The sequence below is a fragment of the Amaranthus tricolor genome, chromosome 6 (assembly GCF_026212465.1).
Source record: "Amaranthus tricolor cultivar Red isolate AtriRed21 chromosome 6, ASM2621246v1, whole genome shotgun sequence".
Classification (NCBI taxonomy): Eukaryota; Viridiplantae; Streptophyta; class Magnoliopsida; order Caryophyllales; family Amaranthaceae; genus Amaranthus; species Amaranthus tricolor.
Genome location: NC_080052.1, coordinates 29,794,578 through 29,926,177, shown reverse-complemented (window position 1 = coordinate 29,926,177; position 131,600 = coordinate 29,794,578). Strand labels below are relative to the sequence as shown.

General features: G+C 32.0%; 8 protein-coding genes across 25 annotated transcripts; 2 read left to right on the top strand and 6 right to left on the bottom strand.

Moving 5' to 3' along the window:
* The first annotated feature begins 26,274 nt into the window (after positions 1 to 26,274).
* LOC130815406 (putative glycine-rich cell wall structural protein 1) lies at positions 26,275 to 27,566 on the top strand. The gene has a single exon (XM_057681869.1). The coding sequence runs from the start codon at positions 26,506 to 26,508 to the stop codon at positions 26,941 to 26,943; it is 438 nt and encodes a 145-aa protein (XP_057537852.1). The 5' UTR covers positions 26,275 to 26,505; the 3' UTR covers positions 26,944 to 27,566.
* A 3,705-nt stretch (positions 27,567 to 31,271) lies between these two features.
* Positions 31,272 to 37,763, bottom strand: LOC130814447 (secretory carrier-associated membrane protein 2-like). Of its 2 annotated transcripts, none has more exons than XM_057680510.1 (13): positions 37,416 to 37,763; positions 35,680 to 35,745; positions 35,114 to 35,227; positions 34,942 to 35,004; positions 34,356 to 34,389; positions 33,528 to 33,650; positions 32,812 to 32,874; positions 32,625 to 32,718; positions 32,491 to 32,536; positions 32,341 to 32,408; positions 32,092 to 32,140; positions 31,834 to 31,899; positions 31,272 to 31,740 (listed from the first exon to the last, which is right to left on the bottom strand). In XM_057680510.1, the coding sequence occupies exons 1-13, from the start codon at positions 37,470 to 37,472 to the stop codon at positions 31,654 to 31,656; spliced, it is 930 nt and encodes a 309-aa protein (XP_057536493.1). In that variant the 5' UTR covers positions 37,473 to 37,763; the 3' UTR covers positions 31,272 to 31,653. The 2 variants fall into 2 exon arrangements, with proteins under 2 accessions (XP_057536493.1, XP_057536494.1); XM_057680511.1 differs by having other exon boundaries at positions 35,680 to 35,739; positions 37,416 to 37,727.
* Positions 37,764 to 46,336: 8,573 nt separating this feature from the next.
* On the bottom strand, positions 46,337 to 56,438 carry LOC130814446 (uncharacterized). Of its 7 annotated transcripts, none has more exons than XM_057680505.1 (16): positions 55,954 to 56,437; positions 53,992 to 54,089; positions 53,791 to 53,907; positions 53,516 to 53,551; positions 53,309 to 53,404; positions 52,693 to 52,776; positions 52,486 to 52,604; positions 51,719 to 51,820; positions 51,215 to 51,331; positions 51,059 to 51,124; positions 50,052 to 50,118; positions 49,802 to 49,855; positions 48,923 to 49,012; positions 48,755 to 48,787; positions 48,637 to 48,669; positions 46,337 to 48,175 (listed from the first exon to the last, which is right to left on the bottom strand). In XM_057680505.1, the coding sequence occupies exons 2-16, from the start codon at positions 54,055 to 54,057 to the stop codon at positions 48,017 to 48,019; spliced, it is 1,239 nt and encodes a 412-aa protein (XP_057536488.1). In that variant the 5' UTR covers positions 54,058 to 54,089; positions 55,954 to 56,437; the 3' UTR covers positions 46,337 to 48,016. The 7 variants fall into 7 exon arrangements, with proteins under 7 accessions (XP_057536488.1, XP_057536486.1, XP_057536487.1 ...); XM_057680503.1 differs by having other exon boundaries at positions 53,309 to 53,407; positions 55,954 to 56,434; XM_057680504.1 differs by having other exon boundaries at positions 48,637 to 48,666; positions 53,309 to 53,407; positions 55,954 to 56,431.
* Positions 56,439 to 61,539: 5,101 nt separating this feature from the next.
* Positions 61,540 to 70,109, bottom strand: LOC130815162 (uncharacterized). Of its 3 annotated transcripts, XM_057681535.1 has the most exons (6): positions 69,525 to 69,593; positions 65,370 to 65,419; positions 64,725 to 64,958; positions 64,536 to 64,613; positions 62,975 to 63,632; positions 61,540 to 62,239 (listed from the first exon to the last, which is right to left on the bottom strand). In XM_057681535.1, exons 3-6 carry the CDS (start codon positions 64,757 to 64,759, stop codon positions 61,673 to 61,675), a joined length of 1,338 nt encoding a protein of 445 aa, XP_057537518.1. In that variant the 5' UTR covers positions 64,760 to 64,958; positions 65,370 to 65,419; positions 69,525 to 69,593; the 3' UTR covers positions 61,540 to 61,672. The 3 variants fall into 3 exon arrangements, with proteins under 3 accessions (XP_057537518.1, XP_057537515.1, XP_057537517.1); XM_057681532.1 differs by lacking the exon at positions 64,725 to 64,958 and having other exon boundaries at positions 69,525 to 70,109; XM_057681534.1 differs by lacking the exon at positions 64,725 to 64,958 and having other exon boundaries at positions 61,540 to 62,236; positions 69,525 to 70,102.
* Positions 70,110 to 71,291: 1,182 nt separating this feature from the next.
* LOC130815177 (katanin p80 WD40 repeat-containing subunit B1 homolog KTN80.2-like) lies at positions 71,292 to 79,777 on the bottom strand. 3 transcript variants are annotated; one of them, XM_057681558.1, is made up of 17 exons: positions 79,472 to 79,755; positions 78,837 to 78,967; positions 77,398 to 77,515; positions 76,618 to 76,844; positions 76,427 to 76,529; positions 76,076 to 76,146; positions 75,600 to 75,674; positions 75,370 to 75,513; positions 75,090 to 75,273; positions 74,347 to 74,973; positions 73,971 to 74,110; positions 73,390 to 73,515; positions 73,169 to 73,243; positions 72,952 to 73,064; positions 72,706 to 72,745; positions 72,466 to 72,534; positions 71,296 to 71,972 (listed from the first exon to the last, which is right to left on the bottom strand). In XM_057681558.1, the coding sequence occupies exons 1-17, from the start codon at positions 79,494 to 79,496 to the stop codon at positions 71,733 to 71,735; spliced, it is 2,508 nt and encodes an 835-aa protein (XP_057537541.1). In that variant the 5' UTR covers positions 79,497 to 79,755; the 3' UTR covers positions 71,296 to 71,732. The 3 variants fall into 3 exon arrangements, with proteins under 3 accessions (XP_057537543.1, XP_057537541.1, XP_057537542.1); XM_057681559.1 differs by having other exon boundaries at positions 71,298 to 71,972; positions 72,706 to 72,822; positions 79,472 to 79,777; XM_057681560.1 differs by lacking the exon at positions 79,472 to 79,755 and having other exon boundaries at positions 71,292 to 71,972; positions 77,398 to 77,562; positions 78,837 to 78,951.
* A 2,020-nt stretch (positions 79,778 to 81,797) lies between these two features.
* On the bottom strand, positions 81,798 to 88,539 carry LOC130815360 (protein STRUBBELIG-RECEPTOR FAMILY 3-like). Of its 2 annotated transcripts, none has more exons than XM_057681805.1 (17): positions 88,447 to 88,539; positions 87,428 to 87,618; positions 86,666 to 86,795; positions 86,481 to 86,552; positions 86,333 to 86,398; positions 86,166 to 86,234; positions 86,002 to 86,073; positions 85,836 to 85,907; positions 85,692 to 85,757; positions 85,552 to 85,617; positions 84,933 to 85,315; positions 84,464 to 84,831; positions 83,724 to 83,995; positions 83,481 to 83,619; positions 83,284 to 83,402; positions 82,776 to 82,932; positions 81,798 to 82,661 (listed from the first exon to the last, which is right to left on the bottom strand). In XM_057681805.1, exons 2-17 carry the CDS (start codon positions 87,537 to 87,539, stop codon positions 82,587 to 82,589), a joined length of 2,238 nt encoding a protein of 745 aa, XP_057537788.1. In that variant the 5' UTR covers positions 87,540 to 87,618; positions 88,447 to 88,539; the 3' UTR covers positions 81,798 to 82,586. The 2 variants fall into 2 exon arrangements, with proteins under 2 accessions (XP_057537788.1, XP_057537789.1); XM_057681806.1 differs by having other exon boundaries at positions 88,296 to 88,533.
* Positions 88,540 to 93,399: 4,860 nt separating this feature from the next.
* LOC130815498 (helicase-like transcription factor CHR28) lies at positions 93,400 to 114,839 on the bottom strand. Of its 2 annotated transcripts, XM_057681987.1 has the most exons (11): positions 114,334 to 114,839; positions 106,014 to 106,104; positions 102,566 to 103,644; positions 101,975 to 102,046; positions 101,484 to 101,561; positions 100,576 to 101,407; positions 99,221 to 99,351; positions 97,948 to 98,169; positions 95,973 to 96,584; positions 95,520 to 95,729; positions 93,400 to 93,858 (listed from the first exon to the last, which is right to left on the bottom strand). In XM_057681987.1, exons 1-11 carry the CDS (start codon positions 114,478 to 114,480, stop codon positions 93,754 to 93,756), a joined length of 3,579 nt encoding a protein of 1,192 aa, XP_057537970.1. In that variant the 5' UTR covers positions 114,481 to 114,839; the 3' UTR covers positions 93,400 to 93,753. The 2 variants fall into 2 exon arrangements, with proteins under 2 accessions (XP_057537970.1, XP_057537971.1); XM_057681988.1 differs by lacking the exon at positions 114,334 to 114,839 and having other exon boundaries at positions 102,566 to 103,658.
* A 6,522-nt stretch (positions 114,840 to 121,361) lies between these two features.
* Positions 121,362 to 129,324, top strand: LOC130815423 (protein GID8 homolog). Of its 5 annotated transcripts, XR_009042598.1 has the most exons (7): positions 121,362 to 122,373; positions 123,719 to 123,876; positions 124,366 to 124,520; positions 124,635 to 124,811; positions 124,900 to 125,034; positions 127,348 to 128,277; positions 128,505 to 129,321. XR_009042598.1 is itself a non-coding variant. In XM_057681890.1 (4 exons), the coding sequence occupies exons 1-4, from the start codon at positions 122,368 to 122,370 to the stop codon at positions 124,754 to 124,756; spliced, it is 441 nt and encodes a 146-aa protein (XP_057537873.1). In that variant the 5' UTR covers positions 121,363 to 122,367; the 3' UTR covers positions 124,757 to 126,976. The 5 variants fall into 5 exon arrangements, 3 of the variants coding, with proteins under 3 accessions (XP_057537873.1, XP_057537870.1, XP_057537871.1); XR_009042597.1 differs by having other exon boundaries at positions 121,363 to 122,373; positions 124,635 to 125,034; positions 128,505 to 129,319; XM_057681890.1 differs by lacking the exons at positions 127,348 to 128,277; positions 128,505 to 129,321 and having other exon boundaries at positions 121,363 to 122,373; positions 124,635 to 126,976.
* Positions 129,325 to 131,600: the final 2,276 nt, after the last annotated feature.

Below are 131,600 nucleotides of genomic sequence, written 5' to 3'. Positions count from 1 at the left end.
AATTATAACAAAAACTAGTAAAATTTCTAGTGAAAACTATGGTGGGGTGATCCAGTGTGACTGCAGTGATTAATAGAAAAGATGGCAATCAAAGAATGAGCAAGTGCTAAAACAATCCCAGCCTTCACTTTTCCTCTCTTGGGAATCAAACGGTCCTGATTACCCTGATGAATACAACCACCGTTGTTCATCATCGTCATCAAATTCGTTGCCTTTTCATCTGATGCTATCAATTCCTGATAACCCATCATAATTCCCTTGCTCCTTACCACACTCGAACACAATATATAGGATAGAGACAGAAAAATCTAAAAGTTTTTTCTAAATTATATTGATATGATTACATTCAATAGTGTAATATGGTTCTTATTTATAGTGTAAATAAAAGTTGACAGGGTATATTTTATTGCAAATTAAATGTTTTGTAATTTAGTAGGTTTGAGTACTGAATCCAGTGAAGCATCTTCTGCGTTGGATTAAAATATTATAACACCACGTACGTATGCCGATTTGGACCAAGTTTTGGTTTGACTTTGACCTTTTTTTGCAAGTAATTCAGTACCTTGTTTTGTACTTTTAGTCTATAACTATACCATCTTCATTACTCTACACGATTTAATGAACTAATACTTAATCTTTTTATTAAATTTGTAACATTAAAATCATTAATGTTAGAGTTTTTTAATATTTATTTAGCAAATTCGATAGAGATAGTTAAATGCTAAATACATTAATTTAAAAAATTTGATCTTGTACTTGTCTGTTAAAAGTCAAAAACCACATAAGATTCTGAATTAGATACTCTTATAGTTATTTCCTTCCCTCGACTTATCTTATAAATCAAAATATCAAAAAAAATATTAAACATGTTGAAAAAAGTGGCGATATAATATACACACTTTCTCCCTTTGTGTTGTTAGATGAGCAAAAATAACCAATCCAATCAAACAAACAATAATAATCCCACAATCAAGCACAATAAAGTAAAAATGCGAAAATAAAGCACACACACGATATTTACGTTGAAAACCCAATGCGGGAAAAAAACCACGGGACCGTAAGTGGTACCACACTCTTCCACTAATCACCAATAAAATTAATAGGTACAACCAAAATCCTCTCTAGACAATACTAGAGGTAATACAAACACCAAACAACCCTAAAACATCACTTAAAAGTGGTAAAATAACAATTAGGGTAAAATTAGGGCAAAATACAAATTACCCACTTACAATGCACAAAACGACAATCCAACCGTTGAATATGTAGGTTGGGTAGACAGAAACACCGTGTCAAAATTTGACGAAAAACGGAGCACGAATGGCCTTCGATCGGATCGTCGAAAAAGTCACGTGTCGCACCTTTTTCTTCTCCTCAGTTTCTGTTTTTTTTTTGTGCGTGAATGTGTTTTTAATTGCAATCACTATGCTGCTGCCTAATCTTGGTTTTTATAGTTTTTCACTCTTTTTTTTTTCTTTTAATTAACAAATAATATTATTATTATTAGTCCATTATTATTAAGCCCATAATTAAAATATTAATTGGGCCTTCCTCCAAGTGGGAGGGAATAACCCAACAAAACACACTTAATCAATCTAATTTTTATAAGTCGGTTATTATTTGTAAAGTGTTCTAACATGCTAGTTTTTGGTTTTTTAGACAAAAATTATAATATTTGTGTAGATACTACAACGATATTTGAAGTCATATCGCTTTTAAAACTTGTTTTTAAATAAAAATTTAATCAATCTAATTTGAACAATACAATTATTTTAAACCTATCTAAATATGCTAGATTAACTTTAAATTGTAACCCTTAATTAATACTCCCATAAAGTCTTCTTGTTGATAAATTTAGAGGCGCCGTAAATGTAGTGGCAATGACTGGCATTATAAAGAAATGAGTTGGCAATAAAATGGATGTGTCGGGGTCTCAGGGAGTATCGGTGCATGTTTAGCATATTCTACCATATAGAATTTTGAAAAATTACAGGTCTAAATATTAAATTAAATTATATATATATTTAGTGTAAAAAATATTATAATTTTTAAAATTACACAAATTCTTTAAAAAAATTTTCAACTTTTACTTCACCCCTACCTCAATTAATACTTCTTAGACATTCAAGTACTCTGCTGTACGGATCTCTACTTTCTTCGCTAATTTGGAATTTGTAAATTTTTTAGTTAAGCGTTATCTATGAAATATTTTCAATTTATATGAAAAAAATATGTTAATGGAGATCTTGATAGTTGCCTCAAGTGTATTTTCAAAAATTAATTTTAAAAATTATAGAATTATAAAATATAATTAAATTATTTAATATATAATTTTCATTGAGATCTGCAATGGAGGAATATTTTCGTTTAGAGTGGCACCACTATTCTACTAAATAAAATTAGATGTTAAAATAGGGACGAACGATGGACATATATCTATAATTATCCCATGTTCATTGAATTAAATCTAGCAATTTAAAAGAAAGTATGGGAGTTTATTATTATTGAAATACTGATAGAAGATTATCTTATCCCTTCACAGCTGCTAATGTTATAATTAGAACAATAATAATTGTGTCATATTGTCTCTGGTACGTGAATTGTACTGATATTTGAACCTACGTACTAAATACAAATCCAGTATTTATTATCAACGCCAGACAAGAATCTTGTTGCCAGCTTCTAAGCTCACATGAGCTCCCCCAATACCTTTTAAATAGACGCTCTATCTTCCATTGAGTTCCCACTGAAAAACATAAATATGTAAAATTTTTTAAATTTTATGGTGCAAATATAAAGAAAAAAAGAAAGAAAATATCTTGATTTACTCCTTTTTCAATAAGATATATATTCTTAATGAATAACATAATTGTGTTTTAATTTGTATAAAAGACTATTTATTTGTTATTTTACCTAAACCCTAAAAATTCAAAAATAGTATCAAACAAAGCTTTTATTTAGAGTTTAACATTCAAAATTTAAGACATCCAAATTCATAATACCTTCGTTTTGAGATCATAACTGATTGTGACATGTTATTGTATGGAAAAAATATCACTATATATAAATTACAAGTATAATGAAACGGAAGAAGGAAGAAGTATTAAGATAAAAGTTTAGAGTTTAGGGGTAAGTATGGCCTGAGCTCCATATTTTTTAAATTGAACTATAAGAATTAAGTTTTGCGAGAAGGTGACCTAATGATTGAGCTTTTTTATTTTTATTTTTGCCACTATTGTTTAATTCTCTAGCCTACCTTCAAATAAATAAACAAGTTTTGCAAACATTTTGTTTATGAAGTACATATTAGGCTAATAATATTATTATGAAGAAGGAAGATGTAATATATATATATATATATAGGGTTAAGTTTCAGTGAAAACCAAGCTTATATGAGAACCGTGAGAACCAAAAAATGTGTTATCTTTTTACAGAAAAGGTGTTACTTTTGCACAAAAAATATGTTACTTTTGTTTTTAAAAAAATCTGGTATTTTTTACCAAAAAAGTGTAACTTTCAGAAAAAAAATATAAACGCAAAGTAACACCTTTTTATGGCCTTTTTATGGTTCTCACAGTTCTCATATAAGGATGGTTTTCACTTGAACTTCTTCCTATATATATACATATATATATATATATATATATATATATATATATATATATATATATATATATATATATATATATATATATATATATATATATATGACCAAATAAGAAAGATTTTAAAATAAGAAGGATTTTTGATTTTATTTGATTTTATTTTGTCACTATATATACAAAAAAGGATATTGTGTTATAAAGTAAGAATATTCTAAAAATTTATGTCATAGTTACTTTTCTGTCTAATATAGTTGCTTTTACAATTATATGTTTTTGGCTCAATTGTGACTATAAATTTTTTACTTTAGTGAAATTAAGAGTGTAGAGTTCTTCTTACTTTTCTCATTTTCAACACCTTTCTTATTAGATCTTTTATATATATATATATATATGAGAGATATTTGCTACTACATCATGATCATAACACATAGCCACAATTCACAAATATCACGTGGTAACCTTATTCTCATGTCTGATATGTGGGATTTAGTCTTACAAAAACATTGAACATTCATATTAATTAGACTCATATAATTAATTAAGTAAAGATTCATAAGCTTAAACAAACATTACAAAACAAATTTATCAGTCCATGACCTGCCAAAGCAACTTTTATAAAGATATGTATGCAAGATTATGTGGGCAACTCCGGATTTTGTTGCCTCAAATTTTCACAATTTTTTAGTGTTAATTAATTATAATGCCTAACATAGTAAGATGAGTATCTTATACAAGGGGCGAATTCAGAATTTAGCTATGCAATTGAAAATTTCCATGACAACAATAATAAGGTGTGGAGTCTATTTTAAATCAGTTTTTCATATATGAGAGCGTTTTATCTTGAGACGAGCATATACAATTAACGTATTTTTCTAATTGATCATGTTAAAACTATAAAAAATTCAGTTTAACATTATAATTATTCGCTTTTAGATTTAAGTGATCTTAAGGTTATAAGTAATCTTTTTAAATTTTTAGACTGAAAGCGTATGTTAAACAATCAAATAAATATGGTTTCATCGTAAGACCATATCCTTTAAGAATTTTATTTTTAACCATTATCATCATCATCATACCTAGTGTATCACACTCATAGAAAAACTATGAACAGAGTTTGTGTAACACCTACGGTTTTGGTTTCGTTAAGGGGTCGGAAATTCAGGGGTGTTACAGTTTGGGGAGGGAAAGACGGCGGCAACTCATACCCATACAGGAGAGCGCGGCCAAAGGAGTCCTCCAACTCGAGAAAAATAAAAAAGACGTAACTACACGGAAAACATATATTAAAGGTCTATAAATAAAAAAGCTTTTGGGCCAAATACTTGATAAATGGTATATTTTCACTAACTTTATATAAGATAGATTGTGAGTAGAGGTGCATATATAGGTGAGGTCGTACTAAAAGGAAATGAATTGTAAAAAGGGTCGTCAATACCATTAATTTTCTGTAAGGGCTGAATTTTAAAAAATCCCCCATAAAAATTAATCATTCCATTAAACACATCTAATTAATTATGAAAAAACATGTTCAAAACTCGACTATATTAAACAAAAAGGTTTTTTTATATTAGTTAATTAATGCCATCATATAAAGCTCTTGGATGGTTGGACTAATTTAAACACTGAACTAAGACTAAGCTTTTAGGTTAAGGGGTCCATTCATACATTTGATGGAATTAAAATCAATGGGAATTAATTATTAATCACTTTAATCATGTCTTTTTTTGTTTATGCTTGTTAAATCCTCCACTTGTTGCTCATTCACATTACACCATTCTAAATTTGGAATCTTCGTTTTGGGATTATATCTTTTTATGTGGTTTTACCTATATTAATTAATTAAGCTTTATAGTTTATATATATATAAGCAATATAATTAGGATTTGCCTTTATTTTACCTCTTCTCAAATTAGGATTGTATTATTGAATATATATGAGAATTAGTAAGAAATATAAATTATGAATAAACCAATACATGAGATCCTAAGTAACACTTCTCATTTCTCATTTGATTGTATTTAATGAAACATGGTCTATATTATTTTAATTGATCATCACCCTTCGGAAAAAGTCTTGTATTTGTTCTATACTATTTTAATATATATTAATTTAGTAATAGCAAATATTTCATGATTGTAGTTGATTGTATATTGATTAAAATAAATAATTACTATTTTTAATTTCTCTTAAGGTTGGTGCATTTTAAAATAATATAGTTCATGCAAAACTTTCTCTAAGAATTGACCTTAAAATCCTTTTTGCCTCTTAGAACAAGTTGAATACTTATACAGTTTTATCTATTATTAGCAAAAAAGTAATAAATTAAAATTTATCAGAACTAAAATTACAAGCCTTGAGAATATAATAGAATTTCAATAACATCCTATGTAGTTTTCACATATTCACCATAAATTCTGAATTGTTGTAAATAAATTGTTAACTTAAATTGAACAAAAATTTAAACAATACAACTTACAACTTAATTGTACTCTATAACTTAAATTTGAACTTTAGCTTGATTCAAAACTTGACTTAATTTAACCTCAAACTCAAAATAGCCTCAATAACCTAAGCTTAAGTAACATAATAATTAGAGTAGTCCCTTTATTTTCATTTTGGTTATTTCCCAATGCCCTTTTATTTATGTCATCAATATGAAACTTCTACCCTTTTGTCCACTATCCCTTACCTAAAGCTTCCTAGACATTTATTTTTGAGCCTCAAGCTTGGTTTCAAACTTTCAATGCATATTAACTCAACAAGTAAAAGAATGTAAATCATAGATTAAATATTTAAAACGCCAAATATTATAAATTGTTAAACTAATTATAAAATAGATATTACAAAAACAAAAAAAACAAATTGGTAAAGTAAAACTTACTTTAAACTAATCAAATGTCCACTTGATCCTACACACTTAGTCATGTAACATTTAATTTTTAATATCTCTAACTTTACTTAGGCTAAATATATATTAAAATTACAATCGATAGTATTAAAGATAGTATTTTAAAAATTAAAAGCAGAACAAAAACAAAAAGTAATTAACAAATAATAAAAAATATATGTGAGATATCTGATCAGAATAAGAGTGAGCATAAAAAAATGATCGATATATATCAGTGATTTCCAAAATTTGCGAGTAAATTAAAGATATGTACAAGCTCAAAACATTTTGAAGCCTAGCTAGATCTCTACACAAACTTAAACAAAGCTAAAGAAAAATCTATATTGAAAAACAGTCATTTGACATCAATCAAGATTAATGATGATTTCCAATCAAACGGTCAGTATTCAACGATGTTGTGAAGGTGCACCGAATGATAATATGGATACCACAGAGTGAGCCAAACCCTTTACAATCAGACCCTTCACTTGACCTCTCTTGGGGATCGGACGGCCAGGAGAAATGCTCCTCTGTGACTCATGACCACTGATTGTCTTGCTCCTGCTTGCTCCGCCTGCCATCTGATTTTCTTGATCAAATTAATTGAACAAATTAAGTTGAGAGTAAAAAAGGAAGGTTTTCTTTGGGGTGTTTTCTCTTAAAAATATTTTTGATGGGTTTGGTTGTGAATTGTTGATGGTTAATAGTGAGCCACTATGGTCTTTTTATAGCTCTTTGTCTTCCCAAACTACCCCTATCTTTTGAATATTTTATGCTTTGTTTAGTCAGAATTTTAAGTCATCCATGCTTCTTGTCATAACACATATTAGTGTATTACTATTGTTTTTTAATATTTTGCATTCGATTTTCATCTTTTTTTTTTTTTTTTACTCTATTTCATAAAAAAAAGATATTTATGATTTTAATTATATCATTTATTTGCATCAACAGAAATATAAATTGATAATATTTTTATAATTTATGTTATTGAAGATTTTTCTTGAGCTGAGGGACTCTTTAACTGAACTCTTCTTTATAGGTATGAGTTATCGTATTTCTTTCCTCCTTAGACTATGATCATAATTTTTCTACAAATAAGATATATTGGTTATGATGATGATATTTATATTTTAAAGTCATTTAAACAAAATATTATTCTTCATTTTTAATTAATAGCTACACTAGTTTTTTTATCTATCAATCTTGTTTTTAAGTTTTTCTGAAATGTGTAAAAAAATATATTCAAATAATATTATATTTAATTCATTTTAATTCATATTTTCATTAAATTAACTTTTTAAATTTAATATTAGAACAAATCATTAAATAGCTTGAAAAGTAAAAATATAACTGTAACCGAAAAATAATATTATACATAGTTGTTGGGGTTAGATATAATAACTCATAACCCACTTTTAATTAATTGATTTACAAGAGCAGCATAATGAAAAAGATTGGTTAATTAGCTTTAAGTAAAGCTGATAAGATCTAATAAAGTTGTTGCCTTTGCCATTGAAAATGAAATGGTTCTTTGTTTTTAAGGGAATCATTTGAGCAAGTGGCATAAAAATCACGTGGTTTTTGTATAATGTTGTCAAAAGAATGACCTACAAATTTATTCATTCATTTTAAATTATCAATTTGTAATTTTTTTATCATGTTTTTTCATTGTGATTTAAAATTAAAATTTTAAAATATACTAATATAAATTATTTTTATGTTTCAGTTTATTTATCACACTTTTAATAAAATGTACAATAACTTTTTAAGCCCAGTGTAACAAACAAATTAAAATCGAAATATTAATAAATAAAAAATCAATAGTCACAAGGCTATCCAACTCTTTATTCTTGGTATAAATGACATGAAGATCACACTTAGCTTGCCACTACACTCAAAGAAGATCAAACTTATTGAACTGAGATGCATGCATCTGAGATAGTAAAACATAAGGAGACAGTTTTTTTGAATTTTAGGTACAACCTTTAATTATCCCTTTTTTTTTCTTTGAAAATGATTTTCACCAAGAATCTAAAGATAAAGTTGTTTAGACGTCATACTATAATTTACACATCATCACCAAATATGTCACTTATAACTTTCTTGACATGAAGCACCTTGAAAGTGACTTAACATGAAGCAAAAACACTTTTCTATTTATTCAAGATGATATGGAAATCGAGTTATCAGGCCGCCATGGATTGGCTTGGAGAGGGCTACGTGTTTGGTAGATCGTACGTACTATGAAGGGTCATTATAGTAACTGGTTATGTCGTGTCATACTGGTTCCCCTCAAACAATGGTCTGTGATATGACACTAGCCTACACGTTTTGTATGATATTCTGGGTCATGTCATGGTCACAAATAATTAAAATGTACTTATTTTCTTTTTTTTTTTAAAATTAGTTATAAAATAGAAGGTTTAGCGAACTATGTTGATGGTTCATAGCTGCGGCTTGCGGATTAAGTGTTATGTCGTATAATTCTCACATAACAGTGATCGTGATATGCTCAAGACTTAAACTAAGTAAGGGTGATAGCATCGGATTTCAAATTTTTTATAATATATTATGACACTATTTAAGCATATAATAATAGTCTTAGTTATGAACTTAACATTTTAAAGGTGACAACCAACAAGCTTATATATAGTTAAATATGTGACACTCCAATTTAAATTTTCAATTAAGTTTCATGATTTATTGTAACTGTTGAAAAGATGCGTAGTGTTTGATTGCGGGTTGTGTTTTGTCTAAGTTGGTCGTGTTTGTGCCGCCCACATTCGTGCTTTGGCCATGTTCATGTCTGCTATAAATATTAATAATAAAAGTACAAGTGTTGGTCCAAATCCAACTCCAATATGAAAACAAAACTTGTGTTCACACATGAGTTGGTGATTCTTAATATATTGCCTTTAATCCTTTAGAAGTGTTTACTAAGTAGCACTACTACGAGAACATTCTACCACTCCTATTAATTAAGAACCAATTCACTATTTGACTGGAATAGTCCTCTTGTGAGACTCATATGCCTAAACTTCATTCACTTCATTGCATATTTTGGATGGACTTTAGTTACGTGTAAAATTCCACTAATTTTGATCTAACATATATATATATATATATATATATATATACATATATATATATATATATATATATATATACATATATATATATATATATATATATATATATATATATATATATATATATATATATATTCTCCCACCATTTTAAAAAAAAGTCTCAAGTATAAATAACAAAAAATGCAAGGAAATGAGTAAAAGTAAAAAAAAAATTAGTAGTATATAGTTTATTGCAGATTGGTGAACAAATTTGATGCTATAATTCAAAGAAAAAAAAATAGCATCCACCAATGATCACCATTTTTTTCGAAAGATTATCAATTAATTAATAAATAATTTGCAAATTAGAAACTTTAAGTTAGAGGCTTTAGCAAATTATTGTGTCAAAAGTATTTTTTTGTGATACACAACCAACAACTTGTGAATTAAGGTCAAATCAACGAATTCTGACAAAATAATATGTTAATGACCATTAACTAAACTTCATAATCTTTGTCTTTGACCATGAATAATCTCAACTTTGAGGGGTATTTTTCTAGAGTAAATTCGGTGATCGGATGACTTACTATAACAAATTTTATTTTTTTAAAAAAAGATAAATTAAAATAAAATGTCGAAAAAAGTATTTAAAAATATTCAAAAAAAATTTATGATTTTTTTATTATTTAGAATTTTTTATGTAAATTTTCAAAATTTTTCTCTAATTTTAAATTATTTTTAGTTTAATTTTTTAGTGAATTATCTATAGTAAGTCATCGGTTATTCAAATTTACCTTAGGCAAATACCCCTTAAAGTTGAAATCATTCCTAGTTAATTAATATGTGAAATTATTCTAAAAAAATCATAAAAAAAATTAAATTATATTAGGTAATTTTTCCTTAAAAAATATCCCTCCCACCGCTCTTTACACCAACACGATCCTCCCCCTCCCCACACCTGCCAGTCTGCCACCTCCATCATCTTTTTAAATTTATTTTTAGTCTTTCAACAACCTTATCCCACTGTATTACCGAACATATACTATTAGATGGTAATAGAAAATTATAAATATTTATTATATTAAATTTTCATTACCAATGATAATAGCATATTATATATCATAAAAATTTATATTACAAATTATTTTTATTATCACCAATTAATATATCATTAATCAAATACACTGTATGGATTTCAATTTGAAATTGAAATAGGGCAAGAAAAGTTCAGTTCACATGAATTTCAATATTCTAATAGTAATTTGCAAAAGAAAAAAATTTTGAGATATGAATCGATAATTTATCGATATATCATTATCAATAAATAACAAATTAACGGGAAATAAAAACCGAAGAAGAGCCCATAGAAAAATCATAAATAGAGATTAAAAAGTGATATCAAATTTAATAAATATAGAGTTGTAACATTCCAAAATTTTTTGCAAGTGGAGATATATACAATAATACAAGCTCCAAACTTTCTACAATCTAAGTCCACAAAATTTACTAAAAAAAAAAAAAAAAAACTCCCTTTAAAAAAAATAAAACGGAGTCATTTGATATCAGGAATCAAAGATTGAATCCAATCAAACGGTCAAGATTTAACGACGATTTGTTGGTGTAGCAAGTGAGAAAATTGCTACAACAGAGCAAGCTAATCCTTTTACAATCCGACCCTTAATTTGACCTCTTTTGGGGATCGGACGGCCAGGGGAAGTACTCCTCTGTGATTCACCTCCACCGTTAATCATGCTTCTTCTTACTCCTCCAGCCATTTGATCTTGTTTTGATCAAATTAATCAACTTTGAACTTGATTTCTGATTAAGGTTGATAGAGTTTTTTTTTTTGGGTTCTTTTTCTATATTGAAATATGAATGTTTTTTTTTTTTTTTTGAAATGTTGTTTGGTGTTTTTAATTTTGAAGTTGAGCAAGTTAAGTGGGTTTTATAGAACCATGGTTTCCGAAAATACCCTAATAAATGAAATTATGTAATAAATGATGTCATGACGGCAAGATTAGAATATTAGTAACTAATAGTGGTGCTTATCTTGTAATAATGGAGATAGTAATGAGAGATTAATAGTTAATTGAGTTTAGTGGCTTAATAATGATGAGATTAGATGTTCTTTACATAAATTAGCTTCCTTTTTATTTTTCAAACCCAATTAGGTTGGGTATGGGTGATTTATGAACCAAGTTTAAATATATTTTAGACTCAAATTGAGATACAATTATGAATTCAAACTCGATTTACAGCTATAATATCCATTATATTCAAAATAAATTATTTGCTTAAATTAGAATTAAGTTTGGATTGTATCTAACTATAAAACGATGATTATCTTAGTATTTGCGATCGGTCTACATGAAAAATGCATGGCTATTAATTAAAACTATTTGTTAGTTTGACCAGCTTGGAGTATTACTTAATTTGTCGTTAGTCCAGCCATTTGTATAAGCCAATTTATATTGTTATGTTTAGTGAAATTAATTCTTAGTTGTTGGTTATTTATTAGAGAAATTTGAATCAAATGCAAGATATTCATAATATTAACATTAAAATTGATTTATTAGCTTAATTACATTTAACAACACTTTTTAATTGTGTGCCCAACTAAAAATTTATAAAAAAATTATTTTGAAACACTACTATATTTAATGAAAGAGATAAATTTATTTCTAAGTGATAATGATGAGCAATGCAACTTGCATAAAAATCACGTGTGACAATAACGTTCACGTACAATATTATATTAATAAATAAATTCATTGAATACTTCAAAAAAGTAGAAGGCAGCTTTAATAATTAGTGTTACACCTAATCCTAATAAAATAACTTTAGTGACATAAAGAATCTAAACTTTATTTATTTTTGTTGTTAGTGTTTCCCACTTTTCTTGCTTGTAATTTGACTAGCAGTCGTCTAAAACGTGAAAAATTGTCATTTTCACATTGGTAAAAGTCATGATTTCAGGTCAAGAATATGCACTTTAATTTATCATCAAATTTAGTTTAGATGCATGAATGGAGGCTAATTAAACATTCTAGTATTATTGGATAGTGGATACTATGTAATTTCTACATGGAACATTCTTAGTATATATACTCCATTTTTATGAATTATAATAATAATATTAAAAATTATCACTTTTATGTAGTTCAGCTCAATTAAATTTATAGTCATAATTTCGCATAAAATCCAGGTTCAAATGGTGAAGAATAGTGGATACACTACACCCATACTTTTTTAAAAAGGACAAAAAGAAATAAGTGATATATTTCAACATGTATAAATCAAAATTATGAAGAATGTTTGTAAATAAAATACTTCATCCGTTTTATTATACTTATTACATTTGACATTTTACTTAATTTAATGTGTTATTGTGATCATTTATATATTGAATTATATGCACATTTAAAAACTATAAAAACTTAATATTATGGAAGTATGCGATTAGACGATTTAAACAAGATTTCACTTGATTATATTTTTTCTAACACATTAGTCGTAATGTATAAAATAAGTTTGAACGATGGATATTGTCAATAACTGTAATATATCAATTATTTCAAAACAGAGAAAATATAACATTATTACTAATTTAATTAAACAATTTAAAATTGAAAAATATACTAAAATCAGTGAAAAGAAAATGAGTCACACTCAGTCAGATGGCGTATCCAACCATGAAGAATAGAAAAAAAGGGAGTTATTAAACTTCGCCATCCTTTTCATTTTATCGTCACCCCCCTCCAAATGAAATTATGAATTTGCCCTTGAATTTAAAAAATTGACAACTTTGCATCCCCTTAAAATTTCTTATTTATAATAATAATAATAATAATAATAATATTTTAAAAAATAAATTAAATATAATAATTTAAACAAAATAAAAATTTAATAATAATAATAATAATCACAATAATAATAATAATGATAATAATAATAATAATAATAATAATAATAATAACAACAATAATAATAATAATAATAATAATAATAATAATAATAATAACAATAATAATATAAATAAAATTAATAATAATAATAAAAAAAAATCCAGTTGCACAAAAAACTGCAAGCCAACCGGGGTTCAGTCGCGGAAAAAGTCGCGGCTGGACCACGGTTCAGTCGCATAATTTCGTGCGACTGAACCGTGGTCCAGTCGCGGTTTTTTCCGCGTTTGAACCGTGGTCCAGTCGCGGTTTTTTCTGGTGTTTTTTTTTTTAAGTTATTATTAATTTTATTTATATTGTTGTTGTTGTTGTTGTTGTTGTTATTATTATTAAATTTTTTGTATTCTTTTTTAAATTTAATGTTTTTAAAATAATAATTGTGTCATTAAGTGCGATTAGCTCGCGGTTTTTCCTGCGACTGTCTTTTTTTTTCTTTTTATTTGAATTTCAAATTATAAAATTTCTTTTGTTTAATTAATTTATTTTTTAAGTTATTGTTATTTAATAAATGTTGTAATAAATTATTTTATATTAATATATTATTATATTATGATAATTTTATTATAATAATTTGTTTTGAATTTAAATAATTTATTTGAATGTTTAATTATTTTTTAATATAATAATAATATATTAATTAAAATTTAGTTGTTAATTAATAATTTAAACAAAATAATAATAATAATAATAACAATCACAATAATAATAATAATAGTAATAATAATAATAATAATAATAATAATAATAACAATAATAATAATAATAATAATAATAATAATAATAATAATAATAACTTTAAACATGAGTATTATTAATAATAATTTGAAATGGTATAAAACTAACAAAAATTATCCATTTAGGTATGCACTAACAAATGCTAGCCCATTCAACCATTTCATAGGTATAATATTTTGAAACAAATAATGTACATGAACAAAATTCCAGAGGCAATAATAACAAAGTACAGTTAAAAATGCAATTTAAATTCAAGATACTCTAAGCTTTCTTAGATGGCAAAACGAGTAATTCATAGATAGCAGCAAAATAGAAGAAATATTGAAAACTATAGAGCAAAAAGAGAAGATTATATTGCGAAATACCTCTTTCGATTCAGTAACATAACAAAACTACAACATTTTGAGTATTAGAAACCAAGAACGATTGAGTCAAATTGTTCATCAGAATTGGAGAAGCAGTAGTTTTGTTCATCAGATTTGGGTTAGGATTTGCGAGAGGGAAGCATATACTTCTGTTCTCTGGGTTAGGGTTAGCGGGAGAGGTGCAGTGATATTGTTTTGTTTTATTTTTTTTCTATTTTTAAATTTAGGTTTAGCCACGCTTATTAATGTAGCTGAAATGATAACATTTTTATATTTTAATTTGAGCTTTAGTCACACTTAAACATGAGACTATTATTTCCTCATTTAATAAGCGTGTCTAAACGTAATAAGTGTATGTATAAACAAAATAGCCGATCACACTTAATTAAGAGTGATTAATTAATTAAGTGTAGGTATATGTTATATTTTTTTTTTTTGTAGTGAATCATAAAATATTAAATTTATTTATAAATTGTTATGAAGATCTCTGCTAACTCGGCAACAGGACAGCTCTACTGCCCAAGTGTGAAACAGACCACGAACAAAAGGGACGTTTTGAACTATTTTTGCCGATGACAACGAACAAAAGAAAATCAACCGTGACTTAGATTGCATTTTCCCATACAGATTACGATATCAGAGGTTTCACATTGCTTTCATAGTTATCAATAATATAATAATCATGTATGGGTAACTACTAACATCTCTTCAAAATTACATGTCTCTTTTGAATTAGCATTAATAGAAAAAGAATTGCTTTTTTATTTACAGTTGTACAGCATAACTTTAATTTCAAGGTTATTAAATGAAGTTTTTATAAGAAATATTGATGAGAATTAAAAAAAATATAATATGTTAGATAGTGGATATATTATTTAATTGAAAAATTAATTTAGTTGAAGAAACTCACTTAAAATAGATTGACTAGAAATATGGTGGATTTCGACTAAAAATAATGACGTGGAACTGAAAATGATACGCGACAGTCGGGTTTGGATTTCAGATTGGTTTAACCAAGGTTTTTCTGATTTTTTGGATCGGATTATTTTTCGAATTTCTTGTAAAATTTTTTGACTTATGAGTTATGACCCATTAATTTTCAGTCGAATCTCAAGTCAATTTCAAATCAGATTAAATTTTAATTGATCCAGTGAGTACTACATAATTTAATGGAGCATAGCATAGGTAAATATGGGGGATCCATTTTCTCGAGGCGAGATCATTTCACATTAACTATAGAGACAAAACTTTAATAGGGCGAGAGGAGGCAATGCCCCATAATTTTTTAGTATATAATACGTATATAATGACACTTTATAAATTTAAATAAAAATAATCAGCTTAAAAGTATATTATTATAATAACAATTATTTTTCTAACCTATTCACCAAGTATATAGGTCACAAAAATTGTTATAACAAATATGTATTCGATGAGATAACAAAACATTCATAGAAAATTAAAAAGCATGCATACATATATTATTTCATTGTTACAAGGAGTATATCAAGGCTTATTTATCATACATTTGCCACTTTTAAAAAGTCGTACCTAATTCTATGCTAGCTTAACAAAATTGACTATGAAAATCATAATACAAAATGGTTTAGTTAAAAAGAGAGATCTTATTATCCAGTGTGGGAAAGCTCACCGAACAAAAGATCTAGTACGTTGTTGTGAAGACGAAACAAAGGAAGCAACAGAGTGAGCTAATCCCTTTACAATTCCAACAGTAACCTGCCCTCTTTTTGGGATCATACGGTCAGGATTTCTTCTATATGATTGATTATGATTCATCATTGGACTTTGTGATCTTCCCTCAGCCATCGATCTTTCTTCCTGTTTGTCCTTCTGGTGGACTTCTTGCACACTTGATTATTATTAATGGAGGTGATGAGTATATTAAAGTATAAGATTTTGGAGTTTAGGATGGTGTTGAGAAATGGAGGAAGAAAAGATGGTATATATAGCAAAGTTATTGAATTATTTATTCTTTTGATAATGCCCCTTCTTTTTAAGGGTATCAATCAATAAAAGTAAATTATATAATAAATAAATCTAGCTAAATCCTTGATGATTTATTTAGGTGGCATTTAAAGAGTGCAAGAATCAAAAGCCTTTAAAACAATTTATGATAAATTTTTTAGTAATAACATTAGTAGAGGTGTTCAAAACAAACCCAACGATTTGATATTTATCGAAACTTGTAATCGAATTCGATTTAACCCGACTTTAAAAAGAATTTAAAATTATATAGAAACTAATGTAGATAAAAAATTCGATTTCAAACCAGCTTGAAGCACTTATATCAATTCATTGACCCGAATGAAAATCTCTAAACACAAGATTACCTAGTGGATAACGTACCCACAACTAATAGATAACAAAAAAAATTAATTTTTGTTTGGATTCCATTTATTGATGTCTATTAGTTAGTTAATAATATATATATATATATATATATATATATATATATATATATATATATATATATATATATATATATATATATATATATATTATATATATATATATATATATATATGTATTATATATATATATATATATATATATATATATATATATATATATATATATATATATATATATATATATATATATATATATGGAGAAGTTCAAGTGGAAACCATCCTTATATGAGAACTGTGAGAACCATAAAAAGGTGTTACTTTTAATATAAAAAGGTGTTACTTTTCCAGAAAAGCGTGTTACTTTGTATTTATATTTTTTTCCTGACAATTACACTTTTTTGGTAAAAAGTACCAGATTTTTTTTAAAACAAAAGTATCACAGTTTTTGTGCAAATGTAGCACCTTTTCTGTAAAAAGGTAACATATTTTTTGGTTCTCACGATTCGCATATACCCGTGGTTTGCACCTGAATGCGACCCTATATATATATATATATAGTTAATGTAATCAATTTATTTTTAGTCATGAAAAAATGAAAAAATTTAAGTCTAAGCCTGTCAACACTATAACTGAATTATTTAATTTAAAATTTATTAATATTAAATTATTTAGTAGCATACTGATAAAACACATAAATGTTAATCAAATTGAATTAGTACTATGCATAAACGAGTGGTTAGTCCACTGATCACCTCATAGTATGTAAGAGGCTATTATAAGCCTTGATTTGTCCTTCTTTTTAGTGCTGATTACTTTTCCATTGTCTTTTTTCAAAAGTTTTAAAAATTGCGAAGGATAAATATATGTTGTAGCAATTTATCCGTTATGTTGGTCAAACCTTTCCAAACCGTAAATAGTTGACATTAATATGATTGATATTGTTTAATTTAATTCAAATTTCTACAAATTTATTTTTCAACTCCTCTCAAAAACAACTAATACTAATTTAAAGTTTATACCTACCAATCATTCAAAGATTCAAACTTTAATTTTCTAATGAGATAAATGATTCAATTTTAGGCAAATATAAGTTAATATGTAACCAATATTTAATTGAGTATAAAATTTTTATTTTTATTATAAATAGATGATTGAAAATTGGGAGAACCACTTATGAATTGAACTTAAGATTTCACCAAGAAAAGTAATACTTATTCTACAATAATGATAAAATTTGGTACAAAATTTAAAATTATTATATTAGAGTCTAGAGATAAGAATATGTAATATTAGTATTGATATTTCTCATAATTATTAATATGTAAAAATATGGTAGGAGTATCTTTTATTATTAGGAGGTAGAATAATATTGATTCCTTTTATTATTCTGATTTTTTAAATTTATTCGTTGTACTATAAAACTTTTCAACTATTCTTCTTTACCGACTCTGTTATAGTGGCATAGATACGAATCCAACAGTTAAGATGAGGGTATGCCAAAATACCATACTATTGTTCTTCAAGTGCCAAATTTTCATAAAAATTAATATTAGGGAATATTCATAAATTAAGGGGTCCGCCCCAATAAATTGGAACGTAAAAAAACAGGCCAAAAGAATGTTATTCTTTTCGCTTATTCTAATTTCTAATAAAATGTGGAGAATAACACGTGGTAAGCTGCACAAATATATATATATATATATATATATATATATATATATATATATATATATATATATATATATATATATATATATATATATATATATATATATATATATATATATATATATATATATATATATATATATATATATATCACAATTGTGTTAATTGCTCCCAACTTTTTTAAAGATACAAATAAGAATAATTTGGTTTAAAGCTTAAAACTGTTATACGTATTAATAATTCGATTCGGTTGGTTTTAAATTAGCATGATACTAACTCGATACTTGTGTAATTAATTATATGAATTTTATTAGAGCACACAATATGATTGTTGTTTTATTTGATTTTTAACTTGATATTTTTATTGTTTTTTATGTGTATGATACATTAAGCACGATGATTATGATGACAATTTGTGTTAAATTTAACAAAACTTCATAAGGTGATCAAAAATGAGTAATCACTTATGATCTTTAAGTGCTTATTTAAAATTTTAAAGTGTTTAATTAGAGAAATAGATTAATTATATGGACTCGTCTTATGATAAGAGATAGTCTCATAAAAACCATACTTTTAATATTTTAGTAATAACATGTTGAGTTAGATGGGTTGGGCATTTGAATTGGGCAAAGTCTGAACGTGTGATCCAACAAAGGTGAGATTGTGATTATGTAATTCTATTTCATATTTGCGCTAAGTAGGCCCGACCCACTACTTATTACTTCAAACATTTTACATTGTTTTTTAAAGTAAAATAAAATGGTTAAATATAAAAAGCGCAAAATCAACAATAAAATATTTTCTGTATTCCTCTCAAAATATAACAACTGCATTTTAGGTAAGATTAATAAAATTAACAACAAAGTAAACTCATTGTTCCCCAAAAAAACCCAAAAAACAAATACGTGTTTTGAACTGTATCAGTGTGCTTGAACAAGCAATATATATGCTCGGACAAGCACTATACTCAGATCATTCTCTGAATATTTCATGGCTAGTTTAAGGCACCTCCCTTCCTTCCTCTTTTCTCGTTCAAGACTTGAACCAAGGCCCTCTTTGTGCACCTTTTTGCCTTTTCAAAGACATTTCATGTCCATTTTCATACTATCTACTATTTTAAAACCTACAGCTTTAATCATTGTAATATCTCTTTTCAGAGTTAGTCTCATCATGTTTTTTATGTGTCTTAAATTTTATTCGCATAATTTAATGGTATTTATTATTTTCTTAATAATTCAGTCATTGATAAATATTGCATTATCTTAAAGACATAAAAAATTCATTATTTAAATTTATTATTAAAAATAACATTTTCTCTTATAATATATAAATTTCAGCAATAGCAAACTTAAAAATAAACATAGAGAATTTTCTATATAAAACATGAACTTACGTATATGCATATGTGGAACATACCCTACAAGTTAGGCATAGTAAATAGTAGGGGATGTAGAGTACCCAATACTTCCTCCCTTGTTGAATTTGTATTATTTTCTATTTTGGTCTGTTTTATTTAATTTGTATTATTTATTTTTGGACAATCACCCATTATTTTTTTTAATTTCATTAATGCATTTCAATTCTCTTTTAATTTCATATACGCAAATTATTTTCTTTTATTATTTATTACGACTTTCTTAAAATTTATCAACTTTCTCTTTAATGCAATTCAAAGAGGATAAGTTGAATATTTGCAGCAATCAATTCATCAAACATGGCTGAGGTGGGTACAGAGCTTAACGCGCATTTCTTGACAAAATAAAAGTATGTTGTATTAAATGCTATGCAACTCAACTTCAAACACTCCCACTCTCCATTGTAAATTTAATAATATCACTCCATGATTTGCTGATCTTGCAAATTAAGGTTTGACTACACTTACCCTCCGTTTGGTTGGTCATACTAAATTATAATAATGAGAATGATTTATAGTGTAAAATTTCATCAAAAATTTCATGTCATTTCCATGGTAATGAAACTTTGATAAAAAAAAATTTGTTTATCAATTTCCATTACCACCTAATACCATATCTCCCAATGGCAATGAATTAGAATGAATTTTATGAAGAAAATGAGATGGTAGGAGTTGGACGAGCATGGTCATTAAGATAGCCAAGATTTTTCAACTAAAAATCACACTAGTTTTTCATTTTCAATACCAATATTTATTACTACCTACCAAACGGACCGTTAAAGTCATAATAAAAATTATTTAATTAAATCGTATAAATATTAAATTGTATAATAATAATATATTATAACATGCAATAATCAAAGCTAATTTGATTTTAAAAGATGAGTTTTGAGCTCACTCTATAATAATATCATGAATTTGCGCTATTTGCAATAGACCTATAATTGTGTCTCCAAGGATTTAGGTTGGGTTGGGTCCAATAAAATATTTGAATACCAGAACCATCCCAAACTCAACCTGGATTCGATTTAAGCTTATCAAATAAGTCTGATGGCGCGTCCTAGCCATAATCATTCCTAACAGAGGATTATCGTTGACTTAATCTGCAATATTTTTAGACGACTAGATACCAAGACTTGGGTGTGCCAACTAGTTTGTAATTTTGTATACCTCTGGCTCTTAGTTGAACTAGCTTAATACCACATGGGATGGGGACCTTGCTATTTAGCTCTTAACCGTATAAATTATTTGTTTGAAGTAGTTTGAGATCTCAATATTGAATAGGATGGATTGTTGCGCATGCATTGCCTATGGGCTATGATAGTTCAATTTAGTTAGCGTGACACTTAGAAGTTATGAGGTCCAAATACATAAATATTTGTCGTTTTTGTATTTATAGGCTTGATCTTTGACAATAAATGAGTATTACTCTATTCTTTAAGGTTCCTATAAATAGTAGTATTTTCTTTTACAATATCTTAATATCAGGAACAATTTTAAAAGGACAAATAAAGTAAATTTTTACACAAATAAAATGATACTAAAGTAGTTTGTATGGAGTATCGTTTTAGAGCACAATATTCTATTCACCTATTGTTTTAAACATCAACTATGACACAATTTGGTTTTATATACTTGTAGATTAAGATCTAGTGGTTAATTTCATTGTAAAAAAAATCTAGTGGTTACATATACAATAAAAAATGGAATGATCTCTTTCTAGAGTTTTACCTAAATTTATGACACCTATAAACAAAATTAGACAAGGGAGAATTTAAAATATTCAGATAGTTGGGTTCAACGGTAATATTGTACATGTGTATATAATCAATTCATATATCATTTTTTTTATAAATCACAATTTAATATTATTAGGTTATTAATTAAATACCCTGTGTCATAGCCTAAGCTAAACTTCAACAAGATTATGTGATTGGGAGGAGGGCCGGTGAGCAAAGGAAAATAAGTAATGTAAAATGTGATATGTTTGGTGTTAGCCAAAACCGTAAGAGTTAAATAGAATATATAACATATTTTTGGTTTCAACCATAAGCTTAAATAATTTGTTGAGTTAATTTCTTGATATGATATCAGAAGTAAATATGACAAGAGGTCACAATGCAAATTCGAAGCACACCCTTTATTTAAAGCAGAATATTCAGTGCCAAGTGTGAGAATGATCTATGCTGCATCCACACTTATAGTCTTTAACATATCACATATTACGGGCTTCAACCATATCAAGAAATTAATTTAAGCAAAAAGTAGTTAAAAATTCGTTGAAACTGCAAGATATATGATATAATCAATCAAAACTTGAGATCGCCAACATGGAACTATGTAAGATCAGAGAGTAGAGATTTGTATATTAGCATAAGTATATATGTGTAATCTTTTAGTTCATCACTGAAAAATGTTTTTTGCTATTCATGGCCGGTAAATTAAATTGTTTACATAAGAAGTGTACAAACATAAGACTGTCTAATTGTCAAAATCATATATCCTAATTTCAACACGCAGTTGAAATTTGGTAGAAATTAAAGCATATCAATTAATTACAAATTATACAAAACTCAAAATTGGACCATTTTACTTAAGAAAACCAATCAACGAAGCTAAGGTTTCTCATCAAACAACATCTCACTACTATCTAACACTGTTTTTGCATTAAATGTCAACATAAATGCAGTGATATCAACATTTCTTTCAATCATCTGCAGCACAAACTGCTTACCATTATTTGTATTTCATCAAATGATTTATTAATTAAAACTATGTATATTGTTTCATCTATATAAAATTACACATGATATTTACTACCCAAGGATACGACATTTTTATTAGTTTCATCATTAACAATAGTAAAAATTGTTTAAGGTTGTATAGGTGGGAGCCACTTAGTAATGTCAGTGTAATGAAATGTTGCATGTTGAGTATGACAAGAATTACTATTGAAATTATGAAAAATTATAAAATTTACATAAAAATACTAGGTTTTAAAAAGAATAAAACAAGATCTTTGTCGAGGAACCAACTCAACCAAAAGCTTAAACTGATGGTAGAGGCCCCTGGATAAGTTATATATTCTAACACACCCCCTTACACGAGAGCCGTTTGGGCTAGATGTGTGGATGCAATACAGAACCTCCTCATACTTGTTGCTAAATATTGCACTTTAAATAAGGGGTGGCTGAAATTTGAACCCGTGACCTCTTGTTAGACTGGTTACTGATTCCATGTCAAGAAACCAACTCAACCAAAAGCTTAAACTGATGGTAGAGGCCCCTGGATATGTTATATACTCTAACAATCTTACATGACTATATTATTCTTGTGCAAGAGTCGTGATTACCAAAACGAGATTAAAAATGAATATTGAATAGTATTACTATTGATATGTAGCAAGTATTATGGAAGTGAGGAAATAACTATTATAAATTTTATGTACAAATTAAATATAATAATGGATGCACAACAAATTTATTGTACACCAATGGTAAAGTCGCTACTCTATTTTGATATTATTATTAGTAATAGTAATTCCATTTATTATTAGGAGTAGTATATACTTGAGCAACCTATTTTCTCATCAAAGTCTACCCATATCATGATCCTTTGAGTATATAATCCGCTCTTATTTTCCTAATTGTAGCTCCTTTTTACTTAAAATGAAATGATAGCTAATAGCTAATTTATCATAGAGAACTTATCTTCAACTTCAACAAATAATTATATTAATGGTATCAAATATTATATTTTTCAGGCGGAATCTCAAATTATTTTTCATTAAATCATCCTCAGTCTACCAAAACAAATGGTTGCACAATTCACATCATAGATCATAGTGCACCTAATAATTAGACTAAATTGGGTGTTCAGTATAGTAGTGGTCACTAAAATTCTAATTTCCATTCTAAATATCACTACAAAACATGATATTAAACCGAATTGGGTGGTGTAAGTTGGTCACTAAAATTTTTTAGTCGAAAAAATGGTCATTAATCACATAATATTAGTCGCTAAATTAATCAATTATTAACAATAATTTTCTCCAACTAACTTTATCTAAAATGGGAAAATAAAGCAACTTTAGCACCAAAGTCAACTAGGGTTTGATTGGATCAAATTATTAGGACTTTATGGATCAAACTGTATGGTCATATGGAGGGAAAATATTCAAGTGATATGATACATATTCACCCATAATTTCAGGAGCTTTCTCTTTTTGACAGATTAATTACTTGTTAGGTACGTAAGGACTATGGTATATGATCGAGTATAAGTACGTATACTCTACTTGAAGTGAACTAAAGTTAAATACAAGTACAACCTGTATCTAAAACCTTATTTTTTCCCACACACGCATACATACATACATACATACATACATACATACATACATACATATATATATATATATATATATATATATGTCTTAGATTAATTTTTTTTATATCAACAAATAACTCAACAGTACAACAAAAAACAATCAATGTTGATCATAGTTGATTGAACAAACTAGCCAAATCAACTAACAACTAAGTGTAAACACTTTGTACTAAGCTAAAATGTGACATAATGAAAATCATAGTATGATTATAGATTTTATTATCACCTTATATTATCATGCAATAAAATCAAAAAAAATATATTGTACTTTCTTTGTCCTTTTGTATTGAAAATACTTTATACGTGAAGAAGATTCCACATTGTTAAAATATTGGAATGTAGATTTGCATATAATGTTTGGAGTAATCCTCCTAATACTATATGATTTTAGGAATGCTCATAAAATGTGTATGCAAATCAACATTTATTACCCTTGAGTTTGTGAGCTCAAGTCCACAGGTGCCACACGAATAGATCTATGAAATATGTTACAATTATCACGGCCTAACACTTTATATTTACTACTGATAATAATATTTTTTATCACAACATATTATTATCAGTAACTAGAAATATAGGAGATCATTAATGTGATAGACATTAATAAAAGATGAGTAAAAGTAAGACGAAAGAGGGTCCAACACGTAGAAAGTGGTGTTAGTATGAGTTCAATTCCACTAACTGAAACTGGAAATCTGGAAATGTGGATCATAATTCATTCATGTCATGTGTCTCAAGTTTCAGTAAGCTTAATCAATTTAGTCACACTATGTGGGCCACCACACACATTTTGCACACTTTTGCACGCCTACGTGCAAATACAAATGCAAGTGTAATCAATGTTAAACGAGTATCCTCCCAAATTGCCACATTTGTAAGTCCTCTTTATTAACCATGATTAAGGTCATCAACCAATTACCTACTCCTTTTTTATTTAATTTTTTTTACACCAATACCTAAGTGCTAACTTGTCCTTGGTGCCCTTTTGTAGTTTACATACATCTACTAGGGCTGTTAAAAATGATCTATCAACTATATCTATTATACTCGTATACTTCTACTTCTATACTATAAATAACAAATTAACAATAATATGTATACTAAGTTACTCTCATCTAGGATAGGATTCTAACGGTAAAATATACATAATTTTATTTTTATTAGTGATAACAAAAAAGTAATTTCAATTAATACTTGATTGCAAACATCATTTGCAACTTCATAAAAATAAAAAGTGTGCATGTTAATGGGTGATTTTATTATAATTCTTTATGATTCAAAAGTATAAATTTTTGACTTCATCAAGATAAGGGAACACATAGGCTAAAAAAATTAGTTGATTATAATATCAAAATAAGGAAAACATTAAAATAGAATTTTTATCGATGAACTACCTAAAAATTTTTAATATAATTTTCTGAAATATACAGTTTAAAAGGCAATGAACGGAGGAAATTAGAGTCACTCTTTGCAAAAATTTTGATTACTTAATTATGAATTTTATAGTAAATTTTCATTTCATTATGTTTGTAGATTAGTATTAGACTTTACAAAACTAAAAATTACTACTAGTATTCTATAAAATGTTTGTTAGCTTCATGCCTTTAAGTAGAGGTGTACATTTGAGTTATCGAGTAAATTTTAGATTAAGTGTTTCTGGTTGAGTCAAAATCGGATGTTGTGTCCATATTGATTTTTACATTATTTTAAATTTATTTTAAAGTCGGATAAAATCGAATTCAATTCTAAAATCGAACCGACATCAAATCTTATTTAAACCCCCTCTACTTAAAAGCATTAGGCAAGTGTAGAATGGATATTTTTCTTTTTTCAAAACACATACTTCCACTCACCCATTTTGTCTCTCCTCCCCTCCCAACCCTTAATTAATGCCCTCTACCCACCTATATATTCACCCCTTTACACCCTTCCCATCTTTCCTATCACACACTTCCAACAACAATCAAACCTAAAACCCAAGAGAAAGATCACACACAAACAACTCCTTAATAAGTAAGAAAACACAAAAAAAAAACTAACATGAACATCAAAGCATCTGTATTTCTCATCCTTCTCATCATATCAACCATCTTCTCCTTAACCCAAGCAACCCGATCCAGCCCTAAGCCCAAAAACACCAAGCCCAAAGGTGATGGTGGTGGGTTTGGAGGAAGTGGGCCAGGTGATGACTTCTTTGGGCCAGGTGGAGGGTATGGGATACCCGGGTTTGATGACCCGGGTATCTTTGGAGGTGGGTATGGGTATGGATATGGATCCCCAAGTGGGGGCCACTCAAAAAGTGGAACCATAAGGCCAAGTATAGTGTGCAAAGAAAAAGGGCCATGCTATAATAAGAAGTTGATATGTCCCGCTAAGTGTTTTTACTCATTTAGTAGGGCTGGTAAAGGATATGGTGGAGGAGGTGGTGGTGGTGGTTGTACTATGGATTGCAAGAAGAAATGTGTTGCTTATTGTTAAAGCTTCATCATGAGATTAATTAAGGAAAGATTAATTTTAAAAAGTGGTTGACTACATATATTTATCTTTGATAATTTGATCAACTACTATTACTAATTATGGTAAGTGGATGTTATTGTTGGAGCGTCTCAATTTTATGTTATATCCTATTGAGAATCGGGTCTTGTCTTAATTGGAGCAAATATCAACTTTTCCAGATTAGATATCAAACTCCATTATCACATATAGTTCTTTCCTTTCATAGCAATCAAAAAAAATTAATACCTATTACTATGGTTTTTCAAGAGTAAATGTGGTAGGTTTTAAAGATTTAATGGATTTTATGTGTTGTATTATTATGTTATTATTATTATCTTTAGTGTTAGTGGTTTAATTGTGAGGGTAGTTTTAATTTTAATTTATTATTATGTTGACTTTAACTTATTTTCTTTTGGTCTATGGTTAATTTTCCTATTTTGGTGGGTTTTTTTTTTGTTGTTTAGATGTTGCTTCTTGTGGTGTGTAGTTTGTACTTTGTAGTGTTATAAAATCTTAATATGGTGAAATAAAAGAGAGGTTTTGTCTTCTTGTTCTTGGTTCTTCTTTGGTGTTATGTGTATATAAGGCATATTGAATGAGATTTTTATTTCTTTTTTTTCGGATTTTTGCTTATGATGCATGTAGAGAATTGGAATGTTCTTACTGGTACAAAATAGAAGTATCCATTTTGATTTTAATAGAAAAATGATGATCAAATTATAATTTGTAAAATGATTTAAACTAACGAAGAATTGAATTTTATTTCAGTTGAGAAGCAAATATTACTTTTTTAGGTAAGATCTCGAGTTTGATGGTCAGCTAACCCTTTCATCCCTTCAACCTACTCTGTAATAAAGAAAAATAGTTAATAGCTTTCATAATATAATAATTTAGATAGTTATTTCTAATTTATCTTTGATATTAGATAATATCTAAAAAAATCAATGATAAAGAAGTGGATATTATTTAATGAATAATTGTAACATATGAATGAAAATGAATTCTTTAGTTGATGTTATTTCTTTGGTTCTTTTGAATTTGATAGAATAAATAACGACTAAAAATAACAAATGATTGGATGAAATGAAATTGGCATAAACTCTAAATAAAGTAAATAAAATTTATACAATATCCAAACAAAATCAAATAAGTAGTCCCTTTTGGAGCCCTAATCGAGTGTTGATCAACTTATATGATCTTTAAATTCATCATTAATCTTCGGAAGAATTTGTAATAATATATTAAAAGTACTATTCTCTCCGTTCTTTTTTATTTGTTCACTTTATCTGTTTTACATATTTCAATGCAAATTTTGAGTCTTAATATCTCATAATACGCATAATAAAAAAATTGTAAAATTTATATATTAAAATTCTTTACATCAAGACAAATCTAACTAAATCTCACATAAATATATTTTGCCTTGAATATATAATTTAAAAATTAAATTTAAATTTATCTTTCATAAAATAGAAAAACTTAAAGTGGACAAACAAAAAGAGACGGAGGGAGTATTTATTTTCATTGTTGTTAATTTGTAAAAATCTAAACATTAATCACATTAGTTTATAAATCAAGCATATTAAGTTGAAAATTTGAAATCAATAAGTGGAAAAATAAAAAAAAATGAACAAAATAATCTAAGTTTCAAAAATATTCCAAAAGTAAGCGTGAAAATCCCAAACCTGTGATTTGGAGCTGTTCACAGTTAGTAACTGTGAACAGAACCAGCTGCACAAAAACACGGATCAATTTTTTTTCCCATTTTTCCCCATTTCTCAAAACTCTATCTTCATACTCGACATTCTCCCTCTAAAACTATTGATTTCAATCCATCAATTCTTGTATTCTTCTTTCAATTTGGCACTTCAAAATTAGTGTGAGATACTCTAGCTTGCTCAAAGATAAACTTGTTTGTGTTTTTTTGGTGTATATGTAGTTTTTTAGGGTTATAATCAAATTTGCTTATTTTTTCAAATGTAGGTTACTAGTTGTTAAATCAAGACTATTCTTAATCATCCATGAGTATTGAAGGTAATTTTTAATTGTTTTTATAGCTTTATGTTGTTTTTTGAAGTAATGTTGTTGAATTAGTTGAATTCAATGTTGAATTAGTCATATTACAGGTAATAAAATTAACATTTAACTCTAATCCGGTGTAGTTGAATTACATACTAATTACATTTCCAATGTTCAGCTGTGGGTGTGGAAGCATATTCTTATCGACCAACCTTACAGAACCGTTGGTCGTGGTGATACTGCTCCTCCACCACAACCCTCACCAGATGTTGCGTACGGTTCAAGGTGGAATTTTGCACGCCGGACGCGCAAGCACTCCGGCACTGGTCTCGGATTCTACCGAGATCAGTTAGACTTGCTACGACACAACCAGGTAAATATTTCAGTACTCATTAACATTAGTACAACTTAATTAACATATCACTTACATTTTCATAACATGTATTTTAGTTTTTGTGGGACCCATACCCTACGGAAGCCTACGCAGCTGTACCCGCACACTCGGGGATTCATTCAGGTGCGTGGAGGGCTTCTGTGCCACTCATATGCTTCAACATTGTCGAAGTACATCTACCAGAGCGCGTACTGCGTCATTATGGATTGGTACAGGGCATTCCACCGCCTTATGACACTGATCCCCAGTTGCATCAGATTTCACGCAAAAATCAGGGTGCGGCAAACTGGATGGACATCAACTGGCGTCACATCGCTCGTTGGGATGGTAGACTGTAGCTACTGGCACAAGGTGCGCCGATTGATGTTCATGGCGCACCTACTACACCAGACTACATGTCGTGGTTCCTCTCCATCATGCGCCGATGGATGACACCACGTGCCATCTTCGCAGCAGCACATTACGCACCTGTTGCGCCTATGATGACCCAATTTGTAATTCTTCATTTGCATTTATATAATTAAGTTGCCGTTGACTATCATTTGGAGGAGATGGACCATTCATACCCTGTTGACGTTGCAGGAACCTCGCAGGCTGGGCCATCACAGCCATCATAGTTCAGTCCCCTCCAATACCAGAGCGACAACCAAACGCCTCTTACTATTATAGGAGGCGTAGAAGACCAACTCAGTTGCATAGGGTAGATAAGAGTCGTGAGCATTAACGTTTAACTTTTCTGTATTTGGATCGACTATGTATATATATATATATATATATATATATATATATATATATATATATATATATATATATATATATATATATATATATATATATATATATTTACATATATATATATATATATATATATACACATATATATATATATATATATATATATATATATATATATATATATATATATATATATATATATATATATATATATATATATATACATATATATATATACATATATATATATATACATATATATATATATACATATATATATATATATATATATATATATATATATATATATATATATTATTGAGTTGTATATTTCAAACATTTCTATATATTTTATTATATATATATATATATATATATATATATATATATATATATATATATATATATATATATGTTTAATTACTTTATCATAGCCTGCAAGCTTTCACTTACGAATGATCGGAATTTTGGCGATGAATCATGCCGCCTGAAACATACATTGACTTGTAATTATTTATTCTAATGTCTCTAATGCAAATACAACAAATAACAATTCAAAAATTAAGGAAAAAATTAAATATTTATTCGCAGTTACTAACTGCGAACAACCAAATAGGATAAAGTAGCTGTTTTCAGTTAGTAACTGCGAACAACTATTTTGTCCTATTTGGCTGGTCGCAGTTAGTAACTGCGAACAGCTCCAAACCTCATGTTTGAAATTTTTACGCTTACTTTTGAAATATTTTTAAAATTTAAATTATTTTGTTCATTTTTTTTCGCTTAATGGTTTCAAATTTTCAATTAAGTCAAGTCAAAAATCATGCCATAGATTTCCTTTTGGCATATAAAGGAAAAAAAAAGGATATAAGAGTGATTTACCTACTTGAAGTAACTTGAGTAGAAAAGTGGATACAAGTAACTTTCAATGGGCTTTCAATTGCCACTTGTATGGTCTTTTTCTTAAGCAACAATGTAGGATTGCCCTAGTAATTTATTATATTCCCTTTTTATAGCAAACATCTTTTATAATAGCTAGGAAGAGCATTACAATCAATACAAGTATACAACATTTCATAACCCCGATGTCATCAAGTAGTTCCCACTAAAAATGGGTCTAACGGGTCAAACGTATGAGACATTACCCTTGTTAAGAGAACAATGCTAGAGATCAACAACTTTGTAGCACATAACATCCTTCAATGCGTTAGAAAGGCGATCATTTATTTACAAACTAATCGTAGTATCCAACAGGCTAAAAGTTGTATTAGAACAAAATTTACAGTGAATCAGAACTACATTTGAGCACCCAAAACAACTTATAAAATTCAACTGTCAAAAGTTCAAATAAAAATAATGTTACCTAAAAGTGTGTATAAAGAAGGAACAGCCCTCTCGGAATTTACCAGCATGATCAATAGGAACAGCAAACAAATAAACGAAGATATATATAACACGTATGAAATGAGCAGCTAAAGGCTGGTTTTCGATCTCCCTACCATACACAAAGGAGTTGCTATTCTGAAATCAGTCTATCGGGATATGTATCAAAATGCAGCTCTCATTGCGCCTCTTGCGGCCTCCTGCCTCATTTGTGCTGCCTTTCCACTGCCACGGAAGTACATGTATACTTGCTGCAAATAGATAAATTTTATTGCGATTGATAAATTAATTGATTTGATTCGAAGAAACTCAGAAAGAGAGGAGAGGGGAATGAAGTGGAAGACCTGAAGAACCCCTACGCTGAGTATCGACTCAAGGCAGAATAGTCCAAATCCAACGAAGTAGAAAATCTGTGAAAACATTTTGGACATAAAGTTAGATCTCATGAAATTCAGAAAGCGAGCAAAAGTGGCACTAACAGGAACATTTCTATAGTAGAAACTTCTATATACAGTTAATTTACGAAAAACCAAAGAGGGAAGCAAATATTCAAAAATTCATATAAGACCGATAAACATATAACAAGGATGTTGTCAACTTACACCAACTAGGGCGTTTTTTCCAATAAGATCAATGGCTGGAAGGATACCCCTGTTGACAAAAATAATACGGATTAGCATGATCTTACACAAACTCCTCTCTCACGCATTGTCAATTTTTTTTCAACACATTATAGCAAAAATGACGGGTTTCCTTCAATGGAAAATGCAGAAAAATACTTTCACTTGGGGATGTATGGCCCATAAAGCACAATATAATGACACTTCATATAGATACAGTGCAGAACTTACGCTAAAGATTTTCCTTTGAAGACGACAGGAGGAGCAACAGCAGCGAAAATACAGAAGCAAACGTGAATCTAGAAAAGAAAAGGGTGGTGAATCTAAAGTGTTTTCATTGGGTTAAACCACCACAATTTACCAAGTGTATAAGAAAATTACCAGATAAAACAGGAAAAACCATCCGAAGTTCAAGGCACTCTCAGTCCTGCCAGAAAGTTCGCACAGATCAGTGGATCAGAATAATATACAAAACCTTCTTGCACCGAGAATATGCATCAAGTAGTATCAAGTACCTGAAAGCTCGGTAAAGTGGACGATACCACAAGACATACGCACAAGGGATACCCGAAATAAAGTAGATAATAGCAAGGAACCATATAGTTGCATCTGCCACGAGTAATGTATCAAATCAATTATTGAGTTCTTATATAATAGCATAGCCAATAAAGCAAGGAGAGGTAACAAAAGGCATATACTCACCACCACCCTTTATCCAAGCAGTAGTAACAGCAACAATATTCCAGGTGAGACATAATGTCAACCCTGCGACATTTAACAGAAGAATGTCAGATTAGGCAAACTAAAGTGATGTCAATCAGAAGGACTGAAGCATTAAAAATGAAAACAATTTGGTATTATGCCAGAAAAAGAGATCTATATAGCAAGTAAGAAAACTCGAAATACAAACATCAGCCTTAATGTGTTAAATGTTACACTCTGTCCATAATGAAATTCACACTTACTTATTTCAGGTCACTATATCGACTTATACAAAATATTTGACAATAATATAAATTTTAAAAACCAAGCGGGATGTTAATTACTAAAAAGTCAAATATAAACAAAAATGGTGGTAAACAAGAGGAAAGTTGAGCATTAGAAAGCTTATGGGGCAAACTGCAAAATATTGCTTTGCATTCAGCATTACTGAACAGTGTAAAGGGGTACCAAAAACTTAATAAAATGAGCAGTAGCATAAGTGTCTAAAAAAGTGCCCGAATACGAAATGAAACAAGCCCAACACTTTTTATGTCTGGCAAAATGATTTTAATAAATAGGGCACCCATGGCCCAAAAAGTTACACTTAAGGGGCAAAAAGGTGCAAAAGCTGCTTTTTTCCGCACAATAGTACTTCTCTATGATACACCTCTCATATTTAAGTCAAATGCAGACATAAAGGAAAATAAGGAACAAACCTAACAGTGTGGCAAAAGCTGTGTACTGCAACTTCTGCAGATGAATTGGTATCTCATTTCCAATATCATGATGGATGATTGGAAAAAACGGAGGCCAGTTCTTCTCCTCAATAACAATTCCAGCTGCAAATGAAACCGGGAATTAGCTCCAAGCAGTTAAGATGGCTATCATGAATGAACATCTTTTAAAAAATATTAAGCTTCCGAAACAGTCAAAAAAACCTCGAAAGTCGAATGGATTCCACAGTATTGAGGTCTAAATATATGTGCCTTTGCCTCAAATTAAATTAGAAACTTGTAGCCTGTATGACGTGAAAACTTTCTTAATGCTCTACCCCCCCCCCCCCCCCCCCCCCCCCTCTTCTTTTTATCTCATAGCACAATAGTAGTACTCACTAAGCAGTATCTAAATCAGGACACTTAAAGTATCAACAAAGCTATGGAAATACTTCTATATAGCTATAACAATCATTATTATATATTCACTACATCTCATTCAGTTTTGTCTACACAAAGTAATCCTATTCAAGTATTTTGGAAAAAACTCAAGGGGACCATTAAAAACCACGGGAAATAAGCTTTAAAAGATGGATTGCATTATCATATACTAGAACAACATAAAGATGGCTTCACAGTTCACATGCATGCTTTATAGGTAGAAATCCTCAACAAGTACTGAAATTCCTGATAGATGAACAGCACAAGAATCTAAAAATGAGATTACAAACTCAAAACTGATTACTATTAGTCCAGCATAGATTCTTTAAAAACCAACAGGTAGAGGAGCACAACAGTAACATATTTATGTGAGCAAACAATCAAGAATACCTCGTTGTGCAGCTTCCTCTTTCCGTTTAAGTACCTACATAGTCAAAAAGGACTATCAAAAAGACAATAGAAAATACAAAACACACCATAAAACATAAATCACAATCTACAAGGTGTGTTTGGATGGAAGAAAATGGAGGGGAAAGGAAAAGGAGGGGTTTGGAGGGATGAGGGATCTTTTGTTTGAATAACAAAATGAAAGGGAAGGGATTTGGAGGGACTGGATAGAGGATTTTTGTTAAGTTACAAAATTTCCAAAGTTGAAAAGATTTAATAGGAAAACTTTATCTCCCTTCCTTTCCCTCCAAAACAAACAAAAGTTAATTTCCTTCCATTTCTCTTCCCTTCCTTTCCCTTTCCCTTTCCCTTTCCCTTTCCCTTCCCCTTCCTTTCCTTTCTCTCTAAAATTTCTATCCAATAAAGATCATAGGCCCAATATGTGTACTTCCATGATTTAAAAAAAAAATAACATGACTAACGACAAAAACTATGGGCAGTCTGAAAGGGAATACCTACAAACAGAAATAGGCGCTTGTTACCAATTCCCTTCAAGTAATCAAGACAAGTAAAATCTATTTTAACTTACCTCTTCTCTCTTCCTCAATTCCGCCTCTTTTGCTTGTAGTTCTTTTTCTTTCTTCTTCAAATCCTAAATAATAAGTCTAAAGTTGTTAATATGCCAAGGGTAGCAAGCACATGTAAATATGAAAGGTGACAAGAAATAAAAGAAAATCCAATGTGCAAATCTTTGCAGCTACCTTTCCTGAATCAAGAGGAATATCCACAGTAGCTGTAGGGTTGTAAAAATCCGCTGGCTCTGGTGGAAGAGGTGAAAGCCTTGAATTTGCAGCTGGAGGAACACTTCCAGGATTCTACAAACCACATGAAAATCAATATTTAAATATTAATCGAGCAAGTCATCATCATCATCGATAGACTGGAAAAAGTGCCAGAGCCATAATAATAATAACACAAAAGAAATGTTCAACTATTCGAGATCACAAAATTCAAATCCTACCACTTGAAAACTACCCAGAAAAAGATCCATTACATCAAAATAAGTGTGGAAACCTAAAACTTGATGTAACCATGCGGTCTTCCTACAGGAAACTATTACACCCAAATTAAATGATTCTTTTTACAAAAAAAAAGAAGGGGGGGGGGGGGGGGGGTGTTAAAATCTAAAAATAAAATCAATCACTCACTCTTCCATATTCTCAAGCGAGTGGAAGACTAAAATTTGAAACTACGAGCTCAGACAGATGATATAAATGTACAAGTCAGATTGAATACACGGGTTATAAAAAAAAGAAACAGTGCTTACCGTCATGTAAAAAGCTCCTCCACCAAAGTTTGACTGGCCAGAAGACTTGGCCTTGCCTCCCTGTTCCTAGAAATATAAAAGACCATTAGCTATTGAGGAACATAATTATGCAGATAACAAACACAAAGAAGATATATAGTTCACAACAAAGATCATTCAATGATGAAGGACTTATTATTGTTATTGCAGTTGTTGGATTACATCACCCAATTCAAAGAAGAAAAAGAAATTATCCGAATTAGAAAGATCTAACCCACATTAATCATTAAAGAGACAGAACCTTCTCATGAGGAGGCTTCTAGCGACTAATGGATCACTTTCCACCAGAACTTAACATAGTTTGAAGAGAGACTATTTTAAGACAAAATATACTACATTCCCATCTACTTTCCTATCTGTCAACCGGTTATATTAGTTGGCTGCAAACATCCAAGCAATCATGCCAGCACTTGACATGCTCATTTTCCTCAAGTTTTCCATCATAAAAATGTAATTACAGAACAAGGCAGCAGGGAAACCACTGTTTACAAATTCAAACCAACACAAATTGGTTTCATAACTAAATAAGTAGGATAGACTTCATATCAAAATGGTTCCCCAAATCACTTCAACAAACAACGAACCAAATATGTGAAAGATGATATTCTAATAATAATCCAAAATATTAGTCGTTCCAAGCTTGTAATATCATTTCACAGTCAAAGATAAGAAAAAAAAACACATCTAAAACGAAGCAATGTTGAATGTAAACACATTTCTACATTCCTTAACATTACTCCAGCACAACTGCATAAAAATATCCACATTTTTACAAAGTAGCTTGATTCTCCAAAGGGTTGCTTTTTCTCATCCTCATTATTTTCTTATAACCCATTCCAAATGCCCAGAGTCATCGAGCACCAAAGATATTCAAACTCAAAGTAGTAGATATCAGATTAACAAGTGGAAGGTGGACAAGGACCCAAACTCCAAAGGCAGGTTGGCTTGCAAGGAATAACAAAACTCATTCATGTTTCAACTTTCAAGTGACCAATGTAATATTGCATAAAACTACTTGATAACCGGACATGATATTTCAACATCAACCACTTAATCGAAAAAAATACCAACAAAAATAACCCCCATCCAAATATAACAGCAATAGTTCATATAATTTCACTAAACAAAGACAGAAAATTCCACAATCTTTGCAAAACATTAAATTTCTTCAAATCACAAAACGATGCTATAAAACCCTCTTCTTCATCCTTCTCTGATAAATCATTCCAAACGTCTAATGAACGGCCAAGAATAACTATTACAATGAATAACATCCATCCATAACACAATTTCGAGTAACTAAGAGTAGCATTCCATTAAGATCAGACATAAAGTTTTCAGATCAAACACCTAAAAAAAATATACCCTAATCCAAAACGTAACAGCCCATGTATATATCTTTCACTAATTGTGCACATAAACTTCATCATTTCCGCAAACCCATAACTCACGGTACTGATTTTGAACATAGTGATAAGAACCAAAAACTACAAAAATCCCAGATCTGAAATCAATCAAGCCCTTAAAATTGAATGTACCCATAATCAAAACAACCTTAAAAATAGAAAATCAAAGAAAACTACCCATTCAAACATGAAGCCGATATATACCCATATTACATACAAAAAGAAAGATACGAACTTTAAAAGGAAAACGGGTTCAAAAAAACAAGAAATTAAGGAGTGAATTCAACATACAGAAAAGGGATTGACTTCTTCTTCATCAAAAGGATTCGGATCGTAACGACCTGCCATTTCTGAGATCTTCACAATAAAACCTAAATCAGTGAATCAAATAACCTAAACAACGATTCTGAAAAGATTGGGAGAAATTAAAGGGGTGAAAGAAAGAATATGGAATAGAGGAAACAGAAAAAATGGGAAGAATGAAGGAGAAGTTGAAGAGAAAGAGGTGGTCTTTGGTATTTGGTCAGCAAAATTGTTCATAAATTGGGTTGGATGACTTTTTCGATATGTAATTGTTAAGTCTTGTGAACACTATATCTTTCTTTTTTGCCGGTGATATAGTGGATTATAAGGAGGTAGTGTTTGGTTTTCATTCAAATTATTTTTTTGTTGCAATTTAAGTAAAATAATATAAAATATTTATTTTTATTATTTTTTTAGGAATTAATACAAGGAGATTTGATTGTTAATAATTTTATTAAAAGAATCTGATTTACAATATAAATCACTTTTTTAAAATTAAATATGAATTTGATTCTTAAAAGTTTATCTTCCCTCATCCTAATTTATAATAAATAAATACTAATTTTTATTGTGAGAATATAAGATTCAAACGAATATATTATCATCACGTCATCATCATCTTACCGAGACAAATATATTATACTTTGGATAATGATTTGCATAATTTGGATATACTCCCTTCGTCCTATTGATTTTGCATTATTTTTAACTTCATTTCTGTCATTTTTATTTTTGGACAATGGCTCACAATTTTCTCGTAATCTCATTTATATATTTTAACTTTCTTTTAATTTCATCCACACAATTTATTCTCTCTCTTCATTTATTACTACTTTATTAAAACTTATTCACTCTCTCCTTAATACAATTCAAAGAACACAAATAAATAATAACTTAAAATCATACATTTTAAAGGAAATAAAATTTATTTGGACTTTTAATTTGCCATATTTAAGAACCTTATTCATTATCCTCAAATTTTTAATTGACATTTCATATCAAAATCATCATATATCAAAATTAACTATGAAGGAATGTTGAATAGTTATTCAAGGGGTAGAAATAGGAATTTTTGAAATTCTTGAGTGGAAAAAAAATTAATTAAATAAACTAACATTTAAACTTTTTCCAAAAGTAAGCGCCCAAACCCCAAAGCTGTGCTTTGGAGCTGTTCGCAGTTACTAATTGCGAACAGCATATAAGACAAACTAGCTGTTCGCAGTTGGTAACTGCGAACAGTTCAAAAAACACAAAATAGTTGTTCGCAGTTAGACTGCGAACAGCAAAAAGACAAAATAGTTGTTCGTAGTTACTAACTGCGAACAGCTCCAAAGCACAGCTTTGGGGTTTGGACGCTTACTTTTGGAAAAAGTTTAAATGTTAGTTTATTGAGTCATTTCCCTAAATAATGTTTAAAAAAAAAAATTTCCCACTTTACCTAATTTGGGAAAAAATTTCCCAGAATACCGTCCACGTGGAAAAGTCTTTTATTTTTTTTTTCAGACCAAACCGCCACTTGAAATGGCGGTTTACATAAAGCACAAAAACGCCACATGAAGTGGCGGTTTGATCCCTGGTAAACCGCCACTTCATGTGGCGGTTTTGCTGGTGGCCTGCAACAATATTTTTTTTTCTTTCATTTCCCCTAAATAGTGAACGTAACCTGCATTAAACTAGTTCAATACCATCTATTCCATATTAATCAATTACGAACCAGCTTGATTTGAAAAAATTAATTATGAAAATAATGCGAAGATATATTACAATCATGAACATACAAAGTTAAAATCATACAAGAATATACAAGAAGTTAAAATAATATAAGAATATACAAAGTTTGTTAAACTACAACCCCCGGCCCCTTTTGTTTTGCGCACCGGTGGATGATGATGGTGTGAACTCGTCAACCTCCGCAATGACATTAAGAGTAGGAGCTCGTCGTTGACTAGCACGCTGATATGTGATAATCCTTCGCGGAGGCGATGGATGTGGCGGAGGAGTGTTGATGGAAGACGGGGGAACGAACGGCGACATAGTAGCGGATGTCGATGGCGATCTGGAAGACCGACCCTGAGTAGATGAACGCTGGCGGCCTCTTGTGGACCGAGAACTGGATCCTCCGGAAGAGCTACCTCGATGGGCTGAACTCCTTGGAGAAGGAGTGTGGAATGTGTCATCTACGTCGCCAATGACGGGTGGAGTCGGTATGAGGTACTCATAACCCGCTTGACTCAATGCATCGGTCAACGACGCATTAATGGAGCCTAAGGTCTGAGAACATAGTCGATAGCCCACGTCAACTGGCGATGTAGCGGCCCCTTGAATCGTGTCATTACATTGTATCAACACCGATCGGATGCGCTCAGCCTGTTTGTTATCATTATATTGTTAAAATAGTTACTTAAAACTATTACTATTTGTTATGAGTGTTGAAAGAAAACGTACCAGTAACGTAGATGTCGGATGGTAATGTGATCCTGGCTGCGCAAATGCGATGTTCGTTAGGCGTAATATGGAGATGCGCCTGTACCAACTCATGTACATAGCAGAGCTATGACCTGTGAAGTTATCTCCTCCAACCAATGTAGATGCTCGGTCGTTCCACGCATCTACATGCGATCTATGTCGTACGAGGTAGTTCTTGTCCCCAGTCCTCCGATCGATCGCATGTAGTTGACGTTGGGTGTCACAGGCTTGCGAAATTACCTGCTCCAAACCGAATTGACGCATGACACGATCCGGGAGATGTAGCTCGACGATGTCAAAGCAAATAAGAGGACAACGCGATCTCCAAATCTCGTGGCCCGATGTACATATGTGCGGTAGAGCTTCCATCTTAGCCGCTATGTAAGGCTGCCATGTCATCTGTAATAGAAATCAATATGCTTAGTAATGTATACAATTTATTCATAACTAATACAAATAATAAATGTTACTAACCTGCTCGTCCCGTTGTCGATCTAGTGCGTCCCTGTAGTAGACGAGAGTATGTGGGGAGTGGGATCTCGAAAGATATACGCGAAGCCAGCTGTAAACAAATAAACATTTTCATCTATCATAAAATAGTGAAATTATGAATTTGAATAGTGAATTGAGTGTTGCTACCTTACTGCCAAAGGATCCATCCCGCGCCGATGCTGTGACCCTAATATCGGTTCAAAATCATCCGCGTCATCTTCCTGATCATGTTGCCCATCCGGTCGAACCGTCCGAATAATGGGCCTCCCTATATGAATGTGCTCCCATGACCATATCTGTAACAACATCAAGCATCCACCCATGTCCTTGGCACCCTTACGAGATGCTCGACATAAGTTACGATACAGATACGCTAGGGTAGCACTTCCCCAACTGTACTCATCTACGCGCTCCAAGTCTCCCAGTAGAGGGAAATAGATCAACTGTACCGAGTCGCCGCTCTTGTCCGGAAACAAGATGCATCCAAACAGGTCATCGCCATAAGTGTTATAAAAATCATAAAAATATCATGACTTCCCTCGCATTATCCAAATTTGCAACCAATTCAACATGTTTTTCAATGGGATAATGATCTTTCATGTGATATCTCCACCAATTTGCTACCAATTTGCAACCAATATCATGACTTCCTCACCCCAATACACTATAACGGGAAGTGTAAACTTGAATACAAGAATTTGTGATACTAAGGTATTAGAACACTTATTATAAGGTTCATTTCAAATATAAAAGCTAAAAATACCATGAATATATACAAAAACCATTAAACTAACCCTACAAAGTAATAAACTTTCATTGAAGCATTTCATCAAACACTTTATATGCATACAAAACAAATCCTAAAATTCAACTACAAATGTGTAAAACGTAAGCTTAAATCATGAAAACAATAGAATGTAACAAACAATTAACGTTTTTATAACTTCAATTCAAACAATAATGAACAAAAAAAACAATTTGCATATTGAACAAAAATTAGGGTTTTATTCATACCTTAAATGAGGATGAAAATGAACTAGTACACAAGGAGAAGATGGGAATGTAGTTGATTAGCTTAGTTGAATGAGAGGAATTGTAAATTTGAAGTAAATGAGAGTGAAGAATTTTTTTTTTTTAGCAAAACCGGCAGCAACTAAGAATGGAGTGGAATGAATGAAAACTCACGACACTGTGGCTGCTTTGTACTGCTACCAAACCGTCACTTCAAGTGGCGGTTTACTTAACATATTTTTTTTTTTTTTTAAAAAAAATTCCACTACAAAACCGCCATCTCAGATGACGGTTTACTCCAGATGCATGAATAAAACCGCTACTTCATGTAGCGGTTATATTTAAAAAAAAAAAAAAATTTCTCAAAGTTATCCTACGTGGACGGTAATGTGGGAATTAGTTTTCCATTTCAAGCAAAATGAGAAATACTTTGTACAATTGCATTATTTAGGGAAATTTCTCTAGTTTATTTAATTAATTTTTTTTTTCACTCAAGAATTTCAAAAATTCTAGAAATAGTGAACACCAGGGCCCAGGGGGTTCCAACTTCACGTATATGGTTGTTGTCTTGTGGGATCAGTCAGGATCGTGTAGGTTCGTAGGCAGGATTGTTGGTAGGAACGGTTAAAACTCCTAATTAAAATTTTTTTTCCTAGTATCTTTGTTCTTTTTTGCTTACTATGGTTTATTATTATATCCTTGTGTGTATTTGCTCTAAAATATATTATGTGTTGTGTATATGTTGTATATATTTTGTCATTTTATTAAGAATAGAGAAAAACGACATTAAAAAAGTAAGATATGTATGTCTATTAAAATTAAAAAAAAATCTTAAGAAAATGTATGGATTTTTAAGAAAATTAAGGCAAAACAATAAGCATAGACATAATATAACTTGTTAATTCTGCAAATTTGTAGGATCGTCCGATCCTAAAATTTTATCTTACGATCCGATTTCACAAGTTGATTTCGATCCTACGTAGAATTCTAATCCTAACAACCTTAACTGTATATATTAGAAAGTAATAGAAAATTATAACATAAATATTTTTTAAAATCAAAACTTGATTACTAAGAAAATAACATATAATACATCTCCGAAAACTTTATATTATAAATTATTTTTATTATAACACTTTAGTACTAACAATAAAACATACCCTTAAATCAAGATATCTTTATATTGGTATAAAGCCACTGATATGAATTAACTAAGTCTTAGGAATAAAGACCATTCCCATTTCCCACTAAGCTACAGCCTACACGCCTTTCCTCGTAAAAATGTGAAGAGTTGTAACTTGTACGAAGTTGTATATGATGGGCTTCTAGAATGCGTAAAGTATGACAATGAATACTTTTCTAAAATGCATTGTCATAATTCGTCACTCTTTTCATTTTATCGTCATCTTTCTCCTAATAAAATTACAAATTTATCCCTAGACTTAAAACAAGTTTAAAAAATGTAAATCGCACTTAATAACACTAATATCACTTTAAAAACATTAAATTTAAAGTTAAAACGTAATCCCGAACATTTTTATCGTGACCCTATATATATTGAATTTTCAAAAGCGTCCTTGTATGATATACGAATTCAAACACGATACTATCTCTCTAAAAACGTTCTTCGATTTTAAACAAGCTGCTAGTTGGAATCGATTAACTATGGCTAACGAAAGCGACTATGAATCGGATCCGGTACGTACTTTAATCGATTTGAATCGGTGTATTTTTTTAAAAAAAAATGAAGTCGCAAAAACTGGGCGAGTGAACCATGGTGAAGTCGCACAAAACGTGCGAGTGGACCACGGTTCAGTCGCACAAAACGTGCGACTGGACCGTGGTCCACTCGCACGTTTTGTGCGACTCCACCGTGGTCTGCTCGCGATTTTTGTGCGACTGGTTTTTTTTTATTTACATTATTATACGTCTTAGTAAATTATTATTATTATTATTATTATTATTATTATTATTATTATTAATATTATTTGTATTATTATTATTATTTTTTATTAGTATTATTATTATTATTTTTATTATTATTATTATTAATGTAAGTAATTTATATTATTAACATTACTATTATTTTTTTATTATTTATTTAAATAATTTATAATTATATGTTATTATTATTATTTTCTTATTATTTAATATTAATTTGTTTTATTATTATTACAATTATTTTATTATATTTTTTGTATTGTTATTATTTTAATATTAATTATTGAAGTAAATTATAACTTTTAATTAATATTAATTTGTATTACTAATATTTTATTATTAATTATTAAAGTAATGTATAATTTTTATTTATTATTGAATATTTTTATTTTTAATGTTTTTTAATGACCTAATGTATGGTTTGTTTCATATTTCAAATTTGCAGAACTTTGAAAACTTAGGAGACAACGTAGATTACTCTGGTAGATTTGTTATGGATAGGGAATTTGATTCCTTAGATGAATTACATAGTTGGGCCGATATGATAGCAATAACAATTGGTTTTCAATTTACACGTGCTTCTAGAGTTTGTTTGTATTTAAGATGTCATCGCTATCGTAATATTAGAGGTGATTTATATAATCTAGATAATGCTGCCCGACCTGGTTCTAAAAGTAGAACTTGTAAGTGTAAATTTTTTATTGTAGCAAGTAGTCGTAAACCAGGAGAAAGACTTTGGACGGTAAGGGTGTGTCTTGGTGAAAAAGGAAGACATAACCACCCGTTCTTAGTGTACAGATATGGTCATGTAAAGGACAAATAGGATTAATGTAGATATTCGGGAGCACATACGACAGCTTAATGCAACCGGCATGCAACCGGCCTTTATCATGACTTCTATTAGAGAAAATTTTCTTGATTTTTTTACTAGTATGAATCAGATTTATAATGTTAGACAATCAATAAGGAGAGAAGAGATGGAGGGTAGGACTCCCCTTCAACACTTTCTTTATATGGCCACAGAACTTAATTACGTGGTCAGGATAGACTTGGATAATAAAGGGGGATTGAGCAGATTATTAGTTGCAAATCTTACCTCTATCCAAATGATACGTACATGGTCGTATGTTGTGTTGATAGATACAACGTACAAAACAAACAAACAAAAGTGGCCACTGTGTGAAGTAATCGGAATGACGCCAACCAATCAAAACTTCTTGGTTGCGTTTTGTTTGATGCGAGATGAGGCGGCTGTGTCATATTCGTGGGTGTTGCAGGGATTGAGAGATATTTTTGGCACAACTCATACTCCTAGCGTCATTGTAACTGATCTAGACGAAGGTTTATCTGCAGCTATTCGTGACGTCTTCCCAGGTAAAAAGGTTTTGTTGATTAATTATTGTCGTTCTATTTATTGAATAGGTCTTAATTACGTTCAATGTTGTGTTTAATGAAGATGTGCGACATTTGTTATGCATTTGGCATACTGCAAGCGACGTTGAGAACATGGTGGACAAGTTGTGTGGCGGGAAAAGAAATCAACAAGGGCAGATATTCAAGAAAAGTAGATGGAACCCCTTGGTTGAAAGTTCTACAATCGACGAATTTGAACAGAGATGGCAATCGATCGTGACTATCTGGTCGATTAGGAACAAAAAGGTCATTGAGTATTTGGCTGGAACATGGATTCCACTTGGAGAGAAATTTGTGCGTGCGTGGACGAATGAATGTTTACACATGGGTAACCAGACTACCAGCAGAGTTGAAAGTCAACACTCGTCTTTCAAGTATTATCTTGGTAGCGGTAATAGCTCATTTGATACCCTGTTTAAAAGGGCACACGCACAGATTACAAACCAGCAAGCCAAGATGCGACAAGTGCTACAGGAATCCATGAATTCTATAGCAAGGTCGTAGCGACGACATTTCTTTAGACCTATATATCGTCATGTATCTATCTATGCCTTGGAGAGCTGCGGCTTGAGCATAACCGTATGTTAGATTTGGGTGATTATGTACTTAACAAAGGCGGTTGTGTACTTTAACGCACCCATGGATTGCCGTGTGCTTGTTATTTATATATGTCCATCGGTTCACAAGGTGCTTTGTACGTGGATTACATTCATCCATTCTGGAGTACTTTGACGTACACAGAAGTAGGAGATGACACCAATGAAGGAGTACGACACGCAAACACCGATGACGAAGAGTACTTTCAATCTTTGGTCGATGAAGTCTTAAAATTTGATCCCGCAGTTGTACGATGCTTGTCTCAGGCACTTGAGTATGAACTACACCCTGATGGAACCGTTATACCTGAGCCTTACGCAAGTCCACCTAGAAAGGGAAGACCAACCACAAGCAAAACCCTTAGAACAAATAAAAGTGCATTTGAATATAGTAGATCATCTTCTCCTGGTCAAGGGTCTAGATCTTCATCCCGCGGGAGATCAAGTGGTAGATCAAGTGTTCGGGAAACACAAGCCTCAGTTGGCATTAATTTTAGCTTCAACTTATCCGGTACACAAACCTCAGATGATCCAGGAGGTTGTGATTTTTCACTGTTTCCATGGCCTAATCACATCCCGCACATTCTTCCTCCTTACTTGTTTGATTGGATTGATGTCTTAGGTGATGGTAACTGTGGACTTAGAGCTATTGCGCCACAGAGTTGGGAGGCGAGGAGGCATGGCCTCTTTTAAGACGTGCTATGTGTATGGAAATGCAAATGAACAGAGACCCAATACCTAAGTTTGTATCTATCGCAGGAGTTGTTAGACAATGCTATATTCAGAATTGGTTCGCACGGCAATGGACCTACTCCTTATATTCACTGGATGGATGCACCAATGGCATTGTACTCTGTAGCAACGTTTCTTAACATTGGCATTGCTTATTATGGTTCTGCCGACGGTAATCCGCTGTATAACTCATTGGTTCTTCCGTTAAGGAAATCATCGGGCGTGCATATTGAAATAAAGTTATACAAATATGTTGGGTGACTAGAAATCATTTTGTTGAACTATTAATAAACGATGATTCATCTCCACTAACACTGTTGCATCTTCAATCACATACACTGTTGCATCTTCAATCACATACTAACAAAACACTAATTCAAGACTGATACACAATTTAACATGAACATGAAATGGATTTCAAAACTGATACACTGATTGCTTGTTGTTTGCTATTTGCTATATACTGATTTCAAGACTGTTATACCCTGATTGCTTGCTTTTTGCTGCTTGCTCCACTAATTTAACATGAACATGAAATGGATTTCAAGACTGATACACAACAATGTGATTTAACACACTGATTGCTTGCTTTTTGCTGCTTGCTGCACTAATCCAGAGCAGTATACTGATTGCTTGCTGCAAAATTTGACACACTGATTGTACTGCTTACTTGCTGCACCAATCAACTGCAGCATACTCAAAACAGCAATGACTCACTGATACAACAGCAATGAACATGTACATACACAGCACTAGCATCACATACACAACACTAATCAACAGTATACTCATTCCCACACTAATAAACAACACTAATCAACAACACTAATCAACACTTTTAGATTTAACACATACACATACACTTAACATTAGGCATAACACTTGAGATCCAATTTTTACGGAGTCTTAAACAAAGTACATTGGTTCTTAAACAATCAATTCACAAAGTGCAAGATAAAAAACATCAAATTAAGAAGAAAAAAAATGTAGCAATCGGACAATCAAATGCTTAAACGAAAAAAATGAAGATTAACCCTAAAATATAAGGATGAACTAGAAAACCATAATTGAGAAGTTATACATACCATTATAGGGGAGGATTTAAATGAGATGCAATTAATGTAGAGAAAGTAAAGAGGAGGATGGGAGAGAAAGTATATATGGAAAAGGAAGGAATAATAAATATATCTATGTAGGTTGTATCTTTCGTCAGAAGCATTGATGGAAGAAGAGTATTTTAATTACTCACGTGATACACGTGATACGCCACGTGTTGGTCAAAGTGTAAAGTTAACGGTCAATATACGACAACCGTTAACTGATAGTCATTTGCAAACTTTTGTGTTACATTAGATAGTTTTTTGCTAGAACATTTAAATAAGGTAGTTTTTTGAAAAAGGACATATTGATTAGGTATTAAAATAATAAATCATCATAATAATACACTATTTGTTGAATTTGAATACAACACAATACTACAACCTTTTAGTATTGATCTTTGGAAGTAAATAAAATATCACTAATTTTTTTGTATGAACATTAAAATTTCCTTTGCAAAAATGATGGTAAATTATAATAGTTTAACATAACGACAAACCAGATCTCTATCCACAAGGACGAAGAAGATGAATCTGATTATATACGACCAACTAATCCTTTCATGCTCCTCACGAAACATCGATTCTCCATCTACTTTCCCAAATTTAAATTGACTAAGATTTGAACGGAATATGAAGGTCTTTACAAAAACGAAACCAAAATAAAAGATTGATTGATTATATCCTGTAAATGCACAGCAACAGAATTACAAAGGTACATGATGTAAGGGGCGACTATGAGCATGTGAATTTCTAAGCTACAAGGCGATATGGGAATGTCTATAACAATTAGCAACCTATGTTGAAGAACTCGTTATTCACAGCCGATATAAACATTATGCTACCAAATTTTTTTCCCTCTTGATTTTTTACTTCTAGAGAAAAGGTTCAACCAGCTACTACTTTCCAGATATGGATCCACCCAAGTAATATCCTCCTCGGCAGCTTTCTCCCACCGCTTTTTGAATATTTTGAGCTCGAGCGTTGATTGCCTGCGAATCTGCCCCATTTCCATTTTATCAAGAGTGAGACATTCTTCCCAAAGTTCTAAATATTTATTTCGCTCCTTTCATATATTATCATCCAAATGTCGTCAAATGACTCCTACATGGGTTTCCACGTATTCGGCTTATAAAGGTGGATGTACACAACTTTACCTTGTACATATAAAGACGTTTTTTCCGATTGTCCCTTGATAGCAAACATAATCAGCAACCCCATATAAATATGAAGTGCAGATGATTAAAATTCGGAATCAACGAACTATAAATCTCTAACTCCATAGAGAATGGACTTCTTTTCGGTCTTTTAATTTAAAGTGCAAAATCTAGACGTGGCCAAAGAGATGCTTCAAATCTATTCTGAATCTACATTCCCCAATCCCCATCATTCCCTTATGTCCCATCTATAAATCTTCGAAACGACAGAAACATAACTTCTGAAAGATGTAATAACAATCACCTGCACACGAGTATCGACGCCTTGACGTTTCTGCTGTCATCACGGAAAAGAAAAAGGTGAATATCTATCGCACGGATATAAATCCATTAACAAGATGGACAACTTGAAAGTAAATTACCTTTGCCTTTGTGGTGTGTTCTGTTTTTGGCACCTGCAAGCAGAATGACTCGTAAATGACAAAATCGGATGGACCATTTATCCAGAAAAAAATAAACAAACACAAATTTAGAGGGTTTTGTATGTTTTGAATCACAGGAAGTACGTTTCGATATCCATTTGAACCAACCTTTTTAGCTGATGAACCGCCAAGAGTTTGTATGCCTTGATGAACAACATATTCACTATCAATGATGCCTACCTTCTTTGTCCTGTCTCCCTGCCAATTGTGAAAAAATATATATATAACATCGGTTGCTTAGAAGATAGAATGTCAAAAGCAAATAAAATGTTATTACCGATGTGCACAAAAGAAAATTGATTTATATTGGACATATCAAGTAGAAAAAAATAGCAGCGCTTACATAGCTAGGGCATAAAGTATCAACAATTACATCACGGCAACCAATTAAAATGGATTCCACAAAAGACGACGGAAAGATATAGATATAGCCTTCCAAAGAAGACCAAGAGAGTGGCTATTAACCGAACACAACACAATAAGATTTTGGAAAAAAGGGACGAAAATATAACGTTACGAGTTGGAGCAGCATGTGTCAGATTACTGATAGTTCCTATCATCTACCAAAAACAGGGAAACACATTTAATTTGGGACATTAAAACACATTTAAGGGTGTTGGGGATAAAGGCGTACTTTATGTGGAGTTGGGACTAGGGAGACATGTGTGGATGGGATGAACAAATAAGTTAAATGTGCAGATGAAAATTAAAGAGTGTGTCATAGTCAAAAATAAAATCATACCAAATTCTAAAGGATGGACTCAAAAGAAAAATGTATCTGAATTCTTTAGGTCAGGGAGTTCTCTATAAATATATAATTCAAATGAGAAACTAGATGGATATATATATATATATATATATATATATATATATATTGTCAAGCTAACGCATTCCAATTATCCATAAGACCATAACAATCCGTATATCAGATACAATAAAATGTCTACCAGCGCACGATAAAGAAACCACGATGATTTAATATCTTACCTGCGCACAATAACCGAGCTTCATATCCAATCCCCAGCCATGAACAAGATCATTCTGAAATTAAGGAAGCAATATGTTAGACTCAGTGAGTACAAAATCCCATGAATTACGAGGTCGCACGAAAAACAATATAATGGACTGTATTAGAGATACATAGGAGCTCTAATTCAACAAATGTAATAATAACACATCAGCAGGCTGTAAAAAGAAGAAAATTCTCGTAACCTTAAACAAAAAAATACTTGCATACCTGCATAAGATGCCAAGTACAACGCCAAGCTGACCTCGAAAACACAGGGGCCATACCTTCAACCCACCTAAAGACAAGATATGCAAAGACAAGATGAGCATCGTCGCAAACAATCAAGAACAATGAACAATAAGTAACCAACAAATTCTTTGCCATCAAGCCTAGCCCTTCATTTGCAATGCTTAGAAATCAAAATTACTGTCAATGCCATTAGTACAACATGTAAATCTTAATTATGACCACCACAACAATTCAAACAATCACTCTTGATTGACCACATATACTCAAGACACCCATTTTAAATTGACCGCATATACTCAAGACACCCATTTTAAAAATCGCTTCTTAAAATGGGTGTAATGGACTATATTAAAATGGCTCATTAAGTCATATGCACTTCTTATTTATGTGAAGTAGCAAATGATGTTTACTACCAGAGTCAATTGAAAACAACCTCTTTGTTAACACCAACAAGGATAAAGTTGCACACATCTGGCCCCCAAACCCCGCCTAGGCAGAAGCCACTTTAATGCCAATGGGTTAATGGAATGGAATGGACTATTATGAATTGTTGACCCATTTCTTATAACAGCTGATATATAATCATTTTTAGTAAGGTAAAGTCCCCTAACACCTCATTTAATACCTTCTTTATTCCATAAAAATCAATACTTTCACTAGAATGTAATCAAATTAAGTGTAATCTAAGCTGCTAGGATAGCAAAAAAATTGGAAATACTTCCTGCGTCGATTCAGAACGTTCATTGAAAAGTCAGACATTTTATGCATTATGACTATGATTCAAGTCAAAATAAATTCACAATGCTTCTTGGCATGCTATCAAACAATTACCATCCAAAAAGGCAAAAGGAAACAAGCACCTCCAACTTCCACAAGGTAGAAACTAACAAGAACAACAGTAGAAAGAATGAAAGCCGAAGTTTACAGCAAGAACCTAAGATCAAGCAAATAAATCGGAAAATTCATAATTGTTTGTGTATATATACCCAGTGCATGGCGGCCCCGTGCTAGAACTTGTACATTTTGTAAAACCCCTGGAATCATAAATTCTCCTGCAGAAAGGTAGAGGAATCAAGCAAATGATTTAATTTAATTCTAAGAGATTACAGATCAGAAACATGAAGGCACAGCAGCTAAGTTACCTGTGGAACATCTTTGTCTTTTTACGAATTGTAATACGATGATGTATTTCAGTTGAGTTGGGGTCCAGAGCAGGCTGAGATATCTCAAATCCCTCGGATTTCACAATTTGCAAGTACCTGTGGTCAAGAAAAGAATCTATAACAAGCATGTACAGGGCAAGCTTCCAAACTCATACAGCAAGTGAGTAAATTGGACATAAGCAAATAACCATTATTCTTTAGTCGTAATTTCCACTGAGAGATTAGAATACTTGTCATTTTATATATTAAAAAAATATATATCAAATATAAATATAAATTCATAGATCGAGACAAGTCTAACAAGGTCCCACGTATATATTTTAACTCACATATATTCCTGAAAAACCATGTTTACATTTCTCTCTTTAATTGGAATGTTCTAAACATAACTAAACTGAAACGGAAGGAGTACCTTCCTAACAAATTCTAGACAAGTAAAGAACTCCCCTATTAAATTGCCAATCAGAAGTGAAACTGTTGTACCTTCTCGGATGAAAGTGTCTCACTCCTAGGTCTTCATCCCATAAAAATATGTAGTCATAAACAAAAACAACATCCGGGTGTAGGAAACGTTTTGCAAACCACCTAAACAGTATCAATAAAAAAGAAACGGTATAAGGGTCAATACTCCAACTTAAACTCTAATTGAACAAGAAGAGTAAGGTTGGCAAAATCGCAAGGCTATTCTATAGAAACAAAGTTTGTAGCTGAAAATTAATATAAGTAACAAACTGGAAGACCCATCAAGTAGTAGCCACCTAATATCTATTGTTATACCAGTAAATGAATAACGTCAATCTTTAGGACACATCAAAATAACATTGCTCTATGCAATCTCACATTTAGGCTCAGTTCTATTCAAATTGAAATACAAAATAAAAATAAGTAAAAATAAATTTCAATCAGCACCATCACCAACAACATTCTATTACCCTAATGCCATTAAGTGACTCCCACCTAGGGTGGGGTTTGGGGCCAGTGTCACATACTTCGTTGATCTTCTCGCGAATCACGAATCGGAAAAAGCGAATTATGGTTGGTTTTGGGCTATTGGGAAAATTTGAGCGAATAACGAATTCAAGAAGCGAATTAGCTAGCGAATTAGCTAGCGAATTATGTTACACTGTTTGGGGGTCATTAGTACACCAAAAAAATACCTAATTTAGGCTATGGCATCTCCAGCAAAATGTAACAGATACAGCGTAAAGATCATCTGATGGGAGGAAATACTGAAGTAATTTGAACCTTACCATTTAGTTTGATTATGTGCAGCTATATGAATGGCCTTATTACTCCAATCTAAATCCCACCAGCTGTTCATATTGGCATCATAATGAAATAGTATAATAGTAAAATTTTCTGCAAGAAACTGGAGAATTGGGGAATGTAAATTGGCCAAGAGAAAAAAATGCAAATATGAAGCGAATCAAAAAATACAACTGTTCAAGATTACATACCTTCTGAACTATAGAATTAACATTATTCTTCTGCTTAATACCAGCAGCAATTGCAAGTAAGTTATGACTACTAGAATCGTCAACCTATGAAAACAACAATTTAATGAGAAAATGTTGAATTACTTCAATACTTCATGTGCACTACATCCCCTTGAATGTTAGACCAAAGTCGAGTAATTTTCTAACTAGTAACTTGGCCTTTGAGGAGAAGGTAAGAAAACAGACAAAAGAAATCTGGGAAGGATACCAACTACTCTTTAATGTAAACTCTCGGCCCGTTTGGTAGGTGGTAAAAAACATTGGTAACAGGAATGAAAACTAGTCTAAATTTGAAAATATGTCTAGCTACCTTGATGGCCATGCTTGTTCAACTTTAATCATCTCATTTTTTCATAAAATTCATTCCAATACAATACCATTGGAAGAGATGGTATTAAATGGTAATGGAAATTTGTAAGTAAAAAACTTTTTTGTGATTAAAGTATCATTCCCACATTCGCATCACCATCATTTAGTACCACTAACTAACGGCGCCGTTAAGTGTTGAAATTCAGTAATCTATACAAAAGTTGAATGTCTACGAAATGTATTAGAGGTGGAAAGAAATCACTCTCACCTTCGGCTTAGAACGAGACCACAAAGGTTTCATTTCCAAATCAGATCTTGCTTGAATTATGCCTCGAGGTAAATTATCCAACTCCAATGTCTTTGTCTTCTGGGTTTAGGAAAACAATAGCATATATAATTAAAATTCATTCAAACCACTCAAAAAATCGAAGTATACTCATATATGTCATGTGATGATGTTAATTTGTCACTATACCTCTATGCTATCAAAGGGGTGTCTTTTAGCATCCATCTGAAAAGACAAAAATAATAAAGCCGACTAAATTTAGCGTCAAATATTGAGAAACAAAGAAGGGTCATAAAACTAATTGGAAAACAAATATCTTTCGAGATAGACACGAGATTTCAACTTTCAACATCGACAACGAATGCAATAGTGAACTTAATTTTTACAAAAACTAGATGGGACTTGGGAGCAGTCAGCAGATAATGACAAGAAAATACGAAAAAAAAAAATCTATATGACCATACCTCCGTTTGTTGATACTGATAGTTTGTTGTTCTGTACACAATAAACATCATCGCTATACATACAAATGCCATGAAAGCTAGTTGGCTCATCCTGCATCCATGTGCTCCATGTGGTCCCTAAAACCAAGATTTGAATTTCAAAGTTCCCTCTTTGCAATCTCTCAAAACTACAACAGGAATCTATGGTGGTGAGAAACTTACCCCATCAGATAGAGCGGTCTTCTTTCTAGGCAACCATCTCCATGATTTTAATGTCTTCATAGACATTCAGCTTCAGCTTACCTTCTTCTCATAACAAACTGCAGCGAAGTATGACGACTTAAGTTATTGTCATTTAAGTAAGCATTCATAGTATACAACTAAATCTACCACGTATCTCATCCCTCCCCGTTCTTTATAAATGGGAGTAAAGAAATGTGATAGCAAAAAACTTGTGACAAAACATCTTTCAACCTAGAAGCTGATAAAAATATTGAAAAATCAGATTCTCCGGAGAATTTTCAACGGTGAAAGTCAATACTTTGTACTTCATCAAGAAAGAGACTTGCAATCGAGCAAAAAATATTTACGGGAATAAAATCCTCCAAACCCTCCATTCCCTTGCTTTCACTACAATCCGCACTCATTTACAACCAAAGAATTTGATACACTATTGCTAGGGTTCTACATGGATAATTTATATACAAGCAAAAGCCATTCCCTTGATCTTAACTTCATTATTTTCCAATCAAAATTGTAGGGTAATTTATAGATTGAAGAACATCAATCAAAATATTTTACCAAAAAACCCCAAAAAAAATGTATTTCTATAATCTCTATTAGTTAAGATGGCATGAATACAGATACAAAGTTGTTATTGACATCTAATTTACAAATATTAAAACTAGTTAAAAAGTCAAATAATTAAAAACCTAGGAGTATAAAATACATCAGAAAAAACTTGGCAAAATGAATCCACAATTTATTTTCTCAGCATCACACAAAAACTGTGACTAACTCCTTTTGCTTAGAATTTAGAATACATCTATTGGTAACAACATTCCATTACCCCAATACCATTAAAGGCTCCAACCAAGACCAGGTTTGGTGTTAGATGTAAGCACCCTTACCCATAACAAGTTTGTTTCCGAATGACTCGAAGTGCACATGATGTAATGAGACATTTCCATATAGTCTATTATAATCCAAAACCAAAGCATAGGCCATTTTAATACATTTCCTTGAGTATTTAGTGAAATAGAAGAGGAAATTCCATGTAGCAACAAAGATATTTTACAAAACTAGCAAAAATCTTAAACCCTCAAGAGATGCCAATCAAAAGCAGCAAATGCCCTCCACACTAATCACTTGGTAAAAAACATGCAACAATTGCACTTTGGTAGTAATACATCAAACATATAAAAAATAAGTAATACTGCAAAAGTTTCTTACTTTTTGAAAGAAAACTTGATACAGCAACAATCCCACAAAAACCCAGAAGGAAAAAATTAAAGCCCACCAAATATAATTTAAGGAAAATTTAATTTTAAAAATCCCACCTTTTGCTCGTTGTCTTTTAAAAATAGCACCTTTCGATTATTTTTTAAAAGTCCGACCTTTATACTGTATTTTCTTCTTTTACAATACAGACCTTATTAAGTTACTAAAAGCACTATAAATTTTCCTTACTTTTACAAGCAAATAGCTTCAATTTTGCACCAAGTTATAACCAAAACATAAATAGAAAAAATCTCACAATTTACATTGCCACCTACTATTCAATCAAAACAATAATTTCCATAATAATTTAACACTAAAATGGAAATGATTAAATTATTATTATAATTAATTGCGCAAATTATGAACATGCTCTTGACCAATCTTGACAAATTTCACCTTATGGTAGGTAAACTAATATTATATCTTTTTCACATTAAAAAAATATTCATCAGCTAAAAATTCTATCATTATGTTATTACTATAAATTTACAACCCAATTGAAAATGAATCTTACAACCAGTATGAAGAACCAAGAAAATGCTAATGCAAAGGTTAAACCCAATAAAATCACATAAAGTTTGGATCTTTGAATATCATGCAACAACAAAAAAGCGATTTGGCAGCAAAAACTCAACGAAGACTGGATTTTTACTCAAATTATAGAAAACCCAATAAGAAAATTACCTGAAAATTGTATGAATTAAACCAAAATTGTTCTTTTTTTGTTTTTTATGAAGTCGGTGACCGAGTGATGGTGTTGGGCGGTGCTGAGTCGACTCAGTCGAGTGTGAACGAGATTTGGCAGTGTTTTAGAGATAAAAAGGAATAGTGGGGGGAAGAAGGTGATGTAATAAAGCTTTTTGGTTATGGAGGAAGAGATAGAGAGAGAGAGAGAGAGTAGGACATAAAGCAAAAGTGTGGGAAGAAGCAAGTTTTAAGGGGCAGGGAAGACGATAAACTAAAAATAAGCTGGGTTATGTTGTGTTGTTTGGAGTACTCCTAACTTATTAAGGGTTGATGCTAATTTTATATCGTACGCTAAGATTGCGAAAAGTGTTTTTATAATTTATTGCAAGTTTTTTACTTTTGTAAGTGTACAAATGGAGTAATGGACATGTCCATGTAGGGTCGATATCTTCTCCTCTAGAGTCTATTAACTATTTGGACCACACGATACGGGAGAATTTAGGCACTAGCTTGGTGTAGATTTTAGTTGTTTCATTGAAAATTTTAGTATCTCATTGTTTGTTAAATAATATTGAATAAATATAACATAGATTATTATTTAGTCTACTTTATACTAATATCTTAGATATGCCCTATAAATATATGCATAAGACTAATGTGAAAAAGGAGTTTTCATACCTCATACTTATTCTAATACGATAATCATAAGTACAATTCATCACATCGGTTATTTTCAACTAAAGTGAAAAAATAATGTATAGACTTGCTGGCCTACATATGTCCATGTTATAAGACTCGTAACAAGGACATGACTTTGACATTATAAGGCACGACAAGTTCATGCATTGTTAGATCTTACTCAGATATGTTTTAGGACGATACGAGTATGACTCTATTCATATTTAACTTAATTTTTTTCTTTTCTTTATTTAACGAATTTGATGTTAAATATTATACATATAATGACACTAAATTTAAAATTTATCAAGTATATTTAAAAATCAGTTTTTTTTTCAATATGGTATTGGTAGCTATTGCTGGGATGGCCGACATAATCTAGTATTATTCCCATTCGATCCTTTAATTTAAGGTATAATTCTAATCCTGCACTATTTTGGTGAACTACTTTCATTAATAAAACTAGCTAACTTTATTTGTAATTTATTCGATTATATTCAAGCCCAAGTCAAATTTAGCTGAATAATAGTACTCCGTTTATTTCATAATATTATTGGCTACATCTAGTATTTTGCATCATAATTAATAAAATTACTTATGAGATATGTTAATTTATATTTTATTATATATCAAAATTAAAAATTAGAGATTGACTTTGATATACAATTTATTAATTTCTGATTTTGTTATTCGTGTAATCATTCATTTTGAAATTTATCACATTCTTGCAGTCCCTACATTAAATTAGCGGGTTATAGAAATTTCTTTTTTATTTTCTCAAATAATTAGATTAACTTTTCATAAAAGGAAAGATTTCAAACATATTTAACAAAAGAAAACACTCAAAAACATGGTACATAACTAACATTGTAAAATTATATACATGTAAATATTGAATTTATATATCCTAATAATATGTCCAGCTTGCTTATTAACTGATCAAAAATTGTTAATCAGTCAATGTGATTTGTAAATCAGTATAAAACGAAAAAATAAACACCAATAAAGTAATTAACCAAAATAAAACAAGATAAATTAAATTCTTAAAGTCTCACCCTATCAAACTCTTTCACATACGAGTGATTTATCAGTATTATAAATCACCATTATTTACTTAGACTATCTCATAACTGATTAACTAAACTTCTTTTATTTATTACTTCTAATAGATAAATGAGTTATGTTTTAAAGTAGTTCACGAGTTATGTTATAATAATAAATGAATTAGCTAAAGTTGAATTTTCTAGACAATGTTATTAGCTTAAATTGTCTAAGCAAGTTTGTAGTCCAAATACACCAATTGTTCTATAATTGTACTATAATTTTGCAAGAAAGAAGCCTAAAGTTGACAAATACAACACCAACCATCAAGTACGTTTTTGGAATTTGGTGGCCTATAACAAATTTTAATATCAAATTTAATAAAAAAAAATATTTAATTATCCGAATTAATGTTTTTAAGTGCAACTTTCACCTATACAAGGTTTTAATAACAAATAAAAATATACTGAACAAGCATTGCATAACCTTTAAGATATTCAAGTTTAACCATGAGGTTATAAATAGATTGAGTTTCATTAACTAGTATAATTTTGTTATATTTTTTAATATTCACACTGACTTATTTTTATTAGTATACATATGTTTACTAAAACTTATTGTTAATAATGATTTAATATAAATTAAAATTAAGTTAAAAAGAATAGACATTATTCTCTCAAGTCTGGAGTTAAAAATGAATTGATATAAATTGAAAATAAACTGAATGAAGTGATATAAATTGAAATAAATTAAAGTTAAAAATAAATTTATATAAATTGAAAATAAGTTTAAACTAAATTGATATTATTAGTTAATAGCCAATTCCCACACCAACCAAAAAAAACTCCCACCTTCATGAATTAAAAAGAGAAAGAATTGAATTCGTAACGTTAAATCACAAGTTAGCTTTGGACCTACTAGACAAAGCAAGCTTGGTTAGTTAGTGATTATAATTAAAACAAGCACGAGTCATTACTAATCCTAATTATCATTATCATTATCATTATCGGCTTGTATAACCTATGCCATAAGGCATAGGTTAAGGGAGTATTAATTATCTTTAACTATCAACTTTATTCAAGGATTTTCTTATTTATTTATTTTTTTACTTACTTTATTAAATGTATATATGAAATTATTATTCCCAAGAGCATATTTAAGAGAATAAAGTAAGCCCATAAAAGAATTTAATGCTCTTAACCTATGCCATTGTGGCATAGGTTAGAAAAACCCTATCATAAAACAATTTAGGAACAACTTTTGATCTTGTACAGCTGTACCTTTACATCTTACCCCAACTGCTTGTCTTATTTATCTTTTTCACATTTACCGAGTCAGCATTTTAACCTTTAATGTCTAATTTTGCATAATTAAAAATTATGAAAAAATACTATTAATAATTTTTACATGGAGACGAATAAAACAAGATCACACTTGACTATACTTTAACTTATAGATTAACAATAAATTATAAATTAAGCATTTTTAGTAAATAATAACAAAAAGTGAATATAAGAAGTAAAAAAAAATGGGATGGAGTAATTATTATGATGCCAAAAAGTTTGAATACACTAATATACTTCATATAGCTAATCAGGATCTAGATTGGTCCGAGTTCAGTCTCGATTTGTCGGCGAAATAGTTTCTTCTGACTTATTTGGTTTAATTCGTAAGTATTTTAGGTTAAATATCAGGCTCTTAGTTGGTTTTTTTTATTTTTTTTTTATGCGGTGATCTTATGAAATTCGGACTTATTATATTGATGGTACCAAACTTGATCCCTTAATCTTGTGGGTGGTTAGTACATGAAGCTTATTTTTATAATCTTCATCATAAACAAATTAATAGGAAACTGACATAGGATCGGAAGTATACCATAAAGTTATTCCAAGGATCTTGGTTTACATTCCCTCAAATCACATAAACTAATTCACTATTACATTTACATTCTTTAATCTAATCTCCACTATATCTTGACCCTTCTTGTGGGTTTGTTAAAAAGTATTTCTTTCCTTTTTAAATGTTCTTTCCATTTACTTTTTTGCACAATTTTCACAATAAATTTTGAACTTTAATATCTCTAAATACGCATTATAAAAAATTTAAAAAAATATATAATAAAAAAGTATACGTTAAGAGGAATCTAACGAAATCTTACATGAATATATTTTATCATCTATATATGTCTTAAAAATCTTAATCAAATTTCTCTCTCCAAAATAGAATATTCTAAAACGGAAAAATTATTAGGAAACGGAGGAGGGGGTAAGATACATGTTAATAATTTAATTAGTCTGATATAATGATTTTCTTAGGAATTACTATCAATTATTTTTTAGTTCTTAATTATAATAAGGTATTTTATTGGGATGTAAAATTGGAGAATCTCCAACGGGCAATGGAAAGAAGGAAAATTAAATCAATTTATAGGTCGTGAAAACTGTCACAAGAATAAAATGGAAAACTTTAAAATTTTATTTAACTATTAAAATCACTCGTAAATCATAATTTGCCGATCAGTGTAATTGAATTTGAAAATTTTCTTACCAACACAATAAATAATACTTCCTTCGTTTTCTAATTTTTTTCCCATTTGAAATATTCCACCTTAAAGAGTGAGAAATTTAATTAACGTATTTAATTACATATTTAGAAGATAAAATATGTCAATATAAGATCTTGTTAGATTCGTCTTAATGTATATTTTATATTATATATTTTTTATAATTTTTTATTATATGTATTTAAAGATATTGAGATTTAATATTTATATTGAAAATTATACAAAAAGTAAATGGGAAGAACAAAAAGAAACGGAGGCAGTAATAATAATAATAATAAAAATAATAGTAATATCTATCTCTAATTACATCAACATGATTAGAGAATGAAAATGTTCCCATTTAAAACATTTCTGTAAATCAATTTTTTCTTGAAGTTCAATGAACACATTTAGTTAAAAGGGAAAGACTTATACTATAAATTAATTAATTTTGCAATTGTAATAATACTACTATAACAATTTGATACTCATACCAACCATTGCACATTTAGGGCTTATTTAATTCACTTGATTTTTAATGAAACTGATTATTACTAATTTTTATTGATTGTAATTATTTTAATTTGATTGAAATTGATTTTTACTGGTCGAAGCTGATTTTTAGTTATAAATTATAACTGAGTTGAATTGATTAAAACTGATTTTTATTGATTGTAACAAATTTTTATTAATTATAACTGATTTTTGCTAATTGTAATTGATTTTTACTAATTTTAATTTTTAACTGAGTTTTACTGATAAAACTTATTTATATTAATTAAAACTGATTAGTTCATTTTCTAAGGTGAACTAGGGAAGATGTTTAGGTCTCGATAAACTTGTAATGACTTAATCGAAACCATGATTTTGCTATTCCTTCTTGGTAGCTGGAAGCTCATTTTCGTTCAAGGCACGCTAATCCGTGTAAAACACATTTCCTTAAACGTAGGAGACTACATTGTTAGAACAAATGTGATATAAAACGCATTTTTCTAGTACAAATTTATTTATCGTCTCTTTTGAATAAAAGTTCACACGATAATTTTAATGATAAACAAAAAAAAAAAAAAACCTATACTTGATTGTTCTACTTCTACATGGTTCACAATCACATATATATAAACTTGCATTTTGCTCTAGATTTTCGAAAGAATTGAAAAAAATAAATAAAATAAATTGAAAAATTTCATGTAATGATCTTAAGTTTTTGTCTTTTCCACGTGGTAGTTAATTTCCCATGGTGACTTTTAACTTTTAAGTTTTCTACTTATTAGGCAAATGCTTAAGATTTCACGTGACCTTATTTAATTTTTTCCCACCCAAAACCGAATTGAAGTAAAAGTATATTACTCATGAGGATATACATCTTGGGATTTTGTTTTCAAATGTTCCAAAGTTTCTCCTTAAAACTTTAAACACAAGAGAGTTGAAGTGAGAATTACATCCCCACAAAGTTTATAGCTCAACTATTTCACTCTTAACTCTCTTCCTCACTTTCATGGGAGTTTCAGCTTGTATACCAGCATTACCCCGTTTAACACGCCCAACTTTCCCGCGTTTCCCTTGACTTTTCTTTGTTAAAGGGGGCGATTCAGCTGCGGACAGTGTACTATTACCTCCTGCAGGATGTATACGTGCTTTCACAGCGACAATGGTAGCATCACCTGGCGCGGAATCTACTAACTTGTTGAATAACTTGCAGTTGAACGGCCGAGCACTTCTTGGTTTTGCAGGCGGTTTTAGCATTGGTGATTTTCGGGTTTCTGATACTGCTGCAATCACAACCTTTTTGTCGCTCGCTTTATGATGTTGATGCACTATCTTAGTAACAAGGTCTCGGAGTATTAACGCGCATTTGTACTCTCTTGTGCTCTTGGAGTAGAAAACGAGTGCGTTGTTGGCTAGCAGAAGCAAGTCTCGCAAGAGTTGCACGGTTGATGTGATGCACTTATTGGCAATTCTTGATTCTATTGTGTCCAAGTCTAGGTGCTGCCTTATTATCCTCTTATATCTGGCTCGCTTCTACCAAAAAGACGATAAATGACATTATTGATGAGTAGAAATCATCGGCCATGACTGACAACCAGAAATAAATAGTAGAGATGGGGTGAAGGGATTGCCATCAAAATGGCTCCCGCGAATGTGTGGAAAAAGGGGTCAAGCCGTGAGTGTATGTAGCCTTACTACGAGGTCATTTTCAATTAACCTTTGATTCCAAATACCATCTTCAACTTCAGGCAAATAATTTACAGTTTACTTGAAAAACAATAAATCCTCGACTTCATCGAAAATCGACGTTAGAGGTTAGACTAGAAACGAATGTCTTAAATTGCACATTTTTGAAACCAAGACTGTATTTTGCTAAAATGCATGAAAAAAGACTTTCAGAAAAACACGCAAGTAGGGGAGAATCTAGGCCTGGGCTTGCCTAAGTCATGACTCGAATTTTTTGGCTAAAAGTCCTCTTAATATTGAATTGTGTACATATAACACAGACATATGACAACCGAGTTGGTTAAGTTAGTATGCAAGTTCGAATCATACTCGAATCCTGCAATCGACCTGCACACAAGTAGTAGGGATCATGGGCCCAGGTTGGTTCAAGGCATGGAATGGGATATGCTTTAGGAGCTAGGAACAGGCTTACAAAAACAACCAGGACAACTGATCTGGTCCATGAACCCAGGCTGAAGCACACTATGCATTTTCTGAAAAGAGGGAGGGAGATGAAAAGGCACATCACATAGCGGCTCATACCTGGCTATCGAGTCGACGCCTAAACACTGAGGCATGGTCATTCTTCATTACAAAATCAAAGATTTTAACAAAATCAACTATTTCCTGCATACGCATGCACGGTTTCTGATCATCTGCATCAGGAGTCCTCACAGGACGAGTCTGCATACTTGTGCATGGATCCTGACAATCTGCATCAGGAGATTTCACAGGCTGCACAGTGTCACTAGTCAATTTTTCCTTAGCTTGTGACGTGGGTGACATGGTATCCGGAAAAGACATTAGGTTATTCTGATCATCAACACTTCCTTCCTTTCCTTCCTTGTTCAAATCCTTTCTCCGCCTTTTCCCTCTTTTCCTCCTAACGTTCACTCCATACTCTCTGCGCATCGTCTCCACCAACTTGTCTATACCCGAAAACTTCTCTAATCTTAAAGAAGGTTCCGGAACCACAGGCTTTCGGTCACATTCTTCAGCAAAATGCAGTAACCGGCTAGTATAGGCTTCCTGAGTGAAACTCGCAGCAGATGATCCATCCCTTGATGCCTCTTTCCCGGCAGATTCATTTCCTCCTGATTTGAGTAGTGGCTCCAAAAATTCAGCTGCACTACAACCCTGATCAGCAAAACCGCAGACCGCCTTTTCAGATTTCAGAGTTTCAAGTTTCCATTCCAAAGAACTGCATAATAAAATCGACATTGTTATGCTTTTTAAACTAGCATTAACTTCTGATCATGAAAGTCATCTAATTTGATATCATTCAAATTTATCGGGCCATAATTGCCCGAGTACCCGAAGAATTTTTACGTGATAACAATAGAACAAAATCAAAATCAACAATAGTCAAACAAAAGCATCTTTGCATCATGGCATAGTGGCATACAACATCAGAGTTCAAAGACCAGTAGACCACAACCTACCTGAGCATCCAAGCAAAGCCCAAGAATAAATTACTCATAAAATGTACCAAATCAACTGTCACAAACATCCAGCATAACTCAGTCATACGCTTACGTTTGGAAGGAAAAAGAGTTTCAACAAGAAGCTACTAAGTATTGCCCCAATGCCATTAGGTGGCTCCCAGTTAGGCAGGATTTTAGGGGGTCGGATGTATGCAACCTTACCCTTGTCTTGTTAGTGGAAACAAAGAGGTCCGTTCCGATTGACCCCTGATAGTAAACATCATCAGCAACTTGATAGCACACAAAAGAGGCTGCGCACAATAAATGCAATACAAAAATGAAGACAAATTTGGTTGATGTGCATGCACAATCATTTGGCATAGAGTCAGAGGAACAAAAAACCTGTGAATACAATTCCGTTGACAACATAATCGAAGCAACCCTCTCTAGTCCCTACAGGGTCGACTACATAGATCAAGAGAACAAGAATGATATTAAATAAGTTTGCCTTTCCCAACTCTTACATTGTACAAAAACTTGAGGACAATAGACATACTTACAGCAAGTCATAGAGAACAAAATCCAAACATGGTTTCGGACAATAATTTGAGATGGTCATATGAAAGCATGAAAAAGTCGGCATCTCCTCAAACCACAACAAATCAAATACTATCACTTACCCAATTGATTCCTCTGATTTCTCCAATTCTCTACGCAATTCATTTACACGCTTTCTCCGCAAATCTTCAACCCAAGCACTACGGAAAATCAAAATCAAATAGCAAGTTGATTACTGAATCTTAAGCAGTTTTAAACACCGAAATTGAGATTATAGGGAGAAACGAAGTTTCAAATACAAGGTAATATACCTAAATATTACAACCACATGAAGCAAACTGCACATACAAAGCACTTATTGATTACTGCTCATTTAAATGCCGCAATAAAAAATTTTTGAGTGCCCAGTCAGAACACTCCAAGGCGACTGGCCGCCAACCATCCTTTTCAATAAACTTGCACTGATCTTTGCTCACCAAACAAAATTGGGCTTCTCTTGCAATCTTTACACACTTAGTCTACCACAACTAACGAAACATTTTGACCTAAATTTTAAAGTTCAAGATCATTCTTAAATCTAAACTATCAATCCTGAAAGCAATCTCAATATTAATCTACTTTTCAAACAAACACAAGATATTAGATGCAAATTGTAGAGTTGAGTTTAACAGAAATCAACAGAACGTGCTTTTGGAGAATTACTCAAAGTCAAAGCCAAAGTCAGCAACCTAGTATCCCGCACAAGGCAGGGTCCGGGGAGGGGGAGTGTAGGGTAGCGGGCAAATAATACTCGTGCCCCCCTTCAAGGAGTGGGCAAGTAGAAATGCGCGCATTTGCAGAATTACTATAAAGTGCAAACAGAAGATTGTAACCGTACAGCTCGTCAATATGCAAAATATAATCAACTAGTCTGACCTGAACCAAATAAAAGCAGTGGCAACAAGCATTATACTTACGAGCAGCCAGAATAACGCTCTTGCAACACCTCGTACTTGGCTTTGCACACCTGCAGTTATTCAAGTTATCAGGTAATTGATGATTTAGTGCAAAAAACAGGAAAGCAAGACTAAATGCAGGATTGTAACCGGATAAATGAGGAGCTTAGAGGTCTGTAATGCTCCAAACATACCCTAAATGGACAGCATAAAAAATCTGAACCTGGAATCCTGGATCCATCAATATTTCACTAAATAATGAAATATGGATACATAATTATCATCAGGGATATCCATATCAAAATATAGGTCAAAAACAGGTAGCTCACAAGGCCAGGCTTCCCAGATACAAGCTGCACAGAGGACTTTATTAAGCCCATATTCTAAGATAGGAAGTTACAAACAAATCCATAACTTAGATTAACAAAAGATGCACTAAAAAAACTACAATATCTGTCAATCAATTTTAGATATCTAAGTATTATCACTGGTGCATAGACCTTTTGCTTTTTAGCAACAAGTAGCAGCACATATTCGGCTAGTCTTGATCCGTAACAGTTCAAATCCAACTAATGCAAAGATATACACAAGCCAATACCCTTACTAGCTTAGAAGAGCCTAGCCAGATTCCAAAATGTGAAAAAGAGAGACATTTAACACAGCCCGTTCACCATTTACTGCATAGGGGTCATAGTCTTAGATTCATCATTAAGTCAAAAGAAAACAGACGTTACCAATCAAATGACTAAAACCCCAACTTCTGCCTAAATTTCAAGCATCAACATGGAAATATTCACAAAATTCCAAGCCACACTAGATTGGATGAGTTAATGCCAACAAGATGAGAACTAGGGCATACATATCAAGAGGATCACAAACTTTAATGGAACACATCCAAATAGCAAGGATATTCAACTTTATACACATTCAAGGCCTCACGGCTCAGAGTCAATTAAAGGAATTGCCTAGAAAGGAGTGCAACCAACTTCTGTAAAAGCACAGTTGCACACCAAGCAAGAAATCACGGAATAAGACATAATATCAGCAATAGCATTATGCTACTGATCTTTCATTTAAGTCGAAGATTAAATTCTTCCACAAGGTTTGATTAAGGGTCTCAAACATCTAACAACCAAACCTAAAATCACTATGTAAACCATGGAATCATCCTCAAGAAGTTAATCATCCAATTTGGTCTTATCCTTGATTTGAGTTACTGGTCACGGTTCACAGGGCTACTAAACAAGTTACCTTAAGACCACATACAAAAGGATTAGTGGAAAATCCAAATTTTGAATATGAGGCCATTAGCTTTAGTTTAAGAAGTTTCCAAACGACAAAATTTAAACCTTTCCAGCTTTAGTTTAAGAAGTTTCCAAATGACAAAATTTAAACCTTTCCTTTTGTCTAATCTATATTCAGCACTGTAAGGAAGTAAAAGCTATTTCAACACTACAAAGTACACAAAATTAAGAATTTCTTACAAGCAACACTCATATTACATATAGGTCCGCCATTGACATGATAGTGCAAAAACTTAGTAAAGGTCTAGACTTCGGTGATGAGAGTGATGCGGCTGTCGTACCGCTAAATATCAGCCGAAATCATGAGATAACCCTTAAATCGGCCTAAAATGCAGTTTTTTTTTACACTTAACAATGTGGCCGATACAATACGATCCAACCTTTTTTAGCAATAAATGATTGACATAAATTAAACAACTTAAGAACCTAACAAATTTAGATTCCACGTAGTATGTGCTAAAAAAGTGTAGTACTGATGAGATGGTAAAGAAAAAAGACAACTCAATTGACAAAGACCAAAAAGACAAGCTTACTCAAACAAGCAACAAAACATGTTGTAATGACATAACAGAAGTAAACAATGACAAAGCTTTCTTGGTATCGGTGATACCACCTAGCTAAAGCCTAAAAGTAGTACTTCCTCCAATCTCCTTTTTGTTTTTTTGCTTTTGAATTCAAAAGGATCAGGCAATGTGGAAAAAAGCTGTAAATATGCAAAGGAGTGGGATAGTAATAAACTAGTCAAACTACTTCGTTCATCCATCTGTTCGGGGGTGTTTGGTAGTTAGGTTTTACATTTTTTTTTGTTGGCTTTTGGCATGTTGGTTGGTCAAACAACAAAAAAAGTGTTTGGTAAATTTAAGCCAGCTGAAAAGCTGACTTTTAAGCCAAAATAAAAAACTTCAGTTAGCTTTTTTTGTTGGGTTTTGGCTGTTGACTCACTTTCTCTCTAATAAACAATCAACAGCCAATACTTAAATTTACCAAACATCTCCATAAACAGTTGGTTTTTTTAGCTAGCTTAAAAGCCAACAAAAACGGCCAACATTTTCAGCTGATCAAATAAGCCAACTAAAAAAGCCAACAACCAATAACCAAACACCCCCTTCATGTGAAATTGTATACTCTTCCGTCATCCCACTCAATTTGCATCATTTGTCATTTTAAAATGTGATATTTATTTTGCGTCATTTCCAAATTAAAAGATGAATGCATCTATTATTGCTCTGTTTTTAATTTTATCCACCCATTTCAATCTTTCTCTTCATTTTTTTACGAAGTATTTACATTTTTCTTAGAAACACTCTTTGATATTGATTCAAGAGGATGCAAGATATTTCTATTTAAAAAGTAGGCAAAAAAAAAGTTTTATGTGAAATTGATGATGTGAAACACACTTAAGTTCAATTATAATTACATATATCAACATTAAAAATTACAAACATAACTTTTCAAAAAATCTAAAAAAAGAAAACACACTAAGCCTATGAGTATAAAAATTAAGAAATATAGCATTATAGGAGAATAATAGTGTAATAACTGATGGATAACAAACAAAAAAAATTTGAACCATTTCTTAGTATTTCGAACAACAGTTTTATTATTTTTAAAATGGTAATACACTCCTAATTTTAAATGCTTTAGATAATTAACATCTATTGTATGTGTTGGAACATGACCCCTAATCTCAAGAGCCTGAAAGGAGAGAAAACCCAATCACCATCATGAACAAAAGACAGGACAAAGAACCCAGGACCTCTTCCTAGCTCCCTGAGAAAGATGACTTACCCCCCTAGAAGACTAAACTTACTCCTCAGCTGAGATTCAGGACAACAGGACTCACAGAATCAAAAGGACCAGACAGAGAATGAAGAACATAAATACCTGCAGGATGATTGATCCTGCAAAAGGATGACAACGGAAACAATGACATGGCAGGGAGCAACTGCAGTTATGTACAGAAAAGCTGTCAACACTCGCATAAGGCAAAGCACCACACTTACCTTGTACCCTACCCATATAGGTGTACTAAAAGACAGAGAGTGGGGACCTTGACATAAGGATCAACAAATCACCAAACGCCACATTGACTTACAAAATATTCTATTTCTCCCTCCGCTAATCTCCAAAAAGGATTTCATTCAAGGTAAAAGCTAAAACTACCATTAGGGTTTTGGGAACCTATCCTAAGGCCCACCGTTATAAATATACGATGTCATGCATCACCAAGGGTAAGATAACCTTTACACCGAAACCCAAGCATTATTCTCTCGTACGGAAGTAGCTCTAACTCTTTATAAACTTTATCAGCAACAACAATCATCTCAAAACCCTTACCGACTTAATCACCGGAGGAGGACCCCAGAGGACCTCTCTCCGGCCCTTGTTTGCTACCAGGAAAACACGGTAAAACAGTTAGAAAAGCAACTATCTTCCCAGTAGTTCCTGTGAACCTTAAAAGGCATTTCCAACTATATTTTAAGGTGTTAAGTGGTGATAGATTTTAAAATTTATAACTAATATTTTATACAATAAAAAATTATAATATATTTTAGCTTATTATACAAATTAATTCTATCTTTACTAAATTTAAACATCAACAATTAAATTATTGTAATGGAATCAAAGTCAAAAATAATAACCAAGGTAATAATGACAAAATAACAATAATAAAAGAAACCTCAAATCCAGTACTATAATTCAATTAATTAATTAATCATTACATAATCCTCAAAAAAAATCTAGTGATAATAATTTTATAAAACAATTAATTAATCCTCAATAATTATATGAAGTACTACATAACATTTCATTTAGTATTATTTTTTTTTCAAAAAAAGAATTAAGATTAATTAATAGTACTTGTATTTACCTGAGGAGTAAAAAGACACGGGTAAAGGGTACGGGTTTGGAGCTCCAAAGCAATAGCATCCCAATCATGAGAACCATGTCTAAGAACAGCTCCACCTAAGATTAACTCTTCCCATGTACCCCACCTTACACAATCATTTCCCTGTTTTCTCTCCTCCACCATTACCCTACGCACCTCCGGTTCACGTTAGCATCCACCACCTTTCCTCCCTCCAAATTTAATTACCCACATCATAAAACTTAAATAAGACCCAATTTTGATCAAAATTTTTAACACCCAATAACATAAAACAGCTTTTTCTGGGTTTTCAGGCCAAATTCAGAGCGGTTTTTCGGTTCAAAGTAATGGGTTGTTTTAGTTTTCTGTGGTTTTTTTTTTTAAATTATTTTAGGGTATTTCCGATTTTTACTATATTTGGGTATTTGGGTGTTGTTTTAGATGGGTTGATAATAATAATAATATTATTGAGAATGAGAGCGTAAGACAAGGGGGTTGACAGATTCTTAATTCTATATTACTTCTTTTGAAATTATTAATAGTGTTTTGAAGATTAAAGAGAGAGAAAAAATAGGAGGAGATTAAAATATGAATGATGAATAGACATAAATGAGAAAGAAAATATAATTTGTTGCTTTTATTTTTCTTGAAAATGACACTGATTTGGATCAATCTTTTGCTTAGACTCATACATTGACATAATAGAAAACTAAAATGATTTTTAATTAGTTGATAAGTTGGTCAAAATAATGTCACAGTGTTGTTTGGAAAAAATATTAAAGCATATTTATTCCCTATAAAAATTTTTGATTTTTTTTACCAATTTTTTTATTCGCTATTAGTAATAGCGAACATATCTGACCTTACACTTGAAATTAAATTTTCAAAGCTTATTTCGGATTTTTTTTTCATAAACTTATTTTTTTCAATCTTTCATAAGAAACAACGTTCCGATAATCAATGGTCCTATACACATACAAATAATCATAGTTATTAATCTAGTATTTTCGTACTATCTCTGTTTCGTTATACTAACTACATTTCACTTTTTACGCAATACAAGGTGTAACTTTAATTATTTATATCTTAAGTTATGCTTAACTAAAATTTGATTTTATGAAAGTATTTGATTAGACGATTCAAACAAGATTTTACTTGATTAAATTTTTTCTAACACATTAGTCACAATATACTTCCTCTAGTTTTTAATAGTTTCTACACTCCTATTTTTCACGCTATTTAATGCACGATTAGTCGCAAGTATTTAATATCTTTAATTTCATATGATAAAAAATTCTAAAAAGTTAATATTATGAAAATATGCATTAAGATGAATTTAACAAGATCTCACTTTACTATGTTTTACATTATACATAGAGAAATATGTACCAAATAAGATCAGTTATTGAACAGTAGTTGCTACAGTAACTGTAGCAACTATTAAAATCCAAAGGAAGTATAAAATAAAATTAAAGGGTGAATAGTACCAATAATTCTTACATAACGACTATTTTAGAACGGAAGAAGTATAATACACACAGACCTACAAACAACTTTTGGTACCACTAACTTGGTGGGGCACAGTTAAACTCCACCTGACCACCCAACAAGTAGAGTACTACACATCTACATGCAATTGCCTTTGTCCAACTGGATCATACCTTTTATTCAGTGACCCGCCCCCCACCCCCCAAAACATGGCTTTACAAAATAAAAAATACAAAAAGCATGTCCACAAATTAGAACAAATAAACAATTACAATCGGCAACACATGTTCAAGCTTTAAGTCAAACGGACATTGTTAATTATAACAAGTTTATTACAAGACATTTATAAGTTGACAAACTCTTATATTCTTTACCTTCATAAGTAAAATCCAATAATTGTATAAAAAATATTAAAAAAATAGAAGTAACAATTTTAGCTCAACATAGTAAATATTTCCAAATAATTTGCGTCATCTACAATAATACGGAGGATAAAAAATTGAATATTTTGTAGGAATTCTGTAAATCTCAAGAATTGCCCAATATGAAAAATATGGGCAATTCGAGGTGAATAATACATACATGCGATTGAGTTATGTTACGTTACATTACAGTTTAACACTTACAACTTACGATTACATGCACAGCGCCCATCCTGAAGGAATGGCGTAAGGTAAAATCCGAACGTGCATCCTTTTGATGGACTTGGTACAATAATACGACCTACTTGATTATTTTGTAGCACTGATTCTTGGTGTTTAGCGCCAACCGGAAGAACATTAACAGGTGGTGGCAAGTAAGCAAAAACCAGTGTGTTAGAATCATCAAAATCTGACAGGTTATAACAAGGAAACAAATCCATTTTTGCTCTTTACAAATTATGATTATGGTGAGAATCAAATGCAGTGATCTTGAAGAACTAGATTCAATTGCATAGCAAATCTCGCGAGTGATCCACCCTTCCTGTATTGAAAAAAGTACTTTGCTTTAGCTTTCAATCATCCGATTAAACGCAAGGTGATTTCAACACATTGTCAATGATCCCACAATAATAAAGGTAAGATTGCATATATCTGAACTTTTAATCTTAGGTGGATGATATTGTGATAAGCAGTGGCAGACACAAAATTTTAGCTATTATGGATCCTCGAAATTGATATAAAAAATGGAGGGGCCATGAAAATTTTACTTGAGATATTCAACTTTTTTACAAATTTTCCAAAGGAATTCTGTATAATTTAGAATTTATGGTGAGGACTGGGCACCCTTCGCACCTTAATGCGTTCGCCACTGGCACTGAGGAGAATGGAATGTTGTCAAAGATGCAACAAGAACCAATTAAATCTAAGAAGCTTTTTTTGTTTTAGTTATAATCATCAGCACAAGAAACAATTATTGTGAAGATTAAACAAAGAACAATAGGATTCTGAAAGAAATAGTTTATCTCACAACATACCTGGCTAGTGCAGGAAGAAGTCCTTGGATCTGCTGAAGCTGGATAAAACTCTCTTTGCAACAGGCAATCCTGTTGAATTTCGAAGAATATGCAATAAGTAACCTTAATATAATATAATATATAATTCTAATATTTTCTAATAGCGACGGGCCCACAAGAGCGATGGCATATTCCATCACAGATGACCTCTCGAGTAAAAAGCAAGGGATACAAAAAGGTTCGGTAGGAAGGAGGATATACCTCTCTTCTTGATGAAGATCGACACCCACAGCCGGAGGCGCTGAGATGGTTGACCGTATTGTAGGTCCAAAACAAGCAACAAATTTAAGCAACAACTCCAAAGACATTTTCACGTGCCTACAAATACGGACCATGAAAAAAAAGATCATTGTGATTTCAAAATCACTTTCGATGCCCACAAACACCGTAAGTGTAGTGAATCACTCTTCTTAACCCTCCCATTCCAGCAACGGGTATTTTATTTACCTTTCAAACTTGCCGTTCAGTAGCCTCACGAGGATGGGTAGCATACAACTGAACAAGTCCATGGTAACAAGTTCCACCTTCTCCGAGAAAACACTAATTACATCAGCCTGGACCTGGACCAAATGCAAAAGTCTTCCGTTAGAACTTTCCTTGAAAAGAGTTAAAAACAACGGGAAATGTCAATATATGCAAATTTTTTGCAATTATAAATACTTACAGAATCATCAGGTAACTTCTTCAGTGCTAAAATGGCACCTTTGATGTCATTTCGTTCCCACAAATGCCGAACCATCTGAATTCAAGCACATTCAAATTACATTATTTGTTAAACGTTATAAAAGCTATCATATCAAAATCAAGTATCTGAAATCAAGGAGAGAGGACGGTTTCTCTTGCATGCAAGGAAGCCTTCCTTGCAAGCGTAAAACAGAAAAATACCTGCAACTTCGTGAGACGAGAACGAAGACCACTAAGTAGAATATCATGATTTTGCATAAGATCTTCGATAATATATGCATCACGTTCTGAGGCTGACTCTCTGCCAGAAACTTGCGGCTCTTCTCTCTGATAGGCGAGAAATAATACTATTAATACGCCAACAAATATTGGACATGATGAAATTTCAATTGAACAAATATTACGTTCTGTCAACTATGGCCATTGTTTTCTCTATTGTTAACAACTTGAACGTCTAAACGCATCTCAAAATAATATTGTTATCCAACAATAATCAGCTTTTCGGTTTTTGTTCACGATATCACTCATTAAATTGCAATAATCAGATATTTGAAAGTATAATTACTTGCATTGACTACTATCGCACTTGCCCTTCAAGGGCACAGCAAAATAATTACCATCTTTGTATCCCCGATTCTCATAATTCACAGTACTAAGAATCTAAAAAAACAATTCTAACTACTTTAGGATAGTTTTCGGTTCATATGACACAAACTGCTAGACGTAAATTCAACGGTGTGGTTAACTATCAATAATGTTAAACATGCAAGGTATAGACGTACTAGCATGGTAGAGTTGTCAATCTTATCAGAATTAACATCAGAAGATGTGTTTGTTGTTTGATCTTCAATGCCACTGAATCTTACTCGTCTTTCAAACTTCTCAACAAGAGAACGCGTTCTTCCAAGAGAAACTGCCACAGCTGAAATAAAAACAACTTTTAAGTTATGTTCCACATGATTAGAGTCAATTAGCAACAGAGCTGTCGGGATCATGAAAAACCCGCAGTTGGGATACGTTTGTGGAAACGGCCGCAGTGTCACAAAAAACAGCTATAACGGAGTAATGCCCATAGCTATCATAATATGTGGCTACAAACAACTATTTCTACAGAGGAATGCCTCCATCTGGCAACAACAGAAAGAGACAATATCTTACCACTCTGAGGTTTAAAAAAACTTGGAGAAGATGACTTTTCTTCAATGCTTTCAGGACTAGGATTCTTATCTTCACCTGATTCCCGAGCTTCCACTTCCAGCACAAGCCTATCAAGGAAATCTGAATGTATACCATCACTATCAAATTTGCACTGAGATAATTTCCTCGTATGTGTAGCCTTGGTCGAACCCCCACAACCTGGACTTTCAGGTATAACTGACTCTCTTCTAGGATTGACGAAACTTTTACCACCGGAACTGTCTCTAGCTCCCACTTCCTGTACAACCCTGTCAACAAAATTTGGCTCCGCTTCATCTACATCAAATTTGCTCTTGGATGATTTCCGCGCGTTCGAAACTTTGAATGGGATTCCCGTACCAGGTTTTGCTGGTGTAATTGAGTTGCTACTAGAATTGAAAAACCTTTTACCACCGGAACTGTCTCTCGGAACAAAGGTTGGGACAACAAAAGATCTACCACCAGTTTGAGCGTTGGATTTTCTGGAAGTAGCAGTCGGAGTATTGTGCTTTTTAGATGACAACTTGCAGGTATCCTTCGTGTCAGACGATGATACAGCTTTTGAGGTATTATGCAAGCGACTTTTGCGAGTACTGATGGGCTTTTCATCTGTATTCTAAAATGATTGACATCAATAATTACACTAGGAGGCCCCCGGTCATGTGAACATCCTCCTTGAGGAAAACGGGCACATTGAGGAAAACCGGTTAAATAATGTAACTTACAGTCGACATATATATTCTTAATTTCTTTAGCATCAGGATCTGGGGATGTTGAACGAGAGCTAAAAGTGGACCCCACAGTTGAAATTGCTTCAGCAGATCGGCTTTCTCTCATGTCAACCTTTGGCTCAACAGGGCTTCTCTCTTGAGGCGTACCAGAATCACAAGTTCCGTAAGGCTCAATGCACTATAAGACAAAAATGCAATGAAGATTTTATTGTAATTACAAGTACCGATGACAAGTAGCAAAGAATTTTTTTATCAAAACACAATATTTACATACTGATAGATCAGCCACCGAAACTCCTACGGAATTCTGGTAGTAAGAGCAACCTATGAGTTTTCCATCATTAATGCAGAGATCACCTAGTGTTGACCAGCCCATTTCAATGGAATCATGACATATCACAGGCTCCCATGAATAAACCTAAACAAAAACAGGAACATTGGCAAGTTGAGATTTCATTTGACAAGAAAAAATTAATTCCACCAAATTTCATCAAGATTTCTGACCTTCAGGTTATTTTCGTATCCGCAAAAGAGGGTTTTCCCATCAGGATGAAAGGTTAGAACATGCACTCCAGTAGCCTGAATAACAGAAATGCTGTCATTACAATGGCGTGTGACGATTCAAAATGCATTTCATGACCAACAAGATTGAAACATTTGAATATAGATCCGTATAGCAGTGTGGCTGTGTGGGGATGGAGCATAATGACCCCAAACTCTTCCCACTTCTAACAAAAGTCTAAATGGACCCCAGTTTGCATCAGACAACTACGATATACTTTTAAACACCATCATAACAGAAAGAACAAAGGACTGTGGAGTGTGGCCTAACCAGGAGGAATAAATTCAATTAGAACTTTGTATACCTCCATGAGAACCAATCTAGCACTTGAACTTTGCGCAGACCACAGCCTAAAATGTCACACACATTCAGAATGAGGAAGCTACTAGAGTCTTTGCGCCAATAAAAGATATATTACCTCAGCCCTGGCAGATCCAATCATTTCAAAAGTTTCCAAATCCCAGAATTTAACAGTTTTATCCGCTGAACCTGAACAATGCTTCACACATTTAGAGGACAGAAGTATAAAATAAGAAATATAAAAAATGTGGGCTTCTTTAAACTACTGAACTGTAATTAGCTTTTACAACAAGAAAAAGAATAAGTTAATCATTGAAAAAGAATTCTACAACACTAAGACCAGTGACAACAATCAGTTCATCAATTAATTGACATCTTGAGAAATGGAAGCTGCTTCAGATGTAGAAATATATTTTCATGCAGCTTAACAATGACCAATTCTAACAAATGAAGAGAAAAGCCATAGCACCTGTGGCTAAAAGAAACTCAAGTGGATGGAAGTCTAAGGATCTGATGTGACCATCATGGAACTTAAAATCATGCAACAATTTTCCAGCAGTCAAATCCCAAACCTGTGCAAGAAAGGTATAGTTTAAGTACGCAAACCCGCAAGATTCCTTAAGCATCACTGGATGCCAAGTATTAATATCAATCTCTTACCTTCACAACATTATCAAATCCACCAGAAACAACCCATCGACCATTTGGTGTGAACTTAATATTATTGATCCCACAATGGTGTCCCTTGTATGTGTGAATACATCCTTTTTTTCTTAAATCCCAAACCCTAAGGTCAGTGTCAGCTGAACCAGATGCAAAAAAATCTCCGAATGGGTGGAATTCAACAGACGTGCAATTGGATCTATGACCAGTGAGAGTCCGAACCACTACAGTCCAAACAGCAATAACAAGGTTAGTAAGTCAATTTCAAAAGAAAATTCCTAACTCCTAACAAGGTCCGTTTGGTAGGTGGTACTAAACGGTGATAATGGAAATGAAAACTACTGTAATTTTGGTTGAAAAATCTTTTGGCCACCTTGATGGCCATGCTTGTCCAACTTCAATCATCTCATTTTCTTTATAAAATTCATTCCAACGCATCACCACTGGAAGAGGTGGTATTAAATGGTAATGGAAATTTGTAAATAAAAAATTCTTTTTGTGATCAATGTTTCATCACCATGGGAATTACATGAACTTTTCATGAAATTTTACACTATAAATTACTCCCATTACACCATTTAGTACCACTAACCAAACAAACCGTAAAACAAGCTCAAAAGGCCAAGGGTAAAAAGCAATATACCTAAAAATTACTTTGACAAACCTACATAATTAACATGTGTCAACTGTCACCTTACCTAATGCCTTAATTTTGAAGCAAGACATCTATTGTCTAAAACAAAAGTTAAAATGCAGGTAAGACATTGACAAACTCACTTTTTGCCTCTTCCAGATCCCATAATTTCACTGTGCCAGAAGAAGCCCCACCAAGCACCAATACCTCTGTTGAATCAAAGGCCAAGCTTTCAACCGGAGTTGTATGACCACATAGACTCTGTGAAATTCAAGAGCAGCACCTTTTTAATCACATATCAGCAGTACCTTTTGACATTATAGCACAGCACAAACCTCTTAAAACAGCAATGATATAACATGTTATGAACAGGCATCAAAATTCAGCATCACAAAATATACCCTACACTTTCCGATCTTGATGATCCATAATATTGTTTGCACGTACAGTCTACTCTTTTCACAAAGTTCTTTCACTATCCCTCAACCTTAAGTGTTTATTCTACTCTCTCCCTCACTCTCTCCTTATCACATTCCACTACTATGGACATAAATTTTGAATGGACGGAGTTTCATAACAATGCTACAAAGATAAACCATCGCAATTCCCCAACATACCATCTCAATTAAAATGCTATACAATGAAACTAATGCATTATCCTTGAGCACTACATTGACTTCATGATCAAATATAGTTTCCCATTTTATATAATGACCTTACACTCATTTGTCAATCATTTCCTACACAATCAACAAACCCTCAAGGCCCCAACTAATCAGCAACAAATAAACTTTAGAAGGTTTCTTTTCTCCTTTATGTATATGGAGTAAGGGGAATAGTTAAATTTTCATTTGATACAAAAATCTTCCTCTCGATTAACACTTAGAAATTGAAAAGGTCACATATCACGTTACTACAAATTCAGCAAGGGCATATCTCCACACCAAGATTCTCAAAAGCATCATAACAATTGAGGAAGATCAATAAACTGTTCACTAAGCATATCATAAAATTCCAAAAAGCTTTTATGGAACTGAAATTAGACATCTTTGACATCCATATAGCTCCTAAGAGGCTAAGAGCCTAAGACTAATATAAACAAAATGTAAAGACCCATTTCAATCAAACCTTTAGACTAATGGTTGAAAATACAGGATATCTTATATGTTCTATCATGTCTCCTAACAAGAAAGCCTTTGGAGTTTGGGCTAGAGGTGTAGATGCATCACAAGCTCTTCATTTGAAGATTTCTCTCGTGTTGGGTGACTGAGATTCAAACCCGCGATCTTTTAGCCATGTTAGCTTCTATACCTTATTATCATCTAACTAAATACTTCCTTCAATATTTGACCATTTTATACAAAAGCACCAAACCCTAAAAGTATAAATTCAAAGGAAGTATGATACACAATACCATAATTCATACATATACCCTATAAAACCAGGTTCAAAATCTAAAATTTTCTGGATTACAAATTACAATTTCTTGATTACAATTACAATTACAATAACAATTACATTAATCATATAATAAAAAAAAAATAAAAAGTAGAAAATGCTAAGAAAAGTATGCAGTTATTACCATCAAAGAAGTGAGTTTGCCAATCGCCCACAAATTAATTTTGTGATCATCTCCACCTGTCAAAAGAAGGCGGCATGCTTTCTTCCCAATCCGAAGACAATTCACATTTGCTGAGTGTGCAACAAATTCCTCTTCAAATTTTAATTTTAGTCAAGAAAATACCCAAAAAAAACATATACTAGTATATGATAAAATAAATAATACCCATGATCATAAGCTATAATGATGTCATTTCATTTCATCACAATAGAAAAGAAAGATTTGAAGCTAACCCATTATACTAAAACCTAAATCATCAAAAATAAAATTCACCCACCAAAAAAAATGAAAATAAAAATACAAAAACATGGTTTGGTTAGTCGGTGGAACCGGAAGCAGCAGAAAACGCCATAAAATAAAGATTCTTTTTTTAAAAAAAGACCAAAAATTAATAATGTATCAAACTTAATCAAACAAATTAATGACATAATTCAAAGAATGTTCCATGGAAGTCAAAATTCTGCATTGAATCAATATCCAATCAAAAATGTAATAAAACAAAGCAAGAAAAAAAAGGTTAAGAATTGATTAAGCAGTAAAAAGTAAGCAAAATAAGTAAAAATACAAAAAAAAGAAAATGGTGGGAAAAAGGATACGAAGCTTATATCCACTTTTAGCCATTAAAAAGGCTAAGATTTAGGAGTTAGATTTTGCTTTGAGGATAGAGAGAAAGAGAAAAAGAAGGAAACTTTATGTGTAGTTAAAGAAAGCAAAGCAGAATGATTCTGGGTAATGGAATAAAGAGATGAATTTAGAGAAGAATTCGGATTTTGGGGAATTGAAAGAAAGATTGGATGTCGGGAAATTTAATGAAAGATTTTGGAGGGGAGGAATAGAAGTGAACAAGAAATGTTCAGAGGAAGATAGAGAAAGAAAATGAGGGAGAAAGAGTGAAAAGAGAGGTTTTAAATACTCAATAGTCAATATACTAATAGTCTGGTCTGGTATTAATAAAATATTTCATCCTCCCCTATATTTATTATATTTAATTTTTTACGCAATTTAATGTGTTATTTTGATGATTTATATGTTAAATTTTACTTATTTAAAAATTATAAGGAATTAATATTGTGAAAGTATACGATTAGACGATTCAAATAAGATTTCACTTACCTGTATTTTTTCAACATATTTGTCGCAATACATAAAATAAGCATGAATGATAAATAGTATCAAAATTCGTTATATAGCTAGTATTTTAAAATGGAGAAAGTAATACTCTAAAATTCAAAGATTTTTAATTGGGAAAAATATTATAATTTAAGACAAAAATTGTTGAATTCTTAAGAAAAAAAGAATTATAGTAACAAAATAATATACCTTGATTTAAACCACGAATTCTAAATTTCATTTTTTTTACTTTGACCATAAATTTTATTTAATTTTTGTGTTTGGTGTAGCTATATGAAATTGTACTCCTTTTTGTTTGGATAATCAGTATTAGAAAAATAACAAAATATATGTGAATAAAAAAAAATGAGTAATTGAGATGAAAAGAGAGAATATGTTAGTAAATGATATTAAAAAATAAAATAATTATCAAAGATTAAAAAGTGCAAAGTGACTAAGACAAACTAAAAGAATAGTTTCAATTTCATAACAGTGTTTCATAGTCTAAAGAAATTACTTTAACTACTCATTTTATTCTATTTATTTTCGAACTTTTTTCAAAGTTTTTTCAAAAAACTCCTAATCTAATAAAACAACTATTCATTTAACTTATCAGCTGGTCTTTTGAAATATCGTCTCTCAAGTCCAGCCTATTAAATTTAATGCTTACTCAGTTACTCTTACTATATATTATTCTTTATGGGTTGGCCCAATTAGAAATAATCTCTTAAAAAGACCGTCTCTCATAAGAATTTGTATTAACTTATTGACAACATAAATGTACAAGTATCTGTTTGACTTGAAAATTAATGGTTGATTTGCACTCAACTTGAAAAGTTGACTCAAGATCTAGTCACCACTAATAGTTAAATTGAGTTTTATCTGAAGTTGTCTCATGACCTAGCACCCATTCTATCATTTAGGTTCAAATCTATCCACGCTCCTATATCTGATTCTAAAAGGACTTGTATTCAAGATCAACTAGCTCATGAACGCAGCTCACACATCGACCCCAACTTGACTTGGAATATATATGTAGACATATAACATAAGCCAAATCGAATCTATCCAAATTTGGCTTGATATTAATTAGGTTTAGTTTAGTTTACCTTATTAAAAATAAATAAAAATCTGTAAAAATCACTAAAATTTAATTTTAATCAGATGCAAATTTATAATTAGTAAAAATTAATTTTAATCAATAAAATATAATTATAATTTATAATTAAAAATTAGTTATAATAATAAATAAAAGTTGATTTAAATCAGTTTCAATACTCATAACTCATACGCCATATACGAGATACTCCTTTATCTATTTGTTACATAATATAAAAAATTTTCATTTTAATTTGCGTTATATAATTAAGGGTAGAATGACAAATTAATTTTCCCATCCCATAATGTTCCCATCCCATGTGATCCATGTGTTTCGCCGAAAGGTGGAATGTTTTCACATTATAGTTTTTTTTTTTAATCTAAAACCCAACATTATTATGGAAATTTGCATGTAAATCATCAAATGTGGTCTCAGCTGATCACTGTTTGCATACCATAAGACTTTTTAAAGTAATAGGTGAGAATTGAATTTTAAATTTTTTTTTAAAGAAATGATATTTGTTTTTTTACCTAAAATAAGACTTGATTTTTATGATGAAGACTTGTTTTAAGCTATAATGTAATAGTGATTCAATTCTCAATTTATAGAAAAATGATTAATTTACTTTCCAGACCTTGATCCATATCTTATGCGTCAGATACGTTAAGTATGATAACAATAACATCGTATGAAAACATCTATTAAAATAAATCAAACCCAATCTCACATAATTATATTTCACATTATAGATAAAGAAGCATAATTAAAACAAGATCAGTTAATTAACAATAGTTGTTACAATGACCGTAGTAACTATTAACTACTAGAATGAAATGCATAACTTTGATTTTCCTCAATAAAAAATCAAACATTTACATGGTACAATTTTCGGACAATAGTCCTTTACTCAGAAGTTCAAGCATTGACAAGCTCAACTCTCAAACATGTATCAAACGTCGATATCCGAATCTCGATACTTTATAAAAGAAGCTACTCTTGTGTCTCTCGATACTTTATAAAAGAAGCTACTCTTGTGTCTCTCGAGTTTGCTAGTGAAAGTAACATTTTACAAGAAGGAATATCACAAACTAAAGCAAATTCAAAAAAAACAAAGAAAGTATAGGACTGAAGAACCCTAGAATTGATTTTCCTTAATATTACACCACACCACTCAAAAAGCAGCAAACTCTCTCTTAAATAACAGTACAACATACACCCTAAAGTGCCCATCAGTGTGATGAACAAAGGTTATATAGGAATTCCTGAAAATATGGATAGAGAATTTCCAAGATTTCCATTGATAGAAGCTTTGGTCATTTACCTACTAGGCTACTAACAATGAACTCATGTTAGCTTATGGTACATAGCTCGCTCACTTTGCAAGCTCAAAACGTTTTGTCGTCTAAAATCATATCAACTACTTGCTTTATCCGCGTTGCCCTTGCGGTTGGCAATCCCGCAATTCTTCAGATAATATAATATCTCCTCTTGATTTCTGAAGGTTATGATTCTCTTTGGATCATGTTTACAAGGTCCTCCACTATTTCTGACATGGGAGGTCTGAATTCTGGTTCGGCCTGAAACAAATTATGGGCATGAAGCGGTTTTTAGAGCAGGGTTTTCGTCTTTTCGATTAGAATGTCGTAACTTGTAAGCTAACTCATAGAACAGAATATTTGTTGGAAACTGACCTGTACACAAAGGGAAATTATATCTGCAAAACGGGATAGTGATTTCGAGGGATACGATCCATCTAGTGAAGGATCTACCATCTTCGATAATGCATCAATGTCATGCAGCTGGGGAATAGCCCACCTTACAAGAAATTGCTCAGGTCGTGGTCGTGTACTGCAATCATAAAAAAGATTATATCAAATAGTTGAAGTTGTTGGAAATGCTTCACATGTGAGGAAGATCCCACGTCGCCAAAAAATAGTGGGTTGTAGACTTGTATATAACGCTTGATGGGTAATCCTCCTAATACCATATGGTTTTGGGAAAGAGTGAAACTCATCATATGTGCTCATTATCCATGGGTTTGTGGGGCCAAGCCCATGGGTACCACGTGGGTGTGTCCACACAAGTGCGCCCATGAGGCGATCATGTGACAAACTGTCACGGCCTAACAGAAGTACAAACATTAGCAGTTTTTGGAAACAACGAAATGAAAAAACTATAGAATTTGTGTCAAGACCAAACCTGTCATAGGATTTTCGTCCAGTAAGAAGTTCCAGCATGACTACCCCAAAGCTAAAAACATCACTTTGTTTAGTATATGTTCCTAACTCGAGTTCTGGTGCACCATAGCCACCTGAAACCTGCAGAGAATGGAAACAGCCTAAGACACCAATACACTGAAATAATATATAGACAGAGATCCCTGAAACAGTAATTACCTGAGCAGTATAAGTGTGGGATAGCACAGACGCTAGGCCACAGTCCGATATTAGAGGCTCAAATTTATCATCAAGGAGAATATTAGCAGATTTGAAGTTCTTATGTACAACGGGTGGTTGACAGACCTCGTGCAAGTACCTTTACCGCAAAACAAAAAAAGAAAGTTAGCCCGTTTCTAATAAAGGTAAACACCAAGCTCTGAAAGATATACAAGCAGTATACAGAGAGTTTTCCAAGCTTACTCAAGGGCTTTTGCTGCACCAAGTGCAATTCTAATACGTGTATTCCATGAAAGTCTTTTATGAATCTCGTCATCGAGATGCAGTGCATCATACAATGTAGCATTGTTGCAGTATTCGTAGATGATCAGCCGTTGCCCGTACTCCGTGCAGTATCCAACAAGCTTGACAACACTTTCATGCTGAATACTAGAGATCAAAGAAACTAGCTGGGAAAATTCATCTTCTCTCTGCTGTTTTGAAGTGGCATTGTTGAGTTTCTTCACTGCCACAAGCTACAAAGACAAAGAAAGCCAGTGAGGCGCAACACCAACGGCCACAGATCTACACCGATAAAAATGAAAGGGGGAGGAAAAAGAATAACGAAAAGATTTTTGTTGTACTTTAGACACTTGTAACAAACAAAGACATCGCATATATGTATGTGGACCAGTGTAACATGATTCATTAGCTCATTCTCCTTTTAAATTAGTAATTCACTTAAAATAGCCCAAAATAGCCCAAAACCAACAATAATTCATTTTTTTTGATTTGTGATTCATGAAGAGATCTAGATCATGTGCACATAAAATTTTTTTTTACCTTAAACAAGTTGCCTAAAAAATGCTAAATGATGCAACACAAGAAACGCATGAATATATTCTATGAACAAAATGCATATTTTAGGATAATAAGTAGGCATATAGCTACTCGAAGTTGTGAAGTATCTATTATATAAAAAGGTAGATTAGATCCCATCTTACCTTTCCATCCGGAAGTTCAGCTCTATAAACACTGCCTACCATGCCTTCACCGATGAGATTCATTTGAGAAAAGCTGTCAGTATACTGTTGAAGTGAGGCAATGGTGAAGGACTTTATAGAGCTCGGGAAAGACGACTTTTGTGTTTCAGTCACTGTTGGTGATATTGGTTTCAAATTTATGTTCTCATTAGAATAGTGACGAGGAGGGGGCACTGGTTGCGTCTTCATCGAACTGAAAGTAGTCTCTGTCATGTCTATGCAATGAGCATCCTTAATCGGGGCAACTGGAGAAGCCTCTTTTGCAAATATCACCGGTTTCTCATCTACATTGCTCAAAGATGGGACTTTAAAAGATGCCTCTTTATACGCTGCACAAACACGAAATATAAGCCATATTAGATTTCATATTGATAAATAAGGAGGACTAACGGTCTTGCAACGAGGACAAAAGTTTCCATTCCAGCCTCACCTTTACCAGCTTGAGTATTAGTTTGCGGTAAGGAATCATTATATTTTGGTTTTTCACCTTTCCCATTCAAGGGTTTTACATTCCCTTTGGTAAACCCATCACCTGTTTGCCTTGCCTTGCACCATTTTGCGAAACAAAACCACATCCCCAGCACAATAGCAAGAAGAATCAGCACAACAACAGCCGCAGTAATAATGGATTTCATGTATTTGCTTGACTTTGAGGTATTTGATGTGTCAGTAGATGGGCTATCAGACGGCTGCTTGTGTATTTCTTCGGAAGGGTGCTGTCCAGGCAAAGATGAATTTGTTGCAGGCGTTAATGTTGGGGATGCAGAAGGAGGAGATGGAAGAACACTGGTATTGAACGGGTTTCCGGTGCTTCTGCAAAACCAAAAGAAAAGTTAAGCTTTGTGCCTGTCGTGACTCTTGTGCAAAGCATGTAGACTTTTACAACAGGATAATCATATAAGATTTAACAAGTGTTTTTACTCCAATATAATTCGAAACCAAAGAATTTATTAGTAAATGGCTCCATCGAGAATGGACACGATCTCCCACAAATAATAAAACAAATCAATCCAACAATGTGTCTGCAGCCTGTGCATAAGAGATCTCACCTGAAATTCGGAATAGTCAGCAGTCTTGCAGGTATAGGGCCAGAGAATTGGTTGTTCTCTATATTTCTGTACGACAGGAAGCCATTAGGGGACAACCATTAGGCTTAAATCACTTAAATAAAATCTTTCCAATGTCTTACAATTCAGTCAAGGGGAGGTCTTGTATGACATCAAGGAGTCCTGAGAGTTCATTAGACTGCAAGTGCCTGCAATATTATAGAATGAGACCTAAGTAAGTGCTTGAACCAGGATTAGAAAAAGACCTTAATGAAACAAACACTCACAGTGTCGTAAGAGAAGACAAGTTCCCCATCGATGGTGGCAAGGGGCCTGTTAAGTTATTTTCCGAGAGATCCCTGCACCAAATGCAACACCATACAAGTGACTACGCTAAAAATACTATAACACGAATGTTAAATGATAACTTGTAAACACGGAACGACTAATTACAAGTTGATTAAACCATGATGTAGTTGAAAGCAATCGGGTATACCCCCCGTCAAATTGTTCTTGTTCAGCGACCTGAAGACAAAACCAAACCATGTTTTTAGAACACAAAATTCCAAAGAATCGATGTCCCAACAGAGCTAAGTACAAGTTAAAGCATAGCTTACAAGTCAGTCAATTGACTTAATGGAGACAAGTCGGGAATGCTTCCAGTAAACTGATTATCGGAAAGGAACCTAAGACAACATATTGTTATTGATAAGACGCTCGTAATATTTACAGCTAAAGAGTCAGAAAACGACCACAAAAAGCAAGGTAAAAAAGTTGCACTTACAAGGTCTGGATAGTCGGAGGTAAATTAGCAGGAAGTGTACCTCCGATGCGATTACCACTGAGGTTTCTGTATGATATAAGTTTGAAAAACAATCATTCATCAAGAAAATTAAATGGTGTAGATAAAATGCAAAAGATGGATGACTCACATTGATATAAGTGCTGAGAAAGAATTCAAATTAGTGCCTAATTCTCCTCCCAAATTAGCATTATTCAAAGATCTGCCATCACAAACCGCAGATTATTGTTTTAGACTAAAAATTTAAAAGAACTGGCATTATTTTTAGAATTTGACAAAAATTAATGTACATTTGATAAGAATAATAGAACCTACATTCCAGTAATGTTGGAATTGACACAAAGTACACCTTGCCAAGCTTCCAAGCATGGGTCTCCTCCTTGTGGAATCCAACCAGGTAATGGAGGACTTCCCAGAGCAGCATATAAACTATTTATTGCAAAAACTGATGCAAAAAAATATATTACCAAATACATTTTGGGTGTCCAATAAACAACAATACCTTTAAGGAATCAAAGCCGTTTTTGACATTTTACCGGTCCTAGACAAACCGAAAGAATGGTCTGAACTTTGACAAGTGTTTGAAAAAATAACAGAGACGTACGCTATATATCATAATCATTATTATAAATGTAGATGGGCCATATACTTTGTAATTGATAAGAAAACTAATCATAAATTGTAATTTCTGAAGTGTCTACTTCATTAACCATAATTTTCGGATATTAGGGCTCTTTTTAACTATAGCCCCTAGGATTATGTCTACCTTGCCTAGAGTAAAGAATGACCCGTAAGAACAAACACAACCAAAAGCTAAGTTTATGATTGATGCCCCTTATATCTTATTTTCTCTGTCACGCCCCCATGCACCAAGAGCCCTTTGAGTTAGAACCGTGGGTCCCTTACAAGGCTCTTTCATTTGGAGGAAGGTGATGAGATTCGAACACAGTGACGAGGGTTCTTAAACTTGACCAAAAGCTTAAGCTTATGATTGTGCCCAAAATATGCTATTTACACTATCAAGTACAACACACCATTAATAGAAATTCAAAATCAATCAAATGTAAAGAGTATTACCATCATCTGGATGAGTAAATCCACCACAAAAAGACACCATTAACATCATTATCAACCCAAGAGCAAACTGTTGCTGAACTTTGAAATTAAAATTCAAAATTGAGAACTTCATCTTGTTATTGAAGGATTCAACACAAAAGCAAACAAATTTTCCTTCTTTTCTCTTTTTTGAGTATTTTCTGCTTAATGAGCTGCAATGAAGACCAAAAAAGAGGGAAGATTTAACATCACATCATTCAAATATTCAATAGGAAAAAGCATGAATCTCAAAAAGCATTGAGGGATTTAAATTGAACATTCAAAAAAGCAGCATCTTAAAGCTTCAGAGAAGAGAAAGTAAGCATAAACCAATACTAAATTCCTTTTAAATTACCCATAAATCAAGGAAAGATTTAAACTTTTCAAAACAAAAACAAACAATGTACAAATTCAGCTCAAAGTACCCAGAAAAAAATTATTTTGAGAGAGAAATTAAGTTGTTTTCATCATCAAATTCATCTTAAATTACAAAAACATAAATGGATGATAAATTAGTAGTAAAAATTGAAACTTATTCAAACTTACAACAACAAAAAATGAAGAAATTCAGCCCTTAAAGCACCCAAAAAAATTATTCCTATTTGAGAGAGAAAATTTGAGTTAATTTTCAGTATCAAATTCATTTCAAAACAGCAAAATTCCATGAAAGATGAGAAATTGGCAGTGAAGATTTAAACTTTTTCAAACTTAAAATAAAAAACAATGTATAAATCCAGCCCTTAAAGCAACCCAGAATTTTTTTTTTTTTTTTTTGAAATGGATAAATTAACAAAATTATCAATGAAAAATGAGGATTTCTTGGTAAAGATTGGAACATTTGAGCACTTACAAGTTACAACAACAAAACAATGTAAGTATTCGGCACCAAATCAGCAATATTTCAAACAAAATTCTTTTATATTCTTGGAAATGAGGGAAAAGAAATTAATTATGGAATTCATAGGGTATAATTCTACAGAATTAAGGAACAGGGCACAAACCAAAAGGTAAGAGAAAAGCTGGTTAAAGACGCTCCTTTCTTTTATCTCTCTAATCTCTCTCTAGCTAGTTGAGTGAGCCTACAAACGGCTAGCAAGTTTATTGTTATTATAATGTTACTATTCTTATAATTGATATTTTATGAAGTAATACAATAATATGTTTAGAATAATTTATTTATTGATAAGTCATAAGTGTGCGATTTCATTGTGAAAGAATTAAGTTTTATCTTAATTAAATTATATTTTTTATTTTTTTAAGTAAAATTTTAATTTTGATTTTTTTAACTAAATTCTCTCATTTTCTCGTCTTACCATGTAATGAAAAAACATTTTATCGTGTAAACTATGAATTTGCGTTATACAATAAGTAATGTATTATTAAAAGTGATCACTTTAAGATTATAAATGATCATCTTTATATTGTAATAAGTAATTATTGAAAAAATAAATAATTACTTAAAAGTTATAAATCACTTTAAAATAATAAATTTATATTGAATCAGTCCTATAAAAATAGTTTTACTATGAGACCATCTTATTTGAGAATTTGTATTTTGGTTGATGGTTATTCCCTTGAGGGAAGGAAACTTAAGTTTGGTGTGTTGTGTAGGATTAGAATTAGGATTAGGAGAGTGATTCTTTTGTTAACTTAAAGGTTATAAATGCATAATGTTGTAAAGAACTAACAATAAATGCATAATGCCGTTGTATCTGGTCATGCAATATTTAATGCCGGTTCAAACTCCTTAATTTGCTTATCAAATACTCTTAAGTGAACAAGTCTGATGTAGAGTTAAGTGCACAATATTTTCATCATCTCTTTGTTTTTTTTTTATTTTTTCTATATATTTTATATGGCAAATTAAAAAGTTCGAAGGGAGTACCCTTTAAATTTAAGGTTGATACATATTATTATAGTATATTAAGACTAACACCTAAGTCTAAGATTAGTACACTAGACTGTAGTGTGCACTAAGTCCATACAAATCACAAGATAGACCAACTCTACTTGTAAAATATTTTTTACTAGACTTTATAGAATCCCACTTGGCTGAATTTAGTTTTTTGACTAAAAAGTTTAACCTAATTTTTTTATTATAATATTTTTCAAATTATGATGTACTAATTTTTATTTTAAGTTTCAAGATTTATTAGTTTTTGGCTTTGTTTAACACTAGAAATTTGATGGTTATTGAGTTTCACGAAAATATTTTTAATTATGGTTCACATATTATTTTTATATTTACTTTAAGAATTAAAATCAAAATAGAAAGAGTATCGAATGGATCGAGAGTGGAGACAAAAGAGTAGAGCAGTAAGTTGGTATACTTTGCCAGTATAAATAGGCCCACTTAGATATGTAGTTTTCTTGCATGCTAATACTTCTTGTGAACTTGTGATTTTGTGGGTCATACTTCATTTTTGAATCTCTTAAAATTATTGGTGGATAATTTTTGTGTCCGTAGAGATGACTACAATATTTGTATACAATATTTGCTCGACTCTTAAGCATAGAAAAACACCACTTCATAACATCTATGGTATTTCTTTTAGTTTGTGTCTCATATTTGTTGGATATATAATCAAAATATAACGATAATATAATTACAATATTTGTGAAAATAAATAAAAAAAAGAGAAGTAAAGATTTAAAATTTTGTATTGAATGATCGTTTGAGCACTCATTAGACTTGTTTAAGAAAATATGTTGTTTGAATAAAATTTCAATAGCTTAATTCTGGACTCCTATGCTCGTTTGAGCACAAAAGTCATATGATCGTTCAACAAAAAAAATTCGTATGATTGTTCGACCACAAAAGTTTATTGGGTCGTTTAAGTAAGAAATGTTGTGTTGGATAAAAAAACTACCCGGTGATTTCTAGTTGTTATAGAGTAGTAATACTTAGGGAAGTTTCTAAGTAAATACTTTAGTGCTATGTTTGAGAATGAGGATTTTATTTGAAAATATAGTTTTGACTTAAATTTAATGTTTGACAAATAAAAGAATTTTTAAATTTGGATTTGAGTCAAATCCACAATTGTTATAAAAAGGTTGAAGATGAGGATTTGAGAATGACCTCTCAAATTCTACATTAATAATTTCATATTTGAAATCTATAATTTGAAATGAAATACTTATTCCCAAACACAACCTATAAAAGTTTCGAATTATATTTTAGTACCTTTTATACATTGGAATTGTATTTTGGTACCTTTGATACATTGAAAATAACTTCAAACAACAATTTTTAGCGTAGCACATCAATTTTCAAAATTAAAGCATTTCAAAATTCTTCAAAAGGTTTTAATTATAACTCATAAGCCAACCATATCTTCCAACTATAATATTTTTCATTTCCCTAATATAGATTATTATTTGATATGTATAGTCTCGGGCACTATATATATTTTACACCCTATTACGTAGTATTTTTTTTGTTTCATTCACTTTACTATATTTATCATTTAAATATGTAATTTCTTTTAATATATGCATAAATATATTATACAGGTTTATAACAAAAGAAGTAATGTAAATAGTAATTTGCACATATCACCATCAAGTTGTTTAAAGGGTCCCAAATTTTTCACTTTTTTGCATGGATTTGCTTTATTGCTCCCCCAAAAAGTTGTCATCTTCCATGATCATTTATCAATAGCCCTACAACATACTCTATGGACAACAAATAGTATCTTAGATTATAACAATTTCTATCTTGGCTAGATAAGCCTTACAGATTTTGCTTGAAATGAACATATTTGGGCCACTTTTAAAAAGCAAAGGAAGTAATTTACAAATTTTGATCGACATACTTCCTAAGCTAAGTTATAGTTATTATAGAAATAGAAATGGGCGTCATAACAAAAGAAAACGTATTTAGACAAATTTTTAATGTTTAGGGCGGCTAATTTTTATAACTTTATTTATTTTGAACTTTAATTCAACTTTTATTTGGTTTAATTTAAACAGTTCTAAAGACATGAATGATTTTAATAGATAAAGGACATTTTGATACCTTGTAAGGTAAATCCATATTATTAATCTGCCCTAACCAAAGTGGAGAATGGTTTATTTTTGTACTAATAATAAATTAAAAATTTTAAATTTTTTTGAAAAAATTTCGAAATATATATTTTCATACGACTTAACAAGTCCGTCAATATAATAAAAAAATCAATAAATTACCCTCAATTTGAGCTAATTAAGTTCCAATTCTAAGCTAAATAGAGTAATTCTTTAATACTCAACCCCAATGAAAGATTTGCACCAAGTTAAACCACAACTTGTAAATTGTAACTCGTGAGGACATGATATTATAAAAAGGAGATGTGTGAGCCCCAAACTTAGTACTACCAATACAATATGTTGTTTGTATTACATTACCGAAAGATACCACTTTATATTGGCAAAATGTGTCAAAAAGATACCAAGTGATTGTATATTCTTGCACTTCATCATATTTATATACAAGTCCTAAAATCTATCCACTTGATTTCTTATACAAGTGGGAAAAGCACCCATCAACAAAGGGATGGACAAAAGTAATTAAGGGGTAAAAAGGGAATATCATCCTAATCCTATAATATTAGCTAATAAATAATGTAACAACCAGTTAGGCAATGCAAGACTTGATTAAAGCCAATAAATAATGTAATGTTAATGCATGGCTGCTGCTTTTAGATGCAACAACTGGTTAGGCAAGACTTGATTTATTGCCAAATATACTTGCTCACTAAGAAACATGATGTCCAATGAAATTTGAAAGTTATCGTATTAAATGGCTTAAAACTAGGTACTTAAATTAAGAGTTTTCTTGTTCTATAATTTTTCATAATTAGATGCAACATATTATGACGTGAATGGAATTTATCTTGATATATGATGTAAGAAATTTATTAATGATTGGTGTTAAATATTTTCTTGGTGTAATTTATTGTAAAATTTTACATAGCATTTAGATATCGGAGAATCGGGTTTTGTTTTAGTTGAAGAGCAAGTATCACTTTTCAGGAAAGGTCATGAATTTGATTTTCACTTAACTCTCTACTTTTCTCAATCTACCATGTAATACAAAAAATAGATATTAATTTTAATCCTACTCAATTACATTAACCCAATGCCATTAAGTGTTTCCCGGAGTAGGGTTTGAAAAGGTCGAATGTATACAATTTTACCCTTGTTAGAACTACACTAACAAAGAACTTGTTTTCAATTAACTCTTTTAACAAACATCATTTGTAACTTCACATGAACATGAAGTGCACATAAGTTCAATTCATCTATCAAGCTCTATTGAGTTACATTTAGAATTTTTCACTTCAACTTTATTAGTATGTGTGATATGATGTGATGACACTTCTATATGAGAGATTTAGCAATGGTCGATAGTTAATAGCTGATTGGAGGAACTGATTTGACCAATGGACTTTGAATACGCTACTTAGTGCAACTTGTTTAAAATTAGCTTATTCATACTAGAAATTGTTTCAACCAACTAATTTACCAAACATTAAAATCATATGATTTAATCACCCAACTATCGACTTGTGTCAAAAAAAGCTAAAATTGTTCAATATACTTTTACTAATCTCATGTTGTACATTTTTTTTTTGACTTAAAGATCGGATGGGTAGTCTTAACTAGTTCTTGTAAGCCTTCATTTTATATTTGAGATGATAAGAAAGGTTGTAGCTATTAATATTATTTTGATGTTTATAAATTATAACCATATAGTAAAGTCGCGTTAGAACTTCATAGCTTTTTTATAGCTACCTACCAAATGTACTCGTAATAGGCTCATTGCAAACATAAGCGTATACGCATACGCACACTTATACGTACACACAAGCACAACACACATACACATTAACACAGCACACATGCAAGAACACGTGCGTGCACACAAACACATATACGATAGTATATATGAATGCATGATGGACAAACGAATATTTAAGTATGACCTTAACTCAATATTATATGCTGATCGAACAATAAGATTTCATAAATTATAACATCAAAATATCCCCTGTGGTCTAACGCTAAACAAAACTAAACCTATACAAACGCAAATCTATCGCATGCTCACAGAATTAAGCATGGTCATTAGACCAACAACTGAAATATGAATCAAATTTTCCTCTATCCTGTACTATCTATATCCTATATATCTTTCAAGGAGCCACCTTTTCTACTGTCATTCATGTCATCTATATTGTGAATCACGAGTTCTCGATAACTACAGATAAGAAAACCACTGGTGTTAGCTGATATGTATATGATAACCCCAAAACGTCACCCCCAAGTCATGCCATAAATAGATATGTTAAGTCCTCTACAGTAAGACGACTCTGACGACTATTCTTTTCATCTTCTCCGAAAGCAGATGCAACTAGCTCTCTTTTCTTTTGCTGCAAAACAAACCATTTAGTGGCGTTAACAAAGGGGTGTTTTATACATTTGTTATAATAAATCAACACTTGCAAAGACAAAGAATACAAATGAAATCTTTGGGGAACAAAGATCATTTAACAAAAGAAATACCTCGTTTGAAAGCCAAAACAAAAGTTCAGACCCTTATTGTTAGAAGATCTGAAATAGATAAGTAAAATTATAAAAGAAAAAAAAAGCATACATTAAGCTATGTTTCAACTAATTTTCAAATATAAGCGCCTAATTCTCAAACCTGAGATATGGGTTCTGTTCGCACTAACTAACTGCGAACAAAGGGTTCAATTCAAAAAAAAGCCAACGGAGCTGTTCGCACTTACTAACTGCGAACAGAGTTGTTGGTTTTTTTTAATCAAATATCCTGTTCGCAGTTACTAACTGCGAATAGCCTGGTTGATTTTTTCTGACCAGTTTGCCTCTGTACGCAGTTACTAACTGCGAACAGAACTGAACCTGAGCTCTGGGCTGGAGGCGCTTACATTTGAAAATAAGTTGAAATAGAGCTTAATGTATGCTTTTTTTTTTTGTGATAATTTTACTTATCTATTTCAAAAATTCCGTATTGTTATTCACATCTAATCGATTGTTTCAATAAAACAAAACTATTGAGTTCTATCACAATTGTGGTCCCTTTAAGAACTACGCCCATGGTTCAATATTCTATCATCTGATAGAACTAAGCAATGCTGTCGCTTACCATCATTCCTAATTCCCCGGTGCATATAACAGAAAACATGGTAAGACAAGAGTATATGAATCAAAACAGTAATATTGTACCATCAAAAATGATTTTGGACAATTCTGTAGCTTATACCATCTTTCCCCGAACATGTAACAGACAAGGTAAACAAGAAGAAAATGATGAGAAATTAGAAGCATTGTAGATGGAATAGCTTTGAGGGTCAGAAAAGAAAAGAGCCATCTTTCGAATAACTCAAGGCCTTCAATGCTCTTGGCAACCAGAGTACAACCTGGACGCATCATCACAGAGAAATGACCAGCGTGTCTCTATACATATTTAACCATGCACACAGATTATCCTATTAACAACAAAGATAGCAGCAAGTAAACTTAGTCCTCAGTCTAACTATAGCATTTCTCCTAAGGAAGCAAGAAAAAAATAGGAGCTCATGAGGGACCACTGCTTAAGTTAACATAGAAGTATTAAATAGAGTTCCCATGAAACGGCTTCAGAAAAAGGTTGTGACGATTATGTGGGAAAATCCTATTTCCCAAACACCCACAAAATTTTCTATCTGCAGTTATCAGAAGAGTAGAAGTGCGTTCTTAGTTCACATACTGAGCAAGACAGCTTACCACAAAAAAGCCAATTTAGAAGGCAATATTCATAATCCAGATCACCAACACCATTAAATCAGTCAATTCATGTACTCTAAAAATATTAGGTAAATAAGGTAAATTTCAGAAAGCAGGAAATATCGATAGAGATGACAATGAAACGGGGAATCGAACATTTTTTAAAAAAAAAAGCAAGAAAAAGAAACAAATAAAGCAGCGAACAAACAAAAAGTCTACGTTCAACGAGGATAAGATTTTGTGTAGGAAATTGCTTTTAAAACACAAGGACAAGAATTTCCAGGGATATTGGAAAACAATATACCTGAAGAGCTAATATCCGATCTTCAACTGTATCTTTCACGGTTAACCTCACAACAGTAACGGGACGAGTCTGTCCTATCCGATGTGCTCTGTCAATTGCTTGGTCCTCAGTAGTAGGGTTCCACCAAAGATCCAAAAGAAGAACATGACAAGCAGCCACCATATTGAGCCCAAGACTTGCTGCCTTTAAGGACATTATCATAACAGTTACCTGCAAAGTTATACAAAGTTTAACGTAATCATTTAGGTATTGACCATAGAAAGTTCTGCACCCCCAATTCCCGAGACAAGAATGCAATCCACTCTTGCAAATTACGGTGTGTACATATAAACAATCCATTTCTTGTTATGAAACAACAAAGAATAAACTAATCCAACTTTGATTAAAATTTTAAATCAATAAAATGAAATTCTAAAACGCATGAAATGAAAATAACTGTAGATAGTTGCAAACCTCTGGTAGAGTATTAAAATCTCGCACAGCGTTATCACGGGAAACAACAGACATGGTACCATCCAAGCGCCTGTACTGAATAGAAGATTCCTTCAGGCGATCTTCAAGGAGATCCAACATCCTTGTCCACTGAGAGAAAACAATTGCTTTTTCCTTTATGAAAGAATTAGAATCACCGAAACACTTGCTAGCATTAGAGTTTTCATTATCAGCAACACAAGATGCAGTATCAGATTGGTCCAAGAGATGAGCATCAATAACTGGTTGCTTTGACACATTATTGATGATAGAATCATAAGGTCTTGACAAAGAATAAAGGATTTCAAGAGCTGCCTTAATTTTAGACGACTCAAATTTACCAGAAGTCTGAGGTACAAACAATTCTCTTTGGTCCGATGATTTAGAAGAAGGATAAACATGAAAGCTATCCTGACAATCCTGATTGTACAAAAAACTCTTCAACGTGCCTTTTGAGAAAACAGTGGATGCACTGAGCTCCTTTTTGCAAATTGTAATGGGACATTGGTTCTCATCGCCAGTAAAACGTTCAGATATACACTGATTGCAGAATACATGACCACAGATGCTAACAACAGCATCCTCTGGTGGATCCTGCATAGCTACCAGTGATTAGAAAGATCAACAACACATGCTCTTCTTGGACAGCTGATCCAAAAAATATATATTTCTAATACGCATAATGGTAAACGCAGACCATTTGATGAACCATCCAATTTAGTCTAGAGAGTAGAAAGTGTTTGTAGAAAATGTCAAATGAATCATTAACAAAATTTTATTTTATTAAAATAATAAAACCCATATTTAAGAAATAAAAATTGAACAAAGAAATGATGTGACAAGTAACATATTTCTGGACTACTGCAATGAACAAGAGCTTGGGCATCAGAAAAGCTGAAAAAGCAGGCAATAACACAATACTTCTCTTGTTAACAAACAACAGTGTTCCAATTACTTTTGCACAAATTTTAAGAAAATGCAGGTTGACATATACATTATAGTTGAGGAATCTTGTGAGATCCAAAAAAATATGAACCACAAATGTCTTTCCAAATAGAGAAATGAGACACTTGTTACGAAACCGAGGGACGATGTAGCTTGGACTCTATTTCATATTAATCACTCGTGTCAGGTCCCTGAGACTTCACTTTGAACCAAAATCACTAAATTTTCTAACATAATAGCCGAGTTTGATACTTGGACTGTTTGACACATACCCAAGCCATACAGAAGTACTTGAATGCTAGTAAAATAGGGTAAAAGTTTCGGTAAAGGTAAAAAAAAAAAGTGTTGCAATTAAAAAGAAATGCAAAAATAAGAATTTCCACATTTGGAATGATGGAATCTTTAAATAGGTAAATAAAAGTGCAACGCACTAATAAGATTTCTCTCTTCGTCTACCGTTGACATTACAAAAAGTCCAATAGCTTCACCACTTGCCAAACCTCCAAGGTCCTAATAGTTCACACTTTCTGTCAATTGATGATTGAAGATTGATAAACAGCTTTTAAAAAAAAACTCGAGTCTAAAAATTTTCTTTGGAATAGAAGAAGATCGATCACAAAGTAAAATATGCACAAATGATTTTCTTATCTCACTACAGCAACTTCTCTTACACACTTGCATATCTAGGTTCAATCAGCTGCATCACAGTGCAGAAGGTGGTGAGCTAGTATCCATTTCATGTCATCATGGTGCGGCCAAAAAAACAAGTTCTGTATGGGGCTGTGGACATATAATTTCCTAAGTTATGACTGAGTGATAAACAAAGCTTTGGCTTTCTAATAATCTGCAATTGAAGAAAAAAAAAAAGTAATCCAAAGTGCTAAACAGAACTCTTTTTGTTTTGTCAAATAGTCGAACAATCGACAATGTCTTTAGCACTAGTAACAATTGAAAAAGGTCTCACTAAACACGTAAAAAGGAATCAAGAAGAAAACTTCTTTTAAAAACATACCTTGCATATACCACAAATTGCCAAGGAAGCTTCCAAACATTTCAAAAGAGAAATCTTCTGCTCCTGAGGAAGCTTCTCTGCTATATGCAGGGAAGACTTCAAAATAGAGCTAGAATCATAACCCTGAACAAGAAAGGGATGATCACACGCTTGACGAAGACGTAACAGCATCAATAGTATGTTGACATAATTTTGTTTAACAGTTCCTGATTCTGCATAAGCCTGAAGAATAATAATTAGAAATTAGAAATATCAAAGAAAGATGCAAAATAAACCATGTCAAATCCTTGATTTCAACCTATGGTGACCACATGAACTAACACAACTACACAAACCAACGTGAGGGATCATCAGTAACTACTGAAGTCCTCAGCCTCGTATGCAAAACCAACAAAATGCACAGGCAATTACAATCTCCAATACAAACACACACCAACAAATATTGTCAAAGTACATCCTCTTGTTTGCAGCTTCATAATTAAGGCACCAGTAAGTTGATACTTGGATACACAACTATTTCCAAAACATGAAGATATTTTATGAGAGTACACAAGATGGACACGAAATGATGGAATTGTTGCAAGTTAATAAACAGTCTTTTATAAGGTTGAGTTAAAAACGAATTTTCATTTATAAAAAGGTTCTGCCAGGCATAATGTAAAAACAAGGCAGCATCGCATCGGAAGCGTAGTAAGGGTTTACAAAAAAAAACCGATTTTCGCGCCTAGCAAAGGTGTAAAAAAACCGCGTTTTAGACCGTATCAAGAGATATCTCATGCTTTAACAGATATTTAGGCGTTACAATAACCGCATCACTATAGTTACGGCACCACCGGTCCGTTACCACGATCACGATCACGACCATTACCACATTTTTGCACTATGATGCCTAGTCCAATTTTTTACAACAAAAAATCTAATTCCCCTAATTATGGAAAGCATACAAAAGTGTGGTAGATGAAGCCCAAAAGAAAAACGTGGCCCAGACATGAGCAAGATGATAAAAAGGAAACAAAGTTGAGCTCTATCCGCAGCAAATGCCATGCATATTCTCAGTTTATAAACTGTAGAAAGTATGAAGCATGCTGTAGCAACTTTCAACTAGCACTATTTAATCATATATGTACAACAATTATCATCGATTTTAACAACGAGAACATACATTATGAAAACAACAAAGATCATGTACAAGTTATCACAGCATATTTCAAAAAAAAAAAACTATGAAAAGTATGCATAACTTTAACTCTAATTTCTACAGGATTAGACCTACTTGAAATTGAGCACGAGAATCAGCTTCCAGACTTCTGTAGAAATCCCTTTCCTTGTCTGAGAACTCCACTTTCTTCAGATTGACAGATTTAGGTGGCAAGTTAATAATTGGTTTCCCATCAAGAAGTGTACCTAGGAAAAATAATGGACAATACAAGTTGCTGATATATATGTATATGAGTTCACATTACACTCAGGAATGTCAGAAACGTAGCATCCAGGAGGAAGGCTAGTATTAAGACAGATGATAGCTGGGAACAGGAGGGGAAAAGCAGGCAGGATGAGATGATCAATTCAGAAAAAACACACACATCAGCTGATAGAAAACCCAACAAAAAAGGGTCACAAATGCTAATATAAATCCAGCTAGAGGCAAAAATAACAGAAAATGCCAAGCAATACAACCAAAAAATTAATTGAAATTTTCAGAAAAGGAAAAAGAAATCTAGTATCTCCTACCATTATAATAACAATTTTCGAAATTTGGCCTTATACTCAGACCTTGACAATCTAAATTTGTTACACATGAAGACCCATGACAACACCTAAAGAATTCAAACCACAAAATCAAATTCCCCAATCATTCAGCTCATTAAATTAACTGTAAGAACTTAGCATTATTTCTCCTTGGTAGCACACATCACTTGAGTATGGTGGTGAATTTCTCCAAGGAAATTCCACTACATGCATGAATTACCATCACAAATTTATGACATCGTTTGAGTCCAAGAAATGTCTCTTATGGGCAACCACCAAAGGGTTAGTCCTGCAGTCTGCAGAAGAACTAAAAAAGGAACAATACACATGCAAGCGATTGCAGACTGCAACATGCAATACTATTTCTTGTCTTTCATGTTAGTTCAGGACCTCAGACACGTATTAATATTTTCATAGAGAATAACACAAATAATTTTTTTTCCGTAGCAAGCATTGTTTCAGTTGTAATTTGTAATTCACAGCTCGAATAACAACTCACAGTTCACAACTTCTTGTGTGGCAGATATCAATGATATTCAATACTATTCTTAACGCCAAATGAGAATATCTTCTCAGCAGCTGGAAAACAAAATTTAAGTTCAATGACTTCATGCAACAGGTATACCATCCCCCAAAACAAATTTTAAGTTCAACGATTTCATGCTCCCAACAGGTATATCATTATCAGAATAATAGTGTATCATATAAAAATGACCCAACACTTAATCGTTACTTTATGAGGAAATGTTAGAGGAAATATAGAAGAATCACCTTTTCCCTTTTTCAATACCAAACAAATATGTGAAGATAGACTAGATATCAATCAACCAAAAATACAGAGAAGGGAACTATCAAGGTAAGTGAGTGGTGAAGGCTAACCTTTTGTGCGACGTAACATTATATTCTTCAGGACAGCTTGTAGCTTCTGGTACCCTTTAGACGGGTTTTTTTGGATTTGCAACTTAACCATGGAATAGAAAGACTTATACACACAGTATGGATCATATTTTAGAAATCTAAAATAACTATAAAGATCATCAACTGCATTTTGTATAGGAGTGCCTGACAAGCACCAACGGCGTTTGGCCCGAAGACCCCAGCAGGCTTGAGCTACTCGAGTCCGGTGATTTTTTATGCTCTGGGCCTCATCAAGTACAACTCTAAACCATCCCACCTTTGCAAGAGGACGAACAACAGATTCAACTGATGCATTATCCATTCCCCTCTTGGAGCGCTTTTTATCAGATGTTAAAGATTGCTTTCTTTTCTTATTGATCTGAACCGGTGCCTCTTCTACCTCTGAATTCTGTCCATCATCAGCATCTTTTGCTTGCAATGTATGCTTTGGGACCTCCATGCTTACAATGGAATAGGTTGTAAGAACAACATCATAATTGGCCAGCTCATACGGATCCTTTGTCCGGTTACTACCATGGTAAACATACACTGAAAGATTGCCTTCACAAGTGACCTTATTCTTCAACTCCTCAGCCCACTGCCTGAGTACACTAGTAGGACATACTACAAGGGTTCCACCAGAGGGCCTCCCCTTCACTGAGGAAGAAGCAACTTTATTCCCCATTTGCTTGTCGTCGTCCTCGTCCAAATCCAGTGTTACAGGTTCACCTTGATCCTTTCCCTTTAGTGTTTGAGCAGCCATAGGCCTTTCTGTCAGAATAAGGGCGATTGTTGACACCGTTTTTCCCAACCCCTGGATAAAGTAGAAACATTTGAATTGAACAACTGGTTCACATGGTATTTTTAACAGATATCATAAGGAGTTGTACCTGATCATCTGCCAAAATTCCTCCAGAGCAATGCAAGCTGTTTGTTTCTTTTTGCACCATCCATGACAAAGCAATGCGCTGCAAGGATAAATACAAATAGAAATCAACAACCATAACTATATTTAAAAATAAACTATAACCAAACAGGGAAAGCTGTCCTAGAAGCAACTGAGCTTTTAGCGAAAATTTCAACTCGTGAAAGAATACAAACATCTCATACAAGCTTTTAAACTGTTTTCAGTGATAATCAGCACAGGGAAAAGATAATTTATTTGAACATGTCAAAAAGGTATATCAATCAAAAAAATAATATCAAACTTGACCAACAAAATGTGCTTGAACGAAGAGACAATGTAACTGTTGTAATCACACAAACCTACAGCCAAACCATATAACTTTTAAACAATGCCTCTGAGGAAATTGTCAATGAATAATTAATTCTCGCAGAGAAGGCTACACCTGCAGTGATAAGATGTAATGAAAACTCTAACCTGGTGTCTCAGAAGTGGTACTGCCAAAACGCCATCAGGTGGAGAAGCCTCTGACTTTGGTTGTGAGAGATCCTGTGATGAAAATGGGTTGGAGGGTTGACAAAAAGATCTTAGATGCTATAACTAGAAGGTAACATGCACACAGAGATATCAAGTCAGTTTAGAAGGGACATTTGCAACAAAAGAGACTGAGAGGATCCACAAAATAAAATTCTCATCAGATATATATGTATGAGCTGCAAATGTGTGTAGGCAAATTAAATTTATCAACACCAGGAAAAAATAAGGAAAAAGAAGATCTCGATAAAAAACAACGCCCTTAGAAGTAGGTTATTAATACCCAGACAAAAATAATCGAAACAAATCAAAACAAAGTAATAACATGTATAATGATGACTCCATTTTTCAAAATAAAATTTTTAACAATGTTTACAGAATAATTATCCTACAACAGATCCAGAGGTGCATACCAAAATTAACAGGTGTAAACTTCAAACCACAATGCATCCAATGGATGCCAAGTTCTAATCAGCAATAAGATTAGATTGACGTCGTAGCAAACAAGACATAAATTTAAAAATTAAAAAATACCTGCACTAATGATTGGAGAACCAAGCGTTCATCGCTTCCCTTCATTCTTGTTCCACTAGAACCCATGTGATTAAAGGGTGTGATGGATGTTGAATGCTGTGGTGTAAATATTTCAGGCTGTGGGGCAACAGACTTTCCACGAGCAGAAAATGGTAGAATTCTGGCAGGTTCACTTACATCTTCAATTATGCACAAATCGGTGTCATCATCAATGTCACTTCGACTTTCCGACAAACCAGTTTGACTAGCCTCCAACGTTCCTCCTAAGATATTTGGATTAAAAAAGGCAGGTTGAAACCTACCCTTCTCTCCTTCAGTATTGTAGTATGAGCTGCCAACGTTAGAATAAAGGTCTGCAGAATTTGAAGGATCTTCCATGAGTTGCATATTTGTAAGTTTTCCATTAGCAGCAGAACTATGCCTATAGACAGCAGGACCACCAGCTCCATAGACATGGTACTGACTTCCAGTAGAGCTTAACGGCCTCCCAGCACCAAAAGAAAATACATCCAATGGACCTTCTCTGTTTGCTTCAAAAGACTTGCATTCGAAGCCCTTGTGTGAAAATATTTTGTTGTTAATTTCATCCTTAATTCCAAATGTATTCACACGGTCAATATGATTAACCGGATTATTACCGAGAATGTGTGTCTCGTGCCCTTTGACATCAAGAAAATTAAACATATGGGGAGTCTGGACTTCGGAAGTAGCGAAATTCGCAGCACCTACCTGAGATTCTATGGCTAGCTTAGACCATGATTGAGAAGGCCAAGAATCATCTATATCATTCTTAATGTAACCACTCAACCCACCATGAGTTGACATCAAATCATAATTTACACCAACAAAATTTTGATCAGGGAAATCTGAAGAAAAATTATTGAAGTTGTTCCAATCCTGTGCTAATGGAAAGTTTCCAGCATCGACAAAGTTGGGCGCCTGACATGTATTAGCTTGAGTATTTATTCCACTCAATAAAGTGTCGTTAGCTTCACTTGGTACCATCCCTAGAGAAGACGAAAATGGAAGTTGCTCAGCCTCCACTGTCTCAGTACTATTTTCACTTGCAGCAGCACAATCTACACAACACGAACTTGATAAATTACATAATTGGTCAACAGTAAATTCAGAGTCAAAGGGATTAACAAGGAAAAAACAATCAGCAACTTGATACGTAACTCGAAAACTAAAAGATTTTCTAGTAAAAAAACAAGGAAGCTTTTCAAAAACAGCACCTTAAATTTGTAGAAGATTATTATGACATGGTTCTTATATTAAGCCTGCTCCTGGGAGTGTCAATTTGCTCCCCATAAAAGAGAAGGGCTCTGGTGTTAGAAATCTGGAGAACTTGAACATGGCTGCTCATGGTAAATTAGTGTGGCAAGTCAGTGAAGGTTCTCAGACTCTTTGGTAAGTGGCTTCATGGAGATGATATCTAGGGTTGCAACTGGTGGAATTTTACACCTAATCAAGGGGGTAGCTTGCTAGGTAGAAAATTTTGTGCTGTGAAATATCCCATGAAAGGGCTGCTTCCCCTCAATTCTGCTGGCAATTCTTACTCTATTCAAACTGGTTATAAGCTTAACGGGGAGAGGAATAGAACTTCCCTTCCTATTTTCTAAGCAGAGAGATTATCCATCCACAAGAGGCTAAAAACGAGAGACCACTCTACCTCTGGGGCATCACTGCTGATCAATGTAGCCCTACATGCATGGATCATGATGAAACTCTTAACCATTGATTCTTCCAATGTTCTTTTAGTAGGAAAATGCAAAGATGAAGTGCTGGATTGGCTACAAATACTATAGCCTCAAGAGTTTTAGAGGGAATTAGCAAAGGTTCTTCTTGCACGCAGAAGAGGATTTTGTTTGCTGCCATCAGTGGACTCCGATCCTACTATTTGGGATGGTAAAGTTTCTAGCATTCAATTCAGTGTCAAGCAAATCCAGAAGGAGATGAAATTAAGAACTTTGTTCACTTCAAAATGAGAGTTTCTAATAGAAATCTAAGATGAATTGAGAACAATAAATTCATTGTCAATAATTTCTTGGTTGCTAATGCTTAAAGGGCGGTCCAATGGTTAAGTCTAGTTGTTTTGTCTTTTTTGCATCTTACTTAGTGTGTTAAATGTTTTGTTGGATTGGATACAAAATTTCATTCACCTAAAAAAATATGTGCATCATTTTGCAAAAAGCCACCCAATGTGCTTGTTCATTTTTCTGTTCATACATTCTCGTTAAGTCATGCCATAATGTTGTTTCATTTTATTCTCTTTTCGTAATTGTCAAAACCACTTTACCTTCATACGAGCCACCCAATGGAATCCAAAAACTACAGCCCTAAAATTAAACAATATGAAACAGAAGAAAGTTTTTGTGCTGAATACCACCTAATATTTTACTTTTGCCATTTAATAAAAAGCTCGAACTTTTTTTATTGGGAATTTCTGAATTGAAAAAACACCTTTTCCTTGAGCAATTATGTTCAAAATACCACAAATCAAGAATTTAAGATATAAATTCCACTGGAGAACAGGTTTTATAATCATTCTAAATAACAAAAATTAGCATGTCACCCCATGAATCCAACAGAACTACCACAATAACCAGTCTATAGAACCACTTAATGGAATGATAGCCATTGAACAAAGATCACCCAAAAAAACATGATTAAAAAGGTCAGGAGGCATTGAGCACAGTATGTGAAATTCGTAATATGTAGAGACACTAAATAATTATACGTCAAATACTTAATCTATGTTACTCGAACTCTTCATTTTTCTTCACGCACCCGTGTCTGATCTTTGATCCTCGGACATTGATATGGCACTGAGAAACTTCATTTTAGGTGTACAATTGAATAATTAGACGTATCCGACACTTGGACACGTACCAGTATCCAACATCAGTTTCAAAGTCCAAGTAACATAGTACCTAATGTACTATAGGTGATATCTTGATGGGGTTCATATGCCTTTAAAATGTACTATAAAGTCATAAATAAGTAAAAGAAAAAACAAAAGTAGGAAAATTATTAACAATAATCGCACAAAAAATTTCGAACACCAAAAAATTCAATATGATCTTAGAAATATTATTAAAAAAAAATCCATACCAAAACAAACTCACAACACAATATTTTGACTGAAACAAGTCAGAAATTCACCAGCTCATTTTTGCAGAAATTTCTAATAGCAAATGTGCCAACCAATTCAAAGTGACTGTTGCATGCTATTACGATTATACTATCAAATCACGTCATGCATGAAAAATGAGAAAACACCTGATTTATCCAAGTCATGACCATTAACCAATTCCAACTAAAGATAAATTACAGAGTTCATCTGATAAGATCATTAATGTGTGGGATCTCGTCAAGCTTTATAACACTTGAAGTTCATTTAAGAATGAAACATTATAGCTATAAGCATACAGGCTGAATAGCTTACCTGTTTGAAAATGTGTGTCCATCTGATCATCAAGAAGAATAACTGAACTGCTTTCCTGGGTATTATCAGTTGATGCATAAAACAGATCGGCCTGCATTACAAGATAGTGAATAAAGAAGCTTCTATTAACCTCGATAACAACAACTAACTATATCAAGCTGAAAACAGCATCAAACTACCGTTTAATTTTCCAAAATGAAATACTACTTTTTAACTTAATAGTATGATCAGTGTCATACTTTAAGGATCAAAAAACAAAGTAAATTATACTAGACAAGTATAGAAACTTTGTTGCTATACATAAAGATACACTCCCACCATCCCTCTCAATTAGCACCACTTGCTTTTTAAGTGAAAATTAGTGGAAAGGAGAATTGGGTTGGAGAATAAGCAATGGAAATTTCACACGAACTCCTAGAATTTGACTTTGTCAAAGCTCAGCAAAAGTGACCTCAACTAGAACTTGAACTCAATTCAAGACGCTAAAGCCAAGCTAAACTATATTGATCTCCGCACAAAAAAAAGGTGAGCAACTCGACTTATTTATAAAAAAATATGATTATTTTAGTTTTTACATGACATATTTTTTATTTTTGATATTTGCACATTTTAATAACTTATGTAGAACAAGCGAGTCATAACTTCACAGCAATAGAATAGATTTCACAAAATCGCTTACAAGGATCTCAAAGCATTAGCAATGGAAATGAGCAATGATGTAATTTTGCTCCACATGACTTTGTTACTTGAGATTGAGGCAAGTTGCAAGCTACATCAAACCTAACAATCACTCAAGGTCAGACATAAGCTACTTCTAGAAAATCAAAGCTAAGACCCTTTTTCATTATTCTTTTTTTTCTTTTTATTAGGTTTTGAAAATCTTAGTATTGTCCTGCTGATCAGAAAAATCTTAAAGCGTGAGATATCTAGCAAAAGGAAGTGCAATAACAGAATTCAATGGCCTAGCTTTCAACTAATTTAACAGCTCATATAAGAGTATGGTAAAGATCAGGATAACACATCTGTTAGACTGTTACTAACAACAGGAGCATAAAGCTACTGGCCTGGACAAAAAACAATGTGTTAGATGGTTAATATAGAGCTGCATTTCTTCTTGAAATCCCAAAAAACACTTCCTTTCAATGTTTTTGTACGCTACCAAAAAAAGATATCCATTGCCAAATCACAAAATTTCTGCCTTTTGTAGATGCACACTATCTTTTGCAGTAATATCTCTGACTCCCATTATTCACCAATCTGCTAACATATCAAATAGCGGCACTCATCCAAAAGTCCTTCAATTTAAATCTTTTAACTAAAAATGATATATATTTAGAAACAGAAGAGACACTGCCTATAACTTCAAAAACATAATCAGAAACTATTTCAAAGGTAAAAATAAATTCCAGATAAGTAATCAGAAATGAAAAAACCTATATGACAGATAAGTAAAACTTTGAGGGCACATCCGGTTCAAAATCCACAATAGAAATAAAACAGAGCTTCATAAGAAAACAAATTAATTAAAACCCATTCCATTAATTTTAGAAACCAGATCAATTCATCTTCATGCCTTTCCGAAAAGGAATAAATTAAAAGTTTAAAACCCATTCCATTGATTCTAACCCAACATAATATCTCTCTAACCTTTCTGAAGTCATCTTCATGCCTCCCCTTTACTCATTCAGTCTACCGTATCTCTTACTCCCACCAACTCCCAGGCATTGCCCTGCATTATCCTGGGCTAGAAGGCATATCTGTCAAAGTCTTACTAGGCATGGCTGGACAACCACAACACCACTTGAGGTAGATCTGTCAAGCTTGAAGTCAATTCAGCTCATTACTTCTCCAAATATCATCGCAGCTCGCAAGATTAATTCCAGGCCATTAAGGATGGCTTAATGGTCTATGTTCTTCAAGTGATTCTCAAACCACCCCCATCCCTACCACACTTTTACTACCAACATTTCTTGCTAAATCTAGAGTTCTAGACTTTTGAAGCAATGTGATCATAGAAGCAATCATAGTGGTGATTAGCAGGCAATTATGGTGGCACTCACTGTAGAATATAGTGGGGATGACACCGCAATGATTGGAGTGAGAACTAAAACAAAACTGACAAGTTTTTTCATTCAGTCTTTAATATCGTAATCAGTTGTTGATAATTAGGGCTTAGTTTTAATGGGCTCTGAGTCTCCCTATATTGCTAGGCTTTATGAGTGAGGCAAAGATGCTAGCCTTTGGGTGTGACTGTGAGCCACCCAAAAACATTTGGAAAATCAATTAATTTAAAGCCATAAAACGACCCAAAAGAAGAGAAATAAAAAGAAAAGAGGAAACATTATTGGTGGGTGCTATTATCAATGGGCTCTTTCTAGGCTAAGATCAAAAAGTGCTCTAAAACGCTTTGAGGCAGTTTGAGCACATGAAGGTACCCAAGACCTAACCCATAGTACACCCAAAGCGCTGAACTTAGCAGCGCCCAGTTCTCTTTTTAAAACAAGGTTTAGGGGTGAGCACATATTGGATTACCAATTTGGAATGAATCATACATTAATATTTGATTTTTAATTATCTATCGCATATGCAACAGCAAGTCATTACCAAAATGCCAAGTGGCTTCCGTTCAAGCGAAATTTGAGGGTTGCCTTTGTAACAACAAAAAGTTCTTTTCCAATTGGTCGTTGATTGAAAACATCAACTGCAATCTCATATTACAAGAAGCGTAAATAATTTAATGAGTTGCTAGACTATAATATCTAAAACCAAAAAACAACAAATCTTCAGCTCCTTCTAAAATTGATATCTGCATATGATCCAAAGAGTCAAATACCCGATTTGTCGGATATCCAAAATTTTCAGACCTAATGCACCGGAAATTTGATCTACATTTTAAAATAAAAATACATATCATAGATTCAAAACTAGATTCTAACATTAAAAGGCACAAATATAAATTGACTTAGATTTTAGGACAAAAGCCAATTTTTGAATAAATGAATAGATCTCTACCAGACATCCCAAAAACTTAAAATTGATACGCAGATGGGTGACCAAAGTCTATTTTTTAGACTATATATCCATTGTAAATTTTGTATTGGTTGCCCAAAAAATAGATGAATGTGGGTACATATATACTTGCTTGTGTAAATTGTAAATTCATCTACACTTCCTCTACGAAAATAAAGGATATGCACAAATACAGAATGGCATAAGTACGCACATCTATACACTGTAAGTCTCAAAAACCTTGGTTTCCATCACCAAAATGCACAAATCAGATTTCACACATTAGAATTGTATCATACCTATATTTGCAGATGACCCACACACTGCCCAAAAATGAGGGGGAGAGAGAAGTTACTTCTGGAAAATTTGTGCTCTACTTATGGCATGACCCTCGAGGCTTGAATTTGTCCATATTAATGAAAAATTAACCAACACAACTTCTCAAAATGGAAGAAACTCTTATTGGCACAATTGCAATACCATATATGGACTAATGTAATAAATGCGTACATCACTCTCTAAAGTAACGGAAAATTACTTAATACAAGCGTAGCCATGTGACTCTCCAAAATAACCATAATGATGGTAAACGCATTAAATTGTTTTTACATAACTTTCAAAGTAACTACAAGGCGCCTAGCAAGTCTTAGCAAATATTGTTTTACCTTCAATTGTTTTGATTTCATGAGTATGGTCTAAATATATAAAACTTACATGTGTTTAGATGTTTTTTTGTTTAATTCGTTAATCTCTTAGAGTGAAACTATCCAAAAGACAAATATTGTAACTAACCATCGAAGAGAACTTGTAGTGAAATCTACAACTATGATATTTCATTGCCTCAAAATCATTAAGTGGCTCCTACCTAGGTGGGGTTGAGGGGGTCAAATGTACACAACCTTAACTCTTGTTATACAGTTTTTGGTGATTATAAAGTGATTGTTTCCTATTGACCCTTGGTAGGTAGCTAAAAAACTTTTGAAGCTAAAATATTGCGTGGTAAATAAGCTACTAGGTAAAATGCTAATAAGCTAAAAGCCTAGGAGGTGATTAGAAAAACTAGTAAAAAGTAAGAACTTTGATTTTCCATATTTTATTAACTCTTTATTAAGACACAAATAACAATTTTGTAGTACTAGTAACTTTTGTTTATAGAGCGTCAAGTTCAAATCGTAGAAAAGAATTTTGAGGAGATGTAGTTGATAAGAGCCTAAGAGGTGATTCGAACATAACAAGATATGCCTTTGAAAAGAAAAGAGGATCCCAAAATTCAAGAAGTTGCTTGCTGGCTTTTTGACGAAATCATAAGAGTAATTTGTTTATCTATCCAATAGAAAATGAGAATCACATTTGGTCTTTGTTGCATGTGAAAGTGTTAATGTTAATGGTGACTTGAGTGCACAATCAAGTCATGCACATAGAGATGGTATCTCTAGGGAGGTTTAAGAGGTGATTAAGTGTGTGACTTAATGTGGTGATTAAGTTGATATTCAATGCTTAGTGTAATGGGTATATTGATGAAGACATTTGAACACAACAATTAAGAGGTATGATGAATGATGATTAATGAAGGAATGCAAGAGGTTGTAGATGCCTTGGACGAGGCATCCAAGAAGTGCATATTGCCTTGAACGAGCTCGAGAATCCGAAGCAGATAACACAACAAAGTTGTGCTCGAACGAGCTGGGGAGATGCTCGAACGAGCACTTGTTCAAGGGCAGTTTTGGATCCTTTTTCTTCGCCTGTTCATGTTCTTGAAGGCTGTTTAATATGTTATTAAATCTAGCTTTTAGTGTGCATCCTCATTAATGTATTATCCTCTATAAATAGGAGACTCGTATGCCATTTCAAAACATCCACAAAATACACCCCAAGCCAAACACTAGCTTAATCTCTTCTCTATTGTAATTCTCCACATTTGAGAGTTCTTTGAACTCCTTTGAAAATATAAGAGATACTACACACCAGAGGACGTAACCTTAATTGGGTGAACCTCGTTAAATCTTTGTGTCGTTTTATTGCATTATTATCTTCTACAAACATCGATATCATTGATAGTGTAATTTGTTTGTCACAAGACTTCATAAATTCGATCTTGGTGATATTAGAGATTGAAATATGGCTAGTAGGATTGTTAAGTTTTTACGTGTGCATAAGGAAGGATTTTGGCCATGGGATCAAAGGTCATCACAGATCATCATCCTTTATTTATGGAGTACACAAATAAGAAGTGGGGTCCTACTCCATTTAGATTCGAGAATATGTGGTTGGACCATCATGATTTCCAATCACAAGTGCATAAGTGATGGAGAGAATTTGAGGAGGAAGATTCTAGGTAGATGTAAGCTTATAAAAGCAAATTGAAATCATGGAACAAAGAAGTTTTTGGGAAATGCATATGAATAAAGGGAGCAATTACAAAAAAATTGATGTAAAAGACCTCAAAGAAACAGAGAATTCATTGACTAATGAGGAGATAGAGGAGAGGAAAGGCTGGAAGAATAAAATAGGGCATTTGAACTTACTAGAAGACAGAAGAAGGCAACAAAAGATGAAGATGAAATGGTTAAAGAAGATGAAATAAGTTTTGAACGGAAGAAGAAGTTTTTTTATTTGAGAACCAATCTGAAGACAACCTCATAGGAAGAGAGTTTTCAAGCTTATATATGACTCTATTAACCATCATTCGACATTGGAGCTTGAAAGGCCTTTTGAAATGGAGGAAATTAGAAAGGCAATAATTGAGGTAGAAGGGTGCAAATTTTCATATCATAGATTTTGGATGGAGTTTATCAAGAAACGTAGGGATTGTCAAGAGATGATATCCTTTGATTTTTAGTTAGTTTCATGAGATAGGGATGATTGGTAAAAATTAAATCCCCATAAGTCTACAGTTGAGAAAATTATCATATTTATATCCAATACTAATATCATATCCATATTCATTATTCTTGTATGTGAAACATAGAATTTTCTCGCGATTTTTGAGTATCCATATCATATATTATGCCAGAATATAGAAGTTTGTTCCAACTAGGATCTATTCTGAAAGCATTAACTAGTGTCATAGATTGACATTTCTTTCCCAAAGAAAATTAGAATCTTTCTCTTCAATATATCTCTCTGCCACCTCCCTGACATGCTTTCATATGGAATCTTTATCAAAAAAGAACAACGAAATCATGAACCACAAAATAACGTGATAAACATTACTTGGTCGGTAATAACTATAAGTCATAGCGTAAAAACAATGTTGCATTGCATTGCGTCGGCCGCGTTGTAAAGGTTTTCACAAATTGATATTTCTCGTGTTGTAAAGGTGTAAAAAATTGAGTTTTGGACCGTATCAAGGGATATCTTATATTTCGACAAAAATTTAAGCATTACGATAAGCGCATCACTCTTGTTACAGCATCACTGTTTCGTTACCACAATTTTGACCAAGACCACATATTTACTCTATGCTATATGTTGTATGTCTTTATCATAATTTTAGAAGACAACATTTTGATGCAACTTTACCATTTGGCAGAGTTGCATGTCCTTAACAATGCCAACCCTCTAATCATCACAAAATAAAACTACCATTATAATCTAACAAGTATTGCAAGCAGATTTCATTACTAATAAATAAAATTTCTTCATGCCACCAACTCCACTTGAGCAATAGATCACATACTTCATTCCTTTACAATACATAAAATTTAATGTTTATAGAAACTATATAGTATTTTCTCTTACTAAAATACTATGAGCTTGTAACACTCCAGAATTTCCGACCCCTAAACGAAACCATTCTTTTTAACTTCTTTGTTTTCATTTCATAGACATTAAAGAATACAAGTAGTAAACGTTAGACTTAGAATCTGAGTTGAATCTCAATATCTCAATCACCTAACCACAAGGTGTGATTTTCTATTTTGATTCATTCTCATATTAAAATGAGGATCAATTAGGCAATCAATGTTTCCATACCATACCAAAGATCTAAAGCACAAAACTTCAATCAATTACAACAATTTCCTGCGTCATGAATTACAACTAACTCAATGTGGAATTACTATGAGATAAAAAATCATTTACAATTAATCCTTCACATATCCAACGCCCATGATCACAAAAGCATCAAATTCTACTTAATAAGTTCTTTATTGGCCACATCTTAGTTTCTATAATTAAAATTACTTAATAATGTCAATCAATCAACTACACAAAGCAAAATCAAGGACCCTTAAACTCTATCTCTTAACAATTCGCCCTTCTCAAAGCATAAGATGTAAAACTTGGAACTCCTAAATACTAGAGAACCACCAAAACTTTGACCTGCCATCAATCGTAAGTGATATGGCAACATGTAATATTAAATCTCTTATTCAAAAACAAAAATGCCAAATCCTTAATATTAAAATATTAGGATCGACTATATGAACCAATATATCATTTTCAGTAGTCGTCAAAATAGACTCTTTTCTCGATTCTTTTCTATTTTTACCATCACACCTTGTAGTCATATCTCTTTCCACTCCTGCCTACATGTCATCAGCGCTCTTCACTGTCCTCTATTTAAGTCCCCTAATTTAAACTTTTCATCTTCTTTTTTGACTTGTTAAACCTTGTCATTGCATATACCCAAACCGGCCTAAGCAATTCTCTTTCATCTTTCCCTCCATATTTGTAATTCTTAAACCCTTAGCACCCACTCATCCAACAAAGCATTCACCTTTATGTTGTTCCCATCTTCCTACTATGATCCTTTCTAAAAGTCCAACCTTCTAATTATCACACATGTCTAATAGTCCTTCGATAAAACTTGCCCTTTAGCTTTAGTGGCACACCTCAATCACATAATATCACAATAACTGCTCTCCATTTTTGCCCCACACACTTGATGTTGTGGATCACATCTTGTTGCATATACCCATTAGAATATAGACTCAATGTATTTAAAGCATTCGCTTACTATGATATCCTAGTTCTCTCATTCAATCAACTGAAATTCAGTCGCGTCCAAAGTATTCTCAGCCAACAATCCATCAAACAGCACGCCATCACACTAGCAACACGTTATGACCTTCCAAATACTAAGCCACCAAAAATATTCAAATTACAAGTATATCTCTCACAAAATCAAGCACAAAATGCAATTAAAACAAAAAAAAATAAATAAATCAAAAAATAAAAAAATTGTCCAAATTTTCATATATAACTTCCATAATTCATAATCAATCAAAAAAGGAGAAACAGAATTTCCAATTTAAGTTCTCTAACCTACTAAACAATGCAAATAATAACATAATTCAACAAATCCTACCGGTTGATCAGGAACAAAGTCTTCATCAAGTAACTTCAACAAATCATCAGCATCAATAGTGAAATTATCGTCGTCATCATCTTCAACATCACCACCAAAAATATTCTCCATACCGTTATTAAAACCTTCTTGTTGTCCGGCCGTCATCAACACATTAATCCAAAAAAATCGCCGACTGAAATTTCAACCAACCAATCAGTCAATTAATCAGACAAAACAAATAATAATATTTGAAATTCCTAGCCATAAATCGACGCGTATAGAGTAAGAAATTAGGGTTTGAAAGGGGAGAAAATTGATTAAAAAAGGGAAATTTCGTAGAGGTTTCGTATATTGAGGGTTAATTTGAAGACGAAGACTTTTTCTCTAATTATAAGGCTCTATTTTTTCTCTAGTTTGATCGACTTTTTGCAGTCAGTGGGAAAAAGAGAGGAGAGAGATGTTTTTTAGTTTGATTTTGTAATAAAGGCGCATGTTAAGAAACAAGAATTACATCCACCGTCGTATATAATCATATTCCTAGTCCGATTCCTTCGGCCCGTCGGTTTTTATAGCGGGTCAATGGACGGAATGGACTGGTTTGAGTAGGTCCGATACCGGTCCACAATTATATTTGCGGGTCTACAGCTAATTTGTAGATTGTGGGGTTATAGAGGTCATTAACGAGCTTTATTATCAATGTTGTAATAGATGATAGATCATTCATATTCGGGTCTATATAATGGGTATTCAATGTAAGTTAAGGCAAATAACTTTTGAATGATTTAACATGCTCGTTGTGCACCACCTCATGATCAAAATTGAAAATGAAATATGAATCAAATTAAAATGACATAAAAATCAAAAATCAAAGTTATCTAAAATAAAGTAAAGTGTATTTCACTTTCAATTGCTTAATTACATACAAATTTATTGCGTGTTACAATTAAAAATCAAAACGCAATTATAAATTTTCTTAAAATGTATGATAAGAATCAAACATCTACATTTAGTAATAGCAAAAATCAAATCAAACAAGCAAATGAAGTAGCAAATAATCAAAATGGATTAGAAAAAAACATGTCAATCTGATTGAATGTTGAAATCCATTAGATTCTAAGATAAAAAGAATAGAATAAAAATATTAAGAAAATTTTATCGTTTTAGATGGAAGACGATTAGGGATATTGAGGAGAAAAGGAATGACAAGGGAGATGGAAAGCAAAGACAAAGTGAACGACAATAGAATAAGAATCAAAAAGACCCATTTAATTTAATTTTAAAAACTTACTATTAATCTTTCAAGCCCATTATTGACCCTCTTAAATTATAACTTAAATATAACACACCCCGCTATTGACCCGCTAAAATTAACCAAAGCCGCAATTCAATGGGCCGATCCACATCATCTCATCCATACATTCCTCCAATTTTTTCATATACACACTTTTTGACCAAGTTTATTAATTTTTCTTAATTTTGACCCAATTTATACTTTGAACTATTTTTTTGGAACTAATGTATAACAATAATAACTATTTTTCTTTAATATTATTCACACAATTTAAATAATTTTTTAGTATTTTTAAATTTTTGTGTAAAATCTCTATATTACATACTCCTTCCTATTCATCCTAATGTCTCATATTACTCTTATTAAACTTAATTTTTTTACACTTTTACACCTATTAAGTACTAATTTCACTTTACCATATTAAAATTTAAAAATATTATATTTTTTTTCTTATTTTTTTATTTGACCATCTAAAAATAAGTCACACATAACACATTAGGTGAATAGAAACGAGTAGTATTAGGAAATACGTCTACTAACAAAACGAGTGCTTCCATAATATATTACTGATTTTGACAGTCTGCATACTCTGCAAAATACCAAGTTTTTGGCATTATCATGTTCACACTAGATGAGTGGACCAAGGTTAAGGTGATGAGGTGGTTGGGAGGACTCATCCATTTCACGTGATAAATTTTTGTTTTTTTGACTACTCTATTCATTTGTTGGTCGGATTACAACTTTATAAGTGACAGAAAGACAATGCATGTTTGTCTTTGGAAGAATCCATGGTCTGTTATCCTACTCATTTAACAATCGTATAAATATTGGATCATGTTAGTTGCTTCTTCAGCCCACTCACACTGCCCCGTATTATATATGGGCAACACATGTACTTCACTTGTTTAAAATTTAAGTTAGATATGTATATGATTTTACTCGATACAACTAAATTTAAAGATTAATACTTATATAAAAATAAAATTAAATTGTTAAATATTTATATATATATATATATATATATATAAGAATCAAAATAAATTTGATTTGAGATTATAACCACTGTAAATTAAAAGTGTAAACATTGTAGTCGAGTTATCAAGTTCCAATGGCTTTTGCTTGGAGATGGTTTGTTTGACTTGAGTTTACCTTTGACTTTTTATATATATTTTAGATTTTTTTTTATTTTTTTAAAATTTTTATATATACTTGTTTATTTTAATAATAATTTTATTTTAATATTTAAAATTTAGTTTTAAAATCACTTATTCAAAAAGTGATTACAATGGGTAAAAATAATATTAATCCCGACATGACAATTTATCTACGCACAAACCGAACATTGTTTTCACCAGTGTTAACAGTTTTTTCCTGAAAAATAAACGTTGTGTCCCTTATGGAGTGCTTTTGAAAATTCGGTTGAAATAAATACTTATACGGAATTTTCCATACGCACAAATCGATAAGTAATTTTATGTCATTCTTATCAATTTTAACTAATTTTTTCATAAAACAAACATCGCAAATTCGCAATGACACTTGCAGCCAAGCTCCTAGTTTGAAAGTTTGGTCGAAATGAGTTCTCATACGCTGATGTTTTCCGACATTTAAATCGATAAGATATTTAACATCATTTTAATTGGTGCTAACTACGTTTTTTGTTTGAAAATCAAACGTTGCGCCTTGATCACTCTTATAAGGCATATAGCTTGTAAATCCAGCAAAAGGAGTACTCATACGTTGATTTTCTCACACACAAACCTACAAAATATTTAATGTTGTTTATTTTAATACTTCCTCCTATTCACCTTACGAGTCTCATTTGACGTTTTATGGATTTTTAGGAGAGTCAAAAGTGGGACCCTAAGGGTAGGAAAGAGAGTGATATTATGAGTTTTTTAATGTAAGGGAGGAAAATTAATATGGGTAATGGAGGGTATAATTGAAAATAGGATAAAGTTACTAAGGGCATAAAAGTCAAAAACTCATACCAAAAATAAAAATGGGACAATTAAGGTGACTTGACCATAAAAAAAAATGGGACACATAAACTGATTAGGAGGGAGTACTTGTTTATTTTAATAATAACCATTATACCTATTTTTGCACATTATAAATTTTTTTTTAAAAAAAAGATAATAACTTTAAAATTATTTTTAAAATATTAAAATAAATAAGTATATATAAAAACAATAAAATAAACATTGTTCAATACTTATGTTGAATCTTATTTAATCTATCTTAATGCATAGTTTTGAATTTTTTTTGTTATTTTAATACACATAACTAAAAATATTAAGTTCAAAATACTATATCGAATAGCTGAAACTAAGAAGAATATCAAATAATAAAAACTAGAGTAGTGGCCTGTTCTATGCAAGATAAATGTGGGGTGAATATTAGCAATCTAAATAATTGTTAGTAATTGTTAATAAAGGTAATTCTGTAACTATAGGTTTTTTAGTGATTATATAACTATAGTTATTCCCTTAATTATTTTGAATTTACAATATATAATTATAAATTATAAAGGTTTTTAGATATTTGAGTTAAATAGTGGTATAAATTTGAATAGAAGAGGGAGTACTAGATTTTTTTTGATGGAAGGGGAGTATTAGATACTTAATTTTTAATTAACCATGTAAAATATTATTATTCACTAAAAATAATTATTGAAATATAATTTGTTAGAAAATATTAAAATGCTATTTTTATCGGGGTAAAATGAGAGATAAAGATGACAAAATAAAAATTCACTTGAAACCTTTACATGAAAAAAAAATTATTTTTTGCTCTATTTAAATCAAGTTTTTTTCACATAACTATAGAGTATTATATGCAAACTTGAGCAAGAAAGCCAGTAAGTGAATTAAGTGGTGCACGTAACTCCTCTTCCAAATTTTTTCATATTAGCTTCAATTCGATCAATCAATTTCGTGCATTAGGGAATCGCCTAGGTCAGTTGTTTCTTAAATTTTGTTGAATAATACCTATTTTGTTCGTGCATTAATCCAGAGGTGAGTAACAACAGTTGCAATCATCGACTTTCTTTGCTCACTTAAATAATGATTTTCTTTAATGGGTCCTGTCTTTCCAGATTCCTTCTAGATAATGCTTCCCACTAGTCCAATCCATTATTTTGTTCGTCAAAGTCTCTGTTCATATCCACCTGCATCTCTTTGACGCTCACATTACTTTTGTTTGAATTAGAATTCCAAAATGTTTTCTTTTGGTTCCACGTAGCTAAATTTCAAAAATGTCCGAGTCATCTGGTTTAATGAAAAGAAAAGGAGGGTGCTGATATAGCTATTAAAAGCCTATTTCTCGGATCATGTGCATGATTCTACTATAGGACCTGGCTGTTTGGAATTCGATGTATGGGTATCAAGTGCAAGTACTTCCTTTGATAAACTGCATCCCTCTGCTTTCTCTAACCTTAATTCGATGGTTGCATTATTCTCTTATCACTATAATATTGACAGTCTTGAAAGTTTTGTAAGTTTTCCAGTATCCATACTCCAATTGTATACAAACACTATTGTTAGAATTATGACTGGTTTGGTTGTTAATTCCCATCATTTAGAATCATTACAACTTCCCATTGTTATCCCAAAGTAGAAGTTATCCCTATGGATCATCTTGCCATTTGAATGCCTTTTCCCAACTCATGCACTCTTCTGTGCTTCTTAGGGCATGAAAATTGTGCTTAGCACTAGAGTATCCATGATTTGCCCCTTGGTTCTCCTAAGGATTAGGCTGCTTAGTTGAAAGCTTCCCTCATAAGCACTTGGGTTTGCCCCTTAAAGGAATATACATGTCTTTTTGGGATTTGATTTTCTAAAGGATTTCATTGAGTAAACCATGGTGCAAAAAATGTGCCCAGTTGCAGTTGCAAAACAACTTTTGCGGTCAATGCGCATAATTTCACGGTTATCTTGGTCTATATATCGATCGGAGTAAGCTCAAAAATCTTTACTACATCGTCACTATACAATGATGCTAAGGAGATTTTGCACTATGAGCTAGATCGGTGAGTATGATTTTTTGGTCGAAGAATAATGTTGATTTAACCATGAATTAATGGAGTATCTCTACATAATTTCAGTTTTCTATGCAAGTTAGATTGAGTGAGGAAGAGTATCATCACAAGAAATGGGATTTGGTGTCTTTGAAGGAAGTTTAGGTTTTTGAAAAGTTGTCTTCAAAATGATCACTTTTAAAGGTAGTTTTGGTGATTATTGATTTTGTTGATTTGGGTTCTCATCGTGATTGTATAAGAGAAATGATAGAGTTTATATAAATTGGGTGCACACGTAGGTTGCTAAAACAACACAACCATTGCCATATTTTTATTATAAAATCCTTCATTTGGAATAGGTGAAATGTGAATGCTTAGATGGATGAGTAAGCATATTTTGAGGGATATAATTTAAATTGAAGACATAAAAAAGGGTTTAAACGTCGCATATGTCAAACATAACACGAAAAAGAATCATTTTTTTAATTTAGACTTGTGCAATCACAGTATTGGAGAACAAATTAAGAGGATTAAAAGTTGGAATTTTAGAGATTCGCAAAGAGGCTAAGGTAGACCAAATATGACATGTAGATCATGATTGGAAAAGATACGAAGATATAAGATTTACTAGTTGAGATGGTATAAAATTAAAATAAATGGAGAAGGAGAATTCATGTAGACATGCACTGGGATTGTTGTTACCTGGAATGCAATTCATAATATTTTTTCAATATGTGAGACACGTTTGGGAACAGGAACGGGAACGCAAAACGAAAACGAGAATATAAAGTGCAACCCAGAGTGTGACTTGGGAACGTAAATTGTTGTGTATAATATGTAAAGTAGATACCAAAAGAAAATGAAATTGATTTTCGTGCTATGAAAATTTGATTCATAAATCAACTTTAACGCTTTTATCTCTTTGATTTTCTCTTTTTTCTCTCCTTCAATCAATGGATGCCTAAAATCCTTGTACCATATTGATTAAAGTTATTTGGAACGTCACTTACCTTTTTAATTTTTTGAAAATTTATTTTCCAATTTAAGGCTTAATTTATTTCAAAGTCACATGGGCAAGTCAACCTTTTTTATTTTCCAATTTCCCTGCCTACTGCTTTGTGCTAAAGAAAATTTTGATTAACAAAATTCTATTGTGTTCTTATGTCTAAATAACACTGTTGAACCCTTCTAAACGTGTCCAATGATTAGAATCTTGGAATTAACTTTGAGTTGGAAAGCTAGGTGTGAGCATTACAACCCAATAATTACGTCTCTTGGAATTTTTGAAATTGTTGAGCGAAAAAATAAAAAAAATTAATCAAATAAGCGATTTTTTTAAACTTTTCCCAAAAGTAAGCGTCCAAACTCTAAAGCTGTGCTTTGGAGCTGTTCGCAGTTACTAACTGCGAACAGCTATGAAAGACAAACTAGCTGTTCGCAGTTGGTAACTGCGAACAGTTCAAAATCCACAAAATAGCTGTTCGCAGTTACTAACTGCGAACAGCAAAAAAAAAAAAAATATATATATATATATATTTTTTTTCGCAGTTAGTAACTGCGAACAGCTATTTTGTCTTTTTTGACCTGTTCACAGTTACTAACTGCGAACAGCTCCAAAGCACAGCTTTGGGGTTTGGACGCTTACTTTTGGAAAAAGTTTAAAAAATCGCTTATTTGATTAATTTTTTTTATTTTTTCGCTCAACTTTTTCAAATTTTCAATTAAGTAAAGTGGAGAGATCTCCATCAAGTTTGTAGTTCGTATCTGAGCTTGATTCTCTTCCACCACCATGACTCCCAAGCCACTATTCCTTGAGATCTTCATTCATTGTATGGATGGACTTGATGCTTATTCCCTATGTCCCACACATTTCCCTAAATCTTCATTTTTGAATGCCGCAACCCCCAGCCAATTTGTTGCGTTTTCTGAAATTGGCAAATGCAAATTCTCACTCTTCATCTCATCCACACACCCTTTCACCCAGTTTTTTGTCTTTTTCTTGCACTTGCCTTATCTAAAGCTTTCCGCAGGTGACAGTTTTCTTCCTGTATAACCCGCTGAAAACCCATATTCCAACCATTATGCCCGTCAACAAAAGTCTTTGATTTTTTTTTGTCGCGGCGACATTTGTGTTTTGCAAGAAAGAGGGCTTTATCTGATGTATTTATTTTCTAATGCATTCAACCCCTTTTGGAAAGGGTTTTGATTTCCATGTTGTCCCTGAAAAAATCATAAGATGAGAAATAAAGAAGAAAAAACGAAGAATGTAAGAGAAAACATAATTGGTGGGTGCTCATTTCTTCTAAGGCTACAACTAAAAGGTGCTGTAAGGCTTTCACCTATGCGCTATACCAATGAATCAAAACTGCATAAATAATCCAAAAAAGTCCCATTAGAAGAGAGAAGAAAACAAAAGAGAAAACATAACTCGTGGGGTATCCAATTCTTATGAGGCTAAGAACAAACGGCGCTCTAAGACGCTTGATTTAGGCGTTATATTGCTCTCTCCTTCAGTTTTCACCTCGCTGGCCCTATTAAGGCGCCTATTCCCTCCCCTGCCCAAGACACTAGCCTTACGCTCTCTCTAAACTAAGCTCAGAACCAGAGAAATTAGTTAGACTCAATTTCAGAATCTTACTAAACGGATAGACTCTTCTGTTCAGAATAGCACATGTCAGATAACTTCCGTTATTCTCATCAAGTTGCAAAATACAGCATCAATGAAAAAGAAGATGAGAGATGAATGATGGTGAGCTTCTCACAAGAACTGGTGTTTTGTCATAGGTTTAAAGCATTTTAGGATATTAATCAATAAAGTTTGTTGAGCTTAAACACATTACTGTTTTATGTTGGTATTGGTCCATTATTTAGATTATATTCTGTATTCGGAATTTTCTGTCATGCATGAGCACAGAGAGTTCCTCTCAACCTCTCCTTAGACCTTTGGTGTTAATTTTTTGTTTTGTTATGTTTTGCAATGCTTAATATGTTAGTTGGCATATTGAGGATGTGATTTTTTGATTATCAAGTCATCAATTGTTATTCGAGTGAAAGCCACGTGTATAGTTTTCACAGCAGTATTTCTTGTAGTATTAGTAACAATTTTTGAGGGGAAAACATGTCATGTTTCTTCATACACACAGGTGTTCTGAAAATTTGAAAATTTCTTATGCTTGATTAACATTTTTTGTCTGAATCCTTCAAGGCTTGAGATTGTGTTTGCAGCCAGCACTTCAAGATTTATGACAATTTAAATCTACCTATTATAAATTGACTTGTTGATCTTGTTATTTACTGCAATGAGAGAAACATTATGTTTTGGTTGTATTTGTTGAGTCTTTGACACTGATTTTGCTGGATTTCCTAGATCTTGTGAAAGATTTGCTGCTAGTTTTCTTAGATACCGGCCTATGATCATATTTTCTACAAAAAAGTAGAAGAAATAGGTGCCAAACCTTATTAGTTGAAACAACAAACCATATGGTTGATATGAATTTTGAAAGGAGGGCTTAACATTGTGCTTTTCAATGTTAGTTATTGCTAATATTGAGCAGATGGCTTCACCATTTTATCAGTACCAAGTCATTGATCATGCCATATATGCTCTATAAGCTTGAAGCATATTATTATGCATGTTCAACGCTACTGCTTTCTCCAAACTCGATTTCACTTCCGTTGAAGCCTTGGCCTTCAAAATGAAGAGTTTGATGAGACCATGCTTTGAAAACTGTCTTTATGTTTGGTGATGACTCATGATTACGGCTGACCTTAAGGCTTAATGAAAGGTAGTCTAATATCTGTCAGTCAGTCGAGAAGAATCCAAATAAATTGGGCTTTCTTTCTTTTTATTTGAGGAAGGGGGTGTAGGGAGATGGATTGAAGGCTTCTAATAGGAGTACACCTTTATCTACTAAATTCCTCAAGGACATAATTTTTTATGTATCGTTAATTGGTTTTTGGTTTTTATAGACTTTACGGAGTCATATGTCGAGTTTTAACGAGTGTATAAAGTGGCAGTTGTCCTCTTAAACTCATCTGTTTTAGTTTTCTTTTCTGTATATTGATCTGAATGTTCTGTTTGAAACCTTGTGCAGATACTTGATACAAACCCAAAGCTTTGTTTTCGTCTTCAACAGCAAAAAATGATCGAACTTATCAGGAGAAAGGTAGAAGATGCTCTGGAATTGTCTCAAGAAGAGCTTGCTCCAAGGGCGGAAGAAAATGTACACTTTTTTCGGTCTTCATCTTGGGTGTTGTTACTTTTTTCATCTGCTCCTCTTTCAGACAGTTTGTTTTGTTCAATTCCTTATTTATTCTTGTGTTGCTTCTGTATTCCTGTATATGACAGTGGAATCCTTAAGTTCGGAAATGAAGGGGAAGGAGAAGAAATCCATCAGTGTAATTATGAGTATTTTGCACTTATGTGTAGTTATATATAATATTTGCTATTAAGGGTCAACCAGAAACAACTTCTTTGTTTTTACAAGGATAAGGTTGCTTACATGAGACTTTCCAAGACCTTATCCAGGTAGGACCCACTTGATGACATTGGGGTAATAGAATGTTGTTTTAGTCGTATTCCTAGTTAGAAGTTACTATTGTCGTGAAGCTTTTTCTCCTTCCCCCTGCAGCCTGCATCAAATCATCATCTGATCATAATTGGCTTATAAGTTGGTTGTCCTAGATATCTTTCTGTACCGCCATTAATATGCTGCTGATTTTAATGAAAAATATTTCACAGCAAAGCGTTCCTAGAAGAGTTGGAGAGAACTGTTACTCTGCTTGTATTTGAAGACGCCTCTATGTGTCCAGTTGGGGACCTAGACCTATCTCAGCATTCGAAGATAGCAGATGAGCTCAATGCGGCCATTCCTCAACGTCAAAATCATGATAAAGGTAAAGCTGTACTTTGCTTTTGATTTTGACAAAATCGAAATGAATCATTATCCTTCACTATGCTCGTTGTGTTGGTGTGTTTTATTTACCTGTTTCGTGACTGTGCACTGCCAGATCCAATGCTACTCAGCATGTTGAAATTGCTTATTAAAGCTCAGAATGAACTTGATGTAAAATCTGCTTATCCTCGAATGACCGATTTATCATCTGCCAAGCTAGAAGAACTTGCTGCCTGAAAGCCAAGCAACCTGATGTTCTAACATCTATCTTGTAAATCTCAAAATTCTACGCGTATGTTCTCGGTCTGGATATACCCCATTGTTGATAGTCAGGACCATTTCCCCATTTTTTTGAAAGCTCTTTACTGGCTTTTGAACAGAGGCACTGTTGATTTGTTAATGTGGGTGCCATTTAAGTCTTGTTACTTCTAAGTGGACAGCTACTGGCCTTCTGGTGATCACATGGAATCAAAGTGTTCCTTCAAGTTCATCTTGTTAGGCCTTCAATCAACAAGGTAAAGGACTATCCCTCGCTCTGTCTCGATCAAATTTTTGTTCGAGCTCTTTGCATATTATGGAGATGGGGGAGTTATTCGAATTAGATAAGACACTCGAATTCAAATAGGGTTCGGCCAACTCTTAACATAAAATTTATATCATAGTTGTCATATTAGTCACAAAAACTGAAAATTACCAGATTTGAATATTTTAGTATATAATATCTGAAACCTCATCGATCACCTAAATGAACACCGGTTGAACTTGAGGGTTGGGGAAAAGAAATTGACAGAAGAGGTAAAAATGGTCCAAAACAGTGCAGACTGTAGAATCTGTAGCTCTAGCTATTCCCATCTAGTTTGTCTTTTAAGACTTTTATAACTTCTCTTGTGACACTATTCCTTTTGCAAATAACTGGGTTTCAAGGACCACTTATTTAAACTCCAGTTTTGATTGAGTGCAGCTCAATTCACAAAAGAACAAGAAAAAGACTCCAAATGTTAAAGATTGCCTGCAAAGTTGCAAGGATTTCATCATATTAACTAACTTTCAAATTTTACATTTGTGTGGGTGTTAATCTTTTAATTGATTCTCAATATCTTGGAATGAGTTTGGAATTGGACAATATGTTTTATGAAAATGTTTTAGATTTAATTTAGGATTGATGCCTAATTAACTTGTCAAATTAAGTGTTTGAGGGTTTCTCTTTTATATTGACGATAAGAGTTTGATTCTCACCACTTACATAAAGGATTAATTCTCTCTTTTCTTTGCTCTGAGGAATTCTTGTTTGAATACAACAACTTGTCAAATTACATAGATATAGTTTGTTTGATTTTCACAAATATGCAACCCGGTCAAAATTAACACTATTGAAAAACTGTTCAACCCTTCTTGAAAAAGACATAAATTTTAATTATTAATAACATGTAAATAAGTAGGAGTATGCACTAGATTTCAAATAGTCCAATTAAAAATAATTAACTTACTTTTTAATCTGATGACCCGATTAACACCTTTATTTAGATTTTAGACTCATTTTTACAAGTAGGCCATCTTTAAAGACTTGGTTTGGTGTTTCCCTAACATAATTAAATAAATGTGTAGGAGAGTAGGAGTACTTTCTTTACAAAATCTTTGGGTAATTCATTTTTACAAGTAGGCCATCTTTAAAGACTTGGTTTGGTGTTTCCCTAACATAATTAAATAAATGTGTAGGAGAGTAGGAGTACTTTCTTTACAAAATCTTTGGGTTACCCATTTAGTTATTTCTAAGGCAAATCTACAGCTCCAATGTTATCAAGTCCAATCTTATGTATGTTTTAAACAGATGTTGCATGCCCCACTAATCATTTCACAATGGAATTTTATTTTTGGATCATTGACGCAAAAGAGATGATAAAAGATAAGTTTAGGTACAAAGTGTGTTCATATGAAAATGGTAAAAAACTACTAATTACTTGATGGGTATATTTGTTAGTGATCCTCTCTTAATAAAACCGTCTTAACATAAAAATTATGTATTCTTATAATTTGTATTAATTCTGTTATATAACTCTTTTGTGGGTGCTTCTCTGTGAAACCGTCTCAAAACAAGCTCATATACTTATAATTTGTTTTTATTGTGCTAGTTAACTCATGTATTGCGCACATTTCAGAGTAAAACCACCTCAATAATTTGTGATAATTGTTTTATATTAAATAACAAATTAGTAATTGTCTCACCACCACTAACTAGACATCAATTTTATTACTCTCAATTTATTTGATTTTCAAAATTCAGTTTAACCAGGCTCGATTCAATTAAAATTTAGCTGCCTCTTATACTATACTTTTTTGTACTGAATAGTTACACCGATAATAAGATAAAAGTACTTATTATGCTCATTTATTTTGTTATACGTCCTTCTATTTTAATTAAATGTTTAATTTCTTCCTTTAATATATTCACATTTAATATCTCTTTTTGTGCGATTAGGGGGATTTTGGAATTTTTTTTAACAATTTTCATTTTTGAAAAATTAATTCTTTTTATTTATTATAATTATTTTTTAAGTTATTATTATTTATTAAATATTATAGTAAATTATTTTATTTTATTATATATTTATATATATATATATATATTTTTGTGTTTACTTAAATTATTTATTTGTTATTTTGGTTTATTTTATTTTATATATGTATTTTATTTAGTAAAATTTTTTTATTTCATATTTTTGTGTTGATATTGTTAATATATTGAAATTTGAATTATTAAACTAATTGATATTGTTAATATATTAAATAGTTTAATCTTTTAATTATTATGAATAAATTTATATTTTCAGGACTTTGAAAACTTAGGGGATGATTTAGATTACTCCGATAGATTCGTTATCGATAGGGAATTTGATTCTGTAGATGATTTACATGCTTGGGCTGATGAGATAGCACTAACAATTGGTTTTCAATTTACACGTGCTTCACATAAACAAAAGGAAGGACGTTCTTGAGTGAGTTTGTACTTAACATGTCACCGCTATGGTAATATAAGGGGTGATCTGCAACACTTAGACAATGCTGCCCGATCTGGTTCCAAAAGTAGGGCTTGTGGGTGTAAATTTATGATTTTAGGAAGTAGTCGTAAACCAAGGGAAAGACCTTGGACGGTAAGAGTGTTTCCTGGTGAAAAAAGAAGACATAATCACCCGTTCTTAGTGTACAGAGATGGTTAAATAAGAGTAAATAGGATGACTGTCGATATTAGGCAGCACATACGAGATCTTAGTGCAACTGGCATGCAACCAGAGTTTATAATGACTTCAATTAGAAAAAATTTTCCTGGTTTTTTTGCTAGTATGAATAAAATTTTATAATGTAAGACAATCAATAAGGACTCCTCTTCAACAGTCTTTATATGGCCACAGAGCATAATTATGTAGTTTGGACAGACTTAGATAGTGAGAGGCGGTTGAGTAGATTATTGATTGCAAATCCTACATCTATACAGATGATACGTTCGTGGCTTCATGTTGTATTGATAGACACAATGTACAAAACTAATAAGCAAAAGTGGCCCCTTTGCGAAATAATTGGAATGACGCCAACCAATTACAACTTCTTGGTTGCGTTCTGTTTGATGCGAGATGAGGCGGCTGTGTCTTATTCTTGGGTGTTGGAGAGGTTGAAGGATATTTACGGCAGAGTTCAAACGCCTAACGTAATCGTAACGGATCGAAAAGAGGATTTATCTGCTGCTATTCGTGTTGTCTTTCCAGGTAAACAGGTTTTAATGATTAATTATTGTCGATATATATATATATATATATATATACATATATATATATATATACATATATATATATATATACATATACATATACATATATATATACATATACATATACATATATATATATATACATATATATATACATATACATATATATATATATATATATATATATATATATATCAATCAATTTTAAATTTCTGTTTAATGCAGATGCACGACATTTATTATGCGTATGGCATATTGGCAATGACGTGGAGAACATGGTCGACAAATTGTGTGGCGGCAAGAGAAATCAACAGGGGAAGATATTCAGGCAAACAAAATGGAACACTTTGGTTAACAGTCTGACGATCCTTGAATTTGAAAACAGGTGGGAAGGGATTGTGTCTACTCGGTTGACTAGGAATAGGAGGGTTGTGCGATATTTGGCTGTAACATGAATTCTTCACAAGAGAAATTTATGCGTGCGTGGACGAATGACTGTTTGCCAACACTCTTCCTTCAAGTACTACTTGGGTAGCGGTAATAGCTCATTTGACACCCTCTTTAAAAGGGCACATGCACAGATAACGGCTAACGAATCAACAATCGAGGATAAGACAAGTTCTGCAGGAATCTATGAATTCGATTTCAAGGACGTCGCGACTTAATTTTTTGAGACTGTTGTATTGTCATGTTTCCATATTTACCTTGGAACAATTGATGATGGAGCACAACCGGATGTTAAACTTGGGGATTTATGTTTTTGACAAATGCGGTTGTGTACTTCAAAGAACCCACGGATTACCCTGCGCGTGTTACTGTTACTTGGCAATCAAGTCTCATGGTTCGTTGTACTTGGACGATATACATTCATTTTGGAAAACATTAAAGTACTTGGACGATATACATCCACGGATTACCCTCTAAAAAAGCTTTTTCATTTTCCCTGATTTCCAGCCATTTACTACCATTTTGATATTTTAATAAACTATTAATAAAAAATTAAAAGCATAAAAAAATACAATAAGTTATATTCATCTTAATTACAATTACAATATTAATTTAATAAACATTTAAGTAAATTTAATAAACACTTACAATCATATAAATTATTAACAACTAAAATTATTCACACATATAAACAAATAAACAATTATTATATTAATAAATAATTAAACAACTAAAATTTAATTAACTAAAATAAAATTTTATTAACAATTATTATATTAAAAAATAATTAACAACTAAATTTTAATTAATATATTATTATTATATTAAAAAATAATTAAATATTTTAATAAATTATTTAAATTCAAAACTAATTATTATAATAATATTATCATAATATAATAATATATTAAAATAAAATAATTTATTACAACATTTATTAAATAATAATAATTTAAGAAATAAATTAAATAAACAAAAGGAATTTCAAAAAAAAAATAAAATTACGAGTCGCACAAAAATTGCGACTGAACCTAGGTAGAGTCTCACAAAATGTGCGACTGAACCTAGGAGGAGTCGCACAAAAAGTGCTACTGTTCCTAGGTTCAGTGGCACTTTTTGTGCGACTTGTTTTTTTTTTGTTTTTTTTTTTTGAATTTTGAATTACATTAAAATAGAAATTACTTTTGAGTTTTTGTTAACGACTCCTATGTTCAATTTCACTTTAGCTCTGATTAATTTTATCTGTAGATTTTGTGTTTTTTGAAGTGATAAAAGTGTTATTGAGTGAGTTTGAAGTGTTTTACAGAAGTTTAAAAATTTTTAAATTCAAGGGCATTTTCGTCATTTTATTAAATTAATTTAAAATAAGTGTGGCGATAAAATGAAAAAGGTGTCGAAAAATAAGAACCGGAAATTTAAAATCAAAATTAAAAGTTTTGTAGAAAATCAATAGAATATGGAGAGGAGTAATGATGAAAGCCAAAGAAAAAAGAGTAGTGAAGTGAAGATCTCAACGTTTGTTTGATGGATGAGATAATCATAACATTACTTGTAGAGTTGTAGGGTTGTAGCAGCACATACAGTAGAATCTACTTCATCTACGGCATCATTTGTTCAACAACTCTTCAAACTTGCCCAGTTTTATGCACTAAAGGCAATAACTCATTTAATGCTTCTCAAGACCAAGCCTCAAATCACAATACTTCGAGTAAATACTAATATATTATATATGTCATTTTATAATGCTATTGACAGTAACATATTATATGAAAAGTATCAGCTAAATACTTACTTCATACTCTTACTCTAGAGAATATTAAGAGGGACCCATTTGCAACTGATTTCCTGTGCTTGCCTACGTCTATCTGCTCTGTATTGCTCTTTGGACACTACCAGTCAGTCACTTCATCACAACAATACAATGTAAAAAAAACCCATTTCAAAATAAAACAGGGAAAGAGCAAAGCTAAATAGAATCATTTATAAGTCATTTTATGACTTAAAAATATTATTTAATACTCTAATTACAATATAGTAAGTATAATGAAAAGTTGAAAAAAATGTAGATGGAATTGAGTAAGTAGCCAGTGTTCTTTACACTTAAATACCATAAACTGAGAATTATAATTTTAATAACCCTTAAAAGTTAAAATTTAATTTATTTGAGTATTACCTTAAAAAACTACTTTCCAGTCAAGTGTACTAGGATGTATAGATCCATGACTGTTTTTCTTTTCATTAATGATCTACAAAAAGTTCAGTCCTTTCACCAACCATTCCTAGTACAATTTTTTGCTGAGTTATTTATGAATGTTGATAATTAAGTTGTTAACATACAGAATAATTCTAATAAAATAAAAATTAACAAAAAAACAAAAATTAGAATTAGCAATTGGATTAATTAAAGCTTGAAAAATGAAAACCACTTCTCTAAATTTATATGCAACAAAAATTACAAACTTCAGATGAACACAAGTCAGAACAATTCACTCTGAAATTCAAAACCCTTAAAAAACCCATCAAAACAACTACATTTTCTTCATTTATACCAATTCTTCATACATTTTACTTCAAAATCTAATAAAAAAAACATAAACTAGAGTAGAATTAGCAGCTAAAATTAAGAAAATTTGAAGCTTGTAGTAATACCCAATTGCATTTTGTTCACCATCGATGCTCTGTTCTGTTCCTCTGAATCCTCCATTAATGAAGATGGAGCTACTACTATCATCAAAATTCATGGCATAACTTGAAGGATCATAATGAAATCTCACTTGTTTTTTACCTTTGTGATGGTTGTTGTTCTTCTTCATACTCTTTTTTACTGCTGCTTTAACTTTCCAAATTAAGCTTATACATTGTTTTTTATACCCA

Coding starts and splice junctions, on each gene's coding strand:
- LOC130815406 (XM_057681869.1), top strand. CDS start 26,506: ATGAACATCAAAGCATCTGTATTTCTCATCCTTCTCATCATATCAACC.
- LOC130814447 (XM_057680510.1), bottom strand. CDS start 37,472: ATGGCAGGTCGTTACGATCCGAATCCTTTTGATGAAGAAGAAGTCAAT. Junction 33,651..34,355: donor AGAGGAAGCTGCACAACGAG/GTATTCTTGATT, acceptor TTTCATTTGCAG/CTGGAATTGTTATTGAGGAG. Junction 31,741..31,833: donor TCAGCGTAGGGGTTCTTCAG/GTCTTCCACTTC, acceptor ATCTATTTGCAG/CAAGTATACATGTACTTCCG.
- LOC130814446 (XM_057680503.1), bottom strand. CDS start 54,057: ATGTCTATGAAGACATTAAAATCATGGAGATGGTTGCCTAGAAAGAAG. Junction 52,605..52,692: donor TTAATTCTATAGTTCAGAAG/GTATGTAATCTT, acceptor CCAATTCTCCAG/TTTCTTGCAGAAAATTTTAC. Junction 48,670..48,754: donor AACACACCACAAAGGCAAAG/GTAATTTACTTT, acceptor CCGTGATGACAG/CAGAAACGTCAAGGCGTCGA.
- LOC130815162 (XM_057681532.1), bottom strand. CDS start 69,686: ATGGTGGAGGAGAGAAAACAGGGAAATGATTGTGTAAGGTGGGGTACA. Junction 63,633..64,535: donor AAATCAGAGGAATCAATTGG/GTAAGTGATAGT, acceptor TTTATTATGCAG/TTCTTTGGAATGGAAACTTG. Junction 62,240..62,974: donor GGCGTCGACTCGATAGCCAG/GTATGAGCCGCT, acceptor TCTTTTTGGTAG/AAGCGAGCCAGATATAAGAG.
- LOC130815177 (XM_057681558.1), bottom strand. CDS start 79,496: ATGGCTAAAAGTGGATATAAGCTTC. Junction 76,845..77,397: donor GGATCTGGAAGAGGCAAAAA/GTGAGTTTGTCA, acceptor TTTGGACTGTAG/TGGTTCGGACTCTCACTGGT. Junction 75,675..76,075: donor TTGGATCTGCCAGGGCTGAG/GTAATATATCTT, acceptor TCTGTTATTCAG/GCTACTGGAGTGCATGTTCT.
- LOC130815360 (XM_057681805.1), bottom strand. CDS start 87,539: ATGAAGTTCTCAATTTTGAATTTTAATTTCAAAGTTCAGCAACAGTTT. Junction 86,235..86,332: donor CCTCCGACTATCCAGACCTT/GTAAGTGCAACT, acceptor ATGTTGTCTTAG/GTTCCTTTCCGATAATCAGT. Junction 82,933..83,283: donor GGACGAAAATCCTATGACAG/GTTTGGTCTTGA, acceptor TTATGATTGCAG/TACACGACCACGACCTGAGC.
- LOC130815498 (XM_057681987.1), bottom strand. CDS start 114,480: ATGACGGCCGGACAACAAGAAGGTTTTAATAACGGTATGGAGAATATT. Junction 101,408..101,483: donor GAATTTTGGCAGATGATCAG/GTACAACTCCTT, acceptor TACTTTATCCAG/GGGTTGGGAAAAACGGTGTC. Junction 96,585..97,947: donor CAATTTGTGGTATATGCAAG/GTATGTTTTTAA, acceptor GTAGCTATGCAG/GATCCACCAGAGGATGCTGT.
- LOC130815423 (XM_057681887.1), top strand. CDS start 127,917: ATGGCCACAGAGCATAATTATGTAGTTTGGACAGACTTAGATAGTGAG. Junction 128,278..128,504: donor TATTCGTGTTGTCTTTCCAG/GTAAACAGGTTT, acceptor TGTTTAATGCAG/ATGCACGACATTTATTATGC.